This window comes from Plectropomus leopardus, chromosome 9 (genome assembly GCF_008729295.1).
Source record: "Plectropomus leopardus isolate mb chromosome 9, YSFRI_Pleo_2.0, whole genome shotgun sequence".
In the NCBI taxonomy this organism is placed as follows: domain Eukaryota; kingdom Metazoa; phylum Chordata; class Actinopteri; order Perciformes; family Serranidae; genus Plectropomus; species Plectropomus leopardus.
Window position 1 is genome coordinate 14353381 of NC_056471.1, and position 144179 is coordinate 14497559.

At 40.3% G+C, this 144179-nt stretch overlaps 6 protein-coding genes across 9 annotated transcripts in view; 1 reads left to right on the top strand and 5 right to left on the bottom strand.

Moving 5' to 3' along the window:
* The first annotated feature begins 475 nt into the window (after positions 1 to 475).
* fgf16 (fibroblast growth factor 16) lies at positions 476 to 9503 on the top strand. Of its 2 annotated transcripts, XM_042493424.1 has the most exons (4): positions 476 to 947; positions 1123 to 1568; positions 4333 to 4436; positions 8107 to 9503. In XM_042493424.1, exons 2-4 carry the CDS (start codon positions 1265 to 1267, stop codon positions 8350 to 8352), a joined length of 654 nt encoding a protein of 217 aa, XP_042349358.1. In that variant the 5' UTR covers positions 476 to 947; positions 1123 to 1264; the 3' UTR covers positions 8353 to 9503. The 2 variants fall into 2 exon arrangements, with proteins under 2 accessions (XP_042349358.1, XP_042349357.1); XM_042493423.1 differs by having other exon boundaries at positions 476 to 1568.
* Positions 9504 to 13402: 3899 nt separating this feature from the next.
* On the bottom strand, positions 13403 to 55391 carry atrx (ATRX chromatin remodeler). 2 transcript variants are annotated; one of them, XM_042493203.1, is made up of 34 exons: positions 55211 to 55391; positions 54393 to 54535; positions 52972 to 53033; positions 52781 to 52830; positions 52556 to 52677; positions 52378 to 52458; positions 52087 to 52196; positions 51928 to 51995; positions 49425 to 51331; positions 48947 to 49016; positions 47598 to 47683; positions 47359 to 47473; positions 46584 to 46683; positions 46123 to 46299; positions 44202 to 44343; positions 43958 to 44067; positions 43276 to 43422; positions 42942 to 43119; positions 42240 to 42377; positions 41679 to 41854; positions 41466 to 41583; positions 39387 to 39517; positions 39032 to 39126; positions 38778 to 38917; positions 37543 to 37693; positions 37291 to 37391; positions 36333 to 36441; positions 35179 to 35356; positions 34888 to 35079; positions 22688 to 22837; positions 18811 to 18924; positions 16998 to 17093; positions 16694 to 16822; positions 13403 to 15002 (listed from the first exon to the last, which is right to left on the bottom strand). In XM_042493203.1, the coding sequence occupies exons 3-34, from the start codon at positions 53026 to 53028 to the stop codon at positions 14796 to 14798; spliced, it is 5745 nt and encodes a 1914-aa protein (XP_042349137.1). In that variant the 5' UTR covers positions 53029 to 53033; positions 54393 to 54535; positions 55211 to 55391; the 3' UTR covers positions 13403 to 14795. The 2 variants fall into 2 exon arrangements, with proteins under 2 accessions (XP_042349137.1, XP_042349136.1); XM_042493202.1 differs by lacking the exon at positions 54393 to 54535.
* A 2276-nt stretch (positions 55392 to 57667) lies between these two features.
* On the bottom strand, positions 57668 to 69101 carry LOC121947986 (transcriptional regulator ATRX-like). Its single transcript, XM_042493204.1, has 11 exons — positions 68946 to 69101; positions 66814 to 66875; positions 66588 to 66720; positions 65166 to 65275; positions 64980 to 65047; positions 61531 to 64577; positions 61053 to 61122; positions 59704 to 59789; positions 59465 to 59579; positions 58690 to 58789; positions 57668 to 58404 (listed from the first exon to the last, which is right to left on the bottom strand). The coding sequence occupies exons 3-11, from the start codon at positions 66673 to 66675 to the stop codon at positions 58180 to 58182; spliced, it is 3909 nt and encodes a 1302-aa protein (XP_042349138.1). The 5' UTR covers positions 66676 to 66720; positions 66814 to 66875; positions 68946 to 69101; the 3' UTR covers positions 57668 to 58179.
* Positions 69102 to 73667: 4566 nt separating this feature from the next.
* Positions 73668 to 90980, bottom strand: kif3a (kinesin family member 3A). 2 transcript variants are annotated; one of them, XM_042493207.1, is made up of 18 exons: positions 90826 to 90980; positions 89423 to 89705; positions 89070 to 89214; positions 88230 to 88314; positions 87958 to 88063; positions 86793 to 86932; positions 86451 to 86648; positions 85062 to 85236; positions 84873 to 84971; positions 81911 to 81919; positions 80105 to 80261; positions 79744 to 79924; positions 78410 to 78520; positions 78055 to 78180; positions 76828 to 76881; positions 76643 to 76711; positions 76374 to 76504; positions 73668 to 74774 (listed from the first exon to the last, which is right to left on the bottom strand). In XM_042493207.1, exons 1-18 carry the CDS (start codon positions 90829 to 90831, stop codon positions 74726 to 74728), a joined length of 2124 nt encoding a protein of 707 aa, XP_042349141.1. In that variant the 5' UTR covers positions 90832 to 90980; the 3' UTR covers positions 73668 to 74725. The 2 variants fall into 2 exon arrangements, with proteins under 2 accessions (XP_042349141.1, XP_042349142.1); XM_042493208.1 differs by lacking the exon at positions 81911 to 81919.
* Positions 90981 to 92781: 1801 nt separating this feature from the next.
* sh3rf2 (SH3 domain containing ring finger 2) lies at positions 92782 to 117925 on the bottom strand. Its single transcript, XM_042493205.1, has 11 exons — positions 117748 to 117925; positions 116999 to 117425; positions 110422 to 110718; positions 107522 to 107617; positions 106039 to 106434; positions 95886 to 96007; positions 95535 to 95705; positions 95035 to 95309; positions 94635 to 94939; positions 93529 to 93833; positions 92782 to 93402 (listed from the first exon to the last, which is right to left on the bottom strand). The coding sequence occupies exons 2-11, from the start codon at positions 117422 to 117424 to the stop codon at positions 93222 to 93224; spliced, it is 2574 nt and encodes an 857-aa protein (XP_042349139.1). The 5' UTR covers position 117425; positions 117748 to 117925; the 3' UTR covers positions 92782 to 93221.
* Positions 117926 to 139487: 21562 nt separating this feature from the next.
* Positions 139488 to 144179, bottom strand: part of LOC121947991 (BTB/POZ domain-containing protein KCTD16-like) — a 14546-nt gene continuing 9854 nt past the window's right edge. Inside the window, exon 2 of the mRNA XM_042493209.1 lies at positions 139488 to 139939. Within this exon, the coding sequence (XP_042349143.1) occupies positions 139488 to 139939 (452 nt within the window). The remainder of the gene's footprint in view (positions 139940 to 144179) is intronic.

Here is a 144179-nt window from a genome sequence, read left to right on the forward strand (position 1 = left end):
CTTTTACAAGTAACTTGTCTGAATACTACATTACTAGGAACTATTTAGGAAGGACATTTGTTGTGAATTATTACATTTAAAGTAGTTAAATATCTCTTAATTGTCACAATGGGTGGTGCTTTCTGTCCTGTTTTAAGTGAGTACTAAGCAGCAGCTTTTTAAAAACTTTGCACAAAACTCACTTGAGGAAATTAACATTTTGTAAAATTAATGTTGCAGAGGGTTTTTAAAAAAAAAAAAAAAAAAACTGCATCTAAAAAGATCCTCTGAAAAGCCTGAAAAGTTCATATAGTCTCTGCAAGCAGTCAGATTTGATACTACACGTCATCAGCATTTGGTTTTTCCTTTTTTTCCTCCCTCCTTCCTTGCCAGTAGTACAAGTGGTTAAGCTGCTGGTTTGCTGGAGCACATTGCAAACGTTGTGCAGAGGGGCGAGGAAGCACCTGCTTCCAGCAAGGAGGTGGAGAAAATGCTCTCATGAAAACGTCCAACTGCAGTGGTTGGCATTGACACTTGTGCAGGAGGTTGGATTGCTCTGAGATTATGCACAGGTTATTTTGATAATCTTGTGGGGGAAGACGCTTGCCTGATGCTTTGTGGCTTTCCTTTTTTGTTTCCAGGAGAGGCTCTGGTATTACTAAAAATCAGTCAGAGTAAATTATGGATTGCCTTTGTGGCGGAGTGGTTGTTACAGTTTATGATACAGCTTTTCGGCTTTGCATCAGCTGCCATTTGTGTATGAACAAGGATGATCTTTGCATCTGTGTCGCATTTTAATATACCGCAAACTGTTAACAGAGTTTCCTGCGCCAGGATGGGCGATGTGGTTTTACCAGAGAGCCTCGGACCGCAGTCACGAGCGCAACAGCTATGAGAAGACACTTTTGGACCTGGATCTGCTCGGTCGGAAGATAGATACAACTTTCTAAAAGAGCAGTGACACAAAGGTATAGACAAGCGGCATCATCAGTGGTGAAAAAGTTGGACTGAAAGTACATATTCAGTGAGGAAACTGATGCGCGTAAGAAGGGATGCCAGCCAGGCGTGGCTTGTGTTTGAATATCCAATGTGAGAATGCGTGGGGAGTATGTATATAATAGAGTCTTTCCATCTGATAAACAGATATCAAACTGATGATTATAGCGAAGGACGATCAATAAAGTGAAGGGACGCTGCTGATTTTGGAGGAGCACGGCGCGCTGGGTACGCTTCGGACTTGTGTAAAACTTTTTCTCCCTCCTTGAGGCACCGTACTACATTTTAAATGCCTTCGCTTAATTTGACAGCTGTGCACACAATGGCAGAGGTCGGGAGTTTTCTGGGGACACTCGACTTGGATTTACAAAGCTTTCCTGCACTCGGGAATATGCCCTTACCGGAGTCTCCAGTGGGCTTGAATGAGCGGCTGGGGCAGATTGAAGGGAGGCTGCAGCGGGGGTCGCCGACGGATTTCGGGCACCTCAAAGGGATCCTGAGGCGGCGGCAGCTCTACTGCAGGACCGGCTTTCAGCTGGAGATATTCCCCAATGGGACTGTGCATGGGACAAGACAGGACCACAGCAGATTTGGTGAGACAATTTCTTCAGCGTGTTTAGAAAAAGAGGTTGCGCTTCAACAATGGGATTCTCAGTGGAGCGCTAAACCCCAAATCCAGTGAGTTTATTCCAAAAAAAAAAAAAAAAAAAAGAAAAGGTAACACATCTCAAATCTTCATGTCAGGGAGGACAAAATACTCACATTTCGCTTAATTTAATAAAAATTTCGCTAGTATGTTGTCCTCCTTGACTTGAAGATTTGAGGTGTGCGACCCTTTCTATATATATATATATATATATATATATATATATATATATATATATATAGGAATAAGCCATTTTTTCACATTTTGAAAAACATAGACAATATTTAAGATTCAGTCATATAATTTGCCTTAACTGACAGAAATAGTTCTATAGTTTATAGCAATTAACCATAAACAACTTATTATAGGCCTGCACACTTATATCAATAACGAAAAGGGATGAACTGTAGCCTCTGTAATCCTAACGAAATGTGTTTGTCATCATCACAAAACTTACTTAATGTCTTACCATGACACATTTTTGGCACTTAAAGTATTAGTGTAGACTAGAGGCGGATCCACGCAGTATCAACTACTTATCATTACTAAAACAGATAATAACTTTATCCAAAACCAAAGGCAAAATACACATGGACTGATTAAATGCAACCACAAACTCACTGAAGGGGTAAAAGTAAAACTATCACAAATATAACAATATAAACCACAGGTTCATTGCTCACACTAACAAAAAAAAGTGCCATTTGTGTTTTAGAACATAAAATAGGGAAATTAACAGCAACCTACAAACTTGTCAGCAACGTCCAGCACTGCATGATGGGAGCTGTGGGCGTCGCTACAATATCTTGTACTATCACTTAAGATAATTTTCACTGCTGTCACTCTCAAACTGGGTGAAGTGAGTTTAATTAAGAGGCTTTTCCCTGCCGCTCATCCCCAGTGAATTCTCAGTCGTGCGTCATTGTCACCTGGCGAGCAGCAAAGCAGCGACACACACCTTTTTCTGGCAGCCCCCGCTGCGCGTGGGGGCAGGTGTCTCTCCTCTCAGCTGCAAACAAGCAGCGCGTGCGCGTCTCGCGGTCACGGCAACGATTTGTCTGCGCGCGCGTGCGTGCGCCCGCAGCTCTGAAGATTTGGTACCATTAATGTAAATGGAGCGAGGTGCGGCTCGCGGGAGAACGATAAACAAATGAGGTCAGAGGGCAGATACGCACATGTCTCGCGCCTCATATCCATGCAGTCATCTCACAGGTGCAGGCCGGCTCGCTCGCGGAATAACCCTAAATTAAAGCATGACCACTGCGGAATTCAGGGAAGGTTTAATGTTCAGACTTGAGCCAAAACAAGCCGGTTTACAGGGATGGGTGGTCCGCGTGTTTGTTTCTGGCTTCACTTAGCTTTAAAATGCAAGGTCTTTGTCAGAGCTGCAAGGAAGACATGGCTTTGATTAGAGGGATATGAAACACACTCTTCACCCCACAAAAAATTAGAGGGATCTTCTCTGTCATTCTCTGGCATCAGATGAGGTCGGGGAGATGGGGACCAGGTGGCTGTAAGCCGGCCTCTGCCAGTCAGCACAGCCAGCTGGATCCTCTCTGACTAACCTCTGCATCACAACAGCCAATAGCTTTTAATTTTACCGGTTTGTTTCCTTGCCTTTGAAGTGTTTGCTACACTTTACTGTAACTTCCAGTGAGTCAGCAGCCCGCGAAACAACGTACCCACATCTCAGCTTCATAAAAGTCACTTCTCAGCCTGTATTAGTAGCCACTGGGAAGTCTCAAAGACAGGATGCACACATTTATAGACACCACAACCTTTTACGATTCAATGAGTGATGTATGGTCTTTAGGCCACACTTTAAAAAGCTAGGAAATCAAAGAAATCTTTATCTGGTGCATCCGGTCCAAACATGTGTCTTTTCTGCTTAAAAAAAATGACAAAATAAGTTATGTAGTGGCCTTAAAACAGCTTTTTTTTTAACTGTGGAGTGAAGATGCAAGTTTTTTTTCTTTAACACATAGGAACATAGGCATAGATTTCAGGTGGAGCACAACAAAGTGATGTTAAAAATGCATAAATTGATGCATAAAATCACCAGAATTCTTAAATTAAGTGTGCTTAAAATGCTCAAAATGTTCCTTTAGAGGACCCTCCAAACCCCCATGTTTTAAAACAAAACGTACCCATACAAAAAACTATAAGGCAGGACACAAAATGTCAATAAGCAGTAAAAAAAAAAAAAAAAAAAAAAAAAAAGCTCCCCAAACCAATGAACCCTTTGAAATCTGAGAAATTAGCAAAATAAACTGTAAAAAGCACAAAAAAAGTTAAAAGCAAAAACAAACCAAAAAACCTAACAAACAAGGAAATGACCTGGAAAATGTGCTTAAAAATAATAATTCTGTAAAATTTAAACAAAATAATTATAGATATAGTTTTTGGACATTTTCCCGAGCTTTAAAAAACATAAATAATTTTCAAAATTTATTGCATTTTGTTCAAAGGTTTAAATATTTGTGAAGGCATCTGAACGTAGCAAAAGAAAACTGATGTTGATACAGAATTCAGGGGGGTTAACTGATGCATATTTTGATTTTGGTCCGCAGTCACATAAATGGAGGCCACTTGTTGTTTTCCTAACTGGGGAGGGTGTGTGTGTGTGTGTGGGTTTCCTGTGTGTGTGTGTGTGTGTGTGTGTGTGTGTGTGTGTGTGTGTGTGTGTGTGTGTGTGCGCTGTTTGACCCCAGGCATCCTGGAGTTCATCAGTCTGGCGGTGGGTCTGGTCAGCATCAGAGGGGTGGACGCTGGACTCTACCTCGGCATGAATGAGAAAGGAGAGCTCTATGGGTCGGTGAGTCGAAAACCTCCTCCTTTCATTCAAAGTCCCGCCCTCGCCACACAGTGAGCCCCGTGTCTCATTCACAACAAGTCTGGCACTTGACTCACGTGACTTGACTCCCAGCCACATGTGAAAAAAAGTTGGGTTTTTTTTCACGATATACGTCAATACTGAGCTATCAAAAAAAATTCAGGAACAACCTGAGAGCCATGTCGTTATCAAGGTTCCCGTACGTGGCAGATGGGAAAAACCTCACTGAGACAAAACAAGAATGTGTTTCTTTCCAGAGTCTCACACTGTCCATCACATATTGCTGCTGTTTTTCTTCAGTATAGGGACCAGAGACGCTAATAAAGACAATAGATCCAATAAATAACAGCAGCAAAAAAAAAGGGGCAAAAATAGAGACTTGTTTCCCATGTGAAGGGATTCAAGGAAAGCAGATTTTTCAGCTTTAGTGCACAAACCAACCTCTTAATTTAGTTTTGAGATATGCAGAAATATTTACATATTTCCCCAAAGTGGAGTCAGGGATGTTTGGAGTCAGTGTGGATGTGTCACTGTGGATGATTTTGGTAGAGATTACCTCTCTGTGCACAGCTGGACTAAAGTTTGGACTGCAGTGTTAAAGCCTTTTTGTTGAAACATTTAATTCTGAATTGAATGTTGTTTGCTCAATGGCTATACAACAATGAAAAAATGTGTTAAAGAACTTAGACAACTTTGCTGTTTGTTTCCTCAAGTCTAGCGCTAGCTATCCTCGGCAAAGGAGTAATTTTGCAATGAACGAGAGATTTTGCAGTTGTAATTACTGTCAACAGTAGTAGAGGAAAGGGCAGAGGGCGGAACTATTTCTCGCAGCAACTGAATGTAGGTGATCCACGATGAACGGAGTCCATAGCAAAAATCAAGTAATACTAGGTTAGTATCGGTTTCTTTCATTTCAAAACAAATAAATATAAATATCTTAAATAATTTAAAAATTACTTTACCCCTTTAGTGATCATGGTTTTTCTGCACTTTTCAGTGTTGTTTGTGTTGATGATATTGTTAGGCAGCGATCGCTACGATAGTTGCTACGCTCTGAGGAAAACGGAAAACGATCCTGCTAGTTTTCACAACAGTGGCGTCAACAATAATATCACTAAGGGACGCTAGGTGGGGGTAGAATTGAAAAGTTGAAATCTTATCGCTTTCAACTTTAAATATAGAAGGAATATCTCATGCTTTTCCACCAGTAAATGTATCTACAGAACCTGAAGTCTTTCTTCGTCCTGGCTGACTTTGTCTCATATGTGGTTGCTATCTTGAGAGGAAAGGGAAGAGATAAAGACAATGGAGGGGAAGTATGTGAGGGTTACCTGTATCAGGTGTCCCAGGGCATTACCTGAGGGCCCCTCCGGGCTCTGACTCCCCCTGGCTTTGAACATTTCGAACAGAGAGGCTACTTTAAAGCACGGCCATTATGTTGAAAGTGCAGATATTGTTACTGCGTGCTATCAGAGTCTGGCATCCTGGAGCTTTGACCCTGAAGGGGAGGGGGGCGATGGTGAGAGGCAGTGATTTGCGTGTGTGTGTGTGTGGGGGGGGGGTAATTGCACACCTGACTAAGTCACCTGACTGACAGAGGGAGCGATGTAGACACGTCTGTCTGGAGCTGAGAGGCCAGGAGGTGGAGGGGGGAGGGGAACAGGTAGAAGGGTGCTTCCGTCCCACAACTGCCAGACCTTGACGAGCTTTTGATCCAATGAGGTTTGTGTGTGTGTACGTGTGTGTGTGTTAAGATGGAGCTGGCCCAGTCATGTGCCCTCGGGCCTGTGTTTACAGACAACAGCTTCACCACATAGCCGCAGCCAAGCAGAGCCTGACAGCCAATCAACAAAATTGCTGCTGGAATAAAAATCCAGGACTGTTGCACAAACACTTACTAGAACTGTTAACGTGTGTTAACGGCAAAGGCTGACTGATGGCCAACTGTGCTGTTCAGAGAAGCCACATCCTACTAGCCAAAAAAAAAAAAAAGCCAAGAACGGAGATAGTGACAGCCTCAAAAAAAGGGGTTCACATTTGGCCCTCGGTGATACCCCCGCCTCGACTGAGGTTTGAGCCTCTTGCTGCATGACTGACTGGTCTTGGCAGGAGAGCAGCTCCAGCCCTGATGTCTCTTATTGTTCTCACACACTCACTCAGCCAGCACACTCTCACCTGCTGAACCCGCAGCCATCGCTCATCCTACACTGTCAGTGAAGACTTTGTGAGCTGCTGTGTGTGTGTGTGTGTGTGTGTGTGTGTGTGTGTGTAACAAAGTGAGAAAAGATTGCATGCTCGCTCGCTGTTCCTGTTGCATCACAGGGAGGGAAATAATTCTCTTTGTACAACGAGAAGTCAACAGGTCTGAGGAATGAGTGAGGGGCGTCAAGTGGAAAGCAGCTCGTAATGACTTCCTTTCTTTTGTCATGATGAGCACCTGCCTTAATGAGTTTGTACTGCTTTCAAGCGCAGTCTAGAATAGGTAATGGAATATTTTAACAAGCACATCAGGAAGACTAATATCTGCATGCAAAGACACGTCATCTGTCTCAATCTCAGCTGCATTTTAGGTTTATTTAATCATTTTTCTAGCCCCTTTTGCACTCCCTGTTCAAGGCGGGAATATTGCGCCGTTTTGCTGCCTCACTGTCCTGTATATAAGCTATGACTGCGGGATGGGGGACAGAGTGGTCTCACCTTTAAGTCACCACGAGGTAGTAACAGTGAAGAAACTGTGTCTGCATAAACACGAAAGCCAGCAAGAAGGGACCAAAAGGGACAATTTGACATTGTGTTTTGCGTGCAACCCACCATGTGAGATTTAAAAAGTAGCTGTTAGCAGTTAGTGGCTAACTTAAAAAAGAAGGACAGCAGCTGCAAATGTCTTAAAATTGGGAAAGAATGAGGTTTGGGAGCTCCTTAACTTCTGAGGAGAGGATGACATCAGCCGCCATGTAACAGGGATGGTAAATGACTGTTATTGCCATGTTAGGCTATGTTTTATGTCACACTAGAGGCCGCTGCTGTTGTGTTAAACACAACGGCTCTTCTGATTCCACGGTGCCGGCATGTTGTCTATAATCACACACTAGAGCTGAAGGATGCCGCCGTTGTTTAGTTCTGTGCAAAAATGCAAAGGGGGCATAAAGAAGGGACTTCATAGAAGCTCTGAAGCACGATCCCTGTGTTAAAAGGGCATCTATCTCAAACAGGGTACAACTTTTTTGTCCAACAGCTGAGGACTGATTACCCAGTGCCCCAAAATGAAGGGGGCCCTCAAAAAAAACTGGAATAAAAAGTTTGGTTATGTTTGCAATTCTTTTTTTTTTTAAATAAAACTTGTTGAACCAATCAGTTGAGAGATTATATTTGGTTTGAAAAAAGGCTCTCCTCTCTCACCCCTTACAAAAGGTGCAAAGTGGTTTAGTCCACTGTTGCTCTAGGATTTGTCTCTAAACAGCTGAAGCCAAGTGAGCAACAATATATACTGTCAAGTCATATTTAAAAAAAAAAAAAAGTGTGACAGAGACATGGGTCAAGAGAGGAAGGCAGTGAGGGGCACAGAGACTGCTTATGCAGTGGACCCAGAATTTGGTGCTACGCCCCTGCAGGATTTTAGCATAAGACTGACTTGTTGTTTTCTGTCCTGCAGAAGAAGCTGACGGCAGAATGTGTGTTCAGGGAGCAGTTTGAGGAGAACTGGTACAACACCTACGCTTCAACATTGTACAAGCACACAGACACGGGACGGTTCTACTACGTGGCCTTAAACAAAGATGGCTCGCCCAGGGAGGGCGGCAGGACTAAAAAACACCAGAAACTCACCCACTTCTTACCCAGGCCTGTGGAGATTGAAAAGATCCCTCAGGCGTACAGGGACTTGTTCCAGTACAGGTGACCAGTGCTTACACTTGGAGAACCGATTACATTGGGAGGAACAGAGATAAAAGAAGAGGAGAGAGGGGGTGTTGCGGATATTTTGGACCCAGTACAGAACTGTTTACCCTCAGCTCCCCCTGAGGTCACTGTGTTTGCGCCTCGGCCCACTGCCAAGCACTGACATAAACATTGTGCATGTTCCTGGACGTCTGCAGGAAAGTTATATTGTAAAACCACTGCATGGACATGGACAGAGGAGGCCCGCGTGACTGCCCAGCTGCGGGGTGAACAAATCAGGTGCCATGTCTTTTCAATAACCACTTTATAGAGGTAGATGTTTAGATACTGAAGCAAGATGCAACAACACATGGTTTTGAGTAACACTAAGCTGTTGGGGGCAGAAGAAATGAACGCCTGAGAACACCAAGAAGAGACTTTCAAGAGTTCCATATGACGGAAAGCACTGCAGATTTTGCATTTGTCATGCACTATACACAGTTAAATGTAAGAGAGGGCACATTCCACATACACAGAGACAGATGGGAGAAGAGGAAACTATGTGCTACATGCATGTTAAGTGACAGGTTGGGATAGTCAGGTACTAAAGAAGAAGAATGTCTGTGAGGCAGAGAGCAAGCTGTTACAAGGAGAACCAGAATTTTATTAAGTTGTCTTCAAAATCAAAGATGAAAGAGGGAAATAAAATCTCTAAGATGAATGTGTGATAGATGAAAGAGCACTTACTGCACATCCCCAAACCCAGCTCTAGGCTCACTCGTTCCCCCATGTTATCAGCCGAGTGTAACGATCTCATTCATCACATTTAAATATAATATCAAGCGGCGTCTTGTAGGAACTGTGTGCAAAACAAGCGATTAAGCTCGGGACAAAAGCACTTCTCTGACTGTGGTTATAAAGAATCATGATGGGCTTTTTAAAGGATGGTGACTTGTAATGTTCAGAGTGTCAGGAACATTACTAAAAAAAATGCAAGCAGCTGAGGTGTACATATGGGTGATCCTATTTATGAGATGTACAATATATTTATTTTCTACATATAAAGTATAAATATAAATCTATATATTTATTTATTGCAAAGACTTTATTTTGTAATGAACTTGAAGTTATCTGGACTGTAGATTCTACTGAAATTACACACACAAGAAAAAACTGCAATGAACATGACAATAAAATTGTCCTGCTATCAAGAACTCATTGTGAGAGACTATTTTTGCATGGATACAAATCTGATGTACCAATTAAAAACCAGATGTAGAATCTACATAAATGTTGCATTTCTTTTCTTTTATTTTCAGCCACGCTAGCAGGATGACACTTTGGGTCAGCTGGACTTTGGTTCAGACTGAAATATCTCAACAACTGGTGGATGGGATGCCATACAATTTAAGACATTCATGATCCCCAGAGGATGAATCTTAATCACAGTGATGATCCCCTGACTTTCCTTACTGCCCAAAAATGAGGTTGGCATTTGTGGTTTTCACCTGATAGTGAACAGACCTCTTGTAGCAACACGCAATCCCTGAGTGTCTAAAACTGATGCTAGAAGGGTACCTACAGTGTCACAGTTTAACCAACAGGGCCACAGACCAAGCATGGGTATTTGAGGAGTTGGAAGTAAGATGTGTTGGAAAAGCTGACACCTTAGCAAGTAAGCTAACCTCCCTGCTGTCCAACAGAAAACAGGCCAACTCTGTGTTGCTCCTCATCCTCTCCTTAAATGCTTGCCCGCAAAAGCCCACAAGCTTTGTCTGCTGGCCATTTTCTCAATGTCGAGCGTACGATTTTTCTACCTTTCTCTGAATGTGTGCTGCTATTACCTGCACAGTGTTTTTGGTGCAGACACCAAATAAAAAATAAAAAATAAAGGCAGTCTCTTCAGAAACATACACTGGCACATTAGTGGATGATTAAGAGGGATTGCTTTCGTATGACTCAACATTGGGGTTTTTTTTAGGAAAATCCTGCACAGTGTACCTTTAAAAAGTAATTTTCAATTGTCTGAACAAAAATGATTTGTTGATGTGAGATAAGTTGATGTTAGACCATAATGATGCCCCACTCAAAAAAAATGATTAAAATACCTCCAATGTCATGCCTTTAAAAGGAATGACTGCAGGCATTTTGTCCCGCTGTCCAAAAGATGGAGGTAAAAAGATACAGCAGATTGTTTTTGTTTTTTTCCAGAGGAGAACACGATACAATCCTATGCCAATTTGCCCTCATAAACCCTTTACCGAGTTATGTGCACAGGCCCTCTCTGTCTCCATAAGGTCTTAGTCAGCCTACATCCACCGTACAAAATCAGATTCCTTATGCAACTGGATCCCGGCTCCTAATTGGCTTTACACATCAGCATGGATTTAGAGAAGTGATTGGTTGTTCATTGCAGGGGCCTCACAGACTCCACCACAGTGTAGTCTGCAGCCTTTTCAATGGACAGCAACAGCTGCCTGCTGCACAGAGAACCAGCGGGGATGTGCGGCAAACCTGGAGTGGTGGTAATCTGGGGCTGAGAGGGGATGGGATCAACATTTCAACATCTGCAATAGTTGTAATGTTTCTCCACTGGCAGATATCTGTAAGCTGTGAGAGCAAGCTCCCCTGGGGGGGAGGGAATGGAAAAGTCAAAGACATGCAGGGGAAAACCCTGGCAGACTGAGAAATGAAAACAATACCGGGAGAGGGAAAAATAGATGAAAGATTGAAGGGAGAAGAGAGTGGGACAAAAGGCACTTAGTGCTGTGGGTGTGAAATACAGGGACACTGCATCATCTGTATCAGCTCTCTGCCTTCCAACTGCTCAAGGACTAGCTCTAAATTTGGGGAAATATACTTGGCTTTTTTGCCCAGAAAAAGAAGTGACGATTGAAACCACTCTTTTATCTGTAAATACTGAGCAGGAGCCAGTCTTCGGTTAGTTTAGCTCAGCATTGAGACCGGGGGAAACGGCTCACCTGGCTCTGTTCGAAGGTAAAATAAATCTGTCCATGTTCTATAGTTAGTCCACAAGAGAGCACTGAAAATTTTATTTTACTGCCCAAATTTCCTGCTCAAGACACATTGCAATTCTTTAATAACCAAATTTATAGTACCCATATTAATAATATGTAGGCTATTTTTTGTGTCCATGTCAGGTGGCCGGGAGGGGGGTGGGGGGCTTTAGACACTGATCATAAACTACAGCGTCCCTTTGGTGCATATCATTCTGGCTCTCTCTACTTATTTCTTCTCATCTTCATCTTTCAACTCTCTAATAAAGACATAAAATGCCCCCCAAAATACTGGCCAGTATTTTTTGTCAGTTTTTTTTTTTTTTTTGGACCCTCATATGAGCCAGTCGGGCTTCAGATACACAACATGGCCAAAAGTCAGTGGACAAATGTATTAATTATTTAATTCAGGGGTTTTAACCACACCTACTACAAACAGGTGCATACAGTCCAGCACACAGCCATCAAAGCTCCACAGACACATTTAGAATGAGCTCAGTGACTTTAACCCTTCAAAACCTGGAGCGACATCATTTTTTTTGGTGCTGCGTTCGGATGCCTTTCACAAGCATTAACACCTTTAAATTGTGAATTTTTTTTCAAAATCATGGAAAAAGGCAATCAGCAACTTGGCATGAACTGTCCCGCAAAAACAAACAAAGAAAAAAAATAGTAAAAGGTGACCAGAAAATTTGCCAAAAAAACAGGGGGAAAGGGAATAATTCGGAAATTATCAAAAAATAGGGAAAATATCATGAAAACTGTATGAATAATAATTATAATTATATATTCAACATTATTGAAATAAAAAATATGCATTATTATTTCCATATATTATTTTCATTTTATTTGAGCACTTTTTCAGGTAATTTCCTGTTTGTTTCTTTTGCTGCAAATCTCACATCTCCATGCACAAAGTCAAGTGCAGGTTGGAGTGGTGCTGCTCAAATTCACAGTGCTGACTGTAAAGTTTGGTGGAGGAGGGATAGTGGTCTGGTACTGTTTTTTATGTTCTTAATTCTTGTCTTATTAACATGATACAAAGACATTTTGGCCAAATGGACACTTCCAGCTTGGTGGCAACAGTTCAGGGAAGGCCCTTTGCTGTTGCAGCATGACTGTGGCCCCCTGCACACTCCAGATCCCGTGGAAAGTCTTCACAGCAGAGTGGTGTCTGATATAACTACAAAGAGGGATCCAACTCCAAAACAATGCCCATGTTTGTGCACCAATCAGCCACAACATTAAAACCAGTGAGAGGTGAACTGTATAACATCTACCCCTTAACACTGCTGCAGAGCAAGGAGCGCCCTTATGGCATTCGCACTCTCCAACAGGACAATACACCATGCCACACTACAAAAAGTGCTCAGGAATGGCCCGAGGAAAGAGAACAGAGCTCAAGCTGTAAACTTTGCAAATTTTCTAGATCCCAATCCAGTTGAGCAGCAGCAGGACGCAACAGTAACCTGCCTCACAACCAACAGGAGTCCAAGGATCCAGCGCTGTGGTGCTTGACACCACAGGACAAAGTGAAAGGTCAAACACAGGTCAATAGCTCCATCATGAATCAGACCTGTCGAGGTATGGACCATGGATGCTCCGTCAGATTAAGCTCTGGGGAATTTAGAGGCTAGGTTGATTCCTTGAGCTATGTCATGTTCCTCAGGCCATTTCTGAGCGGTTTTTGCTCTGTGACATGGATCACAGTCCTGCTTGGGGGTCACTGCCACCTGGGAGTGCTGCTGCCATGAGGGGACGTGATCTGTCTGCAGTGTTTGGGAGGGTTGGGCTTGTCGAATGGCACTCACATGAATGCCAGGACCCGAGGTTTTGCAAACAGAGGATCGTAATAACATGATCAATGATATTCCCTTCACCTGTCACTGGTTTCAGTGCTGTGGCTGACCGGTGTGTTATGCAAATGTATTAAAAAGTATTTGTAGTTAACCAGACTGACCACATCTTCCACCAAACATTAATGAATTCTGACAGCGCAAAGGAATGCACTGACAGAATTTCAGTCTTTCAAAACAAATGACTCAAACACAGGGGTTGCTCATCCTTTTGGTCACTTTATTAAATGTTATATTAAATACTTATCAAGATAATAGCAGTTCAGATTCATGGCAAATCATGTTGGTGTATTTGCAAACATAAGAACATTCTTAGAGGAGGGCAAAAAAGTTTCTCTACATTTATGAAATACACCTTGTGCAGACACAGGAGCCAACTAGAGACAACAGGTGTCTCTGTGAGAAATGAACAGTATTCCTCTTGATTAACAGCTACACCAGCATAAGCATTTAGAAGCAAAAAATGTGCCAAAGTAGAATACAGGTAGACTGGGGGGCCTGCCTGGTGAGACAAGTGTCCAGAAGGCACTTCTCACAAAGCAGAGGACACAAATCAGCCAGATATAGAAAAAGATTTTCTTTTTTTACTCTTTTCCGTCAAATCCACTGAAAACACCTTTGACAGATGAGTAAAATAAGACGTTTTGGGCCCTGTGATATCCCGCTGAGCTGGCTGTGCTTTGTGAGACCCAGTCACTTACCCACATGTAACATAAACAATGGACAGGACGCACAGTGCTATGCTAGACAACACGTGACAATGAGGATGATGTTACAAAAAAAGGTCATAGGAACCGGCAGGCAGTTTTGAACAACACAAGCATTCCATTACCATGTTCAGCGACAACTAATGTAAACACTTAAAAGCATATAGAAAAGACTCTCAACAAATCTCAAATCTCAGAACTTTACAGAGCGTTTTTTTTTTTTTTTTTTTTAGGAAATTAATATAAGGCCATTTTTTTAAACGTTTTTGTTGACTTATCAATTTCTTGTCTCCCAAAAAGAGCAGGATTAAGCAGCACCCTGGACTGTCTGCTTTGCTATATATTGGTGAAGGAACCTACTGGGGCTAATAATCATGAAGAGCTTTACATCAGAGTCCTGTCACCAACGACACTGGTCCCAGTCAGGTTTAGTTATGCATTTAAAACAGTATAAAAAACTGAGTTTAAATAATAAGGGAACCCTCTTTTAAGAGAAAACAATACAATGCTTTGGGGGTAAAATCTGTCTTTAAATACATGAAAAATGAAGATATAGAACTTGAATAACATTAAGGCGGTATATACATTTTTGTTGTTGTTGAAATACCTAGACCCCTTTCACACAGTCATTTATACACTATATTCCACCTTCTCTCAGTGAACTACAGAATAAAGAACTGAGAGTCTATCCCACTTGAGGCCCCAGTGGACAGCAGCCTAGTCTCAAAACTACTCCACCCTCTGCCTGGTGCACCAGATGCTTTGAGCTCTGACTGGTGGTGTCACAGTGCGTTTGTTACAGAGAACTGGGCCTTGCTGGGACTGGCCCACTGGGAGCCGGTTAGCTGAGTGGGGGTGGGGAGGATGAGACAGATTCCCTCTGCCCTACAGGCCCTTTGAGGGCCCGGGGTTCTTGCCCAGGCCGTGGAGCTGCTGGTAAAGCCCCAGCAGGTCCATCTGGCTGAGCCCGCTGCCTCCCATCATGCCGTTCTGCATGGCCAGCTGGTTCAGGTAGGTGGCCTGGTTCGCCATGGCCAGCTGCTGCTCCTGCACCTTCCTGTTGGTGATCAGCTTCTGCACGTACATCATCAGCTGGACAGACACAAACATGTAGGGACAGTTAGAATAACTGCAAAATCACCACAGCAGTTAAAGAGCAGTATTATTAAATCATCCTGCAGCTTCTCAGTAGTGCTCTTTATGTATTCAAATCCAAACATTCAAATTCTGGACTAAGCACTTGTGTTATAGTGTCTATTTTCCTAAGGCCCTTCTAAAAATGTCCCAGGTGATCTGACGTAGATTTCTGCATAATGGCAGAACTTGCTACATATAGACCCCCTAGCCTGCCAAATGTGCCTCTTCATGACTGAGACCAGCTTTCCTTGATATGAGTGTTAGCGATCTTCCAAATTCACTATATGACTCTATCCCCTAACCAGCACAGTAGCTAAGCAGTGTGCTGTGTACACCGCATTAGTTCTTATCTGAAAATCACACAGTAACACACACTAACTAACCCACTGAGGTAGCATTAGAGCAGCAGGTGCTGTGTCCTGTGAGGTAACATAACTTTTTTTGTGAAAGGAGAATGGTGGCTTTGAAGAGAGTAAAGATAACAGCCGTGTGACAGCGAGCTAAAGCTGTAAAACTATTACAGTGACTGTAAGTGCCTCATACAACACCACTTTAAAAACTCTGAACTAACCTTTTCAGCTATCATCGGCAAATAGGATGACATTCACCGATGGCAGTGGCAGATGTTTTTCCGTTGCGTACCATCACTTTTCCTAAAAAGCAATATCTCCAGAATGATGGCGCCCCAGACCGCCAGGGACAATAGAAAATGTTTGGGATGAACAGAGATCCTCTCTGGGACGCCTTCCAGACAAAAGGATGCACTAAATTCACTATCGATGCATCAGGGGATGTGCCCTTTTGTTTCCCAAATCTGCGCTGACGTCAGCAGGTGCTAACGGCTGCTGTTAGCAGCAGGTGGCTGGAACTCACAGCTCATGGAGGTTGCACTATTACATTATGATGTGTTCAAGCTCTTTTTAGTTAAAATTAGTATTAGAAGAGAGCAAATTAAAACATTTTCATGACGTGTTGGAACGTAATCTTTTAAAATGCAGTTTGTGGCGGGAAGTTGCATACAGGCAGTTGTTTGAAGGAGAAATTTATTGATGTTTTCACAGCAATATAAAATAGATATTAAAAAAAGGAAATATGATTTATTATGTATAGTAAACAGGTTTGGAAACGGTTTTTCTCTGAAAATGATGTTTTTCATGTGGAAAAAAAGATTATATTAAAGGCTGTTTTATAAAGTTGCATGTTTGCCGTGTTGCTCATTCAAAGATGATCATAAAGGGGGCGCCTGGTGACTCAGCTGGAAGAGCAGGTGCCGCGTGTACAGAGGCTGTGTCCTCATCGCAGCAGCTGTGGGCTCGAGTCCTGCTTCGGCCCTTTGCTGTATGTCATCCCTTCTCTCTTTCTCCCTTTCACGCTATATCTCTCCTATCAAATAAAGGCATTGAAAAATCCTCCCAAAAATATAATGATCTGATTAAATTTTACTTTGTGTACCATCTCCTCTAAGCACTGTCAATAAAATACCTTCATTTTAAAGTATTTTCATAAGTAGTTTTTTCTATATGGTCACCTCTACCTGCTACTGTTTAGTTTTATAATAAAACAGCAAGTTTTCTGTTAAAATTGTAAACAGCAGATATTTACTTTTGTTACCAGCTACTGTGGCTCGTACACAGAGCAGGTCTTACCGTCTGCTGCCTGGTGAGAACATCCCTGTACGTGACTTCCCTGCGCTTGATCTCCAGCTCCACACTGGCTTGTCGTCCCAGAGCCATGGCCTGGACCTGACTCTCCGTGAGTGAAGGGTTCTCCTTCCACTGTGGGGAGAGAGGATAGTTCACACGTTGACCTCAACTACCATCACAACTATAAAACTCCTCATGTTGCTGACCTGCGACAGAAATGTGACTTCATTAAAAGCACTAAGAGAATTAATTCAGATGTATCTCTATAAAAAGGTTTGAAGTTTTGAAGGCTGACTGAAACACTCACCACTCTGGCGATAGTATCTTCCAGTGACTCTCGTGCTAAACTCTTCAATGCATTTGTTGCCTCAATGACTTTCTGTCGTCCCTGGTTTATGAGCTCCTGAACACAAAGAAAGAATACGGAAAACATGAGACAACTGGCAGATGAGCTCATCTAATTTTCACCATGAACAATGGATAAATAACTGTGGCTCGTCATTGGGGACGTACGCGATAGGTCGACTTGTCCATCAAATATTTCTGTCCCTACTAGTCAGTACCAGAATTACTAGTTGGTTAAACGTAATAGTAAGACACCCAGAGGAAAACGGGAGCAGTTTGGATCAGAAAGGGAGACTTCCCTGTTGCTCTGATCGTCATGTGCTCTCCTCTCTCTCTCTTTCACACACACAAACACACACGTGCACTCTCAGACTCAATGGATGGAACCATGTCCGCACAATCAGCACTAGTCCACAGCTGTCCGAGGACATTTAAGGTGAGAAGTATGGCCCAGCCTCATACACACTGCGCAAGGGAGATCTCCACAAGCCTGGATGTGTGTGTGTGTGTGTGTGTGTGTGTGTGTGTGTGTGTGTGTGTGTGTGTGTGTGTGTGTGTGTGTGTGTGTGTGCGCGCGCGCGCGTGTGTGTGTGTGTCAATTTGCATGCACACACATACATTAGAGTGTTACCACTTGAGTATGTGTGTGTGTGTTTTTCTAATGAAGATGAGTTGGGAAGTACGCAGTAAAAAAATGTAAATTGTTGTTTTTTATTTCAATGTGCATAATGCACAGGACATAGAGCCACATATCCAAGCAGCATTTAAAACACAATTTGTTTATTGAAAGAAGTGTATGATTTCATATGGGTACTAAACATAACAATTATTCAGACAATATTTAAGCTTATCGATTAAGATTGTGCTTAACTTCGACTGTTTTCTCATTTTTAGACTAGTTGACTATTCTAAGTTCGAACTTCTGTTTAAAGGTCTACGAAATTAGTCATTATGAACATCCCTCAAGTTCACTGGCAAATAATTATGAGGGGTCAACTGATTATAGGCCTGAGTAACAATTGGGCCTTTGGACCAGGACAGTTTTCGTAGCATGTCTACATTTTCTGACCATACTCTCCCTCTGAGAAATATTGCCAAATATGCAGCTCTGAAGAAATTCCTCTAGCTCGCTTTTTTTCCTGTATCATTTGGTTTCTCCCAAGAAAGTGGCAGTGAATACCAACAAAAAAGCTGCGACTGATAAACCCTGCCCAGCGTCAAATGGCAGAGACAAAACTAGTGACTGGCTGGTAAAGAAATATTTTTCATAGGAGTTGGTGAAGACGAAAAAAAAGCTAAAGGGAGTTTAAATATTATATTTACATTCAAAACATGACAAAAATGAATGCTAATCATGCTCTGTGTGCTGGATGTGAAGGTTAATATGGCGGTAGCTGAAGCTCCATCAGTATGTTTGATAATTTTAAGCTCCAAAATCTACAGTTTTACAAGAGGAAGAATCACTTACTGAGTCAGTCTACTTTCAAAGATAGAGCCGTATTTTAACACTCGTTTGATGTCCTTATTGAAAAACAGCAGTTGCCTCTTGGAAGTCCAGTGTTCTCCCTCCTTCAGATGTGTATAAATAGCTGCTGGCCCAGACATGGAGTATTACAAACTATATGGCGGAGGAGCGGGGCAGAGCCGGGCATGTCTGCTACTAGACTGTTGTCACAATTAGCAGTGGGGTCTGAGGAATTTGGGGCGCCATGCCGTGGGGGAAAGAGAGGGAGGAGTGTGAGGCAGGAGAGGGGCATGTGGAGCTCATTACTTACCTCCAGCTGCTGGTTGGTCATGGAGGCCAAAGCTGCCATGTTGAAGCTGAAGTAGTTAGAGCCCATGTTACTTTGGAGGTATCCTGCCTGGTAGTTGGTCCTTGTGGACAAACCCTAAGAGACGAGACAGAGGGTGACACGACGAGACAAGAGCGGGATTAGAACTTTTCAACTGAGCATGTGTTAAGAGCCACCGTGGGCATGATGGGAGAGACTGTATGCCATCACTGTGGTTGACCAGAGAGGATAGTTACTTCACCTGCTGACCTCATTAGCACAGTGACTTCATGTTCAGTCGGTTCTGTTGACAACAAAGCTTTCAACTCCTCACAGATATTTCGTTTCACTCTGTGAGTGTAAAAATTCCTGGAATCAGCCAGCTCCCGTTGTTGTATTAAAAAAAAAAAAAAAAAGGTAACTCCCCAAACTAACATATCAGTTACTCATCCTGTCTTACACTGAATTTGTGAGGAAAACATATTTCGTACTGCTAGTAATGCTCACACATTATAGAAGACAAATCACAAAACTTTATGAACTCTGCATATATGTTCCACTACAGAAGAGCTACAAAACAGGCATTTTTCAGCAGCTGCTGGAGGCTCACGTCTGCATCACCTGCTGAGAGAGCGGCGATCAGGTGATATGACAGCTTCTGAGTGAGTTCTGCAGTGACACTGATGACAGAGAGGCCAGTTAGACCTTCCTGTCCTATTGCTGAACGCAGGTATGTTTTAATAAGCTTAACTTTTGAAAAACTTTGCTCAGCAGAGGCATCTGACTGTTTTAGTAACTGATAATAACTTAAAAGCACGCCCTCGCTGCTGTGCTGCTGTGCTGCTGCGCATGCCCGTAGCAGCAGCAGGGCTGGCCGTTTGCAGGATCAACTACGAGATTGTGGAAATATTTCATGATTAGCAGATGGGTTTATTATTGATTCAGCTGTAGAAATCCTGCTAAAATCACATTTCCCCCAAAATAAAGAATAATATATAGTAGAATATAGTAATATATTAAGTATAGTAATAGTAAAAACCAAAGAAACCTAAGCGACTGAGACGGATCCCTCGTCCAGGAAGGTTATTTGTCATGTGGAGGAATGAATAAGAAAAACAGTTTTCTTACTAAATTCAACATAACGTGGTGTAAATATTAGATATACAAATGATCATGTGTGGGGGTGAAGTATTCTTTAAATGTGTGTGTGTGACAGAAGTGACCTGAAGTAAACAGTTTTGTCCCAGTAAAGGCCAGCAGGATGCCGATGTTTCTGTGTAATTGAGCCTCTGCTGCAGATGGTTTTCTTGTGCCCTGTAATCTGGCCATCCGGTATGTAGGAGTGTGAGTGTGTGTGTATGTGTGTGTTGGGGGCCAGTGGGGGTTCTTTGGACCTGGTCAGAAAGACAGGTGTGCAGGCCTAAACAGTACAAAACCTCAAAACAACTGCAAAACCACAACACACACACACACACACACACACACACACACACACACACACACACACACACACACACACACACACACACACACACACACACACTTCACTTTTGGGTTTACTATTAACAAGCAGCCATTCTTGGACTTCAGCTGCATTCTCAGATGCTCTGCAGACTTCATACATCTTGAGACAGACAGACAGAAAGAGAGACAGACAGACACAAAATCTAGACTTGACTTCATTTCCAAAACCAAAATTTTATGACATGAGCCTCTCTACGCTCTGTGCCGAACTGAAGTCATCCCAGAGAGACCGAGGGCTCCTGGGTTCAGTTTAGTTTTGGGCGCCTGATCATGTTCTCACAGTTTTTCCCATTTCCTGAGTTGCAAATCTGATATTCATACACAAAGCTTTCCCTGGCCACAGCCGGCCAACCCTTAAGTTGTGAAGACATTAGCAGAGGCCGGGTTACGTTCCAGTTGTTTCTCCAACAAAGCTCAGTATACAATGTGATACTGAACCTCCTCTCGTGGATAAAAGTCTCTACTGGTGCATCTTAAGTCTACGACAGACTGCAGTGATGCGAACGCAATTGAAATCCTCACATTTGACCTCAGCGCCACTGTTTTTTGTGGTGACTGGGAAGCCTCTGTTCTCTTGAAAAGCAGAGGAGCTCTGACGGAAAAGCCGCTTAAGGCACACAGAGGGCAGAGGAGGGAGAGTGTGTTGGAAAAATAATCATTAGGGTGAATTAGACTCTAGGATTACACAGGGGGGGAGAGGAGACCTGCTCCTGCTCTCTTACAAAATCTACCCCCCTAATACACTTCTCTAAATAAACCCCACTAATTGTCCATTGATTTTGTCCCATAAGAAAGGAGAAGGAAGGGAAGGGAACAATGAGGAAGGTGCACGAGGAAAAGAGAGAAGAGTGTGCCGCAGACAGAAGGAGCACAGACGATGCGGGGACAGCCTCTTAGTGATTTGTACGGCAGATCATCAGCCTGCTGGTGGCCACAGTGACCATCACAGCTGTAGGGGAGTAGGACCTGTCATCTGCTTACTCTGAGTGATGAAAGGATTGTACAGTCAAACCCTAACTCACACATCTTTACAAACAACAGCGAGGCCTCGCTTTGCTTCACCTTGCACTTTGATGTCAATGATTTGGAGAAAGATGGACACAAGTGCTGCATGTGTGTGCCTTTATATTTAAAACTGACGGATATGCCAGTGTGAAGCATGCATGTCCTAAAATTTTCCTGCGTTGAGAATTACGAGATGGCCCCGTCTGTCAAATATCTTGCCACCTCCAGCTCTCGACAAAGCTCTATTAGGTGTCTGCATAGAAAATGTTCAGTTCTGACAAGCTTTGCAGTTTGGGGATCTGTGTCATCTGTAACTGTGCAGTGTGGTGACTAAGGATGTCACGATACTAGAATTTCTAACTCAATATAGATACCCAGAAAAATACTTCATACTCGATATCATTTTCCATACCACAGGGGTGGGAAATATTTTTAAAATTAAGAGGCATAAAAAAATCTATTTCCTTAATTATGATAAGAAAAATACAAACAACATTTTTTAGGTTGCTTCGGGTAGTCCAACCCCCACACCCCCAAAACACCTTCGCTTACTGTAACATATCAATGACAACACAAATTTTAGGTTTTCTGAGTTAGTGCAAAAAAAGAAGAGGAAAAAAGGTACATTAGTGACATACACATGTACTTCGCCTAGCTTTAATTGTAATCGACACAGAGGGAGAAAAGAGCTGTCTGATTTTAGCCAGACCACAGGGGCAACAGTGTCCTGCTGACGACATCTTTGCCACCACAACAACAATCACTAACAAAGTGTCTTTTTTCCTGCCATGTAATGTTTGAACATAGTTTTTGTACTGCTAGCTTTATAAATGTTACAAACGGCAGTCTGCCTTTTTGTAGAAGTGTGTGGAAGGGGATAACTTAAAAAGACTTTTAATTGCCTTTTAAAAATCTGTGTAAAAATAATATGTTGTAAGCAGAATCTAATAGTTTTACAAAATATTTAGCATAACAGTATTTGTAGTCATGTTCTCTATATCAAACATAGCTTAACTAGGTCATGAGATCTACTTCACTTTAAGAACAAATGTTATTGTGACCAAAGAATATTGAAAATTTTAAATTTCTGGGGATTTACATTAAATTCCCCTCGCTATCCATGAAACAATTTGGCCACAATTTATTGATAATGGTCTTTTTTTCAATCATATGTAATTATTTGAACTCGTAAGTACGTTGCATGTATAAATTGTTTCCTGGAGTCAGTTGAAGGCACGGTACACATGCACCTGTGTGCACATGATAAGGTCGATACCACCTCTGCCTAATTTTAACCCTAGAAAAACCCTGACGTGTGTGTGTGTGTGTGCGTGTTTCTCTCCTCGCCTACCTTTTTCTCTGCTTCATACTCGGCCCAGGCAGCCTTGCGATCCTCCTCACTCAGGGCTTCCTCCTCCTTATGGTCCAGCAGGGAGTCGTGTTCGTGGTAGCACACGATCTGGTCCTTATTGTTTTGCAGCATCTCAGCCAAAAAGGGATCCTACAGAAGGAAAGATGACAATAATGGTCAATATGAAGAGGAGGACTAGTTACAGAAAGAAAAGCCTGTTTCAATGCTGAATATCTGGTGATTGCTTTAAGAAAGACTTTACACAAGGTTTAACGCACTATACGTAGCATGTAGCACGACAACTCAGGAACAGAGATCAAGTCTTTAAAGAGAGCAGTACACTGGCTGAGTGTTATTTCACAAATGGAGGTATCAAAAACAGGTGCTCTTTGGATTCAGGGACATATAAGAACACAAAAGGGGAAAAAGAGAAGTTAGATGTTTGCTTAGCGATCATTACATCATAACCAAAAATACCAATGCACAATGTTTTGCACAAATTAAAAAGCCTTTAATAAATGGGCTTAGCGCCTACATGTTTTAACTCCGTTTTCAACAGGGCATGTGAGGTAAGTCTTTGCTAGATCAAAACAATGTGTTTCTTAATAAAACATTCTTTTTTTTATAGATCCTTTGTTCTGTTGGCAGCTGACCCCTGAGATGTTCAGAAACTCCCTACATGCAAAAGTGATTTTGGCTAAATACATAGGAGGTTTGAAATCCATCTCAAATCCAACTTCAAAATGTGTCTCAATATGTCCTCAAAAGCAAGACTTTAAATTTTATTTTTGCACTTTTGCCTTCCTTCTGAAGTCAGAACAGCAGCAGAGAGATGACAGAAAATGAGAGGGATGTGAAAAGAATTACATTCTACAAAAGGTCCACAATGCACATGAGGGACGTAGCAATATCACAGTAGATGATATGCATCTTTAGGCAACAAACTAGGCAACAAAGACTGTCTCTGAAGTCACCCCCAATGCAATACGCAACACTGTTACTGAATTTAAAACACCAAACAGCCTAAGCGACAGATAAACTGGACATTGCTGAAGTTTGAAGAGCAGGAAGATCTCCATTCAGTATCCAGCCGGCACCCAGAAGTTTCATGTTCAGACTGGAAAAATGAAGCACCAGTTAGCATGTGTGCACCTTCATTGTTACTGTGGCAAACAATACAAATAGGTCAACCAGACCTGAATATACAGATCCAACCTCATCTCAGCTCTAAAGCTTGGATTTAAGAAAAAAAACTTGGACTTGCCTCTAAGGAGGATTAAAAGGATATGTAAAAAAACAACCACACAAAATAAATCAATAAACAAAGTTTTTTTTTTGGGGGGGGGGGCTCTGGTTTCCATGACTACACTGTTATTGAAAACAATACCTGAGTAAAATTAAGAGAGCTGGGCCAGGCTCTGCTCACACAAACATGGTTTAAATTACTCTCTCTGCAGCACGTTTGCTTTTCTTTGTCTTGACTTAGCTTTAAATTAAACTGGAACTTTGCAATCTGGAAACAACGTCATACAGAAGTTGCATCATTAACCTCAACACGGGCCAATTCGCAGAGGTGCTCTGCTTTCCTCTCCTGCCATTCTCCGCCTCGCTTTGAACTGAGACAATCAGTGTGAAGTTGCAAACAAAATTAATTATAGATGTCACTGGTATTAAGGAGGGGAAAAAAGAAACACCAAAGTATGAAATTAAGCAGTGATTGCAGACCGGTATTGAATAAACAGAAAATAAACACCAGACCAGACGGAGTGAAATTGGATCCCTGAAAGGGGGGAGATGTAAGCTGCAAGAAAACCAGACAAGAACCTATTTTTAGGCCTCACAACTCCAGAGATTGACAGATAAGGTGGCTGAAACAGGTAAGAGCAGACAGGGACAGAGCTTCACACCCGTATACCCATCAGCTGACAACACTTGGGCCCTGGACCCGACTGTTCTCCTCATTGACATGTTTGTATTTTCCAGCCATCACACTCAGTCAAGACAAAATCAGGCCACCCTGAAAAGCTAGACGTTTTGGAGCAGCAGCACAGCCAGTGATTCGACTGCTGTTTTGCTCTCTAATTAGGACATAAAAGCACAGAAGAGCGTGTTTGCCTGAGTCTGATAAAAAGGGCATCCATCGTGTTTTATTCTGCCAGTGCGGTGAGTATAAGGTGAAATACAGGCCACAGTAGATGACAGCAGAGGAAAATACGTTGGCACTGATACAGCATGAGTTATTATGATCCACAGCTTCTGATACGTCAACTACAAGAACTTTTCAATGACTTTCCAGTTCCAATTACCACAAATCAAGGACCCAACACTACCTTGTTTGAGATGTGGATCAAGGCTAATTAATGCTCTAAAACAGAATTTTTAGGGTGAGAAGAAGCAGCCTTTAAAGAGGCTCAGGAGGAGAATGAGTGCCACATTTGTTAGGACTGAAACAAGGACAGAGATAATTAAGACTGAGCGCAGCGTGAGTGAATATTGATCAGTGACAGCGGCATATCTTCACAATGGTGGAGACAAATTTGGTCACTAAAGAACAACACCATCTCGCCCATCTGGCAGCCTACAGATCCTCTGGTGGATAAATTCGTATTGTTCCCTTTTAAGCACGAAATGAATGCCATTAGCACAACTACAAACCTGTGCCCCTGTGTTGGTGTGTGAGCGTGCTTTTAAAATCGTGATGTCAGGCTCAGGGGTTGATGGCTATGACTGACAGCCATTGGCCCAACCCTAGTGAGAAATACACGTGCAGACAGAAGAACATAGCCTCTTTGCCAATGTTAAGTAAGGTAAAGTATTTCTAATCTTGCTCAAGATATAGAAATTCAGGAAGTTTCAATGACCTATGTCTATTTGTAAAAACTTTCAAAGCCTTAATTTTTATTCTATAATTCGCAAACTTTCAAGGATTTCAAGGGCCCTTTGGAAGCCTGTATGATTACATTATAGGGATGTAACGATTCACTCAACTCACGATTCGATACAATTCACAATACGATTTTTTAATACAAAATTAGATTACATAGAAAATATTTTATTACATATTTCAAACAAAAATTATACAAAATTTTCTCTTCTTTTCTATATCAAATTAAAGAATACCTTTTTATTTCTGAGGTAGGGTATAAATGCAAAATACAAATTATGCAATGAATGCATTTCTGGACATTGACAATGTCCCCTGCTGTTAAAAAAAACCCTCTCACTTGGGACAGAGGTGGCTGATGCGGAGAGGTTTGCTTTTGTTTGAGGGGACAGCAGAGAGGGTGAGTTTGGAGAACTAAGTTGGCCATTTCCCACTCATGGGTGATAAGTTGGGCACTCTCATTTGCTCTTGTACTGGTTTGAGCGAGCGGAGTCGCAATTGTGCTTGTCAGTGTGGTTTGGCCGTGTAGTTGTCGTTAAGGAGGAACGTGCGTAGGTGGTGTCGACTGGAGCTCCTCACTACAATGCCGGCTCACATGCTGCATCATGTTAGTTGTACTATTTGTGTAGTTCAACACTCTCTTGCAATATCTGCAGACTTGTCTTTTCTGTTATCTTCTCGCCTTTATTACTTTCTGACTAAAGGAAGCTCAAATGCCGCCACACTTCTGATTTGAATCTGTCGCAGAGCCTTTGCATTGTCTTGTTTAGGTTGGGGAACTGTCTCTCGTCTCAAACATGATGTGGGACGTTTAACATGTGACATGGCACGTCGAGCAAGAAAAGTCAAAAGCTCTGCTGTTCAAAAAGAGTATCCTGGTTAATTTCTCATCTCACCAATTTGAATCTCACATTTTCTTAATCAATTTTTAACTGCCTCGCAGTGCATTGTTACATCCCTATAACACTGTATGACTAAGTTCAAACCTCAAATCTGACTTAGTAATGACAAAAAGGATTGTCCTGTGGCCACTCAGAGGTTAAACTGTGCAAGTTGATTTATCACAGATAAAAGAAAATGCTTATACTAACTCTGTAAACTGTCACTTCTCTGCTCTACGACTGTGAATGATGGAACCACAACAATTGGGTAAGTGCGCTAATTTTAGCGTCTTCACTCGCGAGCTGCATTGACACACTGGGGAGTAATTGTGGTTTCGTTACAGTCGCTCTCACGCCAAGCACTGAGAATTATAGAAAGTAGAAATAAGTACAAGCACTACTACCCATATTAAAATATAAAACAGAAACACAGTATTAATAAAAACAATTACCACTAGTATGTGAATATTTAAAAAATATTAATATGTATAATGTGTTAAGTGTATAAATAAAGATAATTAAAAGGAAGTGACCACTATAGGTTTTCACAGGCCTCTGTCCATGCTGCTTTCTTCTGTTAACTTGCATGTGTTCAAGGCTCTCTGTGATGTCGAACATGACACACCAAAAAGACCCACACATACAGATAGATACACTCATCTGCTGCAGAGCCATGTACACAGTTCTGGTCTACTGGCAATGGGAAAGCAGTCTACAGCCTATTTTTAGCAGTTATATCCACGTTTACAAAACCCCACGTACATTCGCTAATTTTGGTGGAAAAGGGGTAAATGACGCAAAAACAAACAGTCCTCTGCATCACGGAATTAGAAATTCAATTGTTGGAAATAAGAAACCAATTCCTGAAATGTTTTTGCACAGCATGCAGTTGACTCCTAATGAAACAGATTTAGCAGGACTATTTTTAAGTCCGTGACAACTACAGCCAACAGGCTCGAGTCCACAACAAGAGCTGGCAGTTTGTTGCCTGTTTGCTGGCATAGACAGAATCTGTCAAACTGTGATAAACACCCCAGCCATTCACCTCCTCTGACAAAGCCACAGCCTTAATAAAAGCATACCAGACATGGGAGTTATTTTTTGGGTTAATGCTGTAATTTTAACTACTAAAGTTTAAACTGTACATGGAACGGCAACGTGTCAGAAAAGAATGTGCGTGGGTGTGATTTAAATGTGTGTAAGAGGAGCATTTTTGACTGTCGACCAAGTAAACGGTCAGTAGAGCTGCAGGTCAAATGACAGTACAGCTCCCACTGGATCTGATGCATTCTGGGATAGCCAAGTAATCCCCACCAGCAATGGCTCTGGGGTGGTCCGGTCCATCTCCAATCCCAGCATACTCAATCTGTGTGTGCAAGCCAGCACTAATGATTGTCGGTAAACTGACCTGGGCTATTGTCATCCTTATGGAGCTGCATGCTAAAGCCTATCACTTTACTGCGGCGGACGAGAGGAAGTCAGAGACGCTGGGTGGGCAAAAAGAAGTAAATTATCCCACTCAACTCGACTTGTGTTTTTTTTTTACCCTCCGAGAAAAAATATAGGGAGCAGGGTGAGGATTTCTTGGAGGTGAAATTTGGGGAAGAGTTTTGGCATTTGGCATCACAAAGTGTGTTTGGCTGTGTTCACACTGCAAGACTGTTTGCTCAATTCTGATTTATTACTGAGCTCTGAGGTCTTCTGTCTGGCTGCTTACATTATTTTTTAAATGTCACCAATATTAGATTCCAGTGTAAACTGGTCAGGGTCCTGAACAAAAACATCACATGCAATACACTGTCGTTAGAAGTAAACATGGAGGTAATTGAGGTCAGCATTGACGGTTTAGTGCTTCCCAAAGAATTAGATTCTATTTGTAGTTGCAGTGACTGGGGGTCGCCCCAGTTCCCTCCTGGATCAGCATACTCTATTGGTGCTGCTACTCAGGACAGCAGCAACAGCTAACATCTGACACCAAGCCAATCCCAATCAATCCCAACAAAGTCACACCTCAATGGCCCTACTCTGTTTTTAAACTTATTCCGATGTCCATGTCTGAGGATAAGCTCAAGACCAAAGAATCCCCACAGATTCAGTGTCAACGAGGGCTTTATAATCTGCTGTTTTGTTTCTAACCAGCACTTTTATTCCACAAAGGGTTTGCAAATGTGCTGTTAATGTAAAACAAGTTCTAAGCTGGAAGTCTTGGCTTCAGCTGACTGCTAAACACAGTGAAACAGGGTCAGCAGAGCAAAAAAACTTCATGTAAGAAGTACTATACTGATCACACAAGGCATCCAACATGCATGACATTTACCACTGCATGAAAGCCTTTTCATTGAGAGAACAATTTATGCCCTCCTTAAGCCAAATTCTTGTACATATATATATTATGAAAATGTCTTGACTGCCAGCAGTCCATAAATGATGTAAAGCAGTTTTCAAATTCAGCAGCTCTCACATCAGAAAGATGAAAACTTGGGAGTCGACATAAGAGGGCCTCATGTAGATTTTACTACTTGGCACAGGCACCAACGCGTACTTTACCAATAGACTTTAGGTGACGCTGAACTGTAAAAGGTCTGATGCAATTAAACACCCGCCTGCATTAATAGCTCTAGGTTCTATGCCGGCAGGATTTTTGGCCGCATTATCAGATATTTTCTTGAGCTGAGAACATTCTCAACAATGTTAAGCCAATTTCCTGCACCTAAACGGTCACTTATTGTGTAGACACTGCTTTAACCATACTTCTGCAGTCACAGTATTTTATTTCTGTCATTGCCACAATAATAAACCCCTACTTAACAGAGAGAAAAAACACGAGGAGTTGAATGTGCAAGATAATGAAAGTTAAGGAGCTTGGAAGAAAAAATATCTGATAGGATTCCAACATAAAAAGAAAATAATACAGAGTTATGGGTAATAAAAAAACACATGGATTAATTTTAAAAAAAAGAGCCTTGAAGCGGCAAAGTGACAGAGATCCCCAGTTGTCAAACTACAGCAAATAGTTGAGTTGTTCTGGAGTTTTTGAATGTATTCAAAGTGGCTGTCTCTGCCAGAAACTACTTTTGACTCACAGGTGCGCTAACCATAGCAACAGAGGGGGCCAAAACAGGATCCCATCAGCAGGAATGCGAGTGGCTGAGATATTTGCAATACCTAAACATAGCCAGTCAAAACTCTCTCCCCCCCAGCTGCACACAAATGATACACATAACCCTACTGGCCTGTTCTGAACAGTTTCTCAGCAGAAATGCACTTAACTGTGGGCGCTGTGCCTGACATCAGGAGGCCACCCCTGCCCTCAGGACCACGTTGTCTTTACACCCTCCAGGGGCTGCACACAAGTCAGTGGGTTTATCTAGCTGTCAGTCAATTAACAAAGAAACAAAATCACGCATGTCACAAAGGGCTAAACAAAGACAATAAACATACCACATTCCTATAAAAACAAGCCTCAGCTAGCAGCAGTAGGGGGGCGTATTTCTACAAGAGCTCGCTACAAGAACCAGCCAGCTGGAGCTGGACGGACGGGTCAGGAGGGATTCACAAGGAGTCAGAGTATAATGGTGAAACTGTCAAAAAAAATGGAAATCAGTTTCTGAATAAATCTTACGTGGGAAGTAGGCTGTGCACTGGCTGTAGTAGTTGATCAGAAAGTGTGGGAGTGGAGAGGTGTAGCTCAGTTCAAATTTGATGTAAAGAGCTGTTCCCCACAGTCCACTGACAGCCCGGCTTACAGCTGCCAGGCTCGGCCGTTTCTAATATTCTGTAGACTAAGAGCCTGGTAATGCTGGAAAAGAAGTGGCTCATACGATGTTTTATACAACCATGTCGCAAATCACAAGTGTTTCGATCAATTGTGTCAGACACAGACCCCTAATATCAGTGTTGCAAAGGTGTGGGGGGAGGGAGTTTCAGAAGCTGTGTAATTATCGGACACTGATCTAAATCTTTCACTGACAATGAAAAACCAGAGCCTAGTCCAATAAAATCAGTAACAAACAGTGACCATCTCTTTGCATGATGAAGTCTAAAAGCAGGGGAAAGACAAAACATTGATATTGGAATATACTGCATGACTTGCTCTTGCGATACGTTAACGATACATTAAGTATACATAAAGTAAACGCAAGTTAACCAACATACGGTGAAGAAGAAACTCACAGGGGAAAAATGGCAAACAGTGCCGAGTCAGGCATCAGGGGAAAACAAATTAGAGAGGCACCGTCATCTTTCAAATCAAAGATGAGACCCACTGTGTCTCATCTGAGTTGTTTAAGAGAGAATACCAGATATATAAGGTACAAAGAAAAGATTGAAAAAAAGATCATTCTGCTGCATTCTGTTTTGCAATAACGCTCTTGTTTTGTCTTGTGTTATAAATCCTGCGCATCTTTTTTTCTTTACAGCTGTTAAGTATTGCCTACTTGCTGTCTTTCTGGTTACAATAAGCAACTTTTCAGACCCTCAAGTGATTTTTTGAACACTGCGAACACTGCAGGTACAACCTATTGAGTTATCATTCTGTTACATTTCATTTACATCAACATCACGATTTGTAGAACTACATATATAACTATAATTACTGATATTCGGATCGCCTGATACCTTTTCGGGGATATTTTGTCATCATCAGTTACATTAGTAGCATGATTGTGCTGCGATGTGTCAAGTATCTCAGAATCACTTGATCATGGTATCATCATTAGCATGGACAATATATGGAGTAACCATGTGATCCCCACCCCAAATACAGAGATTCATCATATATGAGGCAGCGACACCAATATCTTCACAGAGCAGGAAGCAGCAACGAGCGTCATGGCTCTTGCTTTTTCCTCTCCTGCAGCAACTCGGTCCCTTGCTGTTACTATCATTAGTGCTCTCTCCACCTGTAATGAAACAAGTTCAGGCATGTTTTCTGAAAACTGGAAAAAAGCATTCTGGGAAGTATGAGAAACCACATACCCAAGTAGAAATAGATTGGGCAAGCTGAGGTTGGTTACACCAGAAAACTAATTCACAAAACTTTCAGCACAAAATAACCCCAATAATCCACTGAACATCACCGACGGGTGATATATAATGCTTAGAGGATTCAAGGGGGGATTTTCTTTTAAGGTCAAAGTGACTTCCTATCCCTAATGAGACAAGCATGGTGTGGCTTATTGCTCCAGTCTGCTCCTGTCTATACTGTGGTTCAAGTGCAGCCTCCCCACAGCCTTCAATGTACCTCACAGAGCCTAATGACCACTGCAGCCATCACCTGCTGAGAGCACATACAGTGAGGTATGACCACAGCATGCCGGCTTGACCGACAGCATACAATGAAGCAACATTTGCAGAGAGCGCTGCAGAGTTGTACAAAAAGTGTCCAAAAACTTGTTGCTCATTTTACAAGTGGCCGCATGTTAGATGGAAGAGACGAGTGTGATGAACAGGAAGTAGGTGAGGGTGTCTCAGGATGGGTGGGTGGGGAGTCAAACTCTCATGTCTGGACTGTGAGGACGTTCTTTGTCATTAGGAGGAAGTGCTCCTGCTTTCTTTGTCTCCAATTAGTTTCTCTGAAGAGTGCAGAGACATCTTTAAGAGAGGGGTTTAAATAATGACCCTTCATCATGCAGGGTAGGCCAGAGGGAGAAAAAGAAAAACTACTTTGAAAATTCGGAGGCAGAGTGGTGAGTCAGGGCAACAGATGGTCGTGAAGATGGTAGGGAAAATGGTGGACGGGGACAAGAGTGAGGACAACAGTAAGGACGAGGGGGAGGAACGTGGAGATAAAGGTAAGACACAAATGAGGGTGGTGCAAAAATAACCTTTCCAGGATACTGGCAGGTCGCTGACATAATGGGGGACTGAACAGGAAGTAGGTGGAAGTGATTGCTACAAGGCTCGACACAAGCTAAAGCTGAGTTGAAAAATAAATCAAACTCATCTTCTTGAAAAGATGTTTTTCATGTCATGTCAGTTTCAAACATAATTTCAGCTAGCTGGAATAAATGGAGGGAGAGACAAAGGGCAGGGAAGAAAATGAAGAAACGTATGTGACAATAAACACGTCACACATCGACCACATCAGAGCTATGTTTCGGCGACAGCAACAGAAAATAAATTTGCTGTCATGTTACAATATTTTGAAGGTTATCCATGAAACATTACTGTAACAATTTTATTACACACTATAAAAACACTATTAAATTTTCAGTGTTTTTTTTGGGTAAGTCTACTAACTAGTTTTTACTAACTGATTTCACTGATGTGGAAACCACAATTGTGAAATTCTATTATTTTTCCAAATGTTTCATGACCGCAGGAAACCTCAAACTTCTCTTCATCTTACCAGCCCACATGTTTACTGCTCAAATCCACTGGATGAGGCAAAATTTGCTTTTGGGCTGTTGCTCAAAACTACAAATTGTACTTCTATACATTTTCATCTGCTGCCACCACAGACAGAGAGTACAGAAGGGAGGGTGGGAGGGAGTGGGCTGCCTTTTTCTCTCTCTCTCTTTCTCAAACTCAGACTAAACTCCAATCAAAAGGTAAAACTAGGCAGTGCTGATCAGCCATAAACCAAGATTATGTTACTGTATTGTAGGGCTGTGGAATGAATTGAATTTCAATTTCGATTTTTGGCTTTCAGAAACATGTATCAGCTTACCGTTAAACTGCAATTCAAGATTGTTTGTTACCAGCTGGCCACCATATTGTTTTCTGTGTCTAAATAGACAAGCTCGCATTACGTCTCCCACCAGCAGAGCGCTCACTGGTCTGGAGCAGCGCAGTGCCATCTGAAAGTTGTAGGTCTTCTAACTCATAAGAAAAAACAAATGTCAGCCCTTTTTTCTCTGGTTACATAGCTCCTATTTCAAAAGTATCTTTTTTTCCTACTGCATAGACAGCCCAGTTTTATTAAAGAACCATCTTTCCAGCAGTAAAATACATTTCAGCACAAATATCAAACACTGCCTCTGCGGCCTGCGTGACCTGAGTTTTAAAGCAATCTCCGCTCTCTGACGGGGTAACAGCACTTCCCAGTGAGAAGAGTTTAGAAATAGAAGAACAAAACTCCCTCTGCCTTGGCTCGAATCATTCTCTCCTTCTGTGCAGAGCGTTGTTGGCTGAAAGTGATGGAGGGTGTCTGACTCATCTTCAACATCATTCCAGACGGCAAATTCCTTCCGTAATACTGCAGTCCTGCTGCCACATCATAGTTAACCCCCTGGCCAAAACAGGTCAGCTTGTTAAAGAGCTTGTCAGCCTCTCCGTCTTTAATACTGTGTCACATAAATGTCACTGGGCTCATTAAAGATCATACACATCTAACAGGCCGCGGCTCAATGAACACATCTTTCCTCTTCAAATCTCCAACTGTGCTCCGCCGCACCATAAGCCGGCTACCTCTGGTTTGGAGAAATATGGAAGGTGAGCGCAATGATATCAGCTGCCGGCTGAGCGGATTCATGCAGCACTCTTACCTGTTAATACCCACAAAGGGAACAGTGACAAAGATCTTTTGACAGTGTAAATGGAAAACAGATTTTCCATTAAGGTGCACTGAAAGGCCTCTCCACTTTCTGGTGAAAAAGCAACCGAGTTGGATATACAGTGTTTCTTTTATCCATTCTGTTTACAGACTTCTGCAGAGTAACCCAGGTCAAACCAAGAGGTAAAACCACTTAAGACTATCTGAATAAACCCAGAGACTGCAAAAAGGGAAGGAGTGGGAAAGGATGGGAGTAATTCAAAGATCAACAGAGAAGTAAAAGACAGCAAGGAATTAAAGAAAAAAGAGAAAAAAGAGGAGTGCAGGTTTATAGCAGGGCAGAAGCAGTGTTGCAATGAGAAGACTATTTAGTAAATAGCAGTAAACACACAAATCTGTGCAGCTGTGCGGGGTTGGATGGCCCATGTAAGGGCTGTGTGCTCTTATTAAACCCCAGGGGGCCCAAATAGTGACACAGCACCTGCATAAAGTGGAGAAAAGGCGAGCGCAGGATTATGAAAGGAAACGAGAAGAAATAGAAAGATCCGGGAAAGGCCAAACAGGATACAAGCTGGCACTGCATCTAAATAACAGTTTATCACTGAAGTGCTAAACTTCAAAAGGAAAAACATACTACTTGGTGCAACTTTGGAAAAACAAGCTTGGCATTCAAACTGCCTTTCTGTGCCATGTTTGTTAAAGGAATAAAAAGACTATTTTACTACTGTTAATAGGTTTTAGCCTGCTTTTTTGCATTTCCTTTGGGGATTAGTCAAAGGAAAACCATGAAATCCAAGTCAATGGTTCGTCAAAGCCCAATAAGATGTATCATTTATTCTGAATTTAATTTTAAAAATATGATTAGTCCTACTTAGAAGCATGTTTGAGCAATCTAGGTGCATAGAAGGCGAACATGAAGAAAGTGCATGACATTTCTTACCTTAGGAAGCAAGGGCGTGGCCTTCTTGCTCTTCTTTTCTGAGGGATCATCCAGCAAGTCCGGCTCAAAGGTGTAGAGCTCTGCTAACTCGTTTGTTGTAAAGTGCCTCTCAATCTGCTGCTGGTCCACCACCCGGAATGACAGAGACTGTTTGGTTACCTGGCGGTCATAAATCTTCTCCTCCATCGTACCCTGAAGAAAGGAGAATGAAATGAGAAAACAGCCAAGAAGAATAACTACAGCTTTTTTTTTTTTTTACAGAAATGACCAAAAACAGTTCGATAATCTCACCTGGGCCAGGAACCTGTACACATACACAGTCCTGATCTGGCCAAAGCGATACACCCTGAAGATACTCTGGACGTCGTAGGAGGGGTTCCAGGAGGCGTCAAAGATGATGACTCTGTTGGCTGCCACCAGATTGATGCCAAGTGAGCCAGCTCGTGTTGAAATGAGGAACAAACGACCTCTGGGAAAGAGAGCAGGTGAGAAAGAGGTGAGTTAGTGCTTTTCAATATACAACAGAACCATTTATATTTTTAAGTCCCTGTAAAATGGAAGTTAGAGTGTCTTGTAACGTATTTCCAAGTGAAAAAGAATATTTGAGTTGTATCCTGCTATAAGAGGGATTTAAATCAAATCCTTTGCATTTAACTGGATCTTTAAAAAGTGGGCGGGCCTAGAGTTAAGCACAATATGGATCTACAGAGGAGTGTGCTGCTGTGCAGAGTGTTGGGTCCACACACACCTCTCTCACAGTTCGGTCAGCAGTACAGAAAAATGAATGAGTTTGACCTCTGCAGTATTGCTTTTAAAATAAAAACAAAGTTTTTGCCTACTGATATCCAAACACTCATTAGTGCTCGGTTAAGTATCTTTGTTAAGTATGCCAACTCACAAGTGCTGAAGTGAGCTTTTATACGACCAGTGTGGCAAACAAGTCACCCAAAGTCTCATTTGACTGGATAAACTTTTGTAAAGAGGCTGAGTGCAGCAGGAGTCATCGAAGGAAGGGAGGTTCAGGGTATGTTTACATCCAAAAATTGCAGACTTAACCCTGTTTTCTATCAAAACTTTAACCACACTAATGCTAACTCTTACTCTGTATTGACAAGTCTGCTCTGTGCTGGAGGTTTCAGGGTTGTTTTCTCTGCCGTGTTATGTCAAAGTCTGTTTCCTCATCAATGTCTGTTTCCTGTATTAGACCGTGATTGGCTTTGGTATTAGTGACATAGCTAATGTATCTTGCCTAACATACGTTTGAATCTCAGATTTTAGGAAAGACATCGCCCCCTTCAGTAGAGGAATGTGAAAACACCCCATAAGTGACAAACTTTGCACTGATACAAGTCAGTATAGTCAAGATCAGACATTTAAAGGGACATAAAAATCAGAAAAACACATTTTTGAATGGAGGGGACCATAAGTAAGCAAAAGTATATTACCTTGTGTTACTGGTGTCATTAAACTCTTCAGCCCACTTCTTCCTGGTTGTAGCATTAGTGGAGCCATCAAGGCGATAGTAGTCAATGTTCCTGTACCACTTGCCTTCACCTACACAGAAATGTCATAGTTTAGAAATCTTCTATGACTATTTAACATGTACATCTATGCTCCACAAAACATAAAAAATGCATGTCACCATTAACTAGGCCTTTTTCTTGTCAAAAAGACTCCGTTTGGGTATTAGCAGACAGCAGATAGATGATTGTGTTGGTTTGAGGCCAGCCGTGTTTAGCCTTCAAGATGGCCAACCCCCTACCAGCCTTCATAACCAACATTTCAGTATGTTTCCAATTACTGCACTGTGATCTTTTCATTACAAATTACAAACCCTTGAGCAAACATTTTTTCGTGGAATAAAAAGTCAAGGTCTAATCATTTTCAAAATGAAAGTAAAAACAGCTGCTGGAGTTTAATTAGGAACATGACCTTACACCAGCGGCGGTGTGTGTGTGGGTCTGTGTGTGTTTAAGGATAATAAGCACTCCAGCACGTACAAGAATACATGTTGCATGTGGGCTGTCTTACGAGTGTGAAACCTGCATCTCTGTATGAAAATACTTCAGCCTTTTCCAAAGCTAATGTCAGCATTTTTTTATATTTCACATTCAGTCAAGTCAGTTCAAAACTACAGTGTAAAACCACAAAAATGACCTTGATACAGACAACTGGGCTCCTTGAGTTCCATAAGTTAGTAGCTGGGTTCTTATATTGAACATTGCTCTGTGAATTTAGCACATCATGAAACTATAAGCAGCCTTTCATATCATAACATTAAGAGGGAGGTTGATCATAGATATCTCATTACGTGAAGGTTAACACACTAGCAGGCATGTCAACTGGGTACAGTGAAAACGTCTTGGATAAGAGGCCCTGACAGGCTGCACTAAAGAAATGGACCTTTGTATGGAGAGATTTTTTCTTCATCTTTAGCTCTGCAAGACAACTCCAGGAAATCCTCGATCAGGTCAAGAGAGATGAGAGACTGACTGAACACCAACCTGAGGATGGATGAGGATAGAAGATATACCAGTGTCACTTTATCACAGTTTCATGTCACTCTGTGATTAACCCAAACACCAACAACCCAACACTTTATAAGAGAAAAGGCCAAAAAGACTTTCTTTGCACATAAAGTGCAGACACACTTACACTTTTTCATCTACTTCCTCTGCCATTCGCAGGATCTCAAAGAGGAGCATCATTTTTCCTGAATGCTCCAGGATCTCGGCGTCAGGCTCAGTGACGAACTCCTTGTGCCAGTCAGGGGTGGGACTCCCTGGTGCCGAGCTAGTGGCCCGAGCTGTTTGTGATACACAAAGTGACAGATTAGTCTTCAGGCAGTCAGTGGTCTCACAACAAGCAGTAATAGACATCAAGCTTCCGAAACAGAGCTGCACTATTACACGTTTCTCTGCTACACTTCAGCTGCGGTGTGTGCAGATGTTAATTGCCAAAGTAAATATGTCCTTAATTAATTGATTTTCCTCAAATTTTAGTCAAGCTCCCTAATGCCCGCTGATTTGCTCATTCTTGTTTTTGTTTTTTTTACTTTTGGGTTAACTTATTCACACATTTTAAAATGACATTATAGATTTAACAACAAAATGATATCCATAATACAGCATATACCATAAAGGACAACTTTTTTCTTTTTTTTCACATTAAACCAGTCAGTTTAGTGCTGCAACTCATCATTATTTTCATTGTCAATTAATGTGTCATGTTTTTTCTTAATTAACTGATTAATTGTTTGGTTCAGAAAATGTTAAGAATAATAATAATAAAAGTTACTGTTTCCCAAAGTCCAAGATCACATCTTGAAATGTTTTGTTCCCAACTGAAATATATTCAATTCATTTTCATAAAGGAGTTTAAAAAAAAACAACCCAAATTTAACATTCAAGAAGATTCTTTCCCCTTTAAAATTTCATTTCTCAAACTCCTTCATCTGTTATCAAATCACTTGATTATTTAATAGTTGATAACTGATCAATTAATCGCTGCAGCTCTAATTTAATTCACAATTTAGGACATTGCACTGCTTGTCGTCGTCATAAAAAACTAGTCCCTAAAGTCTGTATCTTTTGTCCAACTTCTGGCTGAGAGGCTCAATCATCTCTCAGTGGATATTTTTCAGGCCATCTAGGAACAAAAACTGAGCTTGTAATAATTAGGCTGGCTTCCACAAAGCGACTACTCTTCCTAATTAGAAATGGAAATGAGTATTAAAAGGCTTTTTTTCCCTTTTTAAATATGAGTGAGGTTTAAGAGTTATCATTCTGAGCAGAGACAAAACATCCCAGATATTCCTGTACATGCAGTTCTGGTCTCTCTAAAACCCAGCCAACTTTCCCATAATGCTCCCACATGTATAACAAACTTACGTTCTTCCACAGGCTCTGGTCTGTTTCGACCCTCTCCATTTTTGCCCCGCGAGCTGGTGTTCCACTCCTTGATGACCTCCACATCATCACTGTCCGAGTCATCAGAACCTCTCTTTTTTCCCTTTCCTTGCTTCTTTTTCCTATTAGGAAGGAGGAATGATGGAGGAGACGGGGTCAGCGACAGTGACAGATGCAAGAAAAAAACGGCAGTTAAATGAAATGAAAGGGAAGCAAGATCTTTTTTTTTTTTTTACTTTTTGGACTTCTCATCCTCAGAGGTCATACTCATGGATGATTCGTCTGTTTCTGAAGCGATGAACTCGTCCATGCTGTCCTCGTCAAAGAAACCCTGCAACAGAGTAAGCTCGAGTGAGTCTCTGCGGCGATATAGGACAACCAAACACTTAGAGCTGGATTGTGGGTAGCAGAAATGATGCGTAAGAGATTTTTTTTTTTTGCCGTAGTGGCAATATGTGTGTTGATCTCCTCTGGTGCATGACCTGTCAGCACTATGATTCTATTGTTCTCCCGCAGTGTGTGTGATTTGCGCTATTCCCAGTTTTGGAGTGAGTGTTTGGTGTGGTTTAGTCTTGTCTTCCCCAGCCCTACCCTGTTTTCTTTACTGATGTAGTCCAGCTGAAGGCACCAGGGATGGGTCCAGATTCTGCTGAGCATCTGGAAATCCTGGAAGAGTCTGGTCCCTGTGCGGCCCCGGCCCCCCTCCAAAGCATTCCCCACACCTGCACACAAGGGAAAGAGTGTGAGGAGGAAGATGGATGTGTGTTTGCATTATGAACTTGAAAGCGTGCCCTCAATCTCTTCATACATACAGACTCGTGGAAAATGTAGTGCCTCATTTTTAGATGCCACCTTGTGCCTCAGAACAGAGTGAAAAGGGGAAGTGGTTGGAATATTCCCCTGTGAAATGGGACAACCACTCAAGACCTCGATGCACCATCAGTACATAAAATGACTGGTGTTGGACATTGTGAATATGCCGTCTTCTGCTATGATCATTCGCTTGCGTGGGCAACAGGCAGCCATTTGAGGGTGCCAGTACGCTAATGAATTGTTCACAAATAAAGCTACATGCAATCAATCGATCAAACAAATCATCAAATTAGAGATAAAAAAAGAAAAAAAAACTTCAAACTAGTAAAGCTAGTTAGTTACCAAGAAATCAGCAAACGAGAAATGACATTAAACCAAGATAATACAATGGTTTTGTAATTTTTAAGTCTTTAATAATGAAGAAAAAAAAACATTTGTAGGTTTCTTTTGTTGCTTATGCAGCCTTCTTGCCAATAATTTCTCATAACACTCAGGTGTGCTTCACTTTGCCCTAACACTTTGCCCAACCCCTAAATCCCAAAACAAATCGGGACAACCTACCCCTAGTTGTGAATGCGCAAAACAGAGGGGTAAAAGCTACGTGGTGGGGGCACAGGGTGTACTAGTATGGGCCTTTAACACTGATGTCTGCCCCTAACCACCTGACACTGAACAAACAAGGGCTGAGATTCAAATCATTAGTCGGCGACCCCTCAGTCGACTGAAATTGCTTCAAGTTGAGCGGTCCCTTTTTTTTTTTTTTGCTAGTCAGTGTGCAGAGCAGCTCGTTTAAACTTGTAAAAATAATAATAATAATAATAATAATAATAAAAATATATTCAGTATTTTTATTTGTATTTGAAACAGCCATATCAGACTTGACTGGCCTATTTCTGAGTCAGGTACACAAAATCAAATCATACTAAGCATCGAGTGTCAGATATATATCCAGAACTATAACTTATGAAGTCTGATATAAAAAGTAATGGTAACTGCACTGACCCACAGGGGTCAGAAGTTACCCTAGCTTTTACATAAGCAGCAGCAAAAGGAGGAAACATTTGCGGCCTTTCCCCACTCTGACCGGTTGTCTTGGGTCCAAAAACACCACTGTGGAGGTCCAAAGCCACAGTCACAACTACGGTGCTGTGCCCTGTGCACAACCTGGCCTAATGAGCCACAGCACGTAACACCTAACCCCCCCAATCACTGCTCTTCTTACATACCGGCTCTCCTGTTCTTTGTTTTCGCTTTTGGAGTAAAACCTCTGGCCCCTCCTTTCTCTAAATTTCTTTCCCTTTCCTTTATGCCCCCACATTCCCCCCTTTTACCCCCCACCCTCTGTTCCCTCTCTCTCCCAGAGCTCTTCATTAGGGAGACGTGGGAAACTGGGCTTAAACCCTGCCTGCGGCACTCTGCCAGCTGCCACTCTAACTCACGCACGCACGTACACACACACACACACACATGTCCCGGGCCACACACTCTGAGAGGAAAGTCCACTAAACGACTTAACAATGCAGCATGAAAAAGCGAGAGAAACAGAAAGGCCTTCCACTTATCTAAAAACCTTGTCCGAGTAAAAGACATCCAGTTAAGAGAGCACTTTTAAGAGAAACAGCAGAACGATTTAGCCTTGTCCTAGTCTATGCATGTTTTCCAGTGAAATTCTCAATTGAATTTTGTTCTAGTCTGAGACTCGACTTAATCCCTGTCTGGGCAGTCAGACCTGACACTGTTAAGCTCTGCTAGCAGCCCCTTGAGGCTCTGCAGCTCCTAACACCCAAGAAGATCAGAGCAAGTGGCACTGCCATTTTCACTGCTCTGAGCTCCTGTTGATTTGATCATGGTTCTCACCTGTGAAGTGCTCCAGGTAGTATCTGTAGAGTTTACACTGGATCGGAGTGACTCTGACAGACAACACGTATTCATGTTTGGGAGGCAGGAACTTGGTGAGAGCCGTGTAATCTTTCCTCTGTGGGAGTCAAAAATAAATCACTTGTCATAGGAAGCAAAGAGAAGGAGGTCAAAAAAGAACAAAAATCAACTATTCTAGACAGTTTTTTTCACCTGGACGCAGCCGGCCAGCATCTCATAGAGGATGTGAGCTCTCTTCTTCATAATCCGGACATCCTGTAGTGTGGAGTCTGCGCACTGACCGTTCTGAATGGGGTTAATGAAGCGGTTCCTGAACTCTTTAATTGACCCCAGTAGGTTCTCCTTGATGAAGTTCACCATGCAGTGGTCTGGTGAGGAGATAACGACAGTTTCAGATGAGACATCCACAACCACACTTGACCTCAGATGTCCCATCTGTAACCACTGATGTTGGCAGAACTGGATTACGGTATAATGCACAACGAAAGGAACTGCAAACTAACCTCACACTAGAGTCTTACATTCCCCTCAGAGACTTTATTATCTTTATTTAGACTTTTTTTATTTTTTTTTATTTTTATAACTGCTTTTTTATTGTGTAGTTGTGTTGCTATGGTTTCCCTTTTCAGTTTTGTTGACTATATTCTTGTGAATATTTCTATTCAAGTCATAAAAAAATAACTTAATCACAATGAGACTATCTAATTAAATTAGGATTACACAAACACATAAAATTTAACAATGGAGTCTCACATTCAACAAGGTTGTTTTGCAGAGGCGTTCCAGTCAGCACAACCCTCCTCCTCGTCCTGATGGAGTTCATTGCTTTGGACACAGCAGACGCCTCGTTCTTCAGGATGTGACCTTCATCACAGATTACCAAATCTGGACCTGGAGAGAATAAAGGAGAAGAAAAAGAAAAGCTCATCACAGTAATGTATAGGTGGAGACATATTTGAAAATACATATTCACTCATTATAAGCTGGAAAGTAGTGTAACAACAAAGTGATGTATTTTGGACTTCTCCTCCCCCTTTTAATCTTTCAATGATCAGTTCAGCTTGAATGCAAAGATTTAAGGCCAATCATAGCAAATTGTTTTTGAACACTAACCAGTCATGCTTAAAAGACTCATCAGTTGAAGAACTTTAACGGCAGTCCTTAATCCTTTCTACTAGCACAACCAACATTTTGTATTCTGAACCAACAATAATGGAAATGTCATTAAGCGATTAAAAGCTGCATTAATTTAAGATATGATTGATCAGCGTAAGGACACTGCTACAAAACTGTCCTCTTTGAGATCACTTAAGTCAAAGTGGTTCCCATTAGAACAAAACAAAGGGATTCTATACACACTCTCATTATTAATAGCTTGTGTATTAAGGAGTTGTTTTAAACTTTTGTTTGCCCCAACTTAGAGCTTAAATACAGAAGCATTACACATCACTGTACCTGGATCTACTAGTGTCTTCTGAAAGGTCTCTTTGAGCTTCTTGCTCTTGATGTTCCTGCCCTGCGTCAGGTTTCGGTACATCTCATAGCCAATAATCATTACACCACCCGATTCTTGCCATTGCTGGAGGGCGTATGCTCGCTCCTGTGGCCTCTTTACTGTGGCCAGCTCCGTCACCTGGTAAATGAAAGATACACATAAATAAAGAGGGTGATAAACGAGCGCACACGCACACACGCACAGACACACACAAAAAAAAAAAAAAAAAAAAAACACAATGGCAGCCTTGACAACCAGAAACAACTTTGAAAGGTTACAAAAACAAGTCCTTACCTCTAAACTCTCATCATCCTTCATTCCTTCTTGCCACTTCTCAAACTCATTGAGCCAATTAAGGACAGTGTTCAGGGGACAAACTACAAGTGCTGTAGAGAAGTCAAGCCTCTCACAAAGCAGCAAGGTGTGAAGTAATGTCACCACCTACAGGGCAAAAACAGAACTACACTTTTACATGGTTTAACACCAGACACCACTCAGGTCACTGACATAACTCTTCAGAGTGAAACAGGCTCAAGGTGTCAGTATACATGTGAAATTCAGAGTTATGACATATATAGCATATGTCATGTCTGTATAATGTAGGTTTGTGACACTTAACACAATTGTATTGATGCTTGCACAAGGCTGGCAGTTCCATAAAGTAAAAGCAGTCAACATGAGATGATGAATGAGATGATGAATTTAGTGATTTAATGAGAAAGTGTGAAAAAACAATGTTTTACAAATGAGTTTATTGCTGTTTTATTTAGCTCAGACAATCCAATTCCATTTCATTACTTTAAAACTAAATAAGCAATTCCAGGTACATAAATATGTACTAAATTATCAGAGGGAAAGACAGACATACATAGTCTTGTCATTTCTGAAATCATCAGCTTCAGATTAATGTAATGCTTCTGTTTTTCTTTATTGCAAAGCTTTAGTGTAGAAAGGCATGCTGCTCTCTCCTACATACCTGCAGAGTTTTCCCCAGACCCATGCAGTGGGCAAGGATGCAGCCCGAGCCAGAGGACTTCTTGATCTTCCTCACAGACTCACAGCAGCAGTCCCACATGAACTGTACCCCTGGAACAAAACACAAAAACAGAGGGGCAGACATTAGTCCAGAGCATCTAGGCAAGGTTCACATGCAAGGTTGCGTTGGCTAATATTCTAGTTCATCCATGTTGATTTTTTTTTGTGTGACCGAATTCACTTACCATCCACCTGGTGAGGTTTGAGCTTTGTGACAAGGTTCCTGTGCACCTGCACCAGCGGCTCCTTGGTCTCTTCATCCTCGTCCAGCACTAGCTTGGTCGTAATGGGACACGTAATCTGGGAAGATTCCTCCACCATAATCACCTGAAGAAGGATCGAGGCAGAGGAGTCAAACAAATATAATTTTATCACAATTTTATCATATAACTATATTACCCAGGCTGCCATACACACAAAAATAAAGAAATTGAGGCTGCGTTTTATTAATTTTTATGCAGAAGATATAATTTGTCATCTCAATGTAATTAAAACGTTTCTATGTTTAGTTAATTTGTACACATAAGATACGTGTTTATACAGATAGACTCCATGAGAGCCCCACATCATGCAGTCCTTCCACCCCAGATTACACAACTTCTGATGCTTCATCAAGTTTATAACATCTACAGTCTATACAAGTGTGTGGTTATACTGTATGATTTAAAATCTAATAATCAGGAAAGCAAAGCACAACTATCAGAGCCTAACTCAGGCATGCTAAGTTACAGAGTTGTTAGTGCAAGCAAGCTAGTACTATAATAGCAATAGGTGTGATGAGAGTGAAGAGAATTGACTGACAAGATGATGGTTGATTATTTGATGTTAAACAGAAAAGCAAAAAATGGCTATTTGACAATATTTCAGATTAAAACCCAATGCTAACAGAGATCATGATAACATTAATAAGGAATAAGGAGTTGTTTACATGTCTAAGAGGTCAGAGGTGTGCAACTGTCACCTGCAGCTCTTTCTCTGTAAGATCACTGTGGCTGCTACTTCTTGTTTCATCACTCAAACTGATCTGCTTTAACAACCGCCAAGATGACCGTCTTGTTTTGTGGATGGATTGTTAATGAATGATAGCATTAGTGCTAATCTCACTGGTGAGCACATTGCATTTCCTCTAACTACTTCACAATAAAAGTCGAATTGTGTTTTACCAGTTAAATGCTTTCATCTGAAGCCGCAGCAGTAAGAACTGTTTGGTTAGCATTAGCAGTAACTTAATAAAGTGCTCTACAGACATTGTGTGTCATTGGGAAATATCTTCTCTTGTAAAATATCAAATGTAATCGGTAAAAATAGTGTTGTCACGAGTTTAAATCCGGTGGGAAATTTCCTTACCATGGCATCCCTAACTATTTAGTAACACTATACAAAAATAAACAGCAAACACAAAATTGTATTTCGACATAGTTCAATTTAAATTACAGGGTTTCTCACAAGACTGTTACTTAGTAGGTCTGGCTGCCAGCTATAAATCTCACTTGTTACCTGACTGGCCAGATACATTTATATCTATACATGACTAAATTTCTGGATTTTAGGTGAAGGGACACCAATAAGACTAATGGCTGGGTCTTTTATTTTGCAAAATCACGGTAAAACACACGTGAAAAGGTACAGGTTAACTGTGCTGTTATTTAACAGTTGTAGATGCACATACTGATCACAGGTGTAAAACAACAGCTTCTTATCAGACTAATGCCATCCTGCTCAGTCTGACTGATGAGCACATTTTTGGAGTTTAATTACTTTAAGCAAAGTGGACTCTCCAACTGTTTGATCTGACAGACAGTAAATCAGCAGCACGCTAGACTGTTAACAGTCTGCTGGACTCAGAGTGGTTATATCTTGTCCACACATCCATCATTTGTTTCAGTATCTAAACAATAGAGCGCTTCTCAGCCAGCAAGTTCTTCCTCTAAAAACTGGGGAAAATCTTCAAACTGTATCATAATGTAGCGTGAGGTCTTGGGACAATTCACCTGGAATGCAGTATTATGAGGAGACTAACCAACACGAGTGTCGGGAATGTAATAGCTCAGGGCTTTGAACACACAGTCTGTGCTTCAGATGAACTGCAGAAAATTTCATTTTTACCTCTCGAAGTTTCTTCCTGAGTGCCTCTCTCTCAGCTATACGTTTTCTCCTCTCCTCTTCTTCTTTCAAAGCATCTCTCGTCTCTGTCCGCAGCTTGTCGTCCTTCAGGATTTTGCGGATCTTCTTGCGTCCTTTCCGCCCTTCTTCGTCTCCGTCGTCATCATCTCCCTCTCCACTCTGTGGAAATGAACATTAAATTCAACCCTCTGATCTTCAGCCCTTAGGAAAAAATTCACTTCCTATGATCAGTAGCCAAGCAACCATATGATTAATTTGTGCCCTCAATAATCCTCACAACACACTTCAGGGGGAAGTTCAAATAACATTTTATGTGTCATGCATGACTTGACTAGTAAATGTTATGTGGGTCCATCACCTCCACCTGGCAGATCCTGCCACAGAAAAAAAGAAACTCTGGGACGGTTCAAGACGACTACCGAGTGCACTGAATATTAAAGCACCTTCTCATTGCTGGAAGAAGAGTCTTGAACTTTGATCCTTTGCCGTTTCCTCTTCTGATTGTAACTTCTCTTTTTCTCCTTGTCTGTCTTCATCGCAGATCTACAGACACAAAGCAGAATCCCTCTGAGCTAGAGTGGCAGGAAATCAATACAGACCCAGTGGCAGTAATAAACTACATATTGGTTTAAGTTCTCGGGTTGGGCGATATTGAAATTCCCTTGCTGACGATATTGCGTTAAGAAACAAGTTATATATAAATAACATCCACCAAAAGATGTACATTAATAGAAACATTTGTGTACTCCTGATGCATAGGTTGAAACACCTGTAAGCACAGATCCCGACTCAGCATAAGCTGTGAATCACTGCTGTTCACAAAATGAATTATTGTACATACTGTTATTTGCACGCACAGGCATTACAGTGCATCATTAGCATGCAGCAGCCAAACAGACACAAAAGTGAGGGATGCACTAACATGAAAATTCTTGAAATAGATAACAGATTGTTTGAAAAATATCTAATAATGGCTAATACTGTTGGATAGTCATTTATACCAGTACACATATGATTTTCAGCTAATTTGAAACGATGACAGATATGAGATGATGAAAGTAACAAAAAAAAAAGAAAAAATGAATATGGTGCAAAATTCACATCACACATTGCATAGTTGAATATCACTCTGTTATGGACACATAAGGAACATTATAGTGGCCTGTCAATTTCGTGTTAAACGATTATCTCATCATATCGCTCAAATGTACTTCTCACCTGGTCTTTGGATGCTTCCCCTCGGTCTCTGATTCACAGAGCTCCTCGCTTATCCCCAAACCTGCTGTAGACTCTAACTTCTCAGAGACGGAGTCTGAGGATTCATTGCTGGACACTGACAAAAAGACAGACAGACAAAACACAAAAACAAAAGTCACTTGCTGGTATCAGATTTCAGAATATTTGCACCCATATTCTTAGACATGACACACAGGGCAAATAAAAATTTCGGACAGGACCTTTGTTCGTCTCGGCCCCCTCATTCCTCTTCTCTTTGCTGGCTGCCGCCTCCTCTCCTGACAAGAGAGGCGTTTTCTTTGCAAATCTTCAGGAGAAAAAGAAAAAATGAAAAACAGATGAATGTGACAGAGGTTCAGATTGAATTCACTATTACAAAACATGCCTGTTCAGTATGGGCTGACTGCTTGACCTACAGTGGAACAGCTAGCGGTTTTCTCAAGAACTGCTCAGCCAAATAACTTCAAGCTCAAAACACTGTGCTTCCTCGGGTCCTAAGAAATGCATTAGCCATGTCTTAGTTGTGTCCACTAGCAATGCCAGAGTATACTCGGCATTTACTAACAACGTTGGGGAACAAAAGCGTTCAATCGTAAAGTTAAATCACTGATGCTTGAAATGTTTAACTTAGCTACAGTGTAACACCTCCAGTCTCTTTTGTCTGGCTTCTTTTCCCCAGTCCTTCAGTGTTTTGTAGAAAACGGAGATCGAGCTGTACGGCATTCTGAGGTGAAACAGCTGAAGGTCATCCCCTCTCACTTCACTACAATGTGCACAACATGTCCTATAAATATAAATATTCTATAGACCTCAAGAGCTTGAACTTGATGCGACACTTCTCGGGTTCTCAAAAACACAGCTGTCAAATCTGAAGTTGATCAGATGAACAATCAACTTAAGAAAAGGACAGACATACAGACAGACAGACTCCCTCCATTGTAGTTAGACTACATAACAATTTACTACTAGAGTATTACAGGGATGTGATATCTATTTCCTATTGAAGCTTGTTAATGGTAAATGATGAAAACACAGGCAGCCTGTAGAAATATCATGACATTGCTACAGGCAGAAACAGTGACTCAGGGATAAAGCAAAGGGAAATAAGGGCTGCCATTTTTTCAATTAATATTTTGTCTGTTGTTTTAAAATGTAATGAGCTGTTAAAATGAAAACTACCACTATCTATTTACAGTTTAGAAGCAAAACCTTTTCAAAGTTTCATTAATTCATTTAACATGTTATTACAATTTTTTTTTATCTTGATGGGAACAGTGACAGTGAAGAGGAATGGTGCACTAATGGTGCACACGTTCTTAAGTATTTAAAATGGAAACACAATACTCAGTTAGGACTAGACTGAGTTGTCTCATTGGGCTCGCAAAGTACTGCAGTTGAGCTAATACGTAAGGTCAAACAGCTCTACCTGGAAGACAATGCAAACCCTTAAAATTTCTAAACAAAGTAGCACACTGGCCCAGATACTAATAAAAATCCTTCATGGTGGAAACTAAATGATATGCACATAAATCCTGACTGTCTTTATCCTTAAAGTTTGTTTTTAACGTACCTTTTTTCAGGATCATCGTCAACATCTTCACAAAGCTGAGAGACTTTCTCTTTATCGTCTTCTTTGTCTCCTACACAAAAAAAGCAAACACAATTAATGAAGGAGCGGGTCAGTCAATTAAGTATTACATGGATATTTTGCAAAACATGCTTATTTAGTTTCTTGCCAAGAGTTGTCTGGAAAACTTGAGGATGTTACTCTTTTTCACTTCAGTTTTTTCAGAGAGTACAGGTTCGTCTGTGAGCTCAAGAGGGTGGTAGGAAACTTTTGTCACCTTTGGACAAGGACAGGAATGCTTTATGCTGAGCTAAGTTAGCACCCACTGGCTCCCGCTACATATTTACACAATTACAGAAACTGAAAGTGGTAATCTCAGCAAGAAAGCAAATAAGTGCAGTTCCCAAAATGAGCTTGTCCTATAACTAACGGTCACTGAGCTGAGCACCATTTAACACTCCTCTCTTCCAGACCAAATTACCTGAGGATTGATGAAAAGGGCCACTACTTCCCACCAAGTTATCCTCCACAATGGGTTTGATCTTTTGCTCGTCACTGTCCTCTCCAGAGTCCTCTTCAGCCTGCTGCTCCTCCTCATCCTCGCTGGAGGAAGACTGCAGCTTGGCGGCTGCTCTGGGGCCAGAGTCTGAGTCATTCTGTTTCTTCTTCTTGGGTGTCTTCTTACTTTTGTTCTCCAACTCTGAATAGGAGCTTTCAGACTTCCTTTTGCGTTTGGACGCTTTGCCTGTCTCCTTTTTGGATGTGTTGTTTTTAGCATTTGTGCTTCCACGTTCCTCGTCTGCGCTGTGGCCTTCTGCAGCTTTCTCTTCTTTCGAGTCAGAGTCATCCATCTTTTTCTCTGAATCCTTGGTCTCCTCCCCATCCTCTTTTTTAGTATTCTTGGAGGATTTCGCCTGATTTTGACCATCTTTCTCAGACTCTGACTCAGAGGACTCCTCCTTGTCCTGATTCTCAGCCTGCTTCCTCAGGGGAGTGGTCTTCTGTCTGCTCGAGCGACGGCCTGGTGGTGGGCTCTCTGTCCCTGCTGCAGCATCAGAAGCGTTGTCTTTTCCCTCCATGCATTTTTCTTCACTCTTTTCTTGCGCCTCTCCATCTTTTTCTTTGTTTTTGGACCTGAAGGACCTTGACCCTCGTGTCGTCACAACTGGCACAGGAGTCAGTTTAACTATGAGGTTCTTCACCTTGGGCTGGCTGGGTTGAGAGTCTGTCATTTTTCCAATCGACTTTGTATCAGCATCTGTGACTAAATCTGTGTCAGTCTGCGAGAGCATGGTGGAGTCTGCAAGACTCTCTACCATCTGAAAAAGCTCTTCGGGAACAGAAGGAGGCACAGACATAATGTCATGATCTAGGGACAGCTCACCAGCCGACACTAGTGCATCATCACATACTTCAGTTTTAATTATCTTTTTGGTTGGATCAATTTCTGTTTGGCTATCTTTCACTTGAGTCTTATCTGACACTTGATCATTGTCCACTTCCTGCTCATTATGCTGCTCCTCGTTGGTCTCCTCTGCTACGTCAGCCTCCTCTGCTGCATTAGCCTCCTCAGCTATGTCAGCTTCGTCAGCTACGTCATCCTCCTCAGCTGCATCATCCTCCTCGGCTATGTCAGCATCCTCCACTACGTCATCCTCCTCAGCTACGTCATGCTCCTCTCCAGCATCAGCCTCCTCTGCTGCTTCAACCTTCTCAACCGCAACCACCGTATTATCCACATGGTCGTTTTCTACCAGGGCCACAACATTAGTGCTCTTTCTCACAATATGCTGTCCTTCGTTACCATTCTGCAGCTCCATGTTTTTGAATTCGGGCTCCAAAGCCTCCTCCAAAGCACTGTGGGCCTTTTTCAAATCAGCAAGCACGGCCTTGAAGGCTTTCAAATGCCGATACCTGATAGACTTCTCCCCCTGCTCCTCGGCTGCCTGCTGTATGAACTGGATGAATGTGTTGTTCAGACCAGTTGTTGTTTCAACAAGTTTTTTTGTTTTCTTTATAAGTTCTTTGGGTACCTGCAGTTTTTTGTAGGAGAATGTCATGGTCCCTGAGCCTTCGGTATGTTCTTTCCCATTGACTACTACTTTGTGCTCTTTGACTGGTTTGCTCTTGTGTCTCTTGCTTTCACGTTCCTCTCTTTTGTCCGCTGTCCGTTGCTTGAGTTGCTGTTCTTGTTTTTCCATGATGCGGTGGCATTTGGAGACTAGATCCTGGAGGGGTTCTGACCTGCAGACATAGCAGTGCCACTTTGAGTTCTCATCAGTGATGAGTGAAAGCTCCTTCCTGCCCAGATTACGTAGGATGCATTTCTTGCAGAAGGCGTTGTTGCAGTAGTCACAGCAAATGAGCTTGCCACCTTCAGCACACCACCTGAGGGGGAAAAGTTCAACTGAGTTTTAGGGTATGTAGCAAGTAACTTTGAACACCGCTCCAAAAAACAAGCTTTTGTGCTAATTCCATGTCATACAGAAATGATCAAGATCAACTCAACGTCCAATGTCTTAATCCTTTTTTGATCCTCAGCGAAGGCTACAGTGTTAGACTACATGTCTTTTAACAGTGGAAATGTGGTTAAAATAATTCCCTTCCCTCAAAAACAGCCTTGATGGCGACAGAGAACAAATGTACCCAGGGAAAGCACCTGTGGTTGAAGCCGCCCTCAAAAAATGCATTGATAATGCAGCTGCAGTGTGCTTTGAAACTGTAACTAAAATTCAATATGTAGTGAGGCTGTACATTTCATTGCGCTGCATAGATATAATCAATATACAAATGTCAATTAGATAATCTGAATTTAAAATAAAGCAAATCAAAATAAAGTTGCTATAATAATTGTATTCTTGTAATGAAGTTGAGCAGGATGTAAGTAATCAATATAAGAAGTTTGCTCTGTACTTCTACTGTTCATCTTTGTCACCTGAAAAAATATATGTAATTATTTTGTTGTCTTGATTAAAATGCCTTACCTGCACTGTTCATCCATCCCATCAGAGTCTCTGTTGATGTCATCACTTGTGTAATACTTGTAGCATGACTTGAGGAAGAGAAAACCATGCGATCATACATCAAGAACGGAGAGACTGAATGAAAGTATTTGTAATACGTAATTATTTCAACTTTCCTACCTTGCAAATAAGTACTTTGAGTGCAGGATGCTCGTACACAGAGTTGCGCTGAAACTGGTTTACTTGTTTTCCACAGGCAGTGCAGTTTACTTTCTTCTGCAGGGTATCATCTGTGACAAAGAGAAAAGAAATTCATTATTGTGATTTTCTTCCTCTCACTTTTTTCTCGATCACTAAATGATTCACTATTTTAAGGCCATCCACCTTATTTACATCAGATCCTATGCATGTTCTCTTGTGAACATCCACATACCAAAAGTATATAGTCTCCAAAAACTGAAATTAAGTTACCTGTATGTTTCTGTTTAAAATCCACTCTGAGCTTCATGGCGCCTTTATTTTCATTCCCAGCTGGCCTCATCACTAAAGTGCCTAATCAGAGGCAAAAGCAGAAATCTCTCAAATCAGCATCCTAGTCAGCATCAACAATATTTTGATCATGAGCAACAAGTACCTGCACCGTTCATACCTTTAGATTTGCTGCTTGTGTTATTGTCTGAGGGGTCGTCAGAGGTGGCGCCTTCATTTTCACTCTCTGCTGAGGTGTCGGATTCATTTAGTCCAGTGTGCTTAGCTACAGTAGTGGACTTCCTAAAATGAGTTGGCACATGAGTTTAATATTGCAAGCTGTGTCTTTTGAGAACATCCAACTGCAAACAAAATAACAGTCACATTAAAGAAAACGGCTTCTCACCTCTTGTTGCGAGAAGAGGAGGGCTTCATTGTTTCTGTTGAGCTACCAGGCTGACAAGGATACAAGATTTATTTTAATACTGTGACAGAACCAGTACATGTATGACTAAAATGCTTGGTTTATTTTTTTCAGTATCATAAACACAGAGGTCCAAACATATTATCTAACTTGCAAAGAGGCTTTATACTTACCTCATCTGCTTTTTCTGACATTTGGTCAAGGTGTGATTCAGAAGAGGCCAGACTCATTTTACCTGGAGAGAGATTTGTTTCCAAATTAACATCCTGGCATGTCTAGATGCTGAACAATGTTGAATCACAAAGTCCATGTACGGATTTATCCATGATGTTGCAATTTCACTGTTTCTGTATTTCCATAGTTTGTGTTTCCATTTCAACCATTTGTGTATTTTGTTTATTTCAAAGCAGGCTGCCTTTAACAAGACTTAAGGCTCAAATCTTCAACTGAAGGAAAAGCAAGAAATACACAAATTGTATAAAAGACAGTAAAGCTGGGCGATAAGGAGAATACCAAATATCATGATATTTTTAACAAATACCACAATATCAATATTGCAATCATGTTGTGGGGTTTACTATCAGTGATTTCAAAAACATTAAATACAATTAGATGTTTGATAAATAAAAGGGTTAAAGCAAATAATAGAACAACTACAACATCTGGATAGGTTCAGAAAGCTACATCACTCTCTTGTAATGCAGCCTTTAAAACCAGGGAAAAGATGGTATTTACAATATTCAAAATCTAAGACAATATCTAGTCTCATATCCTGATAAACATTATATTGATATACTGCCCAGCCCAAAAAAACAGGAAAGCACCCATTAAATTGTAGCAGGTGAGGAAAATAAAAAAACACAGCAGCTTTTGATTAAATTATTTTTAAAAATCCATAATTTCAACTTTTCACTAGCATTTTTTAAATCCACATACCTCCACAGTGTTACAACTTTTGCCCAAACAAAGCCTTTTTTGTTTTGTGAAAAAATCGATTTTTCCATCAAATGTTGAAAAAACTATGGTTGATTTTCTGGTGTTTCTAAATCTGCATGTGAGATTCCACTGCTTGGATTTCCATCATGGCAAGTTTAAGGAAATTAATTTATCAAGTTATTTAATTTAAAAAAAGAGATTTTACACATAAAATCCTACTTCCCACGTCTGAGCATTTTTAAGACTTTAAGACAAATATAAGTCATTTTAATACAAATTAAGGCCTTATTTTTAGGCTGATGAATTCAATGCCTTTTATGACTAACCCTAAATACCTTCTTTTTTATCTCAAATGTGTAGGACAATTGCATAAACAAAACATAACTATGTTGACATTTGTAATATTCATTTGTACAAAAAGATAATTACAATTGCACACAATTATATTCCTTGGGGATGCGAGTCGCAGAGGGTCTGTTTTTTTTCAGTTACTAACAAAGTCAAAGGTTGCAGGCGATGTTTAGGTTGTTTTCGTCAGTCTATGGGTAACAAACGCAACTTTACTACGAAACAGTTCATTAGCAGTTGAAATAAACGATCGCAAGAGTACAAAACGTCTACGATTATACATTCATAAACAGTCAAATATGAGCGTTACCTGCATGCTTTTCAGTGCATGTATCGGGAGCATGTCACTCCTCAGGAAGAGGCACCGCTGTTTATTGTGCCGTTTTGCGTCATCATAATGTGCTGATTAGATCGCTACGAGCTGTGTTGTGCTACCACTCAGTACTCCCAGGCCTAAAAATTACCAAAAAATCCGGTGTCAGTTAAAGAAAAAGAGCCAATTCACGTTACCAACAGCACACGCTCTTGCATTTGTAGCACGGAGCTGCTTCTTTGTCACCAACGCAGCTTTTCAGTGTTTTGACAACACAGGAACTCCTGACCATCGGGGATGCCAAGTTTGGGCTCGCTAACATTAGCAGGTTTAGCAGTTACCGTTACTGCAGAACTACTTCTTTTCACTGCCCCACGTTGCCCTGGCAACATTGCAATCTCAGCAGTGCATGGGGGTCCAATGCATGGGCATGCACCGAAAAATGCACGCGCAGGCCTTCCCTCCTTCTGACGATGCCATGGTACCAAGCAGACCGCTAACTGCCAGCCATGTAGCATCCAAAGTAGTAATGTAACATTTAGCAAAAGCATTACGAGCCATGTGATGAGTTTGTACCAAAAAAAAACGCCGTTTTTATATCTTAGTCATACTTAAAAAACACTGTGCAGTACGCATATGCATGTCTGAATCTGCGTGTGTGTGAATTTAAACATTGCCGGCTGTGCAGCTACAACTCAGCTAGCGTAGCTTGCTAGCTAGCAGTAGGCACCTACAGTATGGCGCGGCTCGCCGTTAGCACTGTAATCAATGCACAATTGACTCGTCTAAACAAACAAGCTAAACGGTTTTCCTACCTGCTTTTTATCGTCGTCATTCCTCGACAGACAGACAGACGTTTAGATTTAGGTACAGGTGACCCAGCTCGGTCCAATTAGCAGATTTTCGGTGGTACAGAAGCAAGAATAGCCACAGAATACAGAACCAACTCCGGTCAGGGGAGACAAAGCAAGGGGACCATCTTGCCGGATGGCTGTGGACGCAGCAAAATGGCGCATCTAGCCTAAATCTTGTGCGCTTTCCTATTGGCTGAGCAGCTCAGCTGTCCTCCAGCTCTGAGTGGACCAGGCTCACCGGAGCTTATTGATTCGTTTAGCCGGCGAGGGAATGATTTTCTCTGGGAAGTGAAATGCTGCTGCCGGCTGTATTTCCATTTCATTCATTTGTTGATATAGTGAGAGGCGCGTTAGTTTGTTTCTCTAATCCGAGCTCCGAAACATGATCAAAACACACGTTTTTGTGGGGTTTTTTTTTGCAATATTAAACGATAGATTAAAACAATAAATACAAATATAAAATGTAATTATTAAGCGTTGGACGAAGTATTCAAAAGTATTCATGGAAGAATTATTAACTCAACAGCGGTGGAAAAAGCGTGCGGTTCCTTTACTTAACCCTTTCACACCTGGATTTGCATCAGTTTTCTTGTGCTGTATTCACACACCTTCACAGACATTTAAACCGTTGAAACCTGAGAAATTCGTTTTTTTTCCCCCAGAAACTCTCTCTCAACTTGGCAATAAATGTCCCGCGAATTTCAAAGAGGTAAAACACAGACAAGGAAATTACCTAAAATTAGCTGAGTTTTTTTTAATTATTATTTTTAGGTCAAAAAACGAGGGAAAATGTCCACAAAAGCAAGATAAGTAATTTGCTCGTCACTTTCTTCCTGTGGTTTTGAAGAAATAAACCCCATTTGCTGAGGTGTCAAAGGGTTAAGTAAAAGTGCGGCACTGAAAATGTTACTTAGCTTAAGTAAAAGTATGTATATTCAGGAAAAAGTATTTTAAGTATTAAATGTAAAAATACCCAATGCAGAAAGATCTAAAATAAAGTAGTAAAAAAATCGCAAAAAAACAAAACAAAACAAAACAAAACAACAGGCTTGACACTCACATGCATATCACAACATCACAATTGACAATTAATTACCTGTTTGGTAATGTATCACAAAACATTTGATTTTATGAACTCTTATGTTTTCTATGACAAAATTCTTTTTTCATTTGTTTTTTAGAATTTACTTGTGAAGCTAAGACTGGAGCTCTTTTTGGGGGGGGTTGGGCTTGCTCCAAAGGGGCACAAACACATTCGGCATGTCCTAATTTATGGGGTCCGAACATGGCATCAACATATAAGATAACAATTTAATAAGTGCATTTATGTGAACATTTTCTGGATTGATATTCAACATGTTTTTGATATGTGGAACTAAGACTAATTTACATTAATGGGAAACGTATCTGGACAGAGGTCATGTCCTCATTTTAAATCTTTTCATTTGATATTGTAAGTTTTAAATGCAAATGTTCTGAGAGGAAACCCAATATTGACCAGTTCAAGCAGGAAATGAAGCTGTGCTTCAAAACACCTTAAAAGACTAAAGATCCAGAAAACCAGCAGGAATATTGTCATTTATCATGCCTTAAAAAACTGCTTTTAATGTAAATATCCTTTGTAATGCCTTTTCATTAAAGTCACATTGCAAAAGAGGTTGTAATATTGTATTTTATGAGCTTGTATTTTTTAAAATTAAAAATCTATCCTTTAACATTATGATTACACAAAAGTAAAGCAACATTATTTTTTGGAGCATCTCTGCCAGTCCTGTGGCTCAGATACATCTGTAAAATAAACTTCAGTAATCTGAGTATTGTGAATCCTTTTAATTACAGATATCACCTGAAGATGAGGCCCTTCTTCAAAGTGTACGTCAAATGTGGAGATGTGACTGTGTTGAGAGAATGCAACTATATGAACTCACATTCGGCTAAAACTTCCGGTCGCTCTCTTTCTGCAGTCTTGTTAAAAAAAAAAAAAAAAAAGTATTCCAAATGAGGTTCTGGTCTATAACCAGTTTTATCAAATATGTTGCTTGTTTAATGAAGTACTCTTCCATGGGTCTGTCATTGAAATTATGATCAAATTCATTTTCAATTCAATTTTATTTATAAAGCCCTTTATCACAAACCAGTTTGCCTCAGGGGGCTTCACAGCATATAACTTCCCTCTGTCCTTAGACCCTCACATCACGTAAGGAAAAACTCCCAAAAAAAACCCTGTAACGGGGTCAAAAAATGGAAGAAACCTCAAGAAGAGTGGCTGAGGAGGGATCCCTCTTTTAGGACGGAGAGACATGCAATAGATCTCATAAATAACAATTAAATTACAATAATGAGAGATGTGCCTAACATGCAAACGGAGAGCAGTGACCATCATCAGTGTGCTGAACCAAGAAAAAGCAGCGAGAGAGATTAAATGTATAAAACTGTTTAATAGAAAAATATCCAGGGATTTGGAGGATGTAAACATTTGACATACATCATGATTAAAAAAAAAAAAGTTTGCCTCCCTGAAAGAACATCATAAAATTAGCTACACAAAAACCTCCACCTTCATACAGTATGTTTAGTGTATTTCAATATAACACAAGGGGACTTACTTTCACTCTCACTCGAAAATATATTTAAAAATGTCATTACCCGAGAGCTAGCTGGCATGCAACGATCCTTCTGACCTAAAGCAACAAATATAAAATGTACTTTTCAGTTGCATACTTAATACTGCATACCCTCTTTCCCTTGTTCTCTCCAAAATGTAATTATAATGTATTCAAATCAGCATGTGCCGTCTGAATCAGTTTCACACATAGCAGGAGGTTCATAAAACACAAGTATCAACTCAATCGTTTGGGAGTTCAGTGCAAAACGCATTGTGTATTGAATACACTTTTGCATTTCAGGGGATATGATTGCAGTTAAGATTTTTATGTCCACAATTCTACTTTCAACATCTTCAGACTGACGTAACAGTTCGTTTTTACCTCTCGAAGTTTCCCTTTGAGTAGCTCTGTCTCAGCTATAGGTTCCCTCCTCTCCTCCTCGTCTTTCAGAGCATTTCGCGTCTCTGTTTGCAGCTCGTCATCCTTCAGGATTTTGCAAATCTTTTTGCGCCCTTCTTCGTTTGCGTCGTCATCAACTCCCTCTCCACTCTGTGGAAATGAACATTGAGTTCAACCCTCTGATCTTCAGCCCTTAGAAAAAAAATTCACTTCCTATGATCAGTAGCCAAGCAACCATATGATTAATTTGTGCCCTCAATAATCCTCACAACACACTTCAGGGAGAAGTTCAAATAACATTTTATGTGTCATGCATGACTTGACTAGTAAATGTTATGTGGGTCCATCACCTCCACCTGGCAGATCCTGCCACAGAAAAAAAGAAACTCTGGGACGGTTCAAGACGACTACCGAGTGCACTGAATATTAAAGCACCTTCTCATTGCTGGAAGAAGAGTCTTGAACTTTGATCCTTTGCCGTTTCCTCTTCTGATTGTAACTTCTCTTTTTCTCCTTGTCTGTCTTCATCGCAGATCTACAGACACAAAGCAGAATCCCTCTGAGCTAGAGTGGCAGGAAATCAATACAGACCCAGTGGCAGTAATAAACTACATATTGGTTTAAGTTCTCGGGTTGGGCGATATTGAAATTCCCTTGCTGACGATATTGCGTTAAGAAACAAGTTATATATAAATAACATCCACCAAAAGATGTACATTAATAGAAACATTTGTGTACTCCTGATGCATAGGTTGAAACACCTGTAAGCACAGATCCCGACTCAGCATAAGCTGTGAATCACTGCTGTTCACAAAATGAATTATTGTACATACTGTTATTTGCACGCACAGGCATTACAGTGCATCATTAGCATGCAGCAGCCAAACAGACACAAAAGTGAGGGATGCACTAACATGAAAATTCTTGAAATAGATAACAGATTGTTTGAAAAATATCTAATAATGGCTAATACTGTTGGATAGTCATTTATACCAGTACACATATGATTTTCAGCTAATTTGAAACGATGACAGATATGAGATGATGAAAGTAACAAAAAAAAAAGAAAAAATGAATATGGTGCAAAATTCACATCACACATTGCATAGTTGAATATCACTCTGTTATGGACACATAAGGAAAATTATAGTGGCCTGTCAATTTCGTGTTAAACGATTATCTCATCATATCGCTCAAATGTACTTCTCACCTGGTCTTTGGATGCTTCCCCTCGGTCTCTGATTCACAGAGCTCCTCGCTTATCCCCAAACCTGCTGTAGACTCTAACTTCTCAGAGACGGAGTCTGAGGATTCATTGCTGGACACTGACAAAAAGACAGACAGACAAAACACAAAAACAAAAGTCACTTGCTGGTATCAGATTTCAGAATATTTGCACCCATATTCTTAGACATGACACACAGGGCAAATAAAAATTTCGGACAGGACCTTTGTTCGTCTCGGCCCCCTCATTCCTCTTCTCTTTGCTGGCTGCCGCCTCCTCTCCTGACAAGAGAGGCGTTTTCTTTGCAAATCTTCAGGAGAAAAAGAAAAAATGAAAAACAGATGAATGTGACAGAGGTTCAGATTGAATTCACTATTACAAAACATGCCTGTTCAGTATGGGCTGACTGCTTGACCTACAGTGGAACAGCTAGCGGTTTTCTCAAGAACTGCTCAGCCAAATAACTTCACGCTCAAAACACTGTGCTTCCTCGGGTCCTAAGAAATGCATTAGCCATGTCTTAGTTGTGTCCACTAGCAATGCCAGAGTATACTCGGCATTTACTAACAACGTTGGGGAACAAAAGCGTTCAATCGTAAAGTTAAATCACTGATGCTTGAAATGTTTAACTTAGCTACAGTGTAACACCTCCAGTCTCTTTTGTCTGGCTTCTTTTCCCCAGTCCTTCAGTGTTTTGTAGAAAACGGAGATCGAGCTGTACGGCATTCTGAGGTGAAACAGCTGAAGGTCATCCCCTCTCACTTCACTACAATGTGCACAACATGTCCTATAAATATAAATATTCTATAGACCTCAAGAGCTTGAACTTGATGCGACACTTCTCGGGTTCTCAAAAACACAGCTGTCAAATCTGAAGTTGATCAGATGAACAATCAACTTAAGAAAAGGACAGACATACAGACAGACAGACTCCCTCCATTGTAGTTAGACTACATAACAATTTACTACTAGAGTATTACAGGGATGTGATATCTATTTCCTATTGAAGCTTGTTAATGGTAAATGATGAAAACACAGGCAGCCTGTAGAAATATCATGACATTGCTACAGGCAGAAACAGTGACTCAGGGATAAAGCAAAGGGAAATAAGGGCTGCCATTTTTTCAATTAATATTTTGTCTGTTGTTTTAAAATGTAATGAGCTGTTAAAATGAAAACTACCACTATCTATTTACAGTTTAGAAGCAAAACCTTTTCAAAGTTTCATTAATTCATTTAACATGTTATTACAATTTTTTTTTATCTTGATGGGAACAGTGACAGTGAAGAGGAATGGTGCACTAATGGTGCACACGTTCTTAAGTATTTAAAATGGAAACACAATACTCAGTTAGGACTAGACTGAGTTGTCTCATTGGGCTCGCAAAGTACTGCAGTTGAGCTAATACGTAAGGTCAAACAGCTCTACCTGGAAGACAATGCAAACCCTTAAAATTTCTAAACAAAGTAGCACACTGGCCCAGATACTAATAAAAATCCTTCATGGTGGAAACTAAATGATATGCACATAAATCCTGACTGTCTTTATCCTTAAAGTTTGTTTTTAACGTACCTTTTTTCAGGATCATCGTCAACATCTTCACAAAGCTGAGAGACTTTCTCTTTATCGTCTTCTTTGTCTCCTACACAAAAAAAGCAAACACAATTAATGAAGGAGCGGGTCAGTCAATTAAGTATTACATGGATATTTTGCAAAACATGCTTATTTAGTTTCTTGCCAAGAGTTGTCTGGAAAACTTGAGGATGTTACTCTTTTTCACTTCAGTTTTTTCAGAGAGTACAGGTTCGTCTGTGAGCTCAAGAGGGTGGTAGGAAACTTTTGTCACCTTTGGACAAGGACAGGAATGCTTTATGCTGAGCTAAGTTAGCACCCACTGGCTCCCGCTACATATTTACACAATTACAGAAACTGAAAGTGGTAATCTCAGCAAGAAAGCAAATAAGTGCAGTTCCCAAAATGAGCTTGTCCTATAACTAACGGTCACTGAGCTGAGCACCATTTAACACTCCTCTCTTCCAGACCAAATTACCTGAGGACTGATGAAAAGGGCCACTACTTCCCACCAAGTTATCCTCCACAATGGGTTTGATCTTTTGCTCGTCACTGTCCTCTCCAGAGTCCTCTTCAGCCTGCTGCTCCTCCTCATCCTCGCTGGAGGAAGACTGCGGCTTGGCGGCTGCTCTGGGGCCAGAGTCTGTGTCATTCTGTTTCTTCTTCTTGGGTGTCTTCTTACTTTTGTTCTCCAACTCTGAATAGGAGCTTTCAGACTTCCTTTTGCGTTTGGACGCTTTGCCTGTCTCCTTTTTGGATGTGTTGTTTTTAGCATTTGTGCTTCCACGTTCCTCGTCTGCGCTGTGGCCTTCTGCAGCTTTCTCTTCTTTCGAGTCAGAGTCATCCATCTTTTTCTCTGAATCCTTGGTCTCCTCCCCATCCTCTTTTTTAGTATTCTTGGAGGATTTCGCCTGATTTTGACCATCTTTCTCAGACTCTGACTCAGAGGACTCCTCCTTGTCCTGATTCTCAGCCTGCTTCCTCAGGGGAGTGGTCTTCTGTCTGCTCGAGCGACGGCCTGGTGGTGGGCTCTCTGTCCCTGCTGCAGCATCAGAAGCGTTGTCTTTTCCCTCCATGCATTTTTCTTCACTCTCTTCTTGCACCTCTCCATCTTTTTCTTTGTTTTCAGACATGGGGAACCATGACCCATCTTTAAACAGAATGGGCACTCGAGTCAGTTTAATTATAAGGTTCTTCATTTTGGGCTGGCTGGGGTGAGAGTCTGTTGAGTTTCCAATTAACTTTGTATCGGTGTCTGTGACCAAATCTGTGTCAGTCTGCGAGAGCATGGTGGAGTCTGCACTCTCTCTCTGAAAAAGCTCTTCGGGAACAGAAGGAGACACAGACATAATGTCATGATCTGGAAACATCTGACCTGCTGACACTAACCCATCATGACATGCTTCAGTTTTCATTGTATTGAGGGTTGCATCAGTTTCTGGTTGGTTGTTTTTCACTTCAGTCTCGTTTGACACATGATCAATGTCCACTTCCTGCTCATTATGCTGCTCTGTGTTGGTCTCCACCACTAATTCAGTCTCCTCTGCATCCGCCACATTATCCATGTGGTATTTTTCTGCAGGGGTCACAACATCAATGCACCCTCTCACAACATGTTGTCCCTTTGCTAACTTTGTATGAGATGACTCCTCTTCCTGATTCTCAGCCTGCTTCTTGGTCTTCTGTCTGCTTGAGCGACGGGCTGGTGGTGAGCTGTCTGTCCCATCTACTGCATCAGCAGCATGGTCTTTTCTGTCTCCGTATTGTTTTTCAGATTTTTTTTGTGCCTCTGCCTCCCTTTCTTTGTTGTTGGACCTGGAAGACCATGACCCATGTTTAGTCAGAACAGGCACATTAGTCAGTTTGATTATGAGGTTCTTCATTTTTAGTGAGGTGGGTTGAGAGTTTGTTGAGGTTTTATCAGACTTTGTATCAGCATCTTTGACTGAACTGGTATCTGTCTGTGAGAGGACGTTGGAATCCACAAGATTCTCCACCATTTGAAGGTTTGAATCAATGGACTCTTTTTCGTCCTGATTCTCAGGCTTGCTCAGGAGAGTGGTCTTCTGTCTGCTTGAGTGACAGACTGGTGGTGGGCTGTCTGTCCTATCTACTGCATCAGCAGCTTCGCCTTTTCCCGTATCGCATTTCTCTTCACACTGTTTTTGCATCTTTCTATCTTGTTCTCTGTTTTCTGTGACTACAAGATTGTTCATTATGGGCTGAATGGGTTGAGAGTCTGTTGAGTGTCCAATCGACTTTGTATCAGCATCTTTGACCAAATCAGCCCCAGACTGTGAGAGCATGGTGGCATCCACAAAACTCTCCATCTGAAAAAGCTCTTCCGGAACAGAAGGAGGCACAGACATAATGTCATGATCCGGAAACATTTGACCTGCTGACACTAACCCATCATAACATGCTTCAGCTGCATCAGTTTCTGTTTGGTTGGTTTTCATTTGAGTCTCATCTAACATTTCATAATTGTCAACATTCTGCTCATTATGCTGCTCCTTGTTGGACTCCTCTATTGCGTTAGATACCTCTGCTACGTCAGCCTCATCTCCTGCGTCGGCAGCTCCTGCTGCATCAGCCTTCTCTGCTATCTCAGCCTCATCTACTGCGTCCACCTCATCTGCTGCATCAGGCTCCTCTGCTACATCAGCTTCTCCTACTGCATCTGCCTCATCTACTGTGTCAGCAGCTCCTGCTACATCAGCCTCATCTACAGCGTCCACATTATCTGCTGCATCAGGCTCCTCTGCTACATTAGCTACTTCAACTGCATCTGCCTCATCTTCTGTGTTGGTAGCTCCTGCTACATTAGCCTCATCTACTGCATCCACCTTATCTGCTGCATCAGCAGCTCCTACTGCATCACCCTCTGCCGCAACCATGTTTTCCACGCAATTTTTTACTACTGGATCCACAACCTCACTGTTCTTTCTGAAAATATTTTGCTCTTCGTTACCATATTGCAGCTCCATGTTTTTTAATTCGGGCTCCAAAGCCTCCTCCAAAGCACTGTGGGCCTTTTTCACATCAGCAAGCACGGCCTTGAAGGCTTTCAAATGCCGATACCTGGTAGACTTCTCCCCCTGCTCCTCAGCTGCCTGCTGTATGAACTGGATGAATGTGTTGTTCAGACCATTTGTTGTTTCAACGAGTTTTTTGGTTTTCTTTATAAGTTCTTTAGGTACCTGCAGTTTTTTATAGGAGAATGTCATGGTCCCTGAACTTTCTCTGTGTTCTTTCCCATTGACTGCTACTTGGTTGCTTTCGCGTTCCTCTCTTTTGTCCGCTGTCCGTTGCTTGAGTTGCTGTTCTTGTTTTTCCATGATGCGGTGGCATTTGGAGACTAGATCCTGGAGGGGTTCTGACCTGCAGACATAGCAGCGCCACTTTGAGTTCCCGTCAGTGATGAGTGAAAGCTCCTTCCCGCCCAGATTACGTAGGATGCATTTCTTGCAGAAGGCGTTGTTGCAGTAGTCACAGCAGATGAGCTTGCCACCTTCAGCACACCACCTGAGGGGGAAAAGTTCAACTGAGTTTTAGGATCTAAAACAAGTTATCTTTAATGATACGGCTTCCAAAGCTAATTTTACTTGGTTAAGGACCGAGAAAAACATGTAAATCTATCAAATAATAATTTGAGGAAATATATAAGATGGGTCAGAAAAACATTTTTAATATTTCATTAAATGTTGCTCCAAAAGGGCCATTTAAATCATAAACATAAAAGCCACATAAACTCTCATAAACTTTGACTCCAAAAAAAAGAAGCTTGTGTGTGAATTCTGTCACAAAAATAGTTGAGTGAATGCAACATTATATTCATTTGAGATCCACAGCCTTCAATGTTGAACTTAATATCTTTTTTTCTTGTATTGTGTATCTTCTTGTCACTTTAGTTATAAAATGCCTTACCTGCACTGTTCATCCACCCCATCAGAGTCTCTGTTGAAGTCATCAGTGGTGTAATACTTGTAGCATGACTTGAGGAAGAGAAAACAATGTGATCATACATCAAGAATGGAAAGACAGAAAAAATGTTAGCATGAGCTCACTGTAATGGCTATGAAAATATGCAGAATTTATTTTAAATGTTCCTACCTTGCAAATAAGCACTTTGAGCACAGGATGCGTGTACACAGAGTTGCGCTTACAGTGGTTTACTTGTGTTCCACAGGCAGTGCATCTTACTTTCTTCTGAAGGGTATCATCTGTGATGAAGAGAAAAGAAATCAACAATTATCACTTTGTTCATTTCACTTTTTTCTTAATCACTAAATTTTTCTTGATCACACAAGTGCCCAATTACAGGAAAAATAACTATCTTTCTGGAACGATTTTAAACTGATTACTAACTACAGTGACTGCAGTGACACCACCTCGACTGGACTCATCTCTTACAGACGGGAGACTGACCACCTCATAACCCTGTGCAGACAGAAAAAAAATTACTTGCACCATACTTCTCTACAGACAAATGGTTGTAGATTTTTGGAAGAATGCAGCCTGACAAAGGCCCCATCAGCACAGCTGAAGAATTATAATATGGTGCACCACCATCATTGGCTTGGTTCATGTGCACACTAATATTCCACTACTATTGAAAATATGACAATATTCTGAATTTGATACAGCTCACGTAAACAGCATATTCCATTTATATATTACGAATTAAGCGTTTTTCAGAATACTCATTTTTCATAGTGGGATATACTGGTATGATTCAGGTTTTTAATAGCAATACTTCAGCATGTATGCAGCCAATATGGAATGTGCATTTAAGGAGTTTTTAAGGCAGGCTCCGACACACAGCCTCTTGTCTGTTTATGGTCAGCTCTGTGCATTGTTATGAATATGTAACACGAACGAACTCTTCAGCTGTTCAAAAGGCTGTGGGAGAGATGTATGCCCAAAAGACAATGCCACGTCTCTTGTCAGGAGGAGAAACACACATACTTTTAAACATTATAAATATCAACAGTTTATTTGGATATGCACAAATACAATAACATAAACCTTTCCAAGCGGTGCTTTAAGAAATGAAAGGGGGAGGCTGTGTTTTCTCCTTGAGCAAGTGCCACATCAGTGGAAAACTTTGAAAAAAAAAAAATCCTATTTTGATGTAAAGAAGCAAAATGACCATTGCTCCAGCTGGCACATTTTGCTATATTTTGAAGTGATAAATGACATGTTAAGGCACGTTCTTTGGAACATGCAGGGCTTCACGTAAAAGGGAGTATTAGTGGAATATCCATCTTCATTAGACATGTAAACAGCTTAGTAAGAATAATATATTTTCCAGAATAAGGGCAAAAACATTAATATTTTGTGCAAGTAAATGTAGTCAGTGTGTCTATCCTCGACCCTTACATCATCACCTGGTATGCTACTGCCCCCACAGAGGACAAGAAAAAACTGCAGTTTTTCATTCACTCTGAAGAGAAGGACATTGGGGGCAATCTGTCATCCCTCCACAAGCTGAATATCTTAATTGAGACCAGCAAGTACCTCCATAGTTCATACCTTTAGATGTGCTGCTTGTGTTATTTTCTGAAGGGTCATCAGGAGTGACACCTTTTTTTCTCACACTCAGCTGAGGTGTTGGATTCATCCAGTCCGGTGTACTTAGCTACAGTAGCAAGCTTCCTAAAATGAGCTGGCATATAGGTTAATATAAATGTCTAAGTCAGTATCATAAACATACAGGTCCAAACATATTGACTGACTGCCCAAGAGGCTGAATGCTTACCTGCTTATTCTTTTTTGTTTCGGGTCAAGGTGTGACTCAGGAGAAGCCAGGCGCATTTGTACCTGAAGAGACATTTGTTTAATGAACATACTGGTAAATTAACATGTTGTACAACCCTGTATATGAATAATGGAAATCTGAGTTTGTGTACATATATATATATATATTGACAATATGCCTTTTTTACAAAGGCCAAAATAAGCCCCCCCAAAAAAAATACAAGTATGCTGTGTATTTGCTGCCCATACATTTACTCCTTTCCTTTTATCTTACAATAAATACAGATCACACCATGTGTGTACATCAATTTATCATGTGAAATTAGTAATCTGTGACATCCAGTATCTGTATAAGTTGAAGGTGTACATAATGTATTATAGATTTCATATTATTTTGTTTTTATTTTATCAGATTTGTATACTGGTAATACTTTTTAGCGTTTTTATCACTCGATCAGCTTCTTACATTTTTTCTCTCACTTCTGACTCTTGAGTGGCTGTAACGTGAATTTCCCTTCTGTGGGTTAAATAAAGTCTTACCTTATGTTACAAACATACAGTGATCCTAAAGAATATGATACATTGCTTTAGTTTTATGTCATATTGTTAACAGACAATGCATGTCAGGCAATGTTGCAGAGCAACCCAAAAGTAATGTAACAAGCACTGCAATGATTACTTTCTACAGGGTGTAAGTAAAGAAATGCTTTAGTTTTTAAAAGTAATGAGTTATGTGTAATACTGAACTGTTTTTAGGTAATGACTCCAACACTGATAATACAGAAAATCAAGTAGCTATGCCAAGTTTAGACTTGTAAACATTAGCAGGTTTTGCAAGTGGTGGTGCTTGCCATAGGCAATAAAGGCAGCCGCCTTGGGTGCCATCCCGAGAGGGGTGCCAAAATTGCATCCAGAAAAAAAAGTTCAAGTAAGTCATAACACTCTGCGGACTGTGCAAGTCGTGTGGACAACAGAGGACATGTTTAGCCATTAGAATACATTGAAGAGTATATATATACTACCTCCTGTAACCTGCTGATCTACTGGTTAGAAAACCCACCTCATCAACTACCATCACACTACTGAGAGGAGTGTGTGGAGAGAAACAAGATGAAAAACCAACAAATCTGTGTTGAAATCAGCAGGAGAGTTCACTGAGCTCTCTCTCTGTGTGTGTGTGTGTGTGTGTGTGTGTGTGTGTGTGTACACATTTGTTTATATGCATATATTTGTATATGCAATATATTTATATAAAATGAAGATTAATCACTGAGTTGTGGAGAAGGGGTGGGATTAAATGAGTGTAAAGCTCTTCCTACTCCTTTTAGGGCATGACTGTGCTTGTAAATTGAATTTATTTTTTGTAGCCTGCTTTTCACTTTATTCTGTCTTTTTGTTGGAACTAACTTAACTTTTTGTTTGTTTATTATTTTGTTTTCATATGTCTGAAATCAATTTGTATTCATTCATTCAATGAGCATTAGGTGAAGGTAATAACATGCTCATGGTTTGTTCAATGTTATCTTGTAAAATTCTGCTTTCGGCTGGCAACTTGGATAAATACAGCTGGTGAAAGACACATTTGTTGATGTTTTCGCAGCAATATAAAATAAGGAAGCGGTGTAAATACGAGGGAATTATGATATCATATATAGCAAATAATAATATAGCAATAATAATAATAATAATAAATGACCATGTGAAAGGAGGGTATTTTAAAGACTGTTTCATAAATGTGTGTACACATTTGTTGGATTTGTTCTCATTCAATGGTAGTGTAATGAAGGGCTTACTTACTTAAAAATTATTATGATAACATTACTATGGCACTAATCAGGACGCTGTTCGCAGCCTGATGATAATTAGTATTATCCAAGGTGGCAATTAACGTTTACCTAGCTAACGTTTGATACAGGCAGAGTCTTTACATTCAAACAAACAAAACAAAAAAGTTTTCATCTTTGGCCAACTTTGACAAGCATTATTTAGTACACACGTGCGCACCTAAATCTGCGCGTGTACAAATTTAAAGATTGCCGCCGGCTGTGCAGCTACATCTCAGCTAGCCTAGCTTGCTAGCGTCAGTGAAAGAACAGCACTCATCAATATAACGAAGCTAAACAGCGCTCCTACCTGCTCTTCAGCCTCGTCATTCCCCGACTGGCGGACACACGTTTGGTTTTTGATACAGGTGATCCAGTTCAATCAAATTTGCAGATTTGAGATGGTGCTGAATCGAGAATGGCCACAAATTACAAAAACAACTCCAGAGACAAAGCGACGGGACCATCTTACCGGATACGAGCTGTTTTGACCCGCCTTACTCTCCCTCTGATTGGTTGGGCTGTTTACGTTAAGCCAATCAGAGGCCCAGTAAGGCAGATCATTTCTTCTTCTCCCTTTTCATTTAGGGTTTAGGGCAGTTGGCATCTTTTTAAATTGCATTACTGCCTCCCTCTGGCTTTAATCGTCCACTATCATCCCACTCTATTGATTACTCATTACAATGACCAGTAAGGTTTCCCTACGACATAAAGTGTGCTCCTGCAGTAAAAGATGTTATAAATAAAATAAAATTACTTCATCATTCAAGAAAAAAGGCACACAATCTACTAATAAAAAATTGATATTTTCAGTTGGTTCCCCTATTATTTTGTACAACAATTTGTAACAACAACGTAAACAGCACAAGTAATTAATTTGTGGAGGAAATATTTAAATCATTTATGGAAGTACATTTACATATGGGCTAGGCCTATATAACTAAGGGTTAATTTGAGACATTGGGTAAAATGGGACAGCTACAGCATTAAACATTTTAGCAGCAAATGCAAATGGACTCATTTCTACTCTTTATGATCTCAAGTTTGAAACACTCTTCATATTGTTATGAAAATTCAGATTCTGAAGTTTAATGTCACAAAAGTAAAGGAACATGATTATCTGGAGTATCTCTGCCTGTGCTGTGGCTTGGGTGCCCCTTTAAATAAACTGTACTGGCATAAATATTGTGAAACCTGTAAGCTACAATTGTCACCTGAAGATGGGGCTCTTCTTCAAAGGTTGTCAGTATGTAAAATGTGGAGAAGTAAATTTGTAAAGAGTACTCAAAGAAACTCTAAGTTCAGCTTAAACATCCAGTCACTCTCCTACTCTGCAAATGCATCAATAACTAATGTTCCTACTGAGCTACTGAGAGGGATAATGACCCCTCCCACCCTCTTTAATCATCAACTCCATCCAACTGTTGCTGTCTGGCAGGAGACTCAAGGTCCCACTAGCCAGAAAAAAATAGGCACAGAACATAATTTGTTTCCTTTGCTATGACCATCCTAAACAGAGACATAATAGATTAAACTGTAGACGTAATAAATTAAAATATCACGGCCCCAACACACATACACACACACACTGCTGCTGTTCAACATTTATGTATTTCAATTATTTTGCTGCCTTTCATTGTCTGCTTTTATACTGTGTTGCAAGGATTCTTAGGGCAAATTTCCATTTCATGTTTTATAATGGACAATGATAAATATGGTTTTCTGGACTGGACTTTCCCTGTTTAAAAAATATATATTATGAAAAATAATTTCTCTCTTGATTTTATTTATTTATTTATTTATTTGCCCTAAGGAAATAAAATGAAAATAAAAAGAAATAAATTAAATAACATGGAAACATTTTTCACTGCTTTTTTTTAAAAAAAGGTTTAGAATGACAGCTGAGCAGATACATAAATAAAACTGTTTTGGGGTTTTGTAGGGGTGTTTTTCCAGAAAGAAGTAGAGAACCAGACCCGCTGGTTTCAGGAAAACAACCTACTCCTGAATGTCAGCAACACTAAGGAGATGACAGTGGACTTTGGGAAGAGGCAGCAAAGGAACTACGCCCCGATTAAAAACAACAGGTATTTGGTGGAGAGGATGGACATGTATAATTACAATGGTGACCACATCACTGAGGGCTTGACCTTGACACTGCATACTGATGCAAGTGGTGAGAAAGGCAAAACAGAGACTGTTTTACCTCAGAGGTCTGAGGAAATTCAGGGTATGTCCTCAAATACTGACAAATTTCTCCCGTTGCGTCCTGATGGGGAACATCAGTGCCTGGAATGAAAACAGCACTGAACAGGACTGCAAGGCCCTGCAAAAAGTTGTATGTTCAGTTGAAGATATAGCTGCTGCCCTACCCTGCATAAAAGAAAAAAGCTAGGCAAAATGCCCAGAAAACTATATTTATAATTATTCTAATTGTATAAATAAATAAATCAATGTAACCAATTATTATTTATTAAGCCATTTTTTTCTTCTAGCTTTTCGGGGTTTTTTTTGTTTTTGTCTAATTTTCTGGTAATTTCTTTGCACTTAATTAAGTTTTGTTTTAACCAATTTCCTTTTAATTTTTGGTGCAGTTCTTCTTAACATTCTCATTGCCTTCTTCTCATGTTTTTAAAAGAAATAAAGCCAATTTGCAAAGGTTTCAAAAGGTTAAAATTGATGAGAAAACAAACAGGCAGTCAATGCAATGAGGCTGAAGTGGTGTGATGTGACCATACTTCTTAGCTCTGGTTAAAAGCCTGAGCTCTGCACAATCAGTGGTTTGTTTTGATATCTTAATCAGAGTTTTTTGATTAAGACAGGAAAAGAGATTGTTGCAATAAAAATGAAATAAAATAAAAAGAGAGATAAAGCAAGTATATCCATTTCTGCATCTCTGAAAGTTCAAGTAGCTCTTATTTGCAATATTTCATAGGTGATAAAGAGCTTAATGGATATTAATGGAATTGGCAAATTTATTTGACTGATGTCACATTTGTGACTTCATGTGACGAATAAATTAAAGTGAATTATCACCCAGAGTACAAAAGTAACTGAAGCTGACAGGCATGTTCTCTGTCAGTCATATTTTCCTCTTCCTGATGTGTGGGTCAAAGCTTGACTCAAAATGTTTCCCATTGCCCACTCACCTTAGTAGTTTTGACATTACAGAAAAAACAAAGGTGTTTTCTAATGATATTAATGATAATAGCTTCCTGCTGGGTCAGTGTCACACACTGAAATGAAACCCACTCATCTTTCATTTTGTCAGTTCCAGCTGGGCTTTGCTGTTGCAGCATCTTGTACACAGCCATTGTAAAAATACACTTAATAAAATTTGAAATTGACAGTTGAAATGAGTATGTGGTTATAGGATGCCATTTTCCATTCGTACACATTTAAGTCAACCTTTATGAGATGCTAACAGGGTGATGACATGCAGTTCTTGGTGAGAGCTTTGCTGATAAGGGATTAGCAGCTAATTGCTTAGTAATAGATAACTAAATGCACCTAGTGGAACATTTGATAGTATGACAGATATACATCACACTTTGGTCCTTTTTTGGTGTTTTCCTCTTATGACGTGTCTGTGTACTGAGGTTTCAGGGTGTCAAGTGTGTCAGCAGGATGGCAATATATAAGTAGCAACAGTTAGTGAGAGTATGCATGCAACTTTCCTGCTCAACATTACAGCACTGGCCCACGGTCTCTTTCAAAGACATGAAGATCACTCTAAGTCTCACAGCGATGATTACCATGGCCATGATGGTCTACGCTGCATCACTGCCTACTACCATACCAAAACTACGAGACATTAAGCATGACCTGAGGGAAGAAATTCATGCTGAGGCAAAGAATATGTCTACCCATATAGTAAGAAAACTGCAAAACTACCTGTGGTTTGTTTGTTTTATATTATACCGACTTATACTGTATGTTTTTTCCTTTTCATAGCAGGTTAAAGATGAAATGGTGAGGGCGACATCAGATGGGGACCCAGTTTATAATGTATGTGTCTTTAAATATTCTTATCATTGTACATGTCTGACATATAGATGAAACTGCATGGAACTTTTGGACTCTGCAAGATGCTGTTTAGTTGGTTTCCCTAGACTGATTTGCGCCAAGCTGCAGTTTGTGAAATCCCAGTGCTAATTTGCCTTTTTCTTGACAGGATGATTTTTTGTGCTTGGCTGCGGAGTCACTGAGGAAGGCCCCACACCAACGCAAAATACATGCAGACAGACTCAGCCACCTGTTGGACCAGTACAACAACAAGGTAAAGACAAATTCAAAGTAACTGAACATGCTTTTTAGCCCTAAATTAACCTCAGTCATGAGTAACATTTCAAATGATTTACGGTGATTCTGAAAGGCATCCCTCTGAATTAATATGCTCTTCAGTGACAAACATTTATAGCTCTTGGTGCGCTTAAATCTAAAATATATGTTATAATGATTTTTTTTCAGACTGGGCATAATCAGTGTTCCCTGAATTCGACCAAACACTGTACCCTAGCCAAGCTTCTGGAAGACATCATGACCTGTGTAGACCACATGGAGTTGAGCTGCACACTGTATGGCAAGAGCTGTTAGGTGTGATCATGTGTGCTATTTAACGTTTATGTGTAATATACATAACTTATTTTTTATTTATTGTAAACCATATTTATTTTCCTACATATCTTATTTTTATACCATTTGTATTTGTACATCAATAAATAATGATACAGTGATTTGTTGTTGAAGTCAGTATTTTTCACTGCTTTATGTTTATAATGTTTTAGGTATCTGCAATGAAATTCAATGAAAGAATAACAGCCGTTTCACACTGAAACCATGGCCATAAGGCTGCTTTTCCTAGACACCAATAATTGACTGGGTTTACAGATTCTCTTACAGTAGGAAATGTAATTAACAATTATGCATTTATGGCCGTTACGTGCCTTCATAATCTTTTTTTAAAAGTACTGATGAACAATTAGGATTATCGTTGATTTAAAGATGAAATCAAGAAAGAGCAACAAGAAGGTGAGATAAAACGTGTAAAATAATTTAATAAATATCCAGGGGATTGATGAAAGTAAACATTTGACATACATTATGATACAAAATAAAACTCACTTATCCTCCGCTACAGAACACCATGAAATTAAATTCTCATACTAGTGCATTAGACTAAGGCGTACAGTATGTATGGTGTATTTCAATAAAACACAAAGGGATCTCACATTTGAATAAAAACATGATTTGCTTATATTAGCAAATGGCACTAACATAAGAGCCGGCTGACATGCATACCCCTATTCTTCTGACCTACAGTAAAAAAACAGAAAATGCACTTTTCAGTTGCATACTTGATGCAGCATGCCCTCCTTTCCTTGTTCCCTCCACATTAGTGTTTATCTTTGATTCTCTCCATGTTAAAGACTTGTTGTATTCAATGGGCAGAAAAACTAGGGCTACAGCACTTACCCAAAGCAGAATCATTTGCTTTAATTTAAAGGGCATTCCCACTTCAATTAGAATTCAATTATAATGTATTAGGGCTGTTTAACAAGTCATGTCTGCACATAGCAGGAAATCAGTCATATAGAAGTTACACCTTAATCAGTGTGGTGTTTATCACCAAACACATCGTGTGTTAAAATCACTCAAGAAATTTTGGATGATATGAATGCAGCTCATAGTTCATGTCTACGACTATTTTCAAAATCTTTCAGACTGTTTCAAAACCAGTGATGTTGTAACTGAATTGTGTTCATGGTGAATTCCCCCCTAATGCTTAAGTTTAGAGAGTTGAATTTAAACATAGGCTGCTGCCACTGAAATGAGCTCCAAAGCAACATCAAAATGTTGGACATCCACAAAGAAGTCTTTCACTATAATACAAATACCAGGACCCCTTGGCCAAGAGGTCTTAATGCTATCATAGGTGCAGCTTCTTCACATTTAAAAACTTACCAGCTTTACAGTGTATTCAGATAATCTTTTTAATAATGTTCAACAATAAATTCTCGACTAACGACTTCTTTTCCTAACATGTAACATGTAACTTGCAGTAAAACGGCGCTCCGCTCTACGCTGGCTTCACTGCAGAAGGGATTCGATCGCAGCGTCTGGCTTTGCAGATCTTTTCCTGTGTGAAGATAAGTGCACGATAAGTGTTATCAGCAACTTCAGAAAGTTTCTTGCATCCTCATTTCTCTGAATAACAGGATATCTTGATAACGGCAAATACCATCATGCTAACACTTCATATTGACATTCTATAAATAGACTGAAATTATAGAGCAGCTAACATCCCAAACAATTAACTCTGCTGTTTACTCGGAGCAGTATGATGTAGTGGAAGTGAAGAACAGATGACACAAGGTCCGAAATGATAAGTTAGACAGTGAGGGTCAAAAATTTTACGAGCAACTTCTGTTGTACATGACCAGCTAAGATTGGCAATTAATTAGCACAGATAAAGATCTAACATGAAAAAAAACAACAGAGAGAAAATGCAAACTGAGCATTACAGATGGACTGAAATCTGATTTTTCAAACCACATTGGCTGGTGGTTTGTGACAGACTTTCACCACATGTTGCAAAGATGTTAATGCATCAAGTGTCTCCAAGACGCATGACCAATCATCACTCTCCCCAAGTATAACTGGGCCAGTGAATGGTCTATAGACATTTACAAGATATTTCCCTGTGATAATGGCAGCATAAGTAACACTGAAATTATACTGAAATCAGCCATCTCTCTGGCTGTGACATGATAAGCAACAGCAAAAAGAAAAAAAAAAATCTGTATGGGTGAGCGAGTGTTGTGCTTGAATGTGCTAACTGTATGTGCTCATATTTTCGGGGAATGGTGACCTGAACCCATCCACCTGAAACCAAAAAATGTGAGAGCAGTTATCTGTGCTCAGGCATTGAATTTTTAAACAAACCCTTTTCTTTACCTTATCACAGAGAGGGGCGCCTCACATTTTAACAGGATGGAAACACTATTGGACAGGCGAACAGACTTAGACACAACACCAGCATGGTTTGTGCAACTTGTCATATTTGTCATAATTAGCACATGAATTTTCAGTTAATGCAAAAAAATGTATTGTGAGGTCACAGTGGCTTCTGAACAACAAATTCTCATCAGTTCATTCTTGAGACCAAGTAAACGTTTGTGCCAAATTGGTTACCCCAAAGTCTTCTTGAGAGATCACAATCATGAGAATGCGACTGACAGCGACTTTTGTTTTGACTATCAAATTCTCATCACTTCTGTCTTGACTCAAAGCGGACATTTGTGCCAAATTTGAATACATTCCCTCAAGGCATTGATTGTGAACTAGTTCATTTTACTCTGTGCAAACTGAACGTGCCTAACACTGGACTTGCTAACACTAAATCCATAATAATTCATTAGGTAGATGATAGTTATTAGCTGGCTTGCTAAAGAAATACAAAAAGTTACAAAACAGCCTCAGGTGCATAACCCAGTCTACCATGTGAACCGGAAAACCAAGATGGATTCAATCAGATTAGATATCTAAGCAACCGAGGCGCATATATGTGGCTAAGTGTTCATGAAAGTGCATTAAACCACATCCACATGAGAGATTTTTAAAATGACAAATGAAAAATATTAAGACTGACAAAAACAACTTGTGTGGAACTATATCAGTAAAGCTCAACAGGATGTGCAGCCTCAGGCCGTTGTGGTCTGTGTCAAAAGTAGATTACCTTCTCCCAGTTTTGGGTCGACCACTTTTGCCGCTTTTAGAGGTTCTGGGTCTTTCCAGTTTCATCATTGACTGCCGCATGCTCTCCTCTGTGTAGGCCAGATACACATGGGACAGATCGACCTCAAATGGCTACAGAGGGCAGGGAGAGAAGAAGAGAAGGTCAAAAGCACACTGTCAAGAAGGGAAAAGATAAAAAATATCAGGAACATCAGTCATTACAACAAAAATAATCTCAGGTAGAAACGAACAAAAATGCAAATAACTTACGTCTTTTTCTTTTTTGTCAGGAGCAGGGGTCTGTTTTCTCATATTGTTGCCAGTGTATGCCACACATTTCTAAAACACATAAGATAAAATACAAAGACACACATCACTGAGAAGTAGTCCTTAACTCAGAATTTGCACCTTTAAAATGATTTTCATCAAATGTGAGTTATTCAAAGTGAACTCACCAGCTGCCATTCTCCAATGTCTTCGTTCCAGTGCACGTAATTCTCTATCATCTCCTGCAGAGAAAAAACATGGAAAAATGTCAAAAACAAGGACAGAAACTGTCACTGATGCAAGCCCCCTCATCCCAGCTGGATGAGCTAATATCATCCAGCTGCAGAGCTGCACTGCAGGTGAAGAGATTTACCATGGTGATGGCAGCACAGGCAGATGCTGCGGCCAGTCACTCCCATCAACTTCACCATACTAATTTGTTGTGTTTTCCCCTTTATCAATGAAGCATGTATGGCTTGTGACAGGGATAGGAAGCACAGGATTGGTTACGGTGCAGCTGACTATAAGACTGTCACTGCCAATAGCAACCTCTACCCACACAGCCAGGCCAGCTGAGGGTGGGGTGTATGCCCTGAGAAGTGAGGGAGGTGGGCCGGGGTAAGAGCGAGGCTAGCCCAGCTTGGACCTATTCCACAACTCAGTCTGCTCCTGGCTGACGTGTAGTTGCAAGAAAGTAGAATGGATGAAATAGGACTCAGACCGGCCCAGCAAAGGGAGATCTGAGACTGTTGTGACCACATGTTTTCAGAGACCTGGCTCCATCATGGCATCTCGGATTGCACTGTTGCACTTTCAGGGTGGACTATGTTCCCGGCCGTCAAAGCACATGACTCTCGTGGGACAAGAGGAGGTGGACTCTATGTCTGCATCAATGATGCTTGGTGTTCAAGCGCAGTCAAAGTTGAAGGACAACACTCCCTGATGTCAAATTTTTAATGTTAAGATGCCGGCCATACAATCTGTCCCAAGAATTAGCCAGTGTTTTTGTTGCTGCTGTTTAAGTTCCTCCTGATTCTGCAGGATGTCTCCCGCAGGTAGTGAGTGTTCTGATGTTTTATTATTCACATTTTAAAAACCTAAAACGCTTGTTAATTGAAGCATATTCTGTGTCACTGTGTACTTTCTCTTCCTCTCGAGGAAAATCCACTTGTGTATGTACAACAGTGTCCAGCATGCTACATTATTTTGTTGGTTTGTGAGGTTGTACGTTATATATGTTGGTACATTAATCTTATAACACATAAATTAATCTATATTGATTGTCAATGGATCAAAAGCTTGTGTTATTATACAAAGAACAGAAAAAACACTTAAATGGAAATTACTGAAAAAAATACTGAAAAGCAGACAAGAGTCCTCGTGCTACAGAAGTAGGTACACAAACACATACACACCTGGTATTCCTGGGGAATAAAGTTGTCTATAATGAGCATCTGAAGCCGCAGTTCACGACTCAGCTGGCGAATGTTCTCCAGGAGGCCCTCAATCTCTCTGTGATGTTCTTGCTGCAGGTCTGCCATCTAATGGACAAAACACAAAGGATCAATCTATTTTGTTCCCCTGATCAATTAAAACTAACTTCAGCTGCGAAGACAGACTAATGACTGATCAGTTTAAGCTCCGATTAAAAAGGCATTTCATGAAATTGTCTATAGGAAATCAGTCTCTTAACAATGTTGGAGAAAATGATCCTATGTGTTGTATGACTGTACGTTCTCTCTGAGTGTTAATCTTTTATGTCATGCTTACCTCTGACTTGGCAGCCATCAGCATGGTCCATACTTTCTTTAGCTTCTTGGTCTTTCCTTGAGCCTCCTCCTGCAGACTAGTGTACTTCTCTTCTATGTCCAGACGTTCTTGCTGTTTTTGGAGGGAGAGGGATCAGTGATTATGCAAAAGCAAGCAAGCTGCTGTCAGAGGCCACGACTGTGAAGAACTTACAAAAGGCTTGAGTCAAAACAATGACTTAATACTAGGGCTGTCAAGCGATCAATTTTTAAAATCGCAATTAATCTCAGAATTTCTATAGTTAATCCTGACTAACTGCATTTTTTTAACAGCATGTTTTCAAATTAATTGTTTTGCATTGCAAAAATTTATTAAGTCCATACGTCCATAGACAAGGTAAAGCGATTCTTGTAATTCACATTGTCTTGATTACGAATCAAACGACAGCAAAAAACTTCATGGGACTAGCATAAAGGGGACACATCTGTAAAGGGGAGACTCATGGGTACCCAAAGAATCCATGTTCATTCAGATATCTTGTTTTTTAGTTTAGACTGACTTTGGAGTGTTATTTAGCTCCCTTACTGAGATGCTAGCATGACATGGTTGGTACCACTGGATTCTGTAGGTCTTCTAGTTTTAAATACTAGTATCATCACTTTAGCTGTAAAACTCAGCCCGCTACAGCCTCTTAAAAACATGAATGTTAGCTAGCGATTAACACGGGTAAGAAAAAATAACACGTGATTTACGGACCTAAAACATTTATGCTGACAGCCCTACATACAATATGTGTGATGTTTGCATCACTTTAATCTGAAGTTCCCTTGGAATTACTCTGAACAGTGCTTCATTACATTACCGCAAAGAAAGAGAGTGAGTGAGTGAGTATGAGCTTCTAACCATATTTTTCCACCACAGTGATGAAATCGATTCAGTGTATATCAGTCTGGGGTTAAAACTGACATCTCATGTTTGTGGTATCTGATGTTGCATTTTACCACCCACTGTGTAGCTGACGATGGGACTACTCTACTTTTGGAAGTGAAATGTTTATGCCCATACCAGCTTATCAGCTTACTTTACTTGGGTCAACTAGTTTATTCTTTTGTTTACTAAAAGCATCTCAGCAAACAAACAAATATAGCATCAAGGATTTCTCTCCAGCATGATCAGTTAAAACTTTCAATTTACTACAATTACAGCACCGTAGTGGTTGAAGTTTTCAATCTGACGTAACTAATGCACACATTCATTCACTACAGCGTGAATGACTCAGTAAGTTCTCGTTAACAGCTGACTCACTTGGTGACATGTTTGGCCGTTGCATTATTATTTTTGTCATCCATCCTTACCTCTTTCTCTTCCAGCTCCCTCCGCAGCTGCTCTGCTCTCCTGCGACGCTCTTCCAGTTCATTGTTGGACTCCTGCAAAAGCTTCTCCTGCTCCTCAGCCTTTGCCAAGAGGTCCACCCCACCCACAATCACCTTCTTCTCTAAGGCTGACAATTTCTCCAGAAGAAGGTGATGCTCTTGTCTGAGGGGACAGAGGTGGATCGGGTATTGATAACTACATCCAATAACATTTAAAGAAGACATTGAGACATTTGGGTTTAACATTGACATTATTTGGGATTTGGGATCATTGGGAATACCAAATAAAAAATATAAAACTAGTTTATCAAAACTACAAATAATTTTCTTTTCTTGGACTCACTGAGCTTTTAGAAGGTCCTTCTCCCTCTTCTCCAGCTCTGCTCTTGCCTTGTTCCTCTCCTCCTCCTCCATATCCAGTTTGGCCTCTAAGGCCTTTCTTTCCTCTTCAATCTTTGCCTGCATCTCCACCATCTTGTCTGGGGAAACCTTCTTCCTCCCTTCAGAGAGATGCACAGGGAACCATAGTGTTTTTAATTGACAGGTTGTTTTAGATGCATCTTCCTATACCAAGACACTAATCTGTGTATGGGCTACATTGATTTAAATGCAAAGTGTTTTTTAATCAGCATTAGTATTATTAATATGTGCTGTTGTAGATAAGGCTGGGCAATATGGAGAAAATCAAATAACATTTTTAACCAAATAACTCAATATCTATATTGTTAAGATACTATTGCCGCTTTCACAAAACATTGACACGAGATCTCTGATAAATAATCATCTGTAATTTGTATTTAATGACTAAGTGGGTAAAGGCAACTAAAAAAACAGCTCGAATGGTCTCATGAGTTCAGAAAACTACACCACTTTACTGAAATGCAGCCTTTAAAACCAAACAAGATAACACTCTAAAAAAAACTGATGTAGAACTGATGTACTATCATTACATTGCCCAGCCCGAGTTGTAGATCATAAATTTGCACTACAGAAGTCAAATTTATGTTATTTTAAGGAAGCTCAGTCCAAGAGTGAATGCCAGTGAGATCCAGTCGCATAAAGATCTGAATTGCTAACGCCCAATATTAATTAATTAATTGTTAGTGTAAGCAAAATTATAACACAAGGGAAACTATAATAGGTACAAGATTCTCTTAATGGCATGGTGGATATGAAGATGGAGAGTGTGAAACACATGGGTGGTAGTCATACACGGACAGGCAGAAAAATGTTAAAGGTGATCGTATGATAAACCTTGGTTATCAAATTAGTCAGAGATAAGCAGCATTTCCACCAAACACTTTTGGTAAAACACACTTAAAACCATATGTAACCCACACGAACATGTACCTAAGCTTAAATCTGTCTTGCATTTTCGCTTCAGTAACTATATGGTAATTGCCGCGTTACAGCTCCATTTAGCTCTGTTTCCTCTTTACCAACAATGTCTGCACCTTGCTGCTCATCCACAGACCAAGGCTGCGCAACATTTTCAGAACAAAACAGAACAGGCCAGAGTGTTATGAGCAGGGGCATAGTGCTGCAGGAGTACACTGGAACCACGCTCTGCCACTGTTTTTTTTTTTCTCCAAATGAGGCGATGTAATATTCATAGTTCCAAATTCATCATCACTGAAGCACAAAGTATTGCCAGGGTTGTCATACTGATATTTAGGGTGTGTTGACTGTGATTGATGCAACTCACGCAATGAGTAACATGCAACAAAACACTCCATCTTAGCTGCTGCCAGTTGCCCTTGAGCAACACAGTGAATTAAATTACTTTTTCTCGGACTATAGCTAATTTTAAACAAGATAAAACAGTCCACTGAGGCCGTGCAAGAGTGGTGATTCTCTATTGACCAATCAATGGAATGCAGCATTTCTAGATCTCCACTTTAGTAATGGATAATTGTGCTAGGGGTCAGAAAACGAGACGGAATGGAACAACGCCTTTTGTTCCATCCACAGCCTTGGAAATGAAAAAATATCCATAATGAGTAACAAACTGAACCGAAGCGGACTGTTTGGTGGAAATGAGGCTTCAGTGAGATAGCTACTGAAGCACATGGTGGCCACCCTGATCATTTGTGTGAGGAGAGACACCATTGCTACAGGACAGTAGAACTATGTACATTCTTACACCAACCTCTTTCTTCTTGAATTAAGAGGTGTAAAGCAAGTCAGACAGGCAGCATTTGCCCCAGGAGGAGGAGAGAGAGAGAGACAAAGAGCAACACATTACAGAGTGATATCGAAAGTCTAATGACTGTACAGTGGAACACCACATATGGGACAGGAAGTGGGAGAAAGAGAAGTTTCAGTAACAATAATATCATAAAAGAAGTGACTACATATGACAAACAAAAACACATAAATCCACAAAATGAAACATGATGTGGACAAAATAAAGCCCGGCTTTATTGTGACGATGAACTGGGGAAATGAAAGAGTCATGCATAACAGGTCCTTAAAGTCAAAACTGTGTTCACCTGTGTCATGCTTGAAAAAACAGCAGAAGAAATTTAACGTCAGATTGTGCCAATTCTTTGTAAGGATCAGTTTAATAGTGCAACAGTCCCATTCAAATTAATGGATCCATCCTAAAACATCCTTTATCAGCACCAGCATACCAGGAACCTTTGCAATAGCTTTCATGTAAAACTATTTTGGGACAATGTGGTCAGTAGCGGTGTGAGGGGTGTGAGCCTGCAGGAGTGGCAAAGACACGGGGAAAGTATAAAGCCCCTTTCACACATGCACTGTATTCCAAAAATGCTCTTGGAATATTCACCCTGGCACTTTGTATACCCAGGACCTTTAACACCTCACGTGTCTGTTAAATAAACATTAACAGAAAAGGTTACAACAAAGTGTATTTACTTTGGCTCAATGAAAGAGTCTTCTCTAAATTCGTTAATCAGCATCGCAATGCAAACAAGTGCATTATGCAAAAAAGACCACACACCTCCTTCTATGTAGGCTGCAAATTAAATTTAAAATGCTTTATCTTTATAATAGAAAATACCTAGTAATTTTAATTTGCATATGGATCTGTATTAAAACACACAATGGCAGATAGCAGGGGTGGGACTAAGTCATTGTTTTGCAAGTCAGAAGGCAGTGGTCTGGGCTGAAGCGCCGACTCAAGCTGATTCAAGCCGAGCGAGTACGTGTATGGAAAAGGGCCGCTGGTGGCCTGCTGTTTAAGGCACTGTCCTCATTTCATGTCCAACCAGGGACCTTTGTTGCAAGTCATTCCTAATCTCTTTCTTTTGTCTCTCTCTATTACTGCCAATTTGAACAAGGCATAAAATGAGCCCCAAAATTATAAATATCAAAAATAATTCCTGAAGGAAAAAAGTACAAATTTTACCTCTGGATCTGAGTCTGTACCAAAAACTCATCACTTCTCCTCTGGCCTGTTTGTCCAAAATAACATTTCACCCAACGTTACTAGAGTCTTTATCTGTGCTGGAAAAAAACATATAATCTTAACAAAAAGTAAAAAAGTGGGCTTTCTGGTGTTAAGTTAAATCAAGTTTTCATGCAGGCCTGCTGTTTTCCAAAATTAATCATGTGCGCCTATCTTCGACATTATGCAATTTCCCTCTATAGGACAAGGATGACAAATTAATCAAGCTGACCGATGAAAAGAGGAAATACAACAAATGACTCAAGCTGTAGATGAGACATCAAGTCATCAGGAAAAAACCCTTAAAAAACCACCTACTCAGCATTTACAAAAGAAATGCCATACTGATCGCACACATCACAGGTTGCTCTCAATTTCAACTTTCATTTTATGCCAAATGTTTACAAATAAAAATAGAAAAACTATTGCAAGCAAATAAGCAACTGAATAGAGAGAAAAAAAACTTTTCAATTCTTTAAGTAAAGCAGTCTGGTCATTGGCAGGCTGTTAGAATCCTCTGTTGTATTTAATCTATGATAAAACTTATAGAGAACATCCCTCATGGGGAGCTACAGGGTGACAGCTACTGGGGATAGTTAAGTGAGGGCAAACCTCCCAACGCACTGCCCGTGGTCCGCAATCAAATCATGGAGATAAACAGCCAATCAGCAGCAAAATCTGCATTCTAGTCATTTAGAAATCCTGTATGCTATGAGAACTGATACACCTATAATCCTTGGTATCATTTTTTTCGCAACTGACTTTCCTCAGGCGGTGATTCCACAATGGCATGAACATAATCTGAATTGGACACACAAGTGAGCAACCTAGCATGGAACACCAAATATACCACCTTACATTATATTTTAAACCAGCAATTTTACTGGTTCCATGTGTGAAAAGGGCTTAAGTTTGTGGGCAGGTGGGCTGGTAGAGCAGAGTGCTGCTCCAACTCACTATTCTGAGGTTTATCCTCAGTGGGCGGTGGCACTGAGGAGGAACAGGCAAATTCTGAGCTATTGCTGCTGCTGCCGCTGTCTGAAAAAGAAGCAGAGGAAGCACCCCTCCCGCAAAAGCCCACAGTGAGAAACAGGTCAAGGCAGAGAGCTGTTGGTCTGCAGAGTTTAAAGAAAAATGTAGGTGCTTTATGTTGGTCCAACAAATCAGGCAGCTGCAGGTTCACCATGCAAATTCCAGATAGAGCAGAGCATACTCACAGAAGCAGAATGATTTGGTTTATAGTAATACTACCGCATTGGGAAGAATACAAATGATAACTGGAAAATGTCATGTAATGTGATGACCTACTTATGCTTTTCATCTGTATTTAACACTTTCCACTAATTAACAGATATGTGCAGAAGGTGAGATATGGGAAACCCCTAAATGAGAACAGTGCTGCATTTAGTGAAGCCAGTTAAAGAGTGGAGCCTTACTTGTGACACAAAAGCAGCTGCAGCTTGATCATTATCTGAGGAACCGAATGCTGACTCATATTATAATTAAAATGCTGACAAGCGATTAAATTAGATATATCCTAATTATGCAGATGTATATCAAACCATTTACAAAATCCACATACTAAACTACTGTATGAACACCCCTTACAGGCATACAAAGATTGCATTAGCAGATTTGCAGTCATTTGCTCTACTGCACACTTACAATTATTTGGGCATCAATCACAAATCCTTACCCCTTCTTCTCCTGCGACCTTCTCCTGCCTCTCCTCCGTCATCATCAGCTTCATCCATCTCTTCTGATCCACTGCCCTCAGAGCCAGAGATCTCTTCACCTAGAATCGCACAAAACATAGAAAAAGACACAAAGTCAGTCTTGAAATAACCCAAAAAGAATGATTATTTGTTACCATTTGGCTCATTACCTTCCACTAGTTTCTTCTTTAGCTCCTCAATCTCTTTCTGAAACTGGCGCAACAGAGCATCCTTAGGATCTTCATTGATCCTGGCTTTGTTTTTGATGTTTTTAGCCCTGTTAGCGTAGCGCAGGGTGCTGATGGTCTCATCGTAGTTATAGTCTGCAGGGCCTATATTTGCACACTGGTGGAAAGAAGCAGGTCATTTAAAAAGTGAAGCAAAAATGATTATGTCAGAGTCAAGTATAGCAAAATGCTCAGAATTTACTGATGAACAAAAAATGATAATTAAATTTACACATATATTGCATTCTAAAATGAAGCTTTTGTTACTTAGAAGCATGGTTCGAATTCCAGAGCGAATTAGGGGGTTTGACCCCCCAGCTAGAAGTTGGACTGTACCAAAAGAAGTAAAAACAACTGGTTGAGGAGTGAAACTTTTGTGTATGAAGGCAGGCAGACAAAGTGACACACAGGCATGTTTATATCTATCATACCATGTATTTCCCTTATTCATTACAGGAGGAATCTTGTAAAGCTATTTCAGACAACCTTAAAATGGACCGATCCATTTGTTAACCTAAACATAAATGACCTAAACAACCTTGTTTGTTTCATTGTCTGCCTGCCTTAATCCCATCATTGCAGTGGCTCCTGTCCTCATTAAAGTCTATGCTCACGTGCATTGTGCAGGAGACGCTGTACATGAATAAAAGCAGCTAGCTATATGGCTAGACTAATACATTTTACTTTCTTGCCTTTACTTTAAAATCATTTTGAATGCTGAATCATTAGCCTTGATAATAATTAGACAACAACAACAATACACAGACAACCCAAAAATCAAACTGTCAGCAGTTTTTTTCATCGTACAAAATGGAAAATAATAGACTTTGATAAATTTATATTCTACAGGATTCCATATGTTTCTCACTTCTGAATTAATGGAATAGACAGGAGTCTAGTTTACCATTTTGAGCCTTTTGACTGAGTCCTACCTTAAGGTATACTATTTTCAAAGTAAGAAAACAGCTGAAAATCTAGATTATTGGTTGGTCTATGTCTTTAATGTAAGTAAGACACAGGCCTAGATGCTGTATGATAGCAACCTATCTGCTGTCCTCTTTGGCATGTTGACAGTGTCTTTGGTTCTGGTACAGAATTGTGTGAGGCTGTGATTGAGCTTAAATGATGGTACTGTGCACTTTATTTAATTTCTCATTATCTTCAGACTGCAGACATTATACTGTAAGGATTGTAAAACTTAAATTTACTTAAACACACTCCTGTGCTGTAATGGGTTCTCTTTATGGCCTGGAGTAAAAATTAACCCCCCTTTTTGTTTTTTAAAAGAGTTTGTTGTGCAGCTCCTTTGCAGGTTTCAAACTTTTACTCTACCATCATGGTCTTGGAGTTTCCTCCAAGTGAATCCTGCAGCAGCCGGGTTAGTTTAGAGTTCCTGTAGGGCACGTGTGTGCTCTTGCCGTCCACCAAGGCAGAGATGACGTTACCCAGTGTGGAGAGAGAGAGATTGATCTTTGTTGCTTCCTTTAAACGCTGACCTGTGGCCCCAGTCTTGCCCTGTCTCTCCGAGCCCTGTAGGGGTAAAGTGGTAAATTTACCGGCCGTGATCAGATGGGTGGTAAGCAATAAGGCATACGTCCTAGAAACATCTGTATGATCTCATTTTCTAAGAAATAGCTTACTTTTACTCAGAAATTTCTAACCACAGATACATACTGCAAGATCAACCAGATGAAGCTTTCCCATGCGCACATGCTGGTTTCCATCCACACCCTTCTCGCTGCACTCGATGGTGATGGTGAAGATAGCGTGAGAGCGGGAGCTGTGCTCATTCATGTTTGTGGCACCAACAGACCCTAAACACAGTGATATATCATATGATCAGACAACATGGCTCATTTGATTAAGTAACATACGTCTAAATTTTAAAATCTAAGCTGAAATCAGATATCTTTGAATGATTATCGCTGGACTTTTCTGATTACTAACAGCATGTCAAGTAGGACTGGCACAATATCAGATTCTCAGCACGATTATTGCTGCTGAAAGAGTTCGCAGAAATGATGTTATTGATCAAATACAGATAAATTTTTACCTTTGTTTACTATGTGTTTCAATTCTTTTTTTGGCAAAGGAATTACACTCAAAATATGACTGTAGGGATGTGGAGAGAGACTGGAACCATACCTTTACAAAAGTGTACATAAAGAGTAATTACACTATATGGAGAGTGAAAGGGCAACCAGATGGTGCTGGAGGAGGGAGAAGCCAAAATGTAAAGAAACAGAAAAGACTGAAGAGCCGCATGATAATTTATACAATATTATCGTATGTGTATTATTTTTTTTTATTTTTTTTGGGGGACATTTTTCCCTTTACTTTTGTAGGACAGTTTGAGAGAGATAGGAAAAGTGGGACAGAGAAGGGGGAACAACACGGAGCAAGGGGCCACAAGCCGTATTCAAACCCATATGTGTATTTTTAACATGATATAAACATTTAATTTTTAAATATCACGATTATCATCAAATCTGGTTATTGTAACACCCCTAAAGTAAAGCATGCACAAATAGTCTTTGCACATAAGAGCATTTCTTGATACTTGACACATTCGTGTTTTAAATAAAGAAATAATTTACTTTTATTTACATCATCTAACTAAATCCACGCAATTCTGTACATAATGCTAGACTAAATGATTGCTTTAGCCTCTTTAATGTTCGTCTATATTTCCATATCTTGCAGGCACAAAGCCTCTTCTTGTCTGAGATGTGGTTTTACCACAAATCTCTAAGCAGATCTCAGTAAAAAAAAAAAAAGCGGAATGATTGACTTTGTGGGCATCTCTTTCCATCGTCATGGTGCCAGTTACTCTGCTTACGGTTTTTGTGTCCCAGCGTCATAATCCTGTCCATATCGTCTGCATTGTTCACGACATAGCCGGAGAGGTCTTTGATATACACGCCAACATCAGGTCTTTCTTTAACCTATGATGAAAAAAAAAGGACCTTAGTCATGGAAAACTGAATGCTGTCACCATCAAACAGTTAATGAAAACAAATCTATTCAGCGTGACTATAGTGCCCTTTAAGACAGTTTTGATGTGAGTCACTAAACTTGATGTTGTAGTACCGATTTTAAATATCGTCTTACCTCTAGTCTCTGCATCTGGTCCTTGCCCAACAAGTCTCGCACTTCTTCATTGTAAATCTCCAGGTACGAAACACGAACCAAAAACCTGTGGAAGATAAATGTGTATTCAAATACACATTACTGCTGAAATGCAAGGCTGTATATGGCAAAACAACCCCTTTTAAAACATCTTTCACTCATTAGAAATGTGCGTATTGAGAAGTACTCTGTTTACAAGATAATAAGCCCAAATCAGAAAAAAATGCATCCCATAAGTAGTCTAATCTCAATAAATATCTGAAATGAGTCCTTTTAAAGGGCTGGACTAAACTTTCATAATCAGTTTTAACAGCTGAAATGTGTTCTTTAAACGCTTCGTCCAAATGTTTAACATTTTCTAAATATGCATGAGCTCCCTCACATGAGTAATATTAGAAATGCACAAGTCTCTCGTCTATATTACTTGCTATTTACAAGTTTGTCTTCCTCAAAAATACAAATATGAATAAATAAACAAACAAATAAATAAATAAAATAACATCTTTGACTTGGCAACATTCTTACTTACAAGGGGCTAAATAAATGTTAGCCTTTAATTCAGTATAACTTGTAACAATAAATTCAGATGAAACTTTCGCTTCAGTACAAAACAAAGTTCACAGATTACTGTTAACAGTATCAAGCTCTGCAAAGATTACTTTTTTATTCAAAAACATCTTGTTGTGAAGAATGCATACTAGAGTTTTCAATTTATTTGGCGCTGATGTACACACTTGGAGTCATCAGTTGGATTAATAATGTGCATAGGCAAAATAATTCTAGGGGGACTTTACTGAGTACTTACTAACTAATTGCTCTTACCTTGTGTCACCCTCTGCCTTGGCAATGTGACCAAAAATATGAGCAAAGGAGTTTGGGATTATCCCTCTAAGTTCTGGCACTGCTCTCACGCCTTCCATGGTGAATGTTTTTCCTGTGCCAGTTTGCCCATATGCAAAAATGGTGCCTGAAATGGACAGCAGAGCATAAAATCAGAGCCAGTATAAAATATGTAAAAATTAAAAATGAAATTTAATTATTATGTTATATGATGGTTTAAATGAGTTTATATATTGAAATGTACTCAACTGTTGATGCAGGCATTACATTAATATAGAACATTATACAGCAATGGTTTATTAATAAGGAGAAAAGCTCATGTCACATTATTTTACCATTGTAACCCTCTAACACTGAGTCAATGATGGGGCGGGCAGTGAGGTTGTAGACATCCAGCTGTTTGCTGTCTGGTCCAAACACAGTGTCAAACGTGAAGGTCTTAGGAGGCTCATGGGGAGTCTCCAGTTTATTAACTGTTATGGTCCCACGGATCTCGTCCACCATGACAGCCTGTTTGTGGCTCATCATCTTCTCTTTCTGGTTGAGGGGACGACATCTCACAACCACCTTGACATTATCATTGACCTCCGGCTTGTCAGGTTTCTCAAGCTTATTGCTCTGGGGAAAAAAAGGACCACAATGAGAGACAGTTGTGCCATGGGACAGTGATACTCAACTTACTGCCTGCAGGTCAAATCTGGCCCCCAACCATTTTATAATTCACAATGGAAAATAAAATGATTCACACTGGAAATTGTTTTTGTACTTTCAATACACAAAAAGTGCAAGAGTGCATAAAACAATATTAAAATTGAGCTTTTTTGTTTTTAATCAAAAACAGTGCCAGTAGATAACCCCACCCTAACCCTTTGACTGCTAGCTAGGAACCTAATGTCCTTTAATCTTAGATATGTACTATAATCCTTGAAACGTCCAAAAATCCAGGTAATGTCCTAAAAAACCAGAAAGGTCCTACAATCCTATCAACATCCTTAAATCCTAGAAATGCCCTAAAATCCCAGAAACATTGTAAAATCCTCGAAATGTCCTTTAATCCTAAAATCCTTAAAATGTCCTAAAATCCTAGAAACGTAGAAACATGTACAGTATGGGGCTGCTGCGAATGGGCCTTGGGCCCCTGTCATTTTGCAAAAGTGGCCCCCAAGCAAAGTAAGTTGAGTGTCCCTGCCTTAGGATGAGGTGTATTTTGCAGAATGTGGGACCTTGAAACTATTATGTTGTGACAATGAATTAATTAGCAAACCTACAATTTCAGATAACCAAAATGGACACGGAGGTATAGCTAGCAAACTATTTAAGTAAAAAATGCAATGTGCGGCTCGTGACTCAGTCAATATGAAGCTAAGTGAGCTAACGTTAGTCGCGTGAACGTTATCTGTTTTGCTGTTTGCCGGGATGCTAGGCAGGCAAACGCTAACGATATTAACATTCACGTTAGCTAACTAACGGTCAAACGTTAGCTGGCAACCACAGCAGATTAAACATTAAACAGCGGAAAAACATTACACGTAAAAACCCTCATATTGCTGACAAGCCATGTTAATTGATTCGTGCTGACTGGCAAAACCCAACGTTGGGAAGTACAGTGCACCATTTCCTTGTATCCTACTGTAAGCTAACGATGCTAACCGGTTAGCATCACATCAGTGAGGTTGGAGGAAGGGAGGAACCCCTTTGCAAAGCAAAACAAAAAATGCAAACAATAATGTCGACTTACCGGCATAGTGGGAATGCAAAAGGGTTATTATATTATGTGTATAACGACAATATATTGTTTGTAAGGCTTTGTTCATTTGACTCTAGGTTATCCGAAGAATTTAAATGCCAGCGCAGTGCCCATTTCATCAAAGGCTCACATCCGATAGCTTGTTGTCAGTCTCTGTCAGACTGCGCATGCGTGACAGGGGAGGGTGGAGGAGGGGGGTCTTCAGTTTGTTGGTTACAGTCATAGACTATATAAACTGTACTGTATCTTTATTTAGAGTCTATGGTTACAGTATCTGATGCACTGTATACTGCATCACTGTGTTTATATATTTGATTCACAGGGGGGACACACACTGGCAAAGGTGGGAACACATTTACGGGACTAACTATTAACTGTAGGTGATTTACTGCAATGCAATGGAAAAAGTACAGAGGTGCAAAAGTGCAAAAGTTAAAATTATTTGCTGGGCCCCATGATTACTCTTATTGCTGTGCATTGTATGACATTAGAATACTGCAGTGTTAGTTTGATTACATACAAATTCATTTTGACACATACTCAAGGTGCGAAATAGGTAAATACTTAAAGTTCCCATTTTGTAATAAGTCACATTTCTATGTATTTTTTTATCATTATAAAGCAGGTACAATTGCCCTAGAAATACTGTGAAAGTATCAAATCCCCTCAAACCACAGGGAAATGCACACGGTCCATTTTACCCAATCTTTATCTCTAAGTCATCAGGATATCCATTAAGTTGTAATATCACAAGTATACTGTATAAAAGGTAGAAACAGCTGCTACAGTGACGTTACAATCATTTCCCAGCTGCAATGATGAAGCAAAGAGGTCAAGAGCACAAATGCGCAATACCCAGAAACACTGACCAGTTACAGCAGGCTTGACTTTTTCTGGGAGGGGGCTGAGAGAAACAGGAGCTGAAACTGAATGTATCAGACAGAGGGTGAAAACAGGTAGATTCAAGCATAAAGTGTGGGTAAATAATGTGATTTTTTGAACATTTAAGCATGGAAACATGTTCTGATAGAAATCCAAAATAAAAGTATGACCTTGAAAATGACAATAAAGCAGAAACTTCAAAGGCTTGAAACTATATTTTGACAAAGGCTGATAAATAAGCAGATAATAAATTTGGTCTGGCCAATATTAGGTTATTGCAAATATATTGAAATAGTATATATGTCAGCCAATGAGAAAAATCAAATTACACAAAAGACAACCCCAAGAAAATCTTGTTCTTATTTAGTGGTAAGAATGTTTGAGGTTAGAAGTGCTTTACATGAATGAAGACATAAAATGACTGGGGAAAAAAAAAACATTTTTCAACTGTAATATGTCTTATTCAGTAAAAACTCTTTCATAACCAAATGGAAGGGATCATTATAAAATGTTTATGTGAAAAAAATGAAATGAAATGCAATGTTTGTACATTTGTTTTAATTCTTAAATATTGATACTGGCATCGGCTGTAAAAAAAATCAAAAATCAGTTGGGCTCTAATTAGGGACACTCCTCAAGACAAACTCAGGCAGGACCTACCTTAAGCTCCTCCTTATGTTAACTGATATTGTGCTTTATTTTTACATATTCCCAATCACTCTGTTTAACTAATAAAATTACCGCAAACCATCTGGCACAGGTAATCCAGGTGTGCTGCAGTCAGCAAAGTTGCAGAATAAGTTTTAACATGTAGAGGATGGGGTAACTCCCACAACATAACTCTGGTTAACTCTTCTGCAATACTAAAGTAGTTCTTGCTTACCTAGTTTAACTTGCTGCAAGAACAGATAGGTCTGTTTTTGCTATAATTACGTCTCTTAATTTGCAGTTGACGTTTGAATGGAGGACTTTTGCATTTAAGCCAGTAAACCTCAATTATGATACTGTTAGTTAACGGACTATAGATGAAATAAGTACCTAAAGCAAGACACTGAACTACAAATGTTCTGGAAGTATAGTTTATTACCACATTAAGCAGTACATATATCTTAACTCAAGATTTCTCTAAATATATTTAAATATAGTTTGTTTCTTTGTGGGTTTTGACAAAGGCACTCACCATTGCGTGTAACATGGGTATTGAACAAGGAACAGTCATTAGGTGGGATTTTGTGCAAAATCTTATAATAGTTAGTAGGCTACATGTGTAACAAACATGCACTTACTGTAAGTTGAAGAACACACAATATATCTCTGGGGGATTTTAACCACACTCTCATATGCACTCAGGACAAAAATAAACACCTCCTTCAAAGGATTGTCAATGGCAGTATTAACCTTTGGAGCTCAACACGCAGCTTGTTGTTCAGCAGGTCAGTCAAGTCTTTTGGCAGTTTGAACACATGGAGCATAGAAATATACACTACTACAGTAGCTCTACACAGTCAGCTGAGCCTCTCGAGGTCTTGAAGAACCGTGCTGTGGAATAAGCCCGTCTGCCCACTGCTCTCCTGAGTCACCAGGACTCGTCCATCAGGTCGAGGTCTGTGAACGAGGACAAACTCTCCTTGAAGCAGACTGAGCTCTGAGTCTGTCTGAGCTAAATGCGTTGTGGTCACTCGGTGTCTGGAAAACAAAAAAGCAAAAGATGTAAAAGGCTTTTGTCCAATTCTTCCAGTCAATGAAAAACTGTCTAATCTGCCTCGCCTGTCTGATAATCAATATTAGGACAGACATACAAATCCAACGTACCTGCAGGGGCTGAACTGAGCTGACATGGCTAATAGGGACGGCTGTAATGATACTGGTTTCTGCGGGTTTGAATTTAGATCTGAGACCACAGTTTCAAGGCCTTTCCTGAGAACAGGAGCTTTTCCTTCTTTGAGAATGATCCCTGGTCCATCTCTTCCCAGGGTGAGTGATGGGGCCCACACTTCTAACAGAGGGGGGCCAGGGCGGGAGTTGGAGGGAACCTGATTTCCTGCTGACCAGGAGGAGGTGCGTGGTCTTGGAGGAGGGGAGTCTTCATCGGTGAAGAACCGCACTGACTTTGCCGGCTAGGAAAGTAAGATATTTACTGTAAGACACATGCAGTAATTACAGGAATAGTCAATATTCTCTTAAATTTGTTCTTAAGAAAAGTCTACGCCACGTTCATGACATGTTCTTAAACCCCAGAATTGTTTGCACCTGTGTTCTTATAATGATTAATCCCATTGCCTAAAAAAATCCCTTTTTTCCATCCACTACATTGAATTTGATGCACTAAAAATGACTTAAATAAAATAATTAGACTGGATACTTTCTATTATTAATTGAAGTTTTAGTGTAGCCCAGTGTTTATTTTAAAAGAAAAGTAATGCTTCTTGTAAAATAGGAATGATTCATTTGTTGCACTGCTGCCACATTTAGTAATGTCTTATGTGATCTGTAGTATGGTTTTGTTGTTTGGTTCAATGTTGTTTTATATTTTTGTATTATGAGAAACAGCTGATGTCCTGGGAAACAAGACAAATTTCATTTTCTCTGAAAAAGAGAAATCAAATCAATATAATTATTAAAAAATATTATAAATGATAAAATATATTATGATTAAAATCCTACAATATGATATAACTGTAGAAATGAAGAAAAGGCAATACATTATTCTGCTCAAACATGTCAGCAAAAAATGTGTCTAAGTGTGCTCTCAAGTGTGCTTAGATTCTGTTCTTACTTAGGAATAAATCCCAATTAATAAAACAGTAGTGTATGTATGAATACTTGTAAAAACTGTGTTTTTTTAAAGACATTTCTTGGTAGGTAAATGAGGTCCAATGCACATAGAATACTTAATGTCACATAAATGCATGCATTACCTTGTCTGTATTATTCTTATGTGAGTCGGGTCTGACAAGAATTGAGTGAGGGCCAGTGGGAGGCTGTCTGTCCTGCTGATATATTGCCTCAGCTGTGGTAGTGAAGTCCTTCTCCTTAAATACTGCAGCAGCAGAGGGCACTGCTGGCTCAGTCATCCAGCCTCGTGGTTTGCCAGAGTTGAACAGGATGCTGCTGTTTTTCTTCCTCTGCATGGCAGGTGAGTAACCGGACGCCTGAACTTGTGCAAAGTGCTGTGAGTTGGACGGGACGTTCAGATTGGACGTGTGGGAGAAATGGTTTGAGCCTGAGGAAGCATTTAAAAAGCATTCATTGACCAGGTGGTGAAATATTTTATTTAATCAAGCAGTTAGAAGGTAGATGTGGCAGTTCATCACTCACCTCTATGAGGGTTAAAGATGCGCCTCACAGTGTCCCAACCTTGTGAACCCCCATAGAGGGACGGTTTCCCAGCGCCAGTGGATGATACTGCATGCTGTGCTCCATTTGGCACAGATGGGACCTGTCCTGTTGAGTATATCGCTCCATCAGAGTTTACCCTATCAAGAGCAAGGACCACAGCAGGATTCTTGGCAGCTGTGGGTTTCTTTCCGGTGACTGTGTTGTACTGTGAGGATGCATTAGCTGCTTTGGTCTCCAGGAGTCTGGCCGAGGTTCTGCAGTGAGGCAATGAGACACCTCAGTACATACTGAATATCAATTGTTATAATCTAGTTAAAAGTTTCTTTGAACAAAGCACCAGCCTTAGCGTTTTATTTCAGTTTCACGATTCATTGAAATGTGTGCATGATGACATGTCATCCTGCCCACACTAAATCACTGTCTGAACCCAGATGTCATTCAGCTCCCACTCTCTGCAGTCAGGGATCACAGCCTCTCACCTGAGCACAGGCGTAATGTAGTTGCTGGGCAGAATGCCCACTTTGCCCGTTCTGAGCGATAACCCACGCAGCCATCCTTCTTTAAACTTTCCGTACACTCCTACCATCTCTCCTTTCCTCAGCTCTAGCTCCTCAGGCCGTCGAGGTTTGTAGGAGTACAGGACGGCACACCTGAGGAGTCACACAGAGGGTTCATCTATGTTAGTGCCACACTTTGTACAAAATACATCCAGATTATGTTGCCTTTTTTACAAGTATTTGAGTGCTTCTTGTTTCCTTTTATGTTCTTATCTTGCAACCGTGATCTTACATTATCATATCATTAATATAATGTTTAAAACACTGACTCACACACTGATGGAGAGCTGCTGCGTGGAGGAGGTTCTGTTGTCTGCAGAGGCAGAGGACATTTGGGGGTTCACCAGAGCCATAGAGATGGTGGGTGGAGTCTCACTGGTCATCTTCCTCTCACTCTGTAATGGGATAGATTCAAATGATCACTGTACTGAATGCAAAGGATGCTGCATGCCACATTATCTTAGAATTTGTTTGCAAACTCACTTGCTTTAGATCAGCCTGTAAGGAGGTTCATGAAAAATCTGGCATGTTTTGGTTTAATGTTGACCATGTTCACAGTCTTAATTTTACTTTGTCTTAACATTAAATGGATAGTTCACATTCTTATTGAAGTGGGGCTGTATGGGACTCTTATCTATAGTCAGTGTGGTCACATATACTAGATGTCAGTCAGCATGCTTCCAGGTCGGAAAAGTGGCAGCAGTGCTGACACAGAAGCCAAGCAATGTACTTCTGTGGATGGGGGCAGCAGCCAAAACAAATTTTAGCCACCTGAATTAAGTTCCAACTTAAAACCAGTTTTACCTTGCCACAGACAGCCCTTTCTGACAGGAAAACTCTTAACAACTTCAGTTCCCCATCTATACTCTCTTCAAAGCCACCAGGCTCCATTGAGAAAACAGTGAAAAATTTAAGTTGGCTGAACATAATAGATGCTTTTCTACTGATGCCTCATGCAGTTAGTTTATGTTATTGTGTTACTTTGTTGTACCCAAACTAACCCTTTTTAATGCCAAAGTCACACAATAGCACAAATGAAATAACTGTTCAAGGCGACGAACATCTACCATATGCAATACACTAACTATGGACAAAGGACAGAGGCCGGAATCGAACCTACAGCTGCTGCGGCAAGGACACAGCCTCTCTACATGGGGCGCCCGCTCTATCCGGTAGATAAGTACCTCATACAAACCCACTTCAAAGGATCCAAACTCTCCATTTAATGTGGGAAAATTAATGCATGTACCAACTTTTATGTCTGTCCATCCCATAGTAGTGAAGATCTTACAGGATCAGCAAAGCCGTCAGCAATTAGCATCTAATAGTTTATCAGAATGGGTTTAAGTGGTGGGCTGACTCGAGAGAACTCTGTACTAGAAAGAGGACATTTTTGAGTAACTTCAGAAGATAAACACTTGAGTTATCTAACGCAGACTCCCGAAGCCTCAAACTAACTTCAAATAAACTTTGGGATATATTTCAGTGTGCAAGGAAGGGATTTCTTAATGTCTATAATGAACAGAAGGAATGATTACAGCAGGCAAAAACTGCTTCAAATGTGTGTTTTAAGACAAAGATGTGAATATATACTTTAATATCCTTCTCACAATGTCAAATGAGCAGTAACCAAACTAAAATTGTGGTGTTTTAATGATGGTTGTGGAGACAGTCTAACTTGGGACTCCAAAGTCTCCTGTAGGTGGTCCTCTTTAATTTGTCCCCTGTCTGTTTATTAGATATGAATTGTTGGGCTTTCTTTTGAATTTTTTTGTTTTAGCTCTCACTTCATCAAAACAAAAAATTATAATGCAAACATTTTAATTTATGTAAAATGCATTAACCCTATTAAACCTGGATCTACAACAGTTTTCTTGTGCTGCATTCAGAAGCCTTTTACAAGCTGTTTAACCCTGAGAAAGGTGACAAAAAAACTGTTTTTGTAAAGGGGAAATTAATATATATTCATAATTATTATAATTATAATAAAATACAAATACAAATATAACAAATTTTCAGAATTTTTGGGGTCATTTCTTCTTTATTGTTTGGCTTATTTTAGGTTATTGTCTTGCAACTTTTTAACAAATTTCTTGTTAATTTTTGGGCCATGTCCTCTTATGCTGCTCATTGCCTTCTCCCCACATTTTGCAAGAAATCGAACCAATTTGCTCAAGTTCAAGTAAAAATGCATATAATTCCCAGCAGGCGTCGTTTGCATTTTATCCTTACAGATCCAAGCTCGTCTTTTTAAAGTTCAGAAACTCTGACAGGCTTGAAGTCAGCAGGCTGTGAGTCAGGCCTGACACAGCCACTGAGTCAGGGACAGACACTAAGGTGTGTCTCACGAAAACAGCAGTATGAAACTCAATCAATAATTACTTTACTGCCAAACTGCAAAGACACTTTTAGTGATCTTTCATGTATGCATTTTATTTTCTTCTCCTACCATAAAAAACCTGCTCACATAACATTTTCTTATTCTTATCATTGCAGAGAGGCGGCAAGAACATTCTCAGTGCCTATTATCTCTACAGTGACGTCTACAGAGGGTTGCTACTATTTACAGCACTACCACTCAACCACTGGCCTGTGGGCCTGGGCTTCCCTCTATACAGCATGTGCCTGGGACCCGCAGCTCTGCCACTATTAGGCTGCAATGCATTCACACTGTACCTCAAAGAAGTACAAAAGAAGTCTTAATTAAGAGGAAGCTGTTTCTATAAATGCAGCCCTCAGTTGTCAAAGGCAGTGCTGTGAGGCAGAAGTAATGTAAAGTTACGATATGATGTCCTGCAGACACGCAAGCCCTCCATCATATAGGGGAGTGGATGAATGAGCATCACTATCTTCTAAGTTTGTCTTTTGTGACATTCATGTCACATTTACACTAAAAAGCAACTTTTTGTGATTTCTCTGTCACTTCTCTTTAAAGAAAAGATGAGAAAGCAGAAGCAGCAGACATCTTTCTGTTCTGTTAATCAATGTCTTTAAACAGAAGAGCACTGCCATCTTCCTAAATTCTTGTGTAATGCAACAACAAACAAGCCCAGCAACTGCCCTTTATTCATGCATTATTTACTTCTTTTCATTACCCTGTGTCCTTTTTCTATTCTTGGGTTGTGTTTTATCTGATGCAGCTTCAGTTATGCTGCAGTCACGCAATGGCCAGGTGCAGTGACCCAGCAGTGGCAGTAGCTATAATAATTCCACTCTTGGTCATGCAGTGAATAAAGTTTTATTTGGTTTAAATGGTTGACATACTCCTGCAGCCAGAATCACTGCAATCAGAAATAAACCAATTAATAGAATATTAAATAGATAGTTTGGGATTTTGTAAGTGGGGCTGTATGAGATACTTATATATACATGTATATGAGATATATTTATAGTCAGTGTATTATATACTTTTTCCAGCTCCTGCTGGGAGATCAAGAGGTGTTCCCAGACCTGATGAGATATCTAATCCCCTCCAGCTTGTTTTGGATCTAACCAGGGGTCTCCTACCAGTTGGCTGTGCCCAGAAAGCCTCTAAAGGGAGGCACCCATGAGCCATCCTGATCAAATGCCAGAACCACCTCAAGTAGCCCCTTTAGACATGAAGGAGCATCAGCTCTACTCCAAGCTCTCTCTGAATGTCTGAGCTCCTCACACTCAAACAATTTTTGGTCACATGTATCCATAATCTCATTTTTGTGGTCACTACGCAAAGTTCAAGACCATGTGGAGGGTTGACATAGCTTCGCCCTCTGGCTTAGATACTTCTTGACCACACTGATCACTGCTAATGCCACACCAATCTGCTTGTTTATTTTACGCAGAACTCCTTCACTTGGGAAAGTAACTCACTCTAATCTAAGAGGGAACAATCCTCAGTTTTCCTGCAAAGAAACCATGGTCTCAGAAATAAAAGACACTGACTCTCACCACAAAAGCTTCACACTCGACTGCAAACTACCCCAGTGCACAGCGGAGGTCACGATCTGATTAAGCCAACAGAACCACATCATCTGCAAAGAACAAAGATGCAATTCTGAAGTCCCCAAACCCGACACGTTTCTCACTCCGACTGCATCTGAAGAATCTGCTCAAAATTTTCACAAATAGAATCTGTGACAAGGTACACCCCTGACAGAGGCCAAAAGCCACTGAAGACGTGTTTGACTTTGTGCCAACTTTACAGACATAACTCCCACGTTGGTTATACAAGGACTGGATACCTTGTAGTAACGACCCCAAACTCCCCCAACCCCTTCAGCAGCCTTGCGAGGTTATAAAACTGGTCCACTGACGGCCAGGATGGAATCTGCATCCCTGAGCACCCAGAATAAACTTTCAATGATTTCGACGCCACCTTCAGCAATTAAAAAAAAAAAAGAAAAGTAAACAGCTCCTTGTTGAGAATCAGAAATCGATAGCCACAATCGCAATCGCAACAAAAAATATATATTTGTAAAGCTCAACACAAGCTAATAATGAGTGTGTGTTAAAGTGTGAAACTCAGACAAGGTTTTCAAAAGTAAATAAAATGTGGGACACAAAAAAGGAGAGATTGCACTTGCACTTTGATCAATATGTCATAAACCACAAAATAGCCCAAATACACTGCTTTGCAAAGCAGTTTGACTATTTTTTGTTTGTGACATACTGATCTCAAAGCCAAGTACAAGTCTATCCTCTCCTTATTCGGTCTCAAATGCCCTTGGATCCAAGGAGCCCCTGTCTTTTGATACCGGCCATGTGTGAAGTATTACTCCACAGCTGATCAACTTTTTGAATAAAACATGGTTTTGGACACATTTTGTGAGTGAGATGAACACAAACTTAAAAAATGTGTCAGAATTAATTAGTGATGTAAAGGCCCTTCACACCCACACTGGTATTTTCAATCATTCGGGATAATTAAACCTCTAATCAGGTTGAAGTTGGTTGGAGCTTTTATAATTATATGATGTCAACATACTCTATTAAATGGTAACTCAAGGCTTGTTCTAGATGAGTAAGGCCACCAGCAATCACCACATAATGCTTGACCCCAGAGCATTATGGGAAATACCTAGTTGTTCACTAGTGTAAGAGCTCACTGAGTCAGGTAACTGACGAGCAACACTATGTTGTGTCGAAAGTCTTTACTTTCTGCTTAAATGTAAATATTTGGATTTTATTAGTCACATTTTGTACTATATAGGTTTACTCTTTTAATAGAATATATGTGTGACTGTTGACAACTTTTATGAGCTCAGAGAAGCAGTCATTAAATACTGAGGTTTACATTTAAATGCTGCCATGTCAGTATCACAGATATACTGCATTTTTAGTATATGAATATTTTTGAACATAAGCTGAAAAGATTTAACAAATAAGCATTTTATTAGGGGTCAGGATCTGATCGAACAGGAAATAATTAAAAACAAATTTCTGTAGTATATAGTCATATTTTGGGCAGACTAATAAAAGTTAAACAACACAGCAACTGCAGCTTTTTTGCACTGTGGTAGGGCGGCAATTTAAGATTATTTTCATTCATTCATTCATTGTCCGTAACTGCTTGTCCTCGTAAGGGTTGCGGGGGGGCTGGAGCCAATCCGGCGGGGTACACCCTGGACAGGTCGCCAGACTACTGCTGGGAGATTATTTTCGTTATCGACTAATTTGGTATCTTTTTCTTGATTAATCAGTTTGACATTTGGTCTGTAAAAATGTCAGAAAATAGAGAAAAACTCTTGGACAATTTCTCAGCACCCAAGGTGATGACCTTACTTTGCATATTTTGTGCAGTGATTCTGTTGGTAGGTGTGGTATGGCAAAAAGAAAAGACTTCCTACATGAAACTGCTCAGTCTGGATTATCTTGAGTAACTGGACCATTAATGATTTCTGGAGAGAGACATTGTTGTTTAGTTTTTCAAATGTATATATAAAATTTATTTATTTATTGGTGTTTTGAGCACCAGAAGCCGAGTGCTATCTAGTTCCATTATGTGTGAGAGAAGGCAGACATCTCTACGGCCAATATCTCCAGCACTTGGCACCTCACACAAAAACAATCTAGACTGATGAATAGCACTACAGGTAAGAGGAAATATGTATTATCGATATAGGGTTGAACTGTCCCTTTAATATTTGAGGGAACTTTAAAAAAACTGCTCAAGATGGACAAGTTTAGAGGTGCTTTCGTGTAATTTCTATTTATGTTGTTTTTACTCTTTTTTAGTTTTTTCATATTGGTTATTTTTGTCTTGTGAAGCACTTTGTTGCGCTCTGCACTTGAAAGGTGATTTATAAATAAACCTACTTGATAATCAATGACAAAGAGAATTGCCGATTCATTTCATGTTGATCATGTAATAGTTTAATCACCGCAGGTCGATTCTCTTCAACTGACAGGCTTCAGGAGGAGCTCATTTAAAATAAGCTTTTTGTAGCAGTAATATCAGCGCAGTGCTGCCAGTGAAGTATGATGTGAACTTTTCTATGTTGCATTTGAAGATGTTTTTGCTTTTGGCTCATTTCCATCCTAAATTTTGCTCTTATATAACCGTGCCAATATTCACACTAATACGCATCTTTTCATCCACAGTCAGTGGGAAGAAGCATTGCTCTGTGAAACAGTGGAGCCAGAGGTGAGGGCTGATGGGATGCAGTGCTAAGAATAGCACACATGCTGGCTTGGACAGTGGGGAGCTCAGCCTCGGCTTTAGGGACAGAGGCCCTCCACTCCTTTAAAAAGGGTGCGTGGCCTGTCTGCTATTACTGGCCCGCTGATGTGAGAGTGAGTGTTACCTGCTTAGTGAAGAGGAAGGAGTTTGAAGGCAGGGGAGAGAGGGGTCTGTTATGTAACCAACTTCACCAGTGACTCATCATCATCAGCATGAGAGAGATAAGCAGACGCACTGAGGGACTCTCCGAGCCTCCCACTCTCTACATCTATCTCTCATTTTCCTCCTCCTTTTTCCTACTTGTGTTTTGCCATTTTGCAGCTCACACAGTTTGTTTTCTGTTTCTCTTCCCAGCACTATGCCATCTTTTTTTTCCCAGTATTTCCTCTCACCTTGTCATCCTCCTATCTTATCTCGCCCATTTCCTGCTTGTTATCTTGTTCTCAATTTTTAAGTCTCCTGCACCTCCCTTCCTCCTTTGGTTTTCGTCTGACCTGCATGAGATTTTGCATTTTAGGTTCTGACATGTATAATTGCCAGGTAAAGCTGTGAAATTTGAGCTGAATCAAAGGAAATCATTATCTCAGAGAACAGGGCACTTGGCAGCAGGTTGCATTATTAAACCTTGCAGAGGCTTTTATGTTGGCACTGCACTCCGGCACTGGCTGGCTTTGACTTTATGCAGCATTCACAGAACCCTTAAAACATTGTTTTTAATGTAAATGAATGCCACTATGTCCAGCTTAATAAAAATTGTTGACATGAAATGTATCCAACCATTTAAAGGGGCTGCTCACCCCCAAAACAAAAAATACATATTTTATCTCTTAACCTGTAGTGCCATTCATCAATCTAGATTGTTTTGTGTGAGATGCCGAGTGCTGGACGTATCAGCCGCAGAAATGTCTGTCTTCTTTCAATTGTAATGGAACTAGATGGCACTCAGCTTGTGATTCTCAAATAGTCTTTCTACCAACTACACCCACCCACCCAATCACTGCACAGAAGGAAGTGTGCATCTATTCATGGATGAGAAGCTTGTGCTCTTGGCAGCATATGATGTGAACATTAATGGTGTCCTCCTTGGCTGAGTTGTGATGCAAGCCAGCTCAGTGGTGCTAGCAGCAGATACAAGCTTCTGTCTGCGCTGTGATAAAGTTGGCGACTGTAGTTTGGTAGAGAGAAAATAGCTCCCACATGAAACTGCTCTGTAGATTAGTAGTCTGTAGATTATTTTGAGCAACTCATTGTTTCTGGAATGAAACATTGCTGTTGACTTTTTCAAATGTATTTCTTTGGCACTTTTAGCAACACAAGCCAAGTGCCATGTAGTTTCATTGTATTTGAGAAAAGGCAGACAACTCTACGGCCTATTTCTCCAACATTCGACACACACTCAAATCCATCTGGATCAGGGGTCAGCCACCCAGCGCACATGTGCCACTATTGGCACCCAGTAGCTTATTCAATGATACACTAACAGTATGTGTAATAAAAAGAGAAGATGTTAGAGTGCAGCAGATAGCTGATTTCAACATCAAACTTGACAAGAGCTTGGATGTGAATGCCTTACCAAGCCTGGCAGTCATGGCAAGGTCCTGTGATTTGACAGTAAGGGAGGAGACCTGCTGCTTTAACATCAATGTCTCAAACAACAAAAGGTGAGGACATAAGCAAAGTTGTTATGGACCAATTTGAGGAGCGGAGCGAGGGATTGACGTTATATTGATATATGCAGACACAGATTAACAAGAACATTTAAAAATGGCACTTTATATAATAAAAAGTTGACAATCCCTGATGTTTTAAATAATTATTTTGGGGTTAATTATCCCTTTAAGCAAAGCTGACCAAAACTAAAATTGATATTGCGTTGCTATAATGTTGCCTCGGATATGTTTTATTTTAACATAACTTAAAAAAAAAAAACAGTCTCAAGCAGGTTTCCCACACATTTTCATGGACAAATTTTCAAGACTTTCCATGACTTTTCAAGGACCCATAACAAAAAATAGTTTAATTTTGCCCGAATTGATCAGCATTTTTCAAACATGAGAACATAATTTAGCAAGATCTCATTACATGAAGAGAGAGATACAGTGTGGGAAAAAAAGGTTTTCACACAGTGACACATTTTAGTGCTATGTTATCGACTCCTACAGCAAATAAATTTGCTATTATGTTACACTGAGTAGAAGGTTATCCACGGATGATTCCTTCAAAAATTTAATTACAAAACTCCAAGACTTTCCCAAAACTTTCAATGATTTTTACTAATTCAATAACTTTTCCAGGCCTAGAAAATATTATTGAGAAATTCCATGTCTTTTCCAGGCTTTCCATGACTGTGGGAACCCTGTCAAGGTTCATCATCCATCCATCATCCTGCCATGTGATACAGGATGTATAAAATATGTAGCAGGAATCATGTTGGTTACATGAAAAGAGTGGGTTAGCACTTCATCCTGAGAGCTTGAGAACAAAATGTTCCTAGATTATAACCAAAGGTTTTACTAAGAGATGCTAGAAGGGCCCTAAATGAACTTTTTGGACTGAAGGGAGTTTTTATGAACTCACTTTTATCTGCACCGCACTGCAAGAATAGTAACAATTGTAGTTTATAGAACACTGTTTGGAGATATTTCTTTAGTTCCTGCTCTCCAAGCACAAGAGGAACTGTGAGTGATGTTCAGATACGTTTGCTTGAACATGAGCCAATGCAACACCAGTAAGCGCCATTTTCAAAAACTTGTTATCCTTGTAAACAACAGACAACACAAAATACAAACAACAGCTTGTAATGTAAAAAAAGGAAAAAGAAATGGACCAACGGTGAAGTTCAGGTCTTTACTCAGCACATATGCAACGGGGGAAAACCAAAAAGTTTAAGCTGATTCAAAGCTGAATATATATCTTCAGTAGAATGACGTTGCTATACCAACTAGCAGACAGTTTGGTATAGACTCTCGGGGGTTTTCCAAAACTGTTAGGTTTCAAAAACGCCTATTAAATAAAGCTGTGAAAACAAACAGAGACTTTATCGCATACACTCTTCTTGTGAGTAATTTAGACAACATGATAGCAGTAAAGGCCAGCCCAGGTTTCCAGTGTGCTTCCTAGAAGATAATAGAAGTATTTAAATTTGCCCTCTATGTGTTTTATTCTTAAATATTCATCCTTTTATCAAACGTTAAAGCCAGAGGAGGTTTAAGACACAATAAGACAATTACTCAACTTCCCCACACGTGCTATATCTCCCTGAGCTGTAGAAAGACAAAAAGGACACACACCCTGTTAGCCTGTTATTCATCTATGAGGAGAAACCCTGGCTTATATCCCAGGACTCTTGATTAAAGACCTTTCAAAGTTTTGGTCTGCTCACCTCCAGCCCTCACTCCCTTTATATCAAGCCCTTTCCACATCTGTGTTGTCTTAATGAGAGCCACTTAATCATGCAGCGGCCAACATGAGGGCGATGCCTCTCTTTCTCACTCATTCCTTAAGCCTAGTGTCACGGTTCTCTCCCTGCATCCCTGAGGAAAAACTTGATCCCTCTGTGACTCAAATAAAAACACCTATTATCTCACAGAAAACCGTCATGCCTTTTGCCAACCACATGTTTTCTGTTAAAACAAATCACTGCAAACAAAACAAAGCCAAACATATTTTAGCTCAAAGATCACAAGAAAGAGAAATCTGATAAAACTAAGAATGTTTAGCGTATCATTGTAGCATGCATGAAGGCAGAGGTGTTGGCACATGACTCACCTGTAACAGGTGTCTGTGTGTAGTGTCAGAGTGGCGTCTTATTCGCTGAGAGTTCACTTTGGAGGAATGAGGGTGGCCCCGGGCAGCACGGGGCACAGAGAGGTGCTGAGGATGACCCTGACGGTTGACGCTGTTGAAGGTGCTGATGTTGTTCGTCTCTCCTTTGGCAGTCTGATAAAAGTTGCTGGCTGCAGGTTTTCTCCGCTGGTTGGAGAGGGGCAAAGCATTGATGATGGGTGTCTTTGCCGGGACCTGAGGGACTCCGTAATGGGTGGTCCTGTTGGATACGTCAGTGGCCTTGTCTTTGCCCCCACTCCCAGTCCGATGGTGAAATTCTGCTGAGTCACTCCCCCTCTGATTCCTTCCCTCTAGCAGTTTGGCAGCCACTGAGTTTGGCTGAAAGAGATGAAAACATAAAGAGAAAATCGGGATGAATCCTGACACAGAAAACAGTCAATCCTCAGTCAAGAAAATCCTCTCCAAATAGCTCCTACCTGCTACTAGCGCCTGTCAACCTGTGCTCCCGCTGATCAGCGAAACGGCTTTCTAAATACACCCACTTATCACCACTCCACTCACCCCTACAACTTGTTGGACAGGCAGGCAGGCAGGCAGGCAGGAGCATAAGTACCAGCCAATAAGCCAGGAAGGGTGCTGAGAGAGGAGCTGCACAGACAGCCAGGCAGACAGACAGGCATGGCAGGGTTAATGCTTTCACTCCCCACAGTGATGTGCTGTTATGCCACCCAAGCAGAGAAAGCATTACTGTGTCTTCACGCCTGGCTGCACGACACGAGGAGAGGCAGGCTCGGAGAGGAGAGAAAAGAGGAGAAAAGAGGAGGATGAAAAAAACAGAGTACAGAGGTAGAAAAAGATGGAGAGCACCGCTGAGGCGGGGCTTTGGGAGAAGACATGGGCGGACAGGAGATGAAAGGAGGCGTAAGAGGAGGGGGACAGAAACAAAATATTAGGATACACTATGGCAAAACAGATGACAAGTGAGGGAAATAAACAAGAACTGAATGAGGCACCACATTAACCCCACTGTGGGAACAAATATACATTTCTCCCAGCACGGATGAAGTTAATTCCTGGAGGCAGAAAGTACAGAGGAAAACAAATGACAGTCAGCTAGCTAAGCGAGCGCTGCCAACCTGAGTAAGCCACATAGTCACACACTAATGAGCAGCTGCAGACACAGCAGGGCTTCACAGATTAGCTCTCTGCCTCAGCACTTTGCAGCGCAGGAGTGACATTTACGGATGAATCAAAGATTTGAATAAAAATCAAGGTAGCGCCCCGGCAGTGACCTGGAATTAACGACATCCAGGGACGACATCTATGGTTCAATTCATTACAAGAGCTACACCATCAGACCACAGTGCCAAGCGGCAGGTGTCAACCTTGATCACGCTGAAAAGGCCATGACACACATTCAAACAATGAAGGAAGGAAGACAGAAAGAGTACTGAGGATGACTCACCTCTGTAAACTGCAGAGGGCAAATTCCAACTTTCTCCCCGAGCCTGGCTTCAATCCAGTGTTCATCCACCCGTCTGATGACAGCAAGGATGTCTCCCTGTAAACCAAAAGTAAAAAACACACAAAACTGAACGTTGAAAAATAAAAGGTAAGAGGCAGATACACAGCTGTAAAAAAAAAAAACAAAACTAAATGAAAACTCAGGATGCCAGGTGCTTATAACATTGTGAGCTCGCCCTGGAGACTGAGCACTCAGCTCAGAAACTCTCCGAGCTCTACATTTCTCCTGCAGCATGTGACATCAGCTGCCTTTGTGTCTGCAGGCCGAGTCCTCTCTGTGGCCAGCATCGCTCTAAAAACCATTTGACCATCTGCATTAAAACTGAAAAAAAAAAAAAAGAAAAAAGCTGAGCGCAAGTGTGCTTTAATGGAGAGCACACAAGTACCGAGGCCCTTATATAACTGTCTCAGAAATCCTTCAGGGCTCGGAACAACCGCTGCAGCAGAGGTCTGAGCCTCCAGCTCCGCAAGTCTCGCAAAGCCGTGAAAAGAACAAAAAGAAGTGATATTAACCAGGGAGATCAGGCTAATTTTAGAACTCATGAAACTGTAAGAAGTAAATATTCTAGCACTGCAACAATTAGACGATTAGTCAATTAGTTAGTCAGAAAAAATTAATCTGCAGCAATTTAGGGGTGTAAATCGTAAGTTAATCATAAGTGATATATCAATTTTTGGGAAATTATTCCAAATTTGCTGATATTCAAAAGTCTTCCAGGATATGGTTTTGATTCAACTAAAGTTAGGGGCCTGTGATTGATATGAAACAATATCAGTAAATATCCTCATTGTATTTTTTGGGCTGCTTACCATTGTCTACTTAAAGCTAGACTGCTAGCACTGTTTGACATAGACTGTATATGAAGATGGATGATATGACGGCTCCCCAAAGTGAAGCCAGAACATCTTGATCGCGGGGCGCCTCATGTACAGAGGTTGTGTCCTCGACACAGCGGCCGAAGGTTCAATTTCGGCCTTGGCCCTTTACTGCATGTCGACCCTTCTCTCTCTCTCTATCCATTAAAGGCAAAAACTCCAGAAAAATAAAATAAAATAAAACAAAAAAACAACAAAAAGAACCATTTCAATCTTAAAACTCAAAGTACATGCCAAATTAATTTTTCTCCCAGATGGTTTCTGCTATTTTAGGTTTATTTTATCATGCTGATGTTTGTTCAAGTTTTATTTTTCTCATATGTTTGCTTTTAATTAGTTAGTTTATTCCATAAAAAGGGGATTTCACGTCATGACTGTGACTGACTGTGCCAAATGTCACTGGCATAGAATGGCAGTGGGGGAATCCAAAATATCTTAGCTTAATTTTGTACAGCTGGAATAAGAGGAGATGCATCGTCCATCCTTATATGATGCTGTTTGAATGCTTAGGAAGAAGCTGTGCTTAGACAGGGATGGTGATACAGATGTGTCATGGGAATTTTAGAATAAAGGCATATCTTAAAAATGATATGTATTGATGTCGTCACTTTGTATTGGATCACTGAATATATAAATTGATCCAGGTTTATGTGTTGTCCTTTCAACTATTTTGATAATCAAATAACTGTAAAAGTCACTTTTAAACAAAAATGGGAAAAACTTTCTAATTCTAGTTGCACATGCAAATATTTTCTGATTTTCTTATTTAAGCTGCCCCCTAAAAGTCAAAGACTCAAATCATCAATCAGAGACTCTTCAGTCAACTGAGATTCCTTCAAGTTGAGCAGTCATTTCTTGTTTGTTTTCTGTTTGTCCGTTAGTGTGCAGTGTACTTCTGGGTATATTTCAGTCCCCAGATGTAGCTGCAATGTGACTCCTCCTCACTGTCATGCTGCTCTCCGATACAGGAAGCTGCAGACCCAGAGCCAAAGTGAGTCTGAGACAGAGACAGCTGCCCGGAGGAAGAGAGGATTCACCCCGTCAAGCTCTGAGATTACATTATCTTTTGCTTTCTGCTAAAAAGTCAGAGCAACTTAATATGATACAGTCTCTGGCTTTTGTTTGATATCTAACATTAGTGTCAGCAATTTGCACATTTCCAATCTGTTGGTAGCATAGCAAGCCTGCATTAGCTTGGAGGGCTTGTTTAGCAAATTACTTGAACGCCGCTGTCACCTTAAACGTCCTACCAAACCCCATTCAAACTATTAAACTCATTATAGAAAAAAAAGGAATAAACACTCAAGTATTCCCCTTGAACATCCAAATCCAATTTGACTGACCTAACTGAGTCTGGAACAATCCTGTTTCGTAGGCTTTCATGATAGTAAATAGAGTATCTTTGGTTTTTGGATTGTTTGTCAGACAAAGCAACACCTTTGAGATGTTTCCTTTGCTCACTTATAAACAACAATCAATTGAAAAAATAATCAAAATAATGTAAAATATTTGAGGTTTTGTCCACACTTGACTGGAATTATCTATCATATGACATTTTAGCACCAAAGTTTTCCAAGGTAATCTTTTAGCAGAGCTGGATAGCCGCCCGGATTTTGATGCATCTCACCTTAAGATCCATTCAGTTAACAGATGATGGCCTAAACAACAGCAACACTTACTAGCCTGACATTGCCAGACTAATTCACAAATTGTGAGCAGATTCGTCTGGTTCCCAGGCTCATTAAATACAATGTAATTAAGGTGAAATAGCACCTTTCCTCTTTCCCCTGAAGGTTACCGATTCATTATTTCCTGTAGGTTAAAGCTAAGTGTAGTTATTTTCTTTGCACATTAATTAAAAAGTAGGCATCCCTTCAAAAGATCAAGTCTACACACACAAGACTGAACCCCATGAATGTAAGTAACTTTTCCTGCCGTGTTGAGTCAGTAGTTTGAGAGTCAGACCTTGAGGAAGCTGAGACAATATTTACTGTCTTCCAGATTCATCTCTTCGGGGTTAAAGTCATGCAGCGCCCTGCAGAGAGCCAGAGGTTGGGAGTGCTGGAAGGGCTGCAGCTGAGGCATCTGGCTGACGGCCTGCAGCATGCTGGCATTGACAGATGCGCTGCTACTGTCACCGGCATTTCCGCGGTGCCAGCTCTCATCCACTTTGTGCTTCAGGGTGATACTGTTACTGGGTGTGAGGACCAGCTCTCCCGACGAATCACCTCGTTGGTTACGCGTCAAAGCTCTCAGAGCGAGCTGAGGAACAAACAAACAAAACAAAAAAAATAATCAAATTAGTTAAGTACTATATGTCCGAACCAAGTGGTGATGATACACATTTCTGAAGATGGTAAAATCAATGTCTTTAAAGATTTTGCCTTCCAGACTGCGCTCTCTTTTAGAAAACCAAAAACTATTGTCTTGCCAATACAACTGCATTTTCAGGAGGTGGTATGAGATGCTAGTTATTTTGTTCTTTACTTTTACTGTTATAAACTGTGGCCAGCGACTCGCATGTCACTCCATCAGTGTGTCTCATTCATTTTAACACAGAACATTTATTAATAACAGCGCAGGGTGACAAACCTCTGCATCTTCTTAACAGATTTGTGCTGAGCGGACATAGATGTGTGATGTTCTTAACTAGATATGCAGATGGCTTTAATATGACACATCCTTTTTCCCTTTACAGATGATATCAAGTGTTGGCTCAAGCTTTGCTGTTTATGACCTTTTCGGTGACATTAAGTCTTGCTTGTTAACTGCAGATACAGAGACGCCCTAGCAAAGAATTATGCATAATACAGTGTTAATAACAAATACAGTTCACAGTCCATGACTGTGTGTCATCCTAGTGACACACAGTCATGGACTGTGAACATAAAATAATATAAATTAATACGCAGTTCATCTCACACTGACAGAATACCAATGATTTCCCAGATGCTAAGTATCATTTGGCGATAATTTCCTTAAATAAGTTCCAAAGATGATCTTGTCATTGCAGGTAACTCAATTTTGTGCTGTTTATTAAAGCTGAAAAAAACTCAAGTACAGCTCTGTGATGACAGTAAAAGTAATGAGATTGCTTTATATAAATAACTTGAATAGAGGTTTTCAGGAATTTAAGTCAATCTGCAAATAATAACAGAATCTACTAAACTGTCCACATAAGTCTACTCTTCCCTCTTAATGTGAGGCCTGGCCGAGGGTGTTACTTTGTGCTGAAAAGTGGTAGGAACATAATTATTACATAATTATTATATAATTACTGGGTCGGAGAAAAACGGTGCATTAATAGGGCATAGCCTCGTCTAATACCAGGGGTGTAGGTTTTGTTTTAACATTTTGGGGGGGACAGGGTGCCTAGGGGTTGTCCCCCAGAAAACTTTGAGCATCAAACACTTCATTTTCTGCATTCTGGTGAATCTTTATGCCTACATATATGATGGAAATGTCTTTATTTATTCATTGGAAAATACTAAATTCAGGCGGCAAGTGACAATTCAAAATATAGTAATATGATACAACATCAGGGCCTGTGTCCACATAGTATTTATCTGTGGCAGAAAAGAGATGCCAAGGTGCTGGTGCATGCTTTGACAACACCAGCGCCTTTCTGAAAAAAGCTGAAGAGCTCTGAAAAAAAGACGCAGAGAACTGCACCCTTTCTCTTGGGGGCTCATTCTTTAATTTGACATACTGTAAAAAAAGGCACTGGTGCTCAGAAAAAAAGCATAACATGGACACAGACCCAAATAAAGTAAGGCTTTAAAGAATTCTGCATCACTTTTCAAATGTTTATTCACCCGTAGGTCAACTATACTCGTTTAATGTTATCTCTGCTGAGTCAACACACCTGTAGACATGATTTACTCATCCATACTCTTTTGTTGGGGATGTAAAGTCTTTAAATGTGCGTGTGGCACCTTTTCACGTCAATGATACATTAATTCATTTTTAAATTAATTTAGACTTTCATGGCTCGTATGTGTTGTCATGTTCACAGAGAAAGCATGCAAAAGTTAGGCAAGACAAAACTGTGTCAAGAATTTGTATGACTTACTGATTGGTGCATTGATGTTTTGCATTTTCTTTTTTTTAAGCTTACATTACTTTTTTTAACAATGCACATTTGTTTCTTTTATATTTACGTTGCATTGTATGTTTTCTTATTGTGCAAACCAACCTTTCACAAAGCATTATAAGCAGAACTTTTAAAAAATTATACTTTTAAAAAGTGATGGGAACAAAATCATCCAACTCAGATAATGGAGGGAACATATCCCCAGCGCCCCTGATTTAAATAACATATATGAGCATTCTTTCATAATCAGGTTCCTCCTGGCAAATGTATCTACAGGTCACATGTTTCTTTTGAGACCAGCGCAATAAAACTGCTGTGATACCCAGCCTTAGTTAAAGGATCATGGTGGAGGAAGTTATAGTATATGAAATCGTTTTGTGCTGAGGGTTTCTGAGGTACTCCGTTAAACAGCGGAATGATCACAAACTCACACTCATGAACTTGGCTGCACTTTTTGAACTCTGGCTGAACTCAAGCTACGGATTACAAGTAAACTCTTAAATGCTCGGAGCAGTTTGTGCACAGGACTATAAAGAAGGCAGGTTTCTGTGTTTCTCACCACCTCAGAGAATAAAACATCAGCATCAAATACACACTGCGTATGATTTACTGACGGTGAAGTACCTTTATGATCCACAGATCTCTGATGGGTTATATTAGGTGACAGATGTTCAGACCTGCTTTATACTGAATTGATTTTTAAACACGCACCACCACAGTCTTATTTTAGTCATATCTGTGCAGACTTTTTAAAGTTTGCTTGAAAATAATATACACTTCTATAACAGCAATATTAAATGATAATAATCACAGGGAACGTGTGATTCAGTTTAAGGTATCAAATCATTATTGTAATGTCAAGTCCCTTATGTCAAACATGCAGCAGTTTGCTTTCTATCCATCCATTCTTTTAGTCCTGTCTTTCATTACGTAACTTTTGCTCTGTAATATTTGAATATTTGTAACACACTCATTTCTCCCATTCTATTTGCTATATTTAGCAAATTCCTACTGTACAACTATTTTGACAGATCCTTAAATTTATTGTTTCAGACTGATTTGATTTGAGCTGCTGAGTGGCGGAGATATCGGCCGTAGAGATGTCTGCCTCCTCACAAAAATGATGGAACTAGATGGCACTCTGCTTGTGGTGCTCACCGCGACAAAAAAAAACATGTTTGGAAAACTTAACAGCAATGTCTCTTTCCAGAAATCATGACCCGGTTACTCAAGACAATCCACAGACCTTGTTTTGAGCAGTTAGGCTACGTGATGTAGGAACTATTTTCTTTCTACCGAACTACATCTGCTAACTGTATCACCACACAGAAGGAAACGTGCATCTACTGCTGGCTCACTTTGCATCACTGAGCTCACTAATGTTACAATTCAGGCAAGGAGGACGGCATTAATAAACAACAAGGAAATCCAGTCACTCCCAAAATGTGAAAAACATGAAAAAGGAGGAGGAATGACATAAAAAAAAGCCTTTACTGTAGTGGCTAAATCATTAAAAAAGCCAACATGTTTAGGCCACTTTGTTTTTAAAACCTTGACGAAGACCGGCAATGGTTGCAAAATGTTGGCTTTTTTATCTCCAACACTGACAACTCACTCGCAACTCACACCAAAACATTCAGCACTAATAAAAAGCACTACAGGTTATAGGAAACTTATGCATTTTTGATTTTGGGGTGAACTGCCCCTTTAAAGTTACAATAGAGCTCTCCTCACTCGGGTGATGTCTGGGGACAAGTAAAAGACTCAGGAGTATTGTGGTTTCCTGTGTTCTCTGTGATGTGAAAAGGAAATCATCCTCTGTTTTACCTGTAGAAAAACGACGAACACTAATCTTACAGGTCTGAGGAGATCTCATTGCCTCGGGCCTGGAGGGACTCACACTTAGTAAGAGGAAACATTTCAGAAGGTGAGATCACACTCCAGCTCTTATGCCTCACATAATCTCATACAGTGAAACTTAAGTTTGGTGAGTAATTCAATAGGTCAGAAATGAGACACTAGGTCCAATTTCATAAAGTGCAAAGGACTAAATCAATGAGACATCGCAGGGTTGGGCGAGAAGACAATAAACAACATGAGCGAATGAACACTTGTCAACGGTAAGAAATTCCACCACAAAGTCTATACTGAGCTAGCTCTCCCTTTAACATGTGTGGGCATATTAGGATATTGTGGGCAATGAGGCAAACCAGTGAGCACAGTTGCTTTAAGGCAATATTGGATTTTCAGAAAATGATTTATTGCACCAATGTGATTAAATGCTTTGATTTGTATTTAATTAACTGGATTGGCTAAAAACTGACATTCATGTCTGGTGATTTCATCCACTGAATGTTTTTTAATTGACTTTCCAGAAGATTTACACTGTATCAAGAGAAACCTTCTGTATAAATACCGTGGCATACCCTAGGAGGTCATGTTTAACCCTTTGAAACCTGAGCAAATTGGTTTGGTTTCTTAGAAAAACATGGAAAGTAACTTAACAAGAAATGACCCAAAAATGATCAAGAAATTATTTTTAAAAAATCTACAAGAAAATTACTTGAAATTTGCCCAAAAAAGGTAAAAAAAAAGGAAATGGCCTGGAAAAAGTGATAGAATAAAAATAATAAATATAAATAATAATTATTGTATTTTGTGCATCCAAATTTTACATAAATAATTATAAGTATAGTTCAAACAAACCTGATGAAGCTGTAAGCAAAACAGGTTTGTTTCTCAAAATGAAGATTTAATGAAAAAGAAGTAGCAATTCAGCCTTCTTTTGTGTGGTCACTCCAGATTTTCCTAATTTTTTCAATGATTCTCTCTGTTTTAAAAGCTAATTTTCAGGTCTTTTTTGTATGACATTTTATGTGTTTGTGTATGAGTGTGTGTGCGTCGTTGTATGCCTGTTTGTCTCCGTATGTCTGCTCACCCAGTCCCTTACTGTTTAGACAAAACTGACAAGCATTGTGGATGATCATGGTCAGATCGTGTATATCACATGTAATATATTCTTGATATCGTTCATAATATTGCATTGAGTGTGTTTTCCAGCCAGTTTCACTCGCGGCTCATGGAAAAAATAGATCACACGCCCAAAACTATCGCTGCAGATCGTCAGCCTGGTGTGGAGCTCAGGGGCGGTGCGAACAGTCTGAATGTTCAACAGGAGCACTGAAAGCAAAGAGCCGGTGCTCTGTGAAAAATCAGGGCGCTTTGCCTCTAAACCGCGTCCAGTGTGATTGCGCCGTTAGTCGTATCTTGGTATCTTGCAGTGAGGTTGCAGAACTGAAACTTCTCCTGTGTTCGTGGTAAAACTACAGTGGCCAACACAAAAATGAGATTGGCTCTATCTAGGGCCAGAGTTTGGTTTGTCTGTTCTGAGCTGCTGTAAAGCCACAGGGCTAACTCTGTGGAAGAGGACCTGCTCCAGATGTATCTATAAACAGCTGATTCGAAGGTGACAAAAGCACAATTATTCTTATTTTCAGTTGATTATAAACTAATGATTGTGGTTATAAATAACATGCTGAAAACGTGGGTTTAAGGAAGCCAATCATTGTCATGTATTCTGAGAGTGTCCAGTGATTAGACCTTTCTGAGCATAATTTCACATAGTACTAAAAGCATTCAATATTGATCCACCCTTACAATTTTCCATATGTGCTGATTTTCAGGCAAATCACCCTGATAAATATATGTTTGGTATTTTGATATCTACTTGCAAGAAAGCCCCCACAAGGTGCTAGTTACTCCATGAACCCACCACGATACAGGAGTGGATAGACATAGTAAATTTTAGTTATGTTATGAAAAAAGATTACTTTTTCTTTTTGCCCTCAGACAAGTGTGTTCATCGAGCTCTGGACCAACTTTCCAGCCAGATTTTGCGGAGGTATCACATAAATGACCCCACTATGTTGTTTTGTTCTGACTGCTATTCTATTTTTTTCTCAAGCCTCTTCCTGACATATTTTACAGAGCTTGTATGCATAAACTTAATCTCTCCCAAACTGTATAAAGTTCTCAAACTTTGGAAAAACTGAACAAAAGAGGAAATGAAACTGTGTCCGTCTTGATGTATGCTCTGTAACATAAACTGATGCTTAAAAATTTTTTTATAATAATAATTTAGAATTAAAAAAAGATGCCCCTACATCTAACAAACTGGACCTTTAATACTTGTTGTAAACATAAACTGCTTCAAATAAATACATAAAGTAAAATCTTTTTTTAAAATGATACCCCTATGTCCTATAAACTGTGTGTTTAGTACTAAAAATAAACTTCTTCAAAAAAACAAAAAAAAACCCAAAACAAAGACTACAAAAATAAAAAAAAATAATTTAAAAAATGGTCCTACATCCTACAAACTGGACCTTGCTGTTTTTGGTTATATTTCTTATAGATATGCAGAGGATTAGGCCGGGGTCGTGCACTGACCTCATTGTGCCCTTGCTTCTCTCTGTGTTGACTCTCAGGCTGCTGCTGACCGTCCCTGACAGTCAGACCGCCCCTGACCAAGGGCACTGCGTAGCGGGCTGTCTGTCCATCCTTGCTGGGCCCCTGTGAGCTCTGGAGCCCCTCCAGGAGCCTCACTAGCAAGAGGTTTGCAGGAAGCTCCTCCACAGTCCTGGCAGGGACAGGAGCGTGACACTCTGGGCAGAGAAGCTGGGAGTGAGCCGCCTCCTGCCTCTGCAGGCAGGACAGACAGAAAGTGTGCTGGCAGGGCAGGACCTTGGCTGACACATCCAGTGGCACAAAACACAAAGGACATTCCAGCAGTGCACTCAGAGCCAGCTCCTCCATTTTAAAAGGGCCACCTCTCTTTGAGACTCCGGCTGCATCTGAAACACTGTAATCCACCATACTGAGAGACAAGAGGAGAGAGAAGCTAATTTAATGGCAGAAGTTTATGTCAGATAATCTACAATGAATGAGTGACAACATCACTGGAAGTCCTCCTCCGGTGTATTAAATGATACTAGAAGACACTGTCATAACTTTAAATAGTTTGATAAGGAGGAACAACAAAGATAAGACGCTTTGAAGTAAACACTACACGCTGCTTGTCTACAGGTGTTAGCTCACCTGGTTGCACAGGTATGACAGCAACAGGAAATACCCGAAGAAGACGAAATATCGCCATATTCGCCTCAATAACACACAGTACAGAAACATAAAGTACTCACACGTGTATCTGCTGACTGCCACAGTGATATTCAGCACACTCCGATTAGGAAATGCGTAACTTTTTCACCGCCGTCCGTCGCCATGACGCAGTGCGCTGAGGACGGGACAGTACGACGCAGGAAGGGCGCGTGAGCTTCGCCGAGCGACTCGTGCCAAAACTAATGACGACAGGAAAACCACCTGTGAAAAGCAGACTCGAAACAAACTGGTTGTGAGGTCTCAGTCATTACCACGCCAATTCAGCAGGAACTGTATCAGATTTCAGTGCCATGTCCGACTCAGTTTAACCCTTAACGGCTGATCAGCTTTTTAATTTATAACATCATTAACTTTAATGGCAGGAAATATTGACAGCGTATTTAAAAAAAAAATCCACATAAATAAAATAATTTTAAAAAATGTATATGTCAAGATAAAAGTTTATGAACTATCTATATTGGTTTTTTAATAAGTATTATTTTTTTTAAAGTTAGTTATGTTACTTTAGGCAAAGTAAATGTCTAAATTATGAAATTCTGCCTTCTAATTAAGTCTGATAATGGTTTAGGATATTTATATATCCTTATTTATGTAAGTGTTTATGTGAACGGCCCGACTTTCATTGATTAAAACGTGTAGGACAAGGGGGGAATGAAGGCAGTGTTTTGCAGCACTGTCATGTGACATGGTCTCCCTCTGCTGGTGCATTCTTTGACCAGTTCTGCAGCTTCACCTGCAAGTGCCAGCAGCACAAATCACACCAGTCCCGGTGGAAAAAGCTGAGCTGCAGAAAATCAAATAATCCTGAACTGTTCTAGACGGCCACCATATAACTGGACATGCAAAGCGGTCACAGTTAGTGATGGAGATGATAATGGTGCACAATTACTGGTTTTTGCTTTATTGTTGTTTGGATGTGCGCACAATCCAAACCCCACATCCCCTTTCTGGCATCCCAAGACTAAATAATTTATCCATATTGGCTATGTACCGAAAGTTCAGGACATCTGTTTGAATTTTTTAAACATGCATGAATCTTTCATTTCTTTTTTCACGTCAGCAGAACTCGGGGAATTCTAAAAATGTGCACACGGCTTTTACAGAGAGAGAGAGAGAGAGAGAGAGAGAGAGAGATTAGCCATGACTTATTTACATGTTCATATCAATGTTGGTACAGGCCTTTCCCCTCAAGCCTCTCACAGTTTAATGGCTCTGGCAGAGAAAAACGGGGAGCCTAAATAGGGCTTGATTTGAGCTTGTGTCTGAGTGATGTTTTTTTCTGGATTGGAAGTTAACTTCTTGATGACTGTATCACTGACTGAGTGATGGATCTTCTGTCATCCAGTCAAAGATGCAGAGGAGGAAGTGCACAGAGGAAGTCTAAGTGCTTTTTATCAGCTTCTTAGAGAGCCCGACGGTCAGTTTGGCCTCCACGGGGGAGCCTTGGATGCTACAGCGGGATGAGGGCCCCTGTTTGATGGTTCTGATACATCGTCCATGTGATGAAGAGGGAAGGGTCTCCCCAGGGAGGGCTCTGAGCTCGGTGCGCTGTCTCTCAGAATATCATGGCTTGTCACAAGTTGCTGTATAAGGAGGAGTGCCTTCTTCTCCAGCTTTCATGTTTTATTTAAAACGCTGTCTTACTCAGAGAGCGCTGCTAACTCATTGTATGTGATCTGTCTCAGCGTTGCCTTTGCCTCTTTTTGTGGGTCTCTTTCTCCCCCTCTGTCTGCGGCTCTGTTTGATCATTTGACGCTGCTCGGCGTTATGTGCAGATGTGCTTCAAAGTGCACGAGGATGTGTTTCAGCAGTTTAATTTGAACAAGGTGTCAGTCAAAATGCATAATCCTTGTGCAGCAGTTTGATGAGGATTAAACACAAATCGAACAGTACTTTAGGTGCATCAAAGCCACGTAATTAACTTCTCTCTTTCAGAGGGAACTAATCCTCCACCCAAAACTTGGTGTAGTTGCAGCAGTTGCCAGGTGCTGATTATTGTTGTTTCTGTTTCTTTTCTGAAAGATGAAGTGACTAGCAGTGGTGGACGAAGTACCTGAAAGCCAAACTTGAATAAAAGTATAGATATCTTACAAGGAAATAATATTGGTAGATGTTTAAGTCATAGATTATTACTTCTGTGTTTTAGTTCTTACAGAAAGTCATTTATTATATTAGATATATGTACTGAAAGTACAAGAACAAGCTATTCATTTAAAAAGGAAGCTGTCAAACTTTTGAGAATTATGACGTTTATTTCTTCTTAACATCACCTGGAAAATGGAGCCGACGTTACATGAAAAAAAAGAACATTTTGGTATTTCTACAACTTAAAGTATTAACCCTTTGAAACCTGAGCAAACTGGCTTAAATTGTTAAAAACAAACAGAAAGAGAAAAAGGGCACTGAACAATGGAAGAAGAAATGACCCAAAAGTTCAAAACAAACTGGTAAAAAGGACAAGAAAATTACCTTGAAAATAGTCAATGAAAAAAGGAAGAAAACAAAATAAAAGGAAAACGAAAAAGAAAGTAAAAAAAAGTGCTTAAAAGTTGTAATAATTTTGTAATACAATTTTAAAAATGTAATGATGATAATTACAAATATATCTTTTAGCTTTTTTCCACTACACATGTTCCCCTGTCTTTTTAAAACCAATTTTCTAAATTGACTTAAAAATCTAAGGGGTTAAAGAACAAAATCCTGTTGTCCCTTTTGTCCCATTCCTTCATTCATCCTTCTTTCCTCCTTTCCTTCCCTATTTTGTAGTAAGTAACTAGTATGCTTAGGGTAATTGTAGTGGAGGAAAAGTATATACATTTTATGTAAGAAATGTAGTGGAATAAAAGTAAAAGTTGACAGAAATATAAACACTCAAGTTAAGTACAGATACTCCCCCCAAAAAACGGAGGATTTTTTAATACTTAGATTACACCACTGTTGACGAGCTTTAGTAAAAGCCAGCTTTCTCTCACAAAGTAAACATGTGAGGTGAGGCTATAGTATGTTTGCAGGTAAAACACAGCACACCAGTTAAACCAGCTCAACTGGAACATCTGCAGTTGTTTTTGATATGCAGACACCTCACCTTTCATGCAGGTGAGGTGTCCACTCCCATTGTGTGACGGACAAAAGTCCATCTGACAAAAGAGTCCTGTGTTAATAGCTCACAGTGCATTGTCATTTCAGGTCAGCTGACTGCCTGAAAGCCTGGGAATGTAATTTAGGACAAAAATGTATGCAGAGCAGCAGGCAGCCTCCACCAGATGCTGTCATTAACATCCATCCATGAAACAACTTTGCGATTCTTCCACCCACAGTTTGTTCCGCCTGGTCCTCCTCTGCCAGCGGATTGAAACCTATAAATATTTCATATTTGATAAATAAATGAAACAACCTCTTTTCTTACTTCTGGTTGCTCCCCTACCTACGTATGCAGGAGCTTATTATCGCAGTTCTGACATTGTTTCCATCATTGCCTAAATGAGATTTGGCTCAGGGGTATTTTCATTTTTTTTTCAAATGTGCATCAGATGCATCCATTCTGCCACTGACAACAAAAAGTGTCCTCAATAGTGGGTGCTCCTGTTCAGTTTGGAGCCATTATCAAGGTATATTTTAAGATTTCCCAAAGCATGTCATGAATTAAATATTTTGTAACCATAGCAGTGTCTCAGTGTTTTTTTAGCAAAAGAATAAATATGCTTTTCTCACATTCCTCCACAGCCGAAAAAAGAACATACAAAACACCAGGTAAAAGAACAGCACAAGTTAAAAATAAAAAGAAAAGAAATACAATATGTAAAAAATATAAAAAATATGCAAAATATAAAAATTGTAAAAATGATACCAACAAATATTTACAATAAGTAGACAAAAAAATAATTTGGTAAATTAAAAAAAAAGAAGAAACCATAATAAAACTAAACAAAGCATGTCATGAATAAATACTTTGTAGGCACAGCAGGATCTCAGTGTTTCTTTAGCAAAAGAATAAATATGCTTTTCTCACATTCCTCCACAGCCGAAAAAGAACACATAAAACACCAGGTAAAAGTACAGCACAAGTTAAAAGACAAACAAACTGAAAAACGACATATAAAAATTTTAAAATATACAAAACATAAAAGGGTAAAAATGATGCCGACAAAAAAGCACAATAATAAGACAATAAAATAAATTGGTAAATTTTTTTTTAAAAAAAAGAAGAAGCCATAATAAAACAAAACAAAACATATAAAAGTGTGTCATAAATTAAATACTTTGTAACCACAGCAGTGTCTCAGTATGTCCTAAGCAAAATAATGAATACACTCCTCTCACATTCCTCGACAGCCACCAAAATAATTGATATTATTAAAACGTAAAAATATACAAAATCTAAAAATGGTAAAAATGATACCAACAAATAAATAGACAATAAAATAATTAGGTAAATAAAAGCACAAATAAAATAAAGCAAAACAACACAGAAAAAGAAGAATAAACAAGGGTACAAGCACAAAATATAACAAAAGAAACTCAATGGTTTTCCAGATGACACCAGCGTGACATCTTAGTGTCATTACTGACCTCCTTTGGCTGCTCTCTCAGCCTCCTGGGACCATCCATACATTACTCACCTGGGATCTATATGCTATTCATAGCTGTCTTACCTATCAGACTGCAGGCAATGTGCATCAGCAGCACTCTGGATCATGTGACTTCATGCTAGACCTGTCCTTTCTGTTCGTGTGTAAAGGTAGCTCAACCTAACTAATAAACACAACCTGAGGGAAGTGGTTCTGAGGGGCGGGCCCTTAGCTTTGAGCTGAAACACCTGAGCCAGAGTAAAGTTTAAGCTTTTTTCGTTTTGTTTTATATGTTTTTTTTTTGTGTACGTGTCTACAGGAACGATGGTGCTGAAGTCTTTTGGTGTGCAAATGCTCCAGCAGCTGTTTGAGTTGGAGATGTGCATGAGGGAAACTAAAAATAGGACGCACACACCTCTGAGCCAGCTGCCTCTTCACTGCCTTTGGGACTGCCTTTGCGTCTCCCCTCTCTCCTCTTTCAGGCCTCTTGCTCTTCTCCGTCTCGTGGAGTGGCTGTTGTTCCCCCTCTCTCTCTCTGTTTCCTGACTTTTCTCAGTCTCTGAATCAGGCCTTGTGTGTCTGGCCAGTCCTGCACTGGCATGAAAGGCCTGAAATGGGACACCGCTTCCCCTCACTGTGGTCCATTATCCAACCTGATGGGAAACTGGAACACGGTGGCACAGCACTGAAAATGTGAAGTCTCTGTCTCATGAGTCTTGGATCCAATTATTTGAGAAGAACATAGAAGTTTATATCCATCCTTACTAAAGACAATCTGGTGGTAAAAGGGATATTATTATAAAAATAAGAATGCGTTTCAATCGAATCTGAGAAAAATGCCAAATATTTTTGTATTCCAAGGTTGGCGGGACATCAAGCATGCATGGTGCAGTTGGAGCTTTATCTTTGTACTCTTTTCCTGCTTAATAATAAAAAACTTATTTCCATCTCAACAGACAAACTTTTCATCTGACATCTGACAATAGTCATTCTGGCATTGTCCATTCATCAAGTTTTGGCTCAAAAGTGTAGAGGAAAAATAAAAGACCCAAACCAACAATAAATTAATTTAACTATATTTCCTGTGTAGCTAACTCCCAAGCTTTTTCCTCTGCTGTCCAAAAACTGCTCACCATTGGATTAGTGACATGTCGCCACAAATTATATTGCCAGACAAGAACGCCAGGAATGGACGATTCTACAAAACTCCTTATTATAGGCCTATTCAACACCAACCTTTTTAAATTCTTATTTTTTGCAATATCTGTGGGGAATCAATGGCTAATATTAGGAAGAAATCATAGTTATGCAAAATGAAGGGTAAGCAGCGACAACACTTCATTAAAGGTAGAGTCAGTGATTCAGGAGAAAGGGTGCTGATTGAGCTATGAAGTTCAGCACGCTATCGTGCCTGATTTACTGTCCTCTCTGTCGTATTTTCAAGCTTTTTGATATCTGCCGGCTGGGTGTGTGTGTTCTCGCAACTCCTGTCAGATACAGTGGGTGTGCACTTCCGGTGGGGACGCGCCCAGAAGGAGAGGCCAAATTTGAAAATTGTGTTTACAAACTCCCAGGGAACAATGCTGCTGACTATACCTTTCAAGAATTTCAACTTGCTATTTTCCCAATTTCCACCATGGACCACCGAGAAAGGAACAGAGGACATGTAAGTACCTGAGAGCCCCGAAAATCAAGTTAACAAGCAGTTAGCTAGCTTGGCGGACAAGTGTTTTATGTTAAAGTAAAAGAAAAAACCCATAAAATGTAGAAAATAACATAACGGCTATAATTTAAGTTTAAATGACCTGAAATTTAAATAAAGATGCAGATTTGAGATTCATTAATAGATGAGATAGATCACACAGGAGCCTGTGTGATAAATGGTACATTTTCAAGCCTAGCAAACTGGGTAGATGATGCAAATATTTTTAGTATATAAAAAAAAAAGTACAAAATGTTATTGAATGGGACATGGTCCAAACTAAAAACTGAAAGTGCATGCCAAATACATTTTTTCCCAAAAATGGTTTCTGTTGTTTTAGGTACTTCTCATCACCCTGATGTTTGTTCAAGTGATAATTTTTCTAATAATTTTGGTTTTAAAGAGTTATTTAATTCTACAAAAAGGGGATTTTCCGCCATAACTGACAGCTGTGTGTATCGAGCCGTGTGCTCGTGTTTAGTGGCGCTGTTTGCTATTGGTCAGACAGGTGTTTTGGTGGGAACTGAGCATATATAGAGATGGACATTTGTAGTTGTTTTCTATTGGTTTTGTCTTTTTCCAAGTAGAGCAATAAAATGCTTTTGTGTAATTCTGCAGAGCATCAATTCAAAGGTGAAGCAGCATTACGGACAAAGATATGTCTCTTTCCCATGAGGGACAAAAATCCAGCAGGCATGCATACATGCATGCTGCATGGCCTATGAAAGTGGCCTCTATTTCCCCGCAGACGCTGTGAACAGGAAAATTCTCTTTCACAAAGTAAACGCAGTAACATGATTATTATGGCCTGCCGTATGTGCGCGGATGATGAAAGTAATTCGCATCTGAAATGACTGGCCGAGTTTCTTTCACTCATCTCCTGTGGAACAAACCCCCTCAATCACACCCTTTGATGTGCTTTTGTGTGTGTCTAATTCCCATTCAGTAGGCAGATACATGTGTCACACTGTTTGCTCGGTATCAATTTTGGAGAAAGACTCGGAGCATTCAAAAATAGGTTATGCAACCTCTTCCTTTCTCTCCCTGCCTCATCGTTATTCATGCACGTCCATTACAAAAACACATCTGCGATACAGCACGCCAACTAAATTATTGTTCAGGAAATTACCTGTTGGGCCAACCTACTGTGGATGATTGGAAAAAATGAACATTAAAGATGCACGAAAAGGTGAATATATGTGTGAAAATCAGGTTTAGATTTTTTAAATACTAGCAAACCCTTCTGTCAGTCAAGTGTCAATATCCTGTGACATTCTTGGATAGTGGATATGGTCATGGCACTGATGAAAAGTGTGTCAGAAGTGATTAGGGTGAATGCCAACTAGGGGCCAGATCACGCCTCCTTGTTAAACCGTGGATATAATCTGTATTGCGCACAAAACCGGGAAATGTCACCAGTCCCTCGGAGGGGTTTACGTACATGCTCCAGGCTCACTCACTCACACTAACACACACACACACACCAGCAGCAGCAGCACTAACCAAATACTGTTTTTGTCATACTCACTTTCTGTCATGGTTTTGAGTGATTTAGTAACAGTTCTGCCAAGTAGTCTACCACAAGACATGGATTTCTAAACACTCTACGTGACTTATTTTCCTAAAGCAGAGGTTGTTCGTCTTTTGTAAGCCAAGGACCATTTGCAAGATGGAGAAATATACCAGGGACCCCCTAATGTATGTCTCTTGGAGTAATTTGACTTTTCTTACACTTCATTCTTTTTTGGCTTTTATTGTCTGTAAAGGGCAGGACAGTCTGAGTATGAAGGAGGTAGAGAGAGAGGGAGGGGACATGCAGCAAAGGGCCAAGGCCAGAAAAAAACCTGCGACCACTGCAGCGAGGATACGACCTCTATACATGGGGCGTCGCTCTAGCCACCAGCTGCCCCTTCTTACACTTCTATAGTCTTAGTTATGTGAAAAAAATAACAAGAGAAATGTATCAGAGAGATATTGGACATGTTTTAAAAAATATTTACAGCATCTTAACACAAATTACCTGTAAAAAAAAAAAATTAGAAAAAAAAAATAAAATCGTGACATTGATTTTATTGGCTGCAAGTAACAACTTATCCGAACAAAATGTCAAAAGCAAATCAAGAGAAGAAATGTTATTTAAAGTGCATGTCAGAACATAAACGTACACACATCAGGACACAGTTTCACTCTTACTGAATACACAGCCCAGTTGACAGAAGAAATTGTTTCTGCAAACCACAAATATGTTACATTTGCATGTTTCCACTTTTGTCATGTAGACGTGGAGGGGATGATGTGTCACATAGGCAGGACACCTGTCAAGCTACAGACCACTGTTCATCATTTCCCAGGGAGTTTGCGCCGTCAAACCTGGATGTTTTTAGCATTTTCAACATGGTATTAAAGCAACTGAACCTATATATTTTCACTGACCCGTCTGTGCTTTTTCATCAACTTTTGTGCCATTAAACTTTTTTTTTTTGATCTTTTCCTTCCCATAACCAGGCTTTGTTGAAAAATGTTTCAGTGCATGTGCTACAAAATAATTTACAAATTTAAAAAAAAATGTTTGCAATGTTTTGAAGAAACATATAATGCAAATATTTTCTTCTGGCATTTGGGTTAGCACACATAAATAAACAACAGGTACTGTTTATGCTTAATTATAAAAATGATGATAATAAAGAGTATATATTTATATCTGTTCATATTTCAATGATGAATCTGAAAACTTTGCAGGGACCCCTGGCAGAGTGCCATGGACCCGACTTTAGGAATCACTGTCCTGAAGAATAATGATGATCCTGCGGAGAGTGAGGTGTTCTTCATCCTGTATGTATGTCTCGTCTCCGTTTCCTCGAGGTTCTCTGATCCTGCTTGGCCAGGTCTGTAGTCTCCTTTATCTAAAGTTAATCACTCAGCAGGCCTGCCCCTGACTCATGGCTGGCACCCAAACTGTGGATTTACAACACACACACACACACACACACACACACACACACACACTCAAGGCAGCTCAGTATTACCCAGCACCTGCACTCTGCTTTTAACGCAGTTGACTTTCTTCCCTCACCTTGACTTCACTTACTTGAACCTGACCTCTTGTAACTTTAAAAACACAATTGTCCAGATGCTGATATTTCATCCAGCAAAATGAGACTTGAGGCATTAAAACAAATGATGGACAGAGCTGCAGTGCAGATTTAATCAGTGTTACTTTTGAGGCTTTGGTTCAGCTGCGTAAGAAGCTTGTAGGTTAAAACCACATGAGTAAGCTCTCTGACTGTGTGATAGACTGCGTCTTCATGAGGGTGACTAATTAACAGTGCCCTAATTTGGAAATCAGTCATTCTTTGGCGAGAGGCAGGCCGTGATTTAATACCACAATCAAAATCAAACCCAATCACCCAGGCTTTCAGGGTCTGCAGGATTATTTTTGAGTTTGTTGCCATGGCAATCAAATCCATCCCATCGTGGCGTTTCCAGCAAGTAGTGAAGGATTAGATGGTGATGTCAGACATCTGTGTCAAATCCTTCTCCAGCTCATTTTAGCCATTTGTCATGTTCTCAGATGACAGATGACAGCCTGACACTGGCAGAGGAAGTGAACGTGCTGCAGCTCCATGATGAGTTTCAAACTCTTGTTTATATCCCGCTTCCTTTTCCCGTCTCTTGGCCTCACAGCTTACTATACCCTCCCCACCCCTGAGGTAATATGGTCTTTGAGGTAAATACCATTTGTTTTGTGGCTTTCCTATGATGGCTGAATAATGGCCTGAAGTATGTGGCTAAATGAGAGTCTGAGGCCGGGGATGGGAGTAATCTCGCCTTTCTGTCTGAGCGGTGACACAAGCCAATAGAGATTAATGAGAGCAAAGGGATCTTAACACTTTCACTGCTTCAAGAGAAACAGCATCTGCTCGGTTTTGTGCTGTTTACACTTTTACACTCACAAACGGCCTTTTACTCGCCCCACACTGTTACATTATATTAGCATCAACACCACACAAGTCTTTATGAAAAAGGTCAGATGATGCTGAGGTTATATCCAGGATTTTAGAAATGCAGTTAGGTCATGAATCCCATTTCAACCTTACTATCCTTTAAACACCAGAAAGTCAATACATTTTTATTTCAAATATTGCATTTTTTGCCTTGTTGGTGTCATGGCTTTTGGGAATGCTGTTGTCGGTCTGTTGGTCCACCACTTTTGTCCTGTGTGAAATATTAAGATTGGACATTTTGTCACGGTCTCCAGAGAATGAATCCTACTGATTGTGGTAATAATCTGACATTTCTGTTCTGCTAGCAGCAAGTTTAAATTTCTCTTATCCTGTGAAATATCTGGATGGATTTACACAACATTTTGTACAGTAGGCTGCGATTCCCAGGCAAGTGTGATCTCAGCCCTACTTGTCATATTTTGACACTTTATGCAGAGTTTTTAGAAACACTGAGGTCCAAAAGCCAAGCTTACTAGAGGGGTGCAGGGGCACTCTCCCCTGAAAGTTTTTGGAGTTCCCTGATCTAAATATGTCAAGAAACTTTAAGACAACTGGATAATGATAGCTTAAAAATCATGTCAGTGGGCAGAAGCATAAATCCTACAAGACACATAACTGGCGGGGGATCTGGGGGTGCTCCACAGAAAAAAAGAATTGTAATTTTAAATACATTTCATGCATCTCTATGCCACATGCACTAATTTAGATTAGTTAGATTGAGGGTAGAGAGAACATCATAATAATTGGGTAGTCCTTGTATGAGAAAATGAGACAATAACTGTAATAATCAGGGGTGGACTTTACCATTAGCCCCAAACCAAAGGCCCCAAACATTATTGATCTATTATGATGGTTAGATATGAAAAATACTAATTTCAGACTCCAGCACCACCAGCAGGTTGATTTTTACTGTTATGAGAAAAATGTCACCACAACTATTGAATGGAGTGCCACTGAATGCCAATGAATTGTATAAACTTTGAAGATCCCTTAACTTTTTCTCTTGTGGCACCATCAGGGAAAATTTCAGTGTTTTCACTACTTTGGCTTATAATGTACATATTCCCATCAGCCTTAGCTGTACTTTTGATTGGTGCCATTTATCACGTGTTGCAAATATTAAGCATGGTAACATGCCAAACAAGACAGAGAACATGGTGCATGTCAACATTGTACCTGCTAAATATCTAAGCATCGTCATTGTGACAATTGTAGTGAATGTTGGCATTGAATAAGCACCACCATCCCTAAATTCGGGCTCATATCGTCAGTATGGCTGCAGACTCTTAAGGCCCAGAAACCAAACCAACATCAAAGAACTAGTGGTGATGAAGGCTGACTGTTCTTTGTCTGCGAAAAAGTTGCACTTGAACACATTGCAAAGACTACAGCTAAGGGCCACCCAGCGCATGCGCTCCGTGCCCGTGTGAGAGGAAATAAATCTTCAGCCGGCGGTGGCTGTCTGTATTTGTCATTCAGAAAAAACCTGGAATACTAACAGGACGGATTAAAGACGTAAGTTAGCCAGTTAGCACAATAACAACAAAATCCAATGTTGACAGAACAAAGGATATTTAATGCGTACTAGCGAAGGAGAAAAAAAATCAGTTGCGAACTGCTAAGGAGTTCAATGGCTGAACACTTTTTTATCCTACCCATTATAACAAGTTAAATTCAGTCCCATGCCCTGTCGACTAAAGTGGTTTATATGCTTTCCTCACTTCTCTTTTATCTTCATGTGCGCTGAGCTGAACTGCCAATCAGTGATTTCATTCACCGAAGACCCAACAAACAGACAGCAAACTGTCAGTTTGGTTTGTCAGGACCCTTTTTCTTGTTTTATTTCATGACTGAATTGCATTTTCTGTACATTTCATTTCCTGACAAGGACTTGAAACTGAAGTAGACTGAGTCTACTACTGAAAAAATTCTGAAATACTGACATTAGTCTGTAAAACAACAGTCAAGTGTAAGTAGCATGACCTCCATAAAGCAATTGTTTGCAATATGTAAAATCATTTTTCTTTCTTTCTACATGCTTTGTTTTTATTGTAAGCACTTTATTTGGTCATGTTATTGTTGTTTTTAATCTGTCACAAACTGACCCGAGAACATTAATGCTTTATTCTACCTCACCACAGTAAACACAAGAATATTCATGTGCAGCCTTGATTCCCTGAATTTCATGTTTTCAGGCCTTATATGCTTTTTAAATGATCTGTACAGATATGTTCAAGGCACTGTTGATAATCACAAAGCAATGGCAGCAGGTCAGCCGATGTGGATGCAACATGCCCACCATCTGTGTGCTACATTTAATCTCTGGGAGGATTAATCTGGTACTCCATGGGTAACATGGGGGGTTTCTTACACGCATAATGGATTGAGCTCTCTAAACATTCTCGATTATACCCCTCAAAAACACACCCTGCAGTCCTGCACTTGAAGGTGACAATGAAATCATTACTTCTCCAGAGAAAAGAATGCTGTTTAATGACTGTAGAAATAAATGTTTTTGGCATGAATGTGCGGCTTCTGTTGTGTAGCGCAGTACCCCCCTCCCTCCTTTTAAAACAACAGATTACCACTGAAAATAGATTGGATTTCATTCAAAGAATTGTGACACAGAGAGAGAGGGTCTTTCTTGCTGTGTGCCACATGAAAGGCACCTCCCAGCTGACTGATTCACTCCAATATGAAACTAATTTCAATCACTTCAAAAAAAGCAGACAAATCTCCAACAGTGATCTGTTAGTTTAAAGCCCAGATTGAAGCCTCTCTGTCACCTTGCAGTTAGCCTGTATGCTCAAATTTAATACTTGGATTATTTGCTTATACAGTAACAGCTCTGTAATGCATTCAGAGCAGGGTTTCTCCCTAGGCCCTCGTTAAAAGGCATGAAATAAATTAACAGCGAACAGAGTCTTTATCTCACTTATATGCTAAAAAGGGTTACACATACAAGGAAAAGTGCTCTGAAGCTATTTGAGGATGTTTTATAAAGCAACAACACCTCAAGGTATGGCTCTGGCATGCAATTCTAATTGCGCAGCGCTGGGAAAATGTTGGGAGGAATTAAGACAATGTTCCCCTACTGATTATTTAATAGGCCGACACATTAGCTGAGCGCAGCACATTTTGACTGTACAAAATCAGGCTCAAGAGAAAAGTGAAAAAAGTGATTCTGAACATCTTGAGACAAAACCATTGTTTGTATGACACAACTGAAATTATACAAATCAAAACAATTCCACTTTAAAGCCTTATAAAAATCAGGTTGAAAAGTAGAATTATGAAAAAAAAGCTTTCACTTTGACTTTACTTCAGATTTTGACACAGCTCCACGTCATGTGGTTTTATCGTAAATATCAATATGCAATCAAGCTCCAGACAACTTGCAAAATACATACTTCTCACTTAAGTCTGACTGACATGATTTACTTAACCTATGTTAAACCTATGTTGCTAACACTTACGGAAACATGTCAATTTACTCATCATTTTTAACTTGCAATAAATTAAGTAAATGCAACTCAAATTTAAGTAAACTTAACATTTTTGGGAAAAAATAAAACTAATAGTTAACTTTATCAAGGCAATCTGTTTCCTAGATTTAAAAAAGTAAGATCGGCTTGTAAGTTTACAGTGTACAACAAACTCCATCATCCAAAGTATGAAAGGTTCTTGCCATAATCTTGGCCTCCTGGCAGATATAAGAAGGTGAGGAAGTCCTTGTCCATTGTCCCATAACATCATAACTGTTTACCTGTCCCGCTGTATTCATTGTCTGGTATCACAGCTCACAGACAATCAGTGATTATTTTCCAGATTTACGATACGGTGTCCTACACTATTTTATCCTCTGCAATATACTCTGTACTCTTCCTTTGATTTATAGTAGCCGCTGCCCTGCTCAGCAGCACACACTGCTGTGAGCTGCTTTACGCTGTGGTGTAGCAGTGCTGATCAGTAGCCCTTGGAAGTGATTTATGAGCAATGGGATTTCCGGTCAGAACAGCTTAATTGAGCCTGTATATTCTCCAGAGCAGTCCTTGAGAAGGGGATAAGGTAATGAGGGGGAAAATGACGAGTGGAAGACACTTTGGCTGTAAATCAGCCTCCTTACTGCTGCCAAGAGGAAACGTTTTAAAAAAACATTAAGTACACCTGCACAAATGCTGCGGAATTTCAAGTTCACTTGATTGACCTCATAACAAGGCGGTAGAGTGGCCTCGCTATTGCACCCTCATTTTTCTCTTTTTCTACACCCTCTGTGGACTCTTTGTCCCAGGGGGCAGCACAGGTGAGCACAGGTAGCTCCCTCTCCTCTCCACTCTCCATCTCTTATTACTCAGGATCCTCTGGATATTTTGACTAATTAGGGGCTTTGCACCAAGATTCAGAACCAAGCTTTTGTGCAGTGCAGGAAGCTGGATAGATCCCAGAGGATCCAAGAATGTGTGGAGCTATATAGATAATACATATAACTAACTGTAATGCTGACAGCAGTGGTCTAAGGAGATGAATGATTGTGTGGTCATTGTTATACCTCAGTGCTGGCGCCACAGCAGTGAGCTGATAGCTGAGGTAGGGCGCCAATAAAGTGCAAAAGTAGACTCACGGTGGACTCAATGCCTGCTGAAGTCAGCACTATTGACTGACACCTGTCACTGCAGTATTTATATATACTGTGTTTGTGTGCGTGTGTGTGTGTGTGTGTGTGTACCAGTAGTAATGGGAACCAGCTCTAGCTCTCTGCAAACCCAAGGCCTAATATGAGTTTTTGGTCCTCAAGTGTGTACTCATAAATTAATAAAGAGACAGGCCTGCAATAAATACCTCTTGTGGCTATACAGTGCTCGAGGGATGACATTTTTCTGTAGGTCGACGCAGAAGTTAGCATCATCCTGTTTCCCTCATCAAAAAGCCTATAGGATATGTCCATTGGATTTTGGATTGTTGAAGAAAATAAGCTGTGTTAAACAAATGCACATGATTCCTACATGTTTTGTTCAGCAAAATAGTCCTCACAAATGAACACCGTTTTAAACATTTTTGAAGCCTAAATGCTATTGTCAGATGTAAAAAGCGAATGTTAGGCTGTAAATCAACTACACTATGGTCACATGATTTAACGTTGCCACTGCTCCAAGGCTGTAAAGCCATGTTCGGCATGGCATGATGACAATTTGTAGTCCCATTTAGGCACTTGTTAGTATCTGCCTTTTTTCAAGACACATAAAAGCTTTAAACAAGCAAAAAAAATCTTTAAAAAATAAAATAAAAATTACATCACACAAGTTGCTGTGCTCTGTGCAAGAAAGATCAGACTGCCAGATATTATTACTTCCTCCATAAGATAATCAATATATATCAGTCATGCTGTGTTTTGGAGTCTGGCTTGGAGGGAAGCTTAGATAAGTTTCATTTTCAGTTCAGTTATAAATAGTTCAGTTTTTGTGAACATAGATGTGTTTGGGAGGTACTGAGCATATGACTGGATAAATAAAAATTATGTTGCACAGGTTGTGATAGAGGTTGTTAATAGATGCTTTGCTATTGTAAAATATGGCCCCTAGTCAACCAATAAATCAATATGTTCCATGGAGGCATGCAAGAAAAAGGTTTTCTTCACAAATTCAAGGTAACATGGTATGATCGATTGATATACAAATGGTTGTTTTGTGGGTGAAGTATTCCTTAAAGGGGCCAGTTCAACCAAATTCTAGGAAAACATACTTTGTTACTTAGTTCTGTTGTGCAGATATTTTGGTTTTATATGCCCCAGTTTTTAAATCTCTGAGATTTTGGCTCCCACCTCGATACAATGGAGGGGAATGGAGTTTTGTTTGTGTTGCTCACAGCACTAAAAATCAATAATTCGCAAATCTTTTCAGAAGTCAGTCGCTCATTATCCTAAATAATCCAAAAACCTCAGTGTCAACTGTCTTTAAGGTGACTATTCCTTTAGTAGTGTCAAAGAACCCAGAGAAATATTTTTCAGAGTATCTAGGACACTGTTTATAGAAAGAGATTGTTTCTGTTGCATGTTTTAATATAATTTTTGAGTTGGCAGCAGAAATCTTAGACACACATATCTGAAAACCAGGACAGGATAAAACTAAAACTCAGACATGGCTTGATAACAATGGAAGTGTGTGTGTGTGTGTGTGTGTGTGTGTGTGTGTGTGTGTGTGTGTGTGTGTGTGTGTGTGGGTGTGTGTGTGTGTGTGTGTGTGTGTGTGTGTGTGTGTGTGTGTGTGTGCTACCTATTAGTGGCTTGCTTGGAGGCCCCTGGGCACTGGCACAATCAGCCTGGTTTATAATCAGTGCTTGCCTTTATTTCCTGCAATCACTCATTGAGTTTAAAGTAGAGGACTGTATGGTAATGGCACGATTAAGTGTGTAACCCTTTGAAACCTGAGTATGGTGAGAAGGCAATTAGTAACTTAACAACATGGCCCATAAATTTGCAAGAAATCATGAATTGGGAAAAATATATTTATATATTCTTTTCTGTGACAAAATTTTAAATTAATAAATAAATAACACATTATGGATAATGCTCTTGTTCCTTTTACTAATTTATCGCAATTTATGGGACATTTCTTGCCAAGTTGCTCACTGCCCTTTTCCCCAATTTGCTCAGGTTTAAAGGGGTTAAACTGCTTGTTCAAGGCATCTGAACACAGTGCAAGAAAACTGATGTGAACACAGGTTTTAAAGGGTTAATAAAAGCTAAACTCTCATGAGGAAATGCGTCCAAAAACCAATCAGTTAACAAAAGCACGGATGTGCTGATATTAGTTGAAGTGTGGATGACATGAAACGGGGCAGGGCGCCCACAGACATGCATGTACCTCCCAGTGTGTGTGTGTGTGTGTGTGTGTGTGTGTGTGTGTGTGTGTGTGTGTGTGTGTGTGTGTGTGTGTGTGTGTGTGTGTGTGTGTGTATGTGTGCGTGCGTGCGTGCGTGCGTGCGTGCGTGCGTGCGTGCGTGCGTGCGTGCGTGTGTGTGTGTGTCGTCCTCTGTCTATATTTGCATCAGGGACGTCCCACCATGCAGGATATCGCTCCCAATTTTCTGCAAGGGAGTGCTGGTGATGACATTCACTGTTATTTTGTCATTTATTCCCCTGGACTCATTTGTAATCAGTTCCATTGGTATTTCCACACATTGGACTTGGCAGAATCAGGCCAGAGTTAGACCCCAAATGTACTCTAAGGCTGTAAATTGGCTCCCATTTCTAGCACTACGTTCCTGCAGGCTCCTCATGAAAGAGCACAGAGTGTGTAGGTTTAGTGTAACCACAGCTCGGAGCGCACTGTGGATAAAAAAAACGAGAAGGTTGACCCTGTTCACAGTAACGTGTATGAAATATGTTTTTAAGAAATAAATAAATGAAGTGACACTAATGGGAAACTGGGCCCCGGGGTTGTGACGCAGGGATGTAAATGTTTTTTTGCGGTGACTAAGCTATCTCTCCATTTTAAAAAAATTATTCATACAAGCATTTTCTGGGCAAACCAGTTTGAGCCACTGCAAGATTTTCAGTGAGCCTTTTGCTCATGATCATTATGTCATGAAAACAGCAACATAGTCACAGGAAAACCCTTTTCCTGCCATCATGCTGAACAAATACAACAAAGATGTGAACCTCAAGATCTTGAAGTCTCCCAATTAGTTGGCCACATTTCCACTCACTTCCTGCGATGTCAGTCATCTAAAATTAGATGAGTGAGCAGAAAAACATGTTGGTCTTGGATATTTGTGGAGACATGCTGCAGGCAGCGAGACCTCTCCCAGCGAGAGTCTTTTTTCAGAAGAAAGAGATAAATTGCACGTTTCATCTTTTAATTTCAGATGTCAAGCTTGGCAGAAATTATGCTGCTCCTGCCTTGATGTATAGCTGCAGACATCTCCCACATTGCAACAATAACACCAGTTATCACCTTGGATTTACAACATTACAACAAAAGTGAATTATGGTCTTTTCTAAAGCTTGTATAACACAGTCTGATTTCATTTTTTGTATGAATGTAAGGATTACTCTCTATGTTCATTGTATGAAAAATGAAATCCTGTTTGCTCGGTTTTATGTCATGCCTCCATTATTCCATGTGTGAATAATATCTGATAAGCATGGTTATTCTCCCACTCTCCGGCTTTGCCATAATTTTCTAATACAAGCGCTGTTATCGAGCTGTCAGACCTGTCTCATGCTAAAGAAAGCTGTTGTGGGAAATGCAAGGCCTGCAGGCAACCCTGCCGGATAACTGAGGGCCGTTAGCGGTGGCAGTGATGTTTTTTGATTGAAGATTAATGTTACTTTGCATCCTTAGAGGAGGATATCGGTTATCGACCATCTTTAAAGACTGTAAGGCCAAAGCCAGGATCTGAGGCTATTGATCTGTAAGAAAAGCAGAGCAGCAACTGCGGAGTTCAGGTGGTTCTGTGGGATAGGCCAGCAAGGTCACCTGGGCCAGGCCAGGCCAGGCAATGGCGTGACGCTGTGTATATTTGATATGCAAAAAAAGATTCATTGATTTCTCATCGGGGTATTAGGATTCAGACTGTGCTAAGTGCAAGGCGAAACGCCATCCAAAGCGGATCTGGGTTTCAAAGACGGGGAGAGGGGCATTGGATTTCGTACTGAGAGATTTCATGCTGTGCTCCTATTGAATGGAAGCTGAGAGGAAGAGATACGTGCCCGGGTGCAGAGTGGAGGAGAGGCCACTATATCCCTGACAAATTCATTATGTTACAGTCCTCTTCCAGGTTTTTGCTGTTTTATTCTTCTGCGGAGTATTAAGAATCTAATGCCCCACTTTTTTTTATGACTTTTCATTCAAACCCTAACCCATATTTCTTCACAGTTAACCCTTTGAAACCAGGTTCAACATCAGTTTTCTTGTGCTGCATTCAGATGCCTTTCAAAAGCTATTGAATTTATTGTATTTATAATCATTTTATTATTTTATTATCATTTATTTTATTCTTTTTCTTCTTCTTTTTTTAGGTAATTAGATACAAATTTCTTGTTATTTTTTGGGCCATGTGTTGCAAGTTGCTCGTTGCCATCTTCCTATATTCTTGAAAGAAATCAAACCAATTTGCACAGGTTTCAAAGGGTTAAATAGCAGTTATAGAGACTTTATAAATAAATATTATGTACTTTCTTTTTTGTAACATAAGGGTGCAGGCTGCTGTCTTTTCTGTCCAGGATTAAAGGTTTCAGTTTGCATTTATGCCTCAGCTGACAAAGGTAAAAGAGCTTTGGGTCTTATAATCTGGTTATTGTCATATGCATTTCTGCACATGGAGCAAAATGAATCAGAGTCTTAACAAAGCTTTTCCCTTTGAACTTGTGCTGGAGGACACTGACTGTCCCAAGAGACAAGTAGTTCTTCATCTATCATCACACAGGCTGTTTTTGGGGTTGCAGCAATACGGTCCCCAAGCCTCGCTCCTTATGGATGCAATGTGGCGATACTGCAGAAATGTGCTCGCTATAAATAGGGCTCTCTATAAATGGTGCTTGTGGTGCACAGCTATGGTTCTCTTCCTGTTTCTCTCCCATGAGGATGAAGCAAACGTTGAAATGTCAACAAGGAGGGATCTATTTCACTTCTTCAATGAAGCCAGATTTGTGTGGGGTTGGTTGGTTGGCTGGTGGTGACGGTGGCTGTGCTTTTGTTTTCAGCACAGCACAGTTTCTGTATCTGGAAAATGCAAAAATGTCTCAGACTGAATCATTGTGCTAATATGAAAAATTCTGTCTGACTAGAGAAACATGGGAATAAACAGCTGCCACTTCAAGGAAAGTTCTGGTATTTTTCAGCCTGGATCTTGTCACATTTCTGTCCCTTTTCATGCAAACTTTGCACCCCTTACTAACTTTTTCCACCTCTGTTGTAGAGATTTCAAAAGATGCGACTTGAGCAAAAGAGCATATATCCGGAAAAGCCTCCTAAGTCTTTCCAAATGAGCTTAAATTGAACTTAAAGCATTTGAAACCATTTTTCCAATAATAACTCCTTAGTCTGTCACATGATGCCATGGAGCCCAAAAATACTTTTTCCCATAGACTTATATTGGTTATTATATCTGTAAATCAGTAGATGCATTTTTTGAGTGCTAAAAACCACGTGAAATGGTACATTTCACTATCAGGATTTGATGTTTTTGGTCAGATAACATTTCTAAAGATTACATCATTTTATCCCCATTTAATTTAGCAGAGCGCTCCATGGGCTCAAAGATGTGGAAGCAGCACTGATCATCTCATTTCATATAGAGCTTTTTTGGCTTTTTGTGCCACTGACCAACTTTCGTTAGAAACGAACAGGTCCTGCCAGGAATACTACATCCAGGTCTCTTAATACATCCATGATTTGAATAACTTAAAAGACAGTTAAATCTATTGCTTTTTTGTAGTCCAAATCTTTATAGTATTGTTCTTAGCCATATGCACACCACTTCAGCGTCTAGGTCAGATAAATCTAAATTTAAACTTATCAGACATTTTCATTATGATTGCTCAGCTGTGATTGGGTATTGCTTTTCTCTGGGGAGAGGTATGATGATTAGTTAATTATAAGAAAAAGGATCAAATTCAAAAGAAAAAAAAAAAAATTTTCATATAAACCTAAATGTGCTGAAGATCACAAGAAGCTCCACTAAGAATAAATACAATTCAAACTCATTTATTAGCTTTTTTGCACACTTACAATCAAGGATTAGTCAAATATCCATTGGCATTATATACTCTACCTACACAACATCATCTATCCAACACATAATGACAACATTTGACGAAAAGTTTTACAATGGCGAACAGATCTAGGCAGTGCTTTCCTCATTTAAGTCAGCCCAAGTCGTAACACACCATTTTTACCCATCACACAAAACAGTGAGTTTAACATTTGTTTGATATTGCATAATTATGCTAAGGGTGAAATGACATGCAGTGCCAATATCAAAGCCTACTATAAGTAAGTATATGTGTTATCAGTGGAGTATAGTGATATTCCATTGCTAACTCACAGCACCATATGGGTACATCCATTTTTAAAAACCAGCTATTGTGGGCATTTGCACATGATACAGTGTGTGATAGGTTGATGAGTTGAAATGATGTTGCCCCTGAGGTTGCTTTGTTGCTTCAACTAGTGATATATTAGCCATTGGTACACTCCCAGCTCTCCGAAGTGAGAGCGGGGTTAGTGATGTAAGCCCCAACAGGAGTAACCTGATTTACACATGTGCATATCATACACAACACTGTGCATACGTTACAAATCAATGACTCACACTGCCTACTTTGTGTGCTCAGCTAGTCATGCTGGCAGGAAAGTAGCCATAGTTTTCTTTTTTCTAATACAGTATGTGCCTTAGAGGGTGCAGTCTATTGCCTATGCAGTTAATACTCTTCATTGATGGTGACAGGATACAACCATCTCTCCTTCCTCTTCACGCACATATATTTAGAGACGGTACTTTCTCAGGAGCTCTGATTGCCACATGTACTTCCTCTCCGGAAAGTGATCAGGAATCCTGATGCGCCGGAAGTCCTGGATGCATTTCTCCAGCTCCTGTTCTGGAGTCATCTTCTCCTTGTTGGCTTTCCTCTTTGCAGCCTCTCGTTCTCGGACCCCGAAGGTTCTCACACGGAGCATGTCAGTCTTGCGGCGCATCTCTGCCTGCTGCAGCATGTGAACTGGTCCTTTGGGCATGGGACGGTCCAGCGTCTGGATGTTGGAGTGCCGGCTCACAGGGCCACAAATCACTGTGCCTTGAGGGGAACTGGCCTCCGACTGGGTCTCAGAACATGAAGTGGAGAGCTCGTTGAAGGACGTGCCACTCTCTCCCTCGCGATCGCTTTTGTGGCTCTTGCAGCAGCAGTCACAGTGGGAGGACAACCACCTTGAGGGCCCACCTAGAAAACACACACAAACACATTTGTCACTTGTTTTGACCACATGCAGTAAATCTTCTGTTGCAGCAAGACCCTCTTTCATGCACTGTAAACTAATGTCCCTGCTGTCTGCACGGTGACAGATTCAAACTGTAATCAAAAGAAACAGTTGCACTGATCAAGCAAATGCTGACAAATGCCTACACAGCAGTTTCAATGTCATACAAATATCTTTAAACGAGTATCAGAAGAGTGTGTGTGGGTATTTAGGGGTGTACGGATGTAAGAACATGCACGTTATTGGCTCTGGCATTTAATTGCTGAATTTCAAAGAGCTTGTGGGCTGTGCATATTGCTTCCTCTGATAAGGAGAGGCCCCAGAGCTCAGCGCGGTGCAGTACGGCTCCCTAAAAGACCTTTCCCATTTCCCAAGGCAAGGCTTGTCTCAGAGCCAAAACAATCTGCTTTGCCGTCGCAGTTTCTTATTAGAACTGTAACCTGGCTGCCTTATATTAAGAGGGTGGTGTATTATTTTTGTGTTTTCAGATCACTCAGTTAAATAAGTCGACAAGGTGCTCTGTACCTTTAGGGAGGCAACAAGGCAGAAAAACACAATGTGTAATTTATCTTGGGCAGTAACAGAACTGGGTCAGTGAATGGATGCGCATGCAGGTGTCACAAGGTGTAGATGAGCCATGAACCAGGTAGGAACAGGGGATTTTAGAAGTCTTCATTCTTCCTCCTGTACACGGTAGCCCTCTTTACACAGACATAATGCTACAGAGCTGCTACTAAGTCCCCTCTTTATGCCTCTTTTGCATTTTCACACAGAACCAAACAATAGCAGCATCATGCCGCTTCAGTCTGTGATTTTAGACATCATGTCAGCATCGTGGAAACAAAAGAGACATAAGCGGCGTGACTCTGAATACAACAGCATCTTCCTCTGGTGTGACATAAAACACACGCATCCGCAGCGCTTTATAAACAAGAGCAATGACATGACATTGCAATAACCATCATTGTTCGTCCCTGTTATATGGCGGCTGATCTTATCCTTTGCTGGGAGGGTAAGGAGCTCCCAAATCTCACTGTTTTCCCAATTTGTGGCTGTTTTTTTCCTTTGAGTTTGAGGTGAGTGGGTCACATGCATAACATGTCAAAAAAAACATCAGCCCCTTCTCGTCCTGCCAGCTTTCTTGTTTATAAAGACACAGTTTGGGAGCTGTCACTACCTGTTGCCAACATGAAGGTGAGACCACTCTGTCTCCTAATTCTGCGATCATATGTTTTACACAGAACAGCAAGGCGGCATAACAACATCATATTCTGACTTTGATCAGGCAGTGCGTAAGGGTCTAGTAATGCGCCCAAGCCATTACCCTCAAATACAACCGCTTGTCTTTTGTCTAAACCTAACCATGTGCTTTTGTTGCCATAATCTAAAGAAATGCTTATATGCATATAATGAGTGAATGTAAGTGTGGTGTCACTGGGGAAGGTCGGGATTAGGACCCAAATGCAGAACAGAAACAAGCAGCCAGGTGTACAAACAAAAAGCAAGCTTTAATGCTGAGAAATTGTCACAAAAAACAAGCAGGAATGCAAAACCCAAAATGATGCACGACTAAAGAACTACTCTGAAATCAACCAGGATCACAGGGAAGAACTCAGGTGAAGACAGGAGCTAACAACATGGAAGATCACAGGAAAGACAGCAGGGATAACAAATGAACTGACAAGCACTGACACACAGGTGTATATACACAGGGAACTAATCAAGACAACAACACACACCTGAGGTAGGTGGACACGGGGAACAGGAGGGAAACACAGGGACTGGCTAACAAATGAAAGTGTGGTAGGCAACACAAGGGTGGAGCTAATGAGACAGGTGAAACTAATCAGGGAAACACACAAAGACAGGAAATAAAACCAAATATGACACATGAGGAGGAACAAATAAAACAGGAAATAGAACATGACTAACAAGAAAGAAGGAAAGACAAACAGAAACCATCCAAAACAAAGTCCACAATATAACTCAAAACTTAGATCATGACGTGGTTTGAAAAAAACACAACGCATATAACAAGTGTAAATTGTAAATTGTTCTGGAACGTCCAAAAAAAGGACACAGGAGGGTATATGTAGACTTGAAAGTCCACTGCAGTATTTGATGAGTTGAGATGAGAACGTGCTGAATAAATTTACGCTTTAAACTTAAAGCCAACTTAAAGGAAAACCAGCCCATTTGAAGAATAATGACTCACCTACATGTAACACATTCAGGATTGTTGTGGAACCCAAAATGTTAACTGTACCAGTAGTCTGTGCACATCAGATAACTAATCACATTAACTCTAAAATAAGAAAATAATCAGAATGTGATTCCTTAACTCACCATATTGCCTTGGTTTTCAACTAGCCTATATACTTCAACAGCATAATAGAAATACTGAAATTCACCTTTGGCTTTCTGTTTTGGTGTGCCACTCCAAGATCTTTAGCCGCCCCATCTCGTTGCCCCAATGAAACATTTCTGGGGGCGCCACTGCCCGCTAGTAACAGAAGATTTTAGTTATATTATTTCTTCCTCCTGTACCTACTTCTTGTATCGTCTCACATCCTCCTACACTGCTAATTATGAACCAGAAACACTGTGCTGCACTGCCCGCTGGCTCATGAAGTGTTCAAGTAAAAACAGTAAACACTGTAGCTCTCTTTTATTTCCCAAAATATCCCTGAACTATGGTCTCATTTAGATGTACTAACAGGTAGAAAACTGCAGCGCTCTATGTAATATAAACAACAGAGTATGAGAAATAAACTCATGCACACAGACTATAAAAACCTCTTAATGGCTTTTTCCAACATGATGATACAGACTCAACAGCAGTGATATCTCAGAGGGGGCAATAATTTGTCCATTACCTCCTTCCAGTGCATGCACCAATTTATACTGAACAAAGTTCAAGGGGGATTTTAACCTCTCTCCTCGCACTGTAATAATGACCTTATCTCTAGTGCGATGATTGCATTGAGCTGATAGTGAAAGAGTCACTAACAGCTTTTTAATGGCTAATCCATGAGTAAAGAGGCCAATCAGCGCACCAATTTCCCCCCGCAGAAAATGAATCTAGCTGAATCCAGCAGATGAGCAGCACCAGGCAAATGGATGCAGGCGCTTTAGCAAGGAGGATCAGGAGGAGGGAGGCTGAGCATTGTTTCTAAATGGGTGGATGCTGTCGTCCAGAGGGGCAACCCGTTTAGGAAACTAGCCAACACCCAATAATAGCATCATAAAATTTTCAGGCCATGCAGGAAAATGAATTGTATCAAAGCCACTGACAGGCTTGACGAGCACCTGGGCTTGCATTTTGTTCCATACGATAATTTGTGGAAAAGAAGTGCAGACATGGACAAGCCTTTAATGCAAAAACAAATCTGTGCATCTCCAACCCCAAAATGTGTGGATAAAGCCATGTCCCCTCCAGAACCAAAACAGGAAACAGCTAAGAGCCTTGTCAGGAAACACAGTCATCCTCGTGTACATTTAAACAAGTGGGTGTGTGTATTACTCTTTGGTATCTTTTCAGGGAAGCCATTGATTGCATTGTGTTTTTTCTCAGATCTATATAGCCTGTCTAAGGGATCATATTCTCACCACATTAAAAGTCTTGGGCTGGTCCTCGGAGCAGACTTAGACTGTGTCTGCACTGCTCATAAATATCACAGAGAGAGGGAGTCGAATTCAGCACAGAGGCATGCAGGCGTGTCACTCGGGGTATCCTCAAACTCTTCTCTCATGAAAGCACTGATGTTTGTCCTCGTGCCTGAGAGAGGTCGGGGTTTTATGGAAATTCAACTGCCTGGATATTGGATTAAAATTACACGTTTTTACCCATTAAGAGGTTTTAAATGGCAGAAAAGTAGGACATGGTGGGGGCTGAAGGGCTCTGACAAACTCAGATTCAAATGTCAGTGGCTTTCTTGCCAGACATTAGTGTGTTTGTTTTTGCCTCTCAACTGACTCATCAAGGGTGTGTGGCGATTATTTCTTTAACAGCAGAGCAGTTCAGTGCTCAATTCGTGTAATCTGAGAGGCAAACGATAAATAAGGAGGAACAAGAAAGACTCATCACTCAGCAATATCATGTTGTTATTGCACATAACCAGGAGGCCATAACGCAATTTATTTCAGATTTGCACTTGAGTGACCCGAAGCTGTCTGCTTTTCAAATTTGAATCTCAGCAGTGA

Coding starts and splice junctions, on each gene's coding strand:
- atrx (XM_042493202.1), bottom strand. CDS start 53,028: ATGAGTCTGGCCTCTTCTGAATCACACCTTGACCAAATGTCAGAAAAA. Junction 52,197..52,377: donor TTTTAAACAGAAACATACAG/GTAACTTAATTT, acceptor TCTTTGTCACAG/ATGATACCCTGCAGAAGAAA. Junction 22,838..34,887: donor CCACGCCCTTGCTTCCTAAG/GTAAGAAATGTC, acceptor TTCCTTCTGTAG/GATCCCTTTTTGGCTGAGAT.
- sh3rf2 (XM_042493205.1), bottom strand. CDS start 117,424: ATGGTGGATTACAGTGTTTCAGATGCAGCCGGAGTCTCAAAGAGAGGT. Junction 110,719..116,998: donor AGAAGCAAGGGCACAATGAG/GTCAGTGCACGA, acceptor TTTGTTCCTCAG/CTCGCTCTGAGAGCTTTGAC. Junction 95,706..95,885: donor CAGCAGCTCTCCATCAGTGT/GTGAGTCAGTGT, acceptor GTGACTCCTCAG/GTGTGCCGTCCTGTACTCCT.
- fgf16 (XM_042493423.1), top strand. CDS start 1,265: ATGCCTTCGCTTAATTTGACAGCTGTGCACACAATGGCAGAGGTCGGG. Junction 1,569..4,332: donor ACAGGACCACAGCAGATTTG/GTGAGACAATTT, acceptor GTTTGACCCCAG/GCATCCTGGAGTTCATCAGT. Junction 4,437..8,106: donor AAGGAGAGCTCTATGGGTCG/GTGAGTCGAAAA, acceptor TCTGTCCTGCAG/AAGAAGCTGACGGCAGAATG.
- LOC121947986 (XM_042493204.1), bottom strand. CDS start 66,675: ATGAATCCAACACCTCAGCTGAGTGTGAGAAAAAAAGGTGTCACTCCT. Junction 59,580..59,703: donor GGGGGCCGAGACGAACAAAG/GTCCTGTCCGAA, acceptor TCTTTTTGTCAG/TGTCCAGCAATGAATCCTCA. Junction 58,405..58,689: donor CTTCTTCCAGCAATGAGAAG/GTGCTTTAATAT, acceptor TCATTTCCACAG/AGTGGAGAGGGAGTTGATGA.
- kif3a (XM_042493207.1), bottom strand. Junction 86,933..87,957: donor GACGCTGGGACACAAAAACC/GTAAGCAGAGTA, acceptor CACTGTGTTTAG/GGTCTGTTGGTGCCACAAAC. Junction 79,925..80,104: donor AAGGACCTTCTAAAAGCTCA/GTGAGTCCAAGA, acceptor CTGTCCCCTCAG/ACAAGAGCATCACCTTCTTC.